Raw genomic sequence first — 144,179 nt, forward strand, 5'->3', positions numbered from 1 at the left:
TCCTGGTTTATATCTGATCTTCTCAGCAGCCACTGGTGAACCAGATTGAAATTGCTGTGTCTCTAATGCATATACGATCTTTTCAATGCTTTGTGGGGTAAGACATTAGGAAATACAAAAAGTTCTTGGCATATTGGGAAGTGCAGAGTCTTTGATCTTTGAAGTCAGATAAACATGAGTTTGAATCCTAGATGGTCATTTATTTATTCAGTCAACAAATATTTGAGAGTCAACTACTGTCTATGCCAAATTCTAGGGATGATGTAGTGAGCAAGATAGATAAATGCTCCCGCCTTCCTAGGACAGGAAGGCAGACAGTAGAAAGGCAAACTAGGTAATTTCAGAATTTGATAAGAGCTGTTGAATAAATAGAATGTGATGGAGTGGGTGTGGGAGGTTTTGTTTTAGATGAGGTGGTCAGGAAATGCCTTTCTGAGTTAGGACCGGAGATGGAGAAAGTGCCAGTCCTGCAGGCGGAAGGGAAGAGCATTCCAGGTAGAGGCATGAGCTGGTAAAGCCCTCAAGGTAGAAAAGAACTTGGGGTGCAAGAGGGACAGAGAGGACTCAGGTACAGACGAGATGGGGGTATGGGGTGAGGTGCAGCTGTAGGTCAGAATGAAAAGAATGGAAAGCAGGGCTGACGCAGGTTTATATTGAAGATTATATTATTTAAGCAGATGGGTGGGGAGTCCTCTTTAAGCAAAAGAACACGAAATTTGGTATGAAATTGAATATTTACTTAGCATGAAAAAAACCTGAACAAATACAAATTTTTAAAAAATTGACAAACATGGGTGGGCGCAGTGGCTCACGCCTGTAATCCTAGCACTCTGGGAGGCCAAGGTGGATGGATTGCTCGAGGTCAGGAGTTCGAAACCAGCCTGAGCAACGGTGAGACCCCGTCTCTACTATAAATACAAAGAAATTAATTGGCCAACTAATATATATAGAAAAAATTAGCCGGGCATGGTGCCACATGCCTGCAGTCCCAGCTACTTGGGAGGCTGAGGCAGGAGGATTGCTTGAGCCCGGGAGTTTGAGGTTGCTGTGAGCCAGGTTGATGCCACGACACTCACTCTAGCCTGGGCAACAAAGCAAGACTCTGTCTCAAAAAAAAAAGAATATTTTGAAATAGCTTGCCTATGATTTGTTGAAGATTACCAGTATATTTTTTCAGCATCTATACTGGGCCACAGAGATAAGTTAATAGGGGCTACCTCTGGGCAAGATATGGGATATTTTTATTTTATTCATTGTCTACTTTCCAAAGTAATCATGCATTGCTTTTGTAATCAGAAAAAGTAAGTTATTAAATTGCTCAGAACTCAGAAGACAATTTACCTTGGATTCACCCATTTTGTATGACTCCTAATTTTTCAGAGAATGCTATTATGTAAGGCTCTTAGGTACAGAATCAGAGAGTTGGCCTCTCCTACTGTTAGGCATAAAGGAACTTAGAGAAAACATTCTTCCTGCAAAGATGAAAGGAAGTGAAAATCCTCTCCAACTGTGAGGCCTATTTCAGTGATAACAAATTCATATACATTTACTCAAATAATCAATCAAATTCCCATTTTTTACTAGGATGTCACAGAATAGGGGAAAGTAGACTCTTTAAAATCTATATCCCTAGTATGAATGTATGGTATAAAGATAGATTCAAAATAAACCAATATATGACCCAAAAATTCTACACATCTAGGAATACACCCAAAGTAAATGAAAAGACTTGTACACGAGTGTTCACAGCAGCACTACGCATAGTAGCCAAAAACTAGAAAACACCCAAATGTCCATCAACTGATGAATAGATAAATGAAATGTAGTATAACCATACAAAGGAATAATAAGAATGATCTATGCTGAGTTACTGACAGGCCACAACATGGATGAGCCTTGAAAACATTATGCTAAGTCGAAGAAGCCAGTCACAAAGGACCACAAATGGTATAATCCCACTTATGTGAAATGTCCAGAATAGACGAATCTCTAGAGACTGAAATTAAATTAGTAGTTGCCTAGCACTGGGCAGTGACTTGGAGGTGATGGCTAAGGAGTATGGGGCTTCTTTTCTTTCTTTTTTTTAGGCGTTTAGGGTTTCTTTTTGAAGTGATGAAAATTTCTGATATCGATGGTGGTGATGATTGCACAACTCTGAATATGCTAAAAGCCATTGAAATGTATGCTTTCAATGAATGATTTGTATGGTATGTGAATTATATCTCAATAAGGCTGTTACCAACAAATAATAAAATGAATTAATAAATCAATGAACAGTGGCTCACGCCTGTAATCCTAGCACTCTGGGAGGCCGAGGCGAGCTGATTGCTCGAGGTCAGGAGTTCAAAACCAGCCTGAGCAAGAGCGAGACCTGTCTCTACTAAAAATAGAAAGAAATTAATTGGCCAACTAAAAATATATAGAAAAAATTAGCCGGGCATGGTGGCTCATGCCTGCAGTCCCAGCTACTTGGGAGGCTGAGGCAAGAGGATCACTTGAGCCCAGGAGTTTGAGGTTGCTGTGAGCTAGGCTGATGCCACGGCACTCTAGCCTGGGCAACACAGTGAGACTCTGTCTCAAAAATTAATTAATTAATTAATGAAGAAAGGCAAATAATTATCTTATATCATGTAATTCTGAATTAACTCAAGAATGAACAATCCCCAAGCAGTCTGAACAATGGAATTAAACTTGTATAATTAGTTTAAATACTATCTTTTGTAAATTAACAATTATATATTTAAATTGTGTATTATAACGGTGATAAAAAGACAAATTTACTAGAATAATGTTGATATATTTAGGCCTGGATAATATCTTTAGATGCATTGTACTAACAATAAGAACTCTAAATGATTGATAGCTTTGCTTACCTAAACACCAAAAACCCTTCAGTATATCAGTACCAAAACCAAAATAAAAATGCAAATGTTAAAATGGGAAAGCATTTGTAACATAGACGACTTGTCCTTAAGCTATCCTTAACCATTTGGGTGCGGTGCTCACTGGCCACAAACCCTCGCCCACAGCCGCACTCGCAGTCCGCACGACGGTCTGCGCTGCGCATTGACGCCGAGTCCGTCTTGCTCCTGTGTGATGAGGAAAGCTTGAAAGCACTGACAGCTTGTTTTACTTTCCAGGCAGCTTTACTTGTAATGTCAATCAGAATAGGTAACATGCACATATATGTTTTCATTACATTATTTTTAAGTGTTCACAATTTTATTTTGATAAATGAAAAATTAGAAAAGTAAGCCGGACTCGGTGGCCCATGCCTGTAATCCTAGCACTCTGGGAGGCCGAGGCGGGCAGATCGCTGGAGGTCAGGAGTTCAAAACCAGCCTGAGCAAGAGCGAGACCCCGTCTCTACTATAAATAGAAAGAAATTAATTGGCCAACTAATACATATAGAAAAAGTTAGCCGGGCATGGTGGCGCGTGCCTGTAGTCCCAACTACTTGGGAGACTGAGGCAGCAGGATTGCTTGAGCCCAGGAGTTTGAGGTTGCTGTGAGCTAAGCTGATGCCACAGCATTCACTGTAGCCTGGGCAACAGAGTGAGACTCTATCTCAAAAGAAAAAAAAAAAAAAAGAAAAGTTATATCACAACTGTCAGCTAAAGTCGCTGTGCGCGTTCATCTGTGGCTGTCAACTATAGTCGAGGCTGGTCCCGAAGTGGTTAAAAGAGCTCACAAATGGGACTGGGTGTGGTGGTTCGCACCTGTAATCCTAGCACTCTGGGAAGTCTTGGCAGGAGGGTTGCACTCAGGAGTTCATGGGTCAGCCTAAGCAAGAGTGAGACCCTGTCTCTGCTAAAAATAGAAAAATTGGCTGGGTGTGGTGGCGCACGCCTGCAGTCCCAGTTACGTGGGAAGCTGAGGCAGAAGGATGGCTTGAGCCCAGGAGTTTGAGGTTGCTGTGAGCTATGATGATGCCACTGCACTATACCTGGGGTGACAGTGTGAGACTCTGTCTCAAAAAAAAAAAAAGAAACAGTTCATGAATTTTCAGGAAGTTAAATACTCTAATAGAAAATTGGGCAAAGGATTCTGATGCTTGTTGAAGTCAGAGAAAAAAAAACATAAAAAAACAAACAAACAAAAAAGAAAATTGGGCAAAGGAGATGAATAGACACTGCACACCAGAATACAAGTGAACAATATCTGTAAGAGAAAGGAGAAAAATCACTTAACATGGTTTTATCCCCAATGTGTGATGTGCAATGTTGTTTATAGAGTTCTTGTGAACTAGGGATATTATTATTACTTGGTTTCAGGTTATAACAATAACAAAAAAGACATTAGGAAGTTTTAAGAGTTCATCCTGTTTACTGAATGCCTTTTTAGATCAGATTTGTAACTACTGAGTTTGATGCCATCGTCATCCTTTACTCCTTTTCTCCCACCCCTCACTCCACAGCAGCCTCCCGTCCTCCGCTCCTTTCACCACAGTCTTGGACTCTCACCCTCCCTCGCCTATTCAGTAGCTTCCTGGCTTCTCCCTGCTTTCTGTCTCTTCCCTCCTACTCATCTTCTGGACTGTCAGAATCACTATTTTAAACAAGTTAGAGCAAGTGTTTCTCGCATTCATTCAAAAATCTCACAGCCTTTGCATCGTATAGAGCAGGATCCTCAAACTTTTTAAACAGGGGCCAGTTCACTGTCCCTCAGACTGTTGGAGAGTGCGCACGGTGGGCCCGGGACGCGTCGGCTGCTAAGCAGGACAGGCAGTGGTGGCAAAAACACCGGAGGGACGGATAAATGTGCTAGGCCGCCAGGATGTGGCCCTCGGGCCGTAGTTTGAGGAACCCTAACCTGCAAAACTGTCTTGGAAGGCAGGGCGCGGTGGCTCACACCTGTAATCCTAGCTCTCTGGGAGGCCAAGGCGGGCAGATCGCTGGAGGTCAGGAGTTCAAAACCAGCCTGAGCAAGAGCGAGACCCTGTCTCTACTATAAATAGAAAGAAATTAATTGGCCAACTAATACATATAGAAAAAGTTAGCCGGGCATGGTGGCGCATGCCTGTAGTCCCAGCTACTCGGGAGGCTGAGGCAGTAGGATTGCTTGAGCCCAGGAGTTTGAGGTTGCTGTGAGCTAGGCAGATGCCACGACGCTCACTCTAGCCTGGGCGACAAAGCGAGACTCTGTCTCAAAAAAAAAAACAAAAAAAAAAAACTGTCTTGGAGTGTACATTTCCGATCTCATCTCTCTTTTTTTTTGAGACAGAGTGTCGCTCTGTCTCTGTCACCTCAGGTACAGTGCAGTGGTGTTATCATAGCTCACTGCAACTCCAAACTCCCAGGCTCAAACGGCCCTCTTGTCTCAGCCTTCCGAGTAACTGGGACTACAGGCGTGCGCCACCACACACAGCTAATTTTTCTATTTTTAGTAAAGATGGGGTGTCACTCTTGCTCAGGCTGGTCTTGAACTTCTGAGCTCAAGTGAGCTTCCGCCTCAGCCTCTCAGAGTGCCAGGATTACAGGTGTGAGCCACCACGCCTGTCCCTGCCACATCTCTTATCATTCCCCCAACAAGCTGAGCTCTAGCTCTGCTTAGCTACTGGATTCGGTAAATATATGAAGCTTTCCCATAGCCAATTCATTGTCAGTTTAACTGTTCCTAGATTATTCCACTTCAACCAAGGGATATTATGAAGTTATGATTGTGGGGAGGGAGCTTCTCGGCCAGCGAGGTACCGGAGCAGGTTCTGGGAATTGAACGATGAGCAGCAGCAGGCAGGCGAGACATGCTCTTTTTTTTTTTTTTTTTTTTTTGAGACAGAGTCTCACTTTGTTGCCCAGGCTAGAGTGAGTGCCGTGGCGTCAGCCTAGCTCACAGCAACCTCAAACTCCTGGCTCAAGCAATCCTCCTGCCTCAGCCTCCCAAGTAGCTGGGACTACAGGCATTCGCCACCATGCCCGGCTAATTTTTTGTATATATTAGTTGGCCAATTAATTTCTTTGTATTTATAGTAGAGACGGGGTCTCGCTCTTGCTCAGGCTGGTTTCGAACTCCTGACCTCGAGCAATCCGCCCGCCTCGGCCTCCCAGAGAGCTAGGATTACAGGCGTCAGCCACCGCGCCCGGCGAGACATGCTCTTTATTGTTGGGGATGGGGGGATGCCCTGGCAGGGAGAACATGGCAAGTGCTTATATATGGCTCAGAACAACAGTGGCAACATGCCAAGTGAAAACGTGATCACAGGGGTTTTGCATGGGAGATGACATCATGGTTACATAACCATGGTGACTCACGCCTTACCGGAAAATCGATATAAGCCATACCAGCAGTCATCTTGGTTTGGCCCAAGAAAGCTATTGCCTGTACAAATGGATTTCCCCTTTCACTGATCCACAGAGCATGAAAAAAATAAAATATATTTCATTTCCATGTATAATTTGCAAACTGCCAGATAGATCTTTTAGGGAAGTGAGGATAAAAGAAAAGATGGATCTGTTTCTTTAATACGGTTTGGAATCTCTGCTCTATTTATCTACTCCTCTAATTTATTTAGCAAGGCTACTTAGCCAGCTTCATTTGTTGCACACGTGACTCCTCCTGCTTCTACTCCCTAGCCTCCCACACACAGCCACCGAGTCCAGTATGCCTCCACAGGGCACGGTGTTTCCTGCAAGGCTGCACGGCAAGAGCCAGCAGTCTCACTCATCCCTGTATTCCCATCACCTAAAATTGCCAGGAACATGGTAAGTGTTCAGTAATGAAATGAATCTACTTTCTGGTCTTGTTTTTGAGAGTTTGGAATACTTTTTCACTGCTAAAACAAATTCTTTCATGGAACTTTCAAAAACTAGAAATTCTAGAGTCTTCCTTATTTTCTGATTAAGAAAAATGCTCGAAGTAAAATTATACCCAGGAATACATGATTTTTTTCACGGTTTTTTTAAGACATGATTTGAAGGCTTACCAAAATGAAATTAACTTAAGATTTTGATTTTTTTAAAGTTTTGACTTAAGATTTAAAACTTAGCTCTCTTTGATTTCCTATTTATTTATACCAAGGTGCACCTGAGCTGGTAGTGCCCCAGTGAGAACCCACGAGTTTTGCCCAGATGAGTTTTGCTATTGGTGAAGGGCCCTTGTTCAGGTAAGTATTGCTAAGGATACATTTGGGATGAATCAAGCAACATCCTCAAAACTAGAGAGCCCTGGCCGGGCGCGGTGGCTCACGCCTGTAATCCTAGCACTCTGGGAGGCTGAGGCGGCAGATAGCTCGAGGTCAGGAGTTCGAAACCAGCCTGAGCAAGAGCAAGACCCCCGTCTCTACTATAAATAGAAATTAATTGGGCAACTAATATATATAGAAAAAATTAGCAGGGCATGGTGGTGCATGCCTGTAGTCCCAACTACTCGGGAGGCTGAGGCAGGAGGATTGTTTGAGCCCAGGAGTTTGAGGTTGCTGTGAGCTAGTTAGGCTGATGCCACAGCACTCACTCTAGCCTGGGCAACTAGAGTCCTGCAACCTAGTTTAAATATGCCACAGAGCAGAGGAAAATGGGGCTGGGGCTGGGTGAGAATCGAGACTAGGCAATCAGCCCTAGAGCTGGGGGAAAAACCCAGTTATGGAGTAGCCTTCTCCTCACCATGTATCTTTTTTCCCCCCACAGTATAAATTTATTTCAACCAAAAGGTGAGTATGCTGAAATTCTTCTATTGTTAGGGTAAAGTTCTGAAGACTTAGTGGTAAGATCTACTGGAAAATTCAATATTTGTTGCCTAACCTCCCAGTTTCTGTTCTAGGTACTGGAACAGAGAGCTAGTGAATAAAAACAAGGTCCCTGCTCTGGAAGCCTATATTCCAGTGGGAAAGACAATAAACAAATGTGCCAGCTGGTGCTGAGTGCTACAGAGAAAAACTCAGCAGGGTTCAAAGGACAGAGAATGTGACTGTGGGAGAGTAGATTGCTCCTTTAATAGAAGCAGCTAAATAAGGTGACTCTCAAGCAGCAACCTGGAGATGAGTGGGCAGTACAGGTACCAGGGGAAGAGCATTCCCAAGGCAGAGGGATGGGCAGAGGCCATGTGATGGAAGAGGGTTTTGTAGGTTCAACGAATGGTGAGGAGGCTCCTTGGGTTAAACAAAAGAGAGGGAGCACAGGTTGGCAAACGCAGCAGCAGGGCCAGAACACAGGGTGCCTCCTGAGCCGGTGTACAGATGTTTACTGAGCAAGACTGGGAGCCACTGGAGTTTTGAGCAATGCAGTGGCACAACCTTATATTTTGGAAGGATCACTCTGGCTGTGTTGAGAACTGACCGTAAAGAATGAAGTGGAAGCAGGGAAACTAATCAGGATGCTGCTGCAATAGTCCAAGTCAGAGAATGGTGTCTTGGACCAGTGTCCCTGCAATGGGAAGTGGCTGGATTCTGGATAAATTCTTGATTGACTCAACAGGATTTACTGGCTCATTTCCCCATCTACCTCTACTTTCAGCAGTTAAGATGGAAGGAGGGTTATTCGAAGATGTGCAGTCCATCCTTATTACTTGTAGTTTCTGAATTTGCATCCTTGCTAAAATGTACTCAAACTCCCAATTCAAAACTTGTAATGCTTTCAGACACTGGCAGATACGCAGAGCAGTGAAAATTTTGAGCAGCTGACAGAACAAGGCAACACTCTGCCTTGTTTCAGCTCTCATACCATAAGTAACTGTCCTTACGGTCTAACTTATGCCATGTTTTTTGCATTTTTTGTGCATTTTATTGGTTATTCTTTAAAGTAGCCCTTGACCATTTAGTTGGAAGTGCTTTTTAGTGTTCCTAAGCACAAGGCCGCAAGGTGCCTTATGGAGGAAGTATGTTCAGGAATAGTGCTGTCTGGCCGTGAATTCTGTGTTAGTGAATCAACAATCTATATTAAACAAGGTGTCTTTAAGTAGAAACACACACATAAAACAAGTTATGTACTGATCAGCTGATGGAAATGTGACCAGTGGCTCACAGGCACCTAACCCAGTACTTTCCCTAAGCACAATAGTTCATCATTCGCTTATTCAGTGTTTGCAGTGACTTTTTGGAACATAACTACCAAAAATAATGAGGACTAGCTGTATAAATTAGGGTGAAATATAATTTAGAAGGTTCAAAAAAGCACTGTAGAAGGGGCTTGGAAAAACCTCAGCCTGCACAGAAAACTACAAGAAACGGCTATTCCTTAAGACAACTCATGAAAGATTAGGCTGGGATCCCATATCTCATTGTTTGACAACAGTGTAGAGAAGGGGGAAGTATGGCCCAGTGCACTGGTTCTCATCCAGGCTGCCAATGGAATCACCTGAGTTTAAGAGATGCTAATGCCTGGGCTCCACCCAGAGGCTGAGTTAATTGATATGGAGTACAGCTTGGGTACTAGTTTTAAAAGCTCCCAGGTGACTTTAACATACAACAAAAGCTTCTTATTTGAGCAGTTGAGAAGAATCACATGCAGAGCTTGTCAAAACATTACTGGGCTCCACCCTCTGAGATTTTGATTCAGCAGGTATGGGATGGGACACCAGAATTTGCGTTTCTAGCCAATTCCCAGGTGATGCTGAAGCAACAGGGACCATGCTTTAAGCAGCACCGCTCTTACCACTCCCACCACAAAGTCAGAAACCTAAGTGAACTCAGGCTGAGCAAAGCCCAGCAATGAAGCTCCCTTCAGCCAAAAAGGAACTGTGCTCCTCTCTCGGTTCTGGTTTTCTTCTGTGGCCATAATTTCTCCTAGACACCATCTTCCGCGAGCAGCCTCGATCCTAGCTGCAGGATCCTCACACTCATACACCAATCCTGGATTTGCTCAGCCCATGTGCTCATTCAGGAGACAGAGCCAGGTAACCTGGCCAGCCTGAGGAAGCGCCCACCTTCGTGGACGGAGTGTAAGCCACAGCATACGCAGACCGTGAAAGGAAGATAATGGCCATGTTGGTCCCTATATGCTTAACAATTACTGCTATAGAGAATTTTCTTCATCACCATTTCCACTCTTCCCAAGTTTTATTCCAAAAAAACAGGGATACGTGTGGGAGATTAAGATGTCCACGAAGAGTAATCATCATCGTTACAATAAAGTATTCAACTGGACAAAAACGACAAGGACCCAATTCAGTATGGAATGTCCTATTTCTCCACTGCACAAGTTAAAAAAAAAACCAAAGCCTTCTCAGTGTGGAAGAGTAGGACATCCTTTACACTGAAACGGTGCCCCAGAGGAGTTATAGAATCCCTGATTTTGTCTCCTATTTATCCTTTTCTTTCTGCTCTTTTTCTTTTTTCTCACGCTCAGCTTTAGCTTCTTCTTCCTCGTGTTTTTTGATCAACTGTTCCACTTCCTTTTGTTTGAGAACTCGGATTACTGTCTTCCCATTCTCTCTTGTTAGCGTGGCAATTTCCACTGCAAACAAACACGCTTGTGTTACAGGCAGGCATACTTAGTGAACAGAACTTAACAGTTTACTCTCCTCACATCATGAGCCTTAGTTCACCACTCTCCCGTGTTTTATGCTTAATATGATTCATGGACATTTATGGAACAAAACACCTTCAATCTTGTAATTTTTTCAAGTTTAAATCATTTTGTAAACACTGATTTTACAAGATGTGGTACATAAAGGCAAACTAAGCTTACAACTTAATTTGTTCAAGCAAATTGCCTTCAAAATTGCAGCTGTGTGTAAGATTTTACTGAATTTTGGGAGCAATCACAGAGAAGCAGCTGCTTTTTCAATAAACTTGGCCAGCTTCACATCTCTTTTGGTCAGTCCACCATGCAAGGTGAGTTACCTGGACCTTGTACACATTGAACCATTCTGGGTGATGATTCATCTTCTCTGCTTATAGAGCAACTTGAGACATAAAGCCAATTGCCTGATTGAATTTTTTTGAAGAACTCTTGGCAGATGGCGTCTCTCTCACTTAATTCCAACCATCTTGCTGCTTTAAGGTTTAGTATACTGGGTTTCTCTCCTCTGTTGTCCAGCAGCAGCATCCGCTGATAGGGCTGCAGCCTAGGGCTCCGGCTGCAGCAGCACCACACTGCCCTGATCTTGTAACGTTTTAATTACCATTTTTGCTTAAATACCTTTTACTTAAATACTTATCCTCACCCATCCCAACTTTCTTAGCAGCCATTTTGTCACTTCCTTAGAAAAAGGGCAGTCAGTTGCTCTAGCTGTTCTGCTATTAGCTGTTCTGACCAGAAGCAACCACAATTTCTTTGTTGGAACCTCTAAAGGCTCAGCTAGAATCTTCAATCAGTAATAAATAACATTTTTTATGGACTTTTCAAAACAAATGCATGAAAAACAACTTCCATGGCTATGGACAAGAAAAGAAGACTGATATCTAAAGGTGAAGGAATTTTTGTGTAGGGGAAATTGAGTAGTGCCTCCTTGGAATTAGGTAGAAGCAGACAACAGAGGACAACCTTCCAGTTAATGGCATTTTCTAAGGAACAGCAGGAACTAAATTATCCTAAACTAAATCAATATGTTAATTTACCACAATTTTTGAAAAACATTATTTAGAAACATTGTTTTATATAGTCATACAACTTAAGTTGAATAAAGTGTTCAGAATTATTAACATGAACTTAATATAAGAGATTACTATTAATACAATAATAGAATAATATTAATACATTAATACACAGAAGAGAGTACCACAACACATGGAAAGGCTGTATTTCTGATAAAGCATGTCATACCTATGTAAAAATATATAACTACATACATATTCTTTTTTTTTTTTTTTTTTGAGACAGAGTCTCACTTTGTTGTCCAGGCTAGATAGAGTGAGTGCCGTAGCATCAGCCTAGCTCACAGCAACCTCAAACTCCTGGGCCCAAGTGATCCTACTGCCTCAGCCTCCCGAGTAGCTGGGACTACAGGCATGTGCCACCATGCCCGGCTAATTTTTTCTATATATATTAGTTGGCCAATTAATTTCTTTCTATTTATAGTAGAGACGAGGTCTCACTCTTGCTCAGGCTGGTTTTGAACTCCTGACCTCGAGCAATCCGCCCGCCTCGGCCTCCCAGAGAGCTAGGATTATAGGCCTGAGCCACCGTGCCCGGCCTACATACATATTCTTTATCATACATACAATCATAGATCTCATTGGCATAAAGTCTTGATAAGACAATTGTTAACTAAAAGTAGCCTGGTACAGGATCTATGTGACTATTGAGAACATTCAGGCTCAAGTCCTTACGCTTGGAATACTGTGTGGGATGGTGGCTCCACAACTTACCAATGCTGATCTTGGTCAAGTTATTTAACCTCACTAAGCCCCTGTCTTTTCATTTAGGAAATAGGTATATAAGGCCACCTAACTCATAAGGTTACTGTCTCAATGAACTAAAATAACACATTAAAGACCTAACAGTACCTGCTCAATCAATTCCCCTCACTCAACTGAACAAATTCGAGGAAAGCACATGAATTACCTTTTTCAGCAGATAATTTACTAACATCCATGGTCTTATTTAGCACTTTGATAGCTAAAGCAAGTGCTGACTTCAAAGTCATTTCTCCTTCTTTGTAGTCTTGTTTCAACATTGACACAGCTGCCTATAAAACATTAAGAATCAACGTAGAGAATTTCCTTTAAGTTTTTGCATTTTTAAGGAATATGAGTTGGTCTGGAAGAATAATGCCTAAATTATTATTGGCATTACCAACAATTGTGATGGCAGGAAGGGCAGACATGGAGTAGGAAGAGGGGTATGGATACTCTATGAAGGCAGTCTTTAACTGGGGGTTCCTTGGTCCCCTAAGGGATCTGTCATAGAATTTCGGGGATCTATGAACTAGGATGTGAAACAAAACTACAACTTCTAATTTCACAATTTCTAATTGAAAATTGGCATTTAATTACAAATGTAGTTAACAAATCCCAGTATAGTAACAGCATATGCAACCTTGTCATCAAGAAATCATAGATATTTTCATATCATATTAAGGTTGTTGCAGCTATCTTAAATACTGTTTACATTCACCACTACTTCAAAATTATGGTAGTTATTCGACCTTCTGCTAGAGTTTATACACCACAAAAATACTCACAGCGCTATTATTTCCAATGCATGTGGCTTTCCATCCCCCATAATTTCCACTAGGGTCACTCTGATAGAGCTGAAAGCCATAGTGCTTATCCCAGCCAATGTATAGCAATGAAACACCAAAGGGACGTTTTCCTTTAACAAAGAAAAAAAAGCCAAACATATCAACAATTTAAATTAAGTATCACTATAGTATAGTTACTTGAGCTCAGTGAATGTGTCTAAGCCCTTTTCTGTGAAGTTAAGCATTCATAAACTGCTTTTTGTTCTGGCTACCATAGATAAGCTCCATTACAAATTCCACTTTTGTTTCTAGGATTTGGACATAGCCAGGAGAGGAAATACAGACAGAGGAACAATGACAAATTTCATTATCATGTAAAAAGCAATGTTTCCAGATTTGAAAATGTTGTTTTGGATATCCTATATATTCAAAATAACAATCCTATAGTTATTTTCAATATCCTATTAATAAAACTTATAACATACATGGTGCAAGCAGGTGCATTCATGAAGCAAGAATGTATGAAGTTCTAGTGTTCTAGAGCACTGCAAGATGACTGTGGTTAATAATATATAGTTTCAAATAGCTAGAAGGATATTGAAAATCCCAACATAAAGAAATAAGATGAATATTCTAATTACCCTGATCTGATCAGTATACATTGTATGTATTGAAACATCACTATGCTCCCGTGAATATTTACAATTGTTATTTGTCAATTAAAAAAATTTAATTAAAAAAACCAGGTATTTGAAAAAATGCTCAACATCATTTATCAGGGAAATGCAAATCAAAAGCACAATGAGATGATATCTTACCCTAGTTAAAAGGGCTATTATTAAAAAGACAAAAAATAATATAAGCTGGTGAGGATGCAGAGAAAAGAGAACTCATACACCAATGGTGCCCAAACTTTTTGGCACCAGGGAACGGTTTCATGGAAGATAATTTTTCCATGAATGGGGGTGGTGGGAAGTGGAGCTCAGGTGGTGATGCAAGCAATGAGGAAGGGAGCTGCTGTAAATACAGATGAAGCTTCACCTCCTGCTGTGCCCATTGCCCCCCCCCCCCCCCCCCCCCCCCGTTTCATGGAAGACAATTTTTCCACAGACGGGTGGGGGTTTGGGGGGTGTGCAGCGGCACTCTGCGGCTCAGTCCTTAACAGGCCACAGATACTGGTCTGTAGCCCAGGGGTTGGGGACATAAATTAGCATAGGCACTATGGAAAACAGTCTGGAGATTTCTTAAAAAAATTAAAAATATGGAACCAATGTAAGTATCCATCAACAGACAAAGAGATAAAGAAAATGTGGTATATATACATAATGGAATACTATTCGGCCATAAAAAAGAATAAAATGTTATTTGCAGCAACATGGATAGAACTAGAGGTAGTCATGTTAAGTGAAATAAGCCAGTCACAGAAAGACAAATATTCCATGTTTTCACTCATGTGGGAACTATAAAAGCTGATCTCATGAAGGTAAAGAATAGAATGATAGATACTAGCAGCTGGCAGGGCTGTGTAGGTGGAATAGGGATGAAGTGAAATGTTAATAGGTACAAACACACAATTAGATAGATATAAGTTCTAATGTTCCAGCAGAGTAGGGTGACTATCATTAGCAACAACATCTTGTATATTTTAAAGTAGCTAGAAGAGAGGATTTGAAATGTTTCCAACACATAGAAATCACAAATACTCAGTAATGGATACCTGGAATACCCCGAATTGATCATTACACATTCCATGCATGTAACAAAATATCACATGTACCTCTAAATATGTAAAATATTATGTATTAATTTAAAAATGGAAAATGTTTAATTTTCAATTTCCTTTTACTGTCTCAAAAGGTTATTACTTATAAAATATTTTAACTTTTTAGAATAAAATCTACAAATAATTCAGTACCTCCAAACTGTGTATAAGCTTGTTTGATATCACAGAGTGCTGTAACCAACTGCTCACAAGGAATTGGCTCCTGATACTGTAATAAATACCTAGGATAAAGAGATTGGCATATTAAAAGTTTTCTCTAAAACACAGATATACTCTAAGGAAGATACCCTCTGAAAAGAAATCTATGCCATGGAGACAACCTAATAGTCATATGTATTTGAAGGGAAGGAAGGGGGAGGAAATATGTCTACATTCTCATATCCTCATGGTAAATAACATCTTGTAAATTTGGTTAAAAAAAACACCCTTAATTTTCAATTAATAGACTTTAATGACTTTAGTCTTTGCAAAGGTGAGCTATCCTTAGAAACATCTAATTTCTCTAATAGTTATGCTACTTACGACCATACCTTTGAGCAATGAGCCGCAGTTCATTAGTCAGAACATTAGCATCAGAGGTTATGCCTGCCACACTGCAAGCCATGTCCCTAGAAGAGAAAGAGACTGATCTTAGAGTAGAGAAGATGCTTGCAAGGGGCCTTTACAAATATTAAAAAGACCAAGTTCTATTAGAAATTTACCATGCTTGCTTCACAGCTGCTACAGCTTTCAGGAAAAAACTATAAAAGTTTTATCTTTGTAGGAGACATTTACTTGATGTCATTCAACATGAAAGATAAACAAATGCAACCTTAGGTTTTTCAAAAGATTTATTTATCATCACCACCCTATAAACAGGGTAAGAGAATTAACACCAAGAAGCTAAAGTAAATCCCGAGAAGATTCAGCAACAAAGAAGAAAAGGGTTTTGCTAGATAGACTATTCCATGCTCTTGGGTCATACCCTCACTCCTAAGGACTAGCTTGAGGGGGGGGGAATGAAGGGGGGGAAGCCTGCCGAGAAGTCCAGGGCTACTGGCCTACTAGGGGTGCATTTTTGGTTTTTTGCCTGTGTTTTCTGGAGGGCCGCCCTGGTTCTCCTAAGAGCCTACATACTCACTATGCTATGCCCAGCCAAGCCTGCAAGCTGCTGAGTGGACCCAACAGTGGCTCTGTGGAGGGATGACACACTACTTTGGACAACTGTATCAAAAGACCCTGATAACTGGCATTTAAGAGGTCCACCACTGAAGGGAAAGTCTCTAACTAGCATAGCCAGCTCTCCACTAGCTGCAAAGTTTTGCATACCCAGATATAACAGAAATCTCATAAAGTGTACAGGGCTTTGGCCAAACTGTTTCCAGACCTCCAAGAGACCTATTCTCTGGCAGGATTCAGTAAAATTCAACAAAATTCCTCAGTAGCTCTTCTACATAATAAAGGGGCCTGCTATATGCCAGACACTGCTATTTTATTTCATTCATTGTATTTCATTATACTGCCACAACCACTCTAGGAGGCTCTGAGGCCCAATGAAGTTAAATAATTAGTGCAAGGTCACACAGCTAGCACAAGTGGTGCTTGGACTTGAACCTCAATCCGTGTGACTACTAAGTATGTACTACACAATACTGTTTCTCCACTAAGTGGCCCTGCACTTAAAAGGAATAACACATCGTACTGGGCCTCAAAAGAGGTTTCAAGCAAACTAATTTAAAAAGCACAAATTTTCACAAGTAAAAAAACAATAAACTGTTCAATTCTACCAAGTCAAATGGAAGAACCCTCCCAAATTATGCAGATCCTACTTATGTGAGAAAGTAAGATATTCTTTTTTTTTTTTTCTTTTTTAGGCTAGATCAAACAGAAGAAAAGAAAGTAAGATATTCTAAAAAACTCTTTTCTAAAATCTCACTTACTCGGGTGGGCGTGGTGGCTCACGCCTGTAATCCTAGCACTCTGGGAGGTCAAGGCGGGCGGATCGCTCAAGGTCAGGAGTTCAAAACCAGCCTGAGCAAGAGCGAAACCCCATCTCTACTAAAATAAAAAGAAATTAATTGGCTAACTAAAAATGCATAGAAAAAATTAGCCAGGCATGGTGGCACATGCCTGTAGTCCCAGCTACTCGGGAGGCTGAGGCAGGAGGATCGCTTTGGCCCAGGAGTTTGAGGTTGCTGTGAGCCAGGCTGACGCCACGACACTCACTCTAGCCTGGGCAACAAAGTGAGACTCTGTCTCAAAAAATAAATACAATCTCACTTACTCATTGAGTTTATAAATTTTTTCAGAAAAAAAGACTTCATCAAGAAGCTTGTGGATGTTGCGTCTCTCTGCTGCAAGCAAAACACCGTCATTTGCTAAAATTCCCAAACAGGTGCCTGCATGTCCAATAGCTTCCATGGCATATTCAACTTGGTATAAGCGACCTACAAAACACAAGCAGTGAGAAGCCAAAACTCTCTTCTGTGGTCTTGCACCACTGGTCCAAGAGAAATCAGCAATGACGCTAGCAGGCTACAAACAAGAGCCCTACTTTTACTCTTCTATGATGCATGGTGACCATAATTAATTCAAAGTACAAAAAGGGTGAACAATGCAACTACAAGAAAAGTTTGCAGATTTTTTTTCCATAACAGTCTAACACTTTAAAAGAATTTTTACTTGAGGCAGATTAAACAATGTCTATTTTACCTTCTGGAGAAAATATAGTGGTCCTTGAGTCATATCTTCGAGACTGCAAAGGAAAAACATACAAGTGATTCCTACCCACTGAAAGTAAGCTCTCACAAATCATCTTCTAAAACCTACCCTGGGGGCCGGGCGCTGTGGCTCACGCCTGTAATCCTAGCTCTTGGGAGGCCGAGGCGGGCGGATTGCTCAAGGTCAGGAGTTCGAAACCAGCCTGAGCAAGAGCGAGACCCCGTCTCTACTATAAATAGAAAGAAATTAATTGGCCAACCAATATATATATAAAAAATTAGCCGGGCATGGTGGCGCATGCCTGTAGTCCCAGCTACTCGGGAGGCTGAGGCAGTAGGATTGCTTGAGCCCAGGAGTTTGAGGTTGCTGTGAGCTAGGCTGACGCCACGGCACTCACTCTAGCCTGGGCAACAAAGCGAGACTCTGTCTCAAAAAAAAAAAAAAAAAAAAAAAAAAAAACCTACCCTGGTACACAAAGTTTAATGTGTGAGAAGAAACTGTTAAGGAAGAAGACACCATTCCATTTCTTCCATTTCAGTTTTTTCTCATGCAAGTCCATAAGCAGAATACAAGCAATATTATTTATCAGGCAACAGATTACTGGTATGTGTATTAACTCACCATGTTTTCTGAACTTTATATAATTCCTGTAAAAATAAAATTGGATCATTAAAATAAAATTCACAATTTAAAAAGCATTTCCTGACTTTACAAATCTGTTTTATTCACTCCCTTTATTCAGCTAACACTTATGATGCACCTGCTAAGTGCCAGGCACTATGCTAGATACTGGAATACCAAGATGGGTAAAACCAAACCCTGTCCTGAAGAGCTTATACTAGTCTGGCAATTAGGTTAGAAGAGATAGTCATAGATTATAAAGTAATGTGGAAAGAGGCACCGAGGGTGGGGTGAAGTGAAAGATGCAGAAAATGAAAGTAAATTAATTTCTGCTGGAGAATGTGGCCAAAAAATATTTTTTTTTTAAAAAAAAAAAAGATAATAAAAAAGAAATGAAAGTAAATTAGTGATGGGAGAAGCAGAAATAAGGCTGAGAACCCTCAGGTTTAAAATGAAGAATAGGGATGAAAGGAGAACAGTCCAGGCAGAGCAGAAAGTGTGAGTAAAGGGTACTGGGGTAAGACAGCTTAGTGGGCAAGAGACAAACTGCTGAAGTTTAAAAAAAGAACATAAACAAGTCTTAGAGTTAAGCTAGTATCCAAATCATGTACAGACTTGAATGCCAAGGTAAGAGGCTCAGTTAGGCCTTCCCCACAAAGTAATAAGGGGTCTTGAACTTGGTAGGGTCAGTAATCTTGGAGGACATCATTTCCATTCCTGCAAAAGACAATACCAGGGGCTCAGCGTGATTTACTAGAAATGCCTCGGAGTCCAAAGGCCATATTCCCAGATACTATAATACAGGAAATCAAAACTGGAAAGTTAAACTGGGATCAGATACTGGAGGGCCTGCATGCCCAGACGAAAACGTAATTTTATTTCTTAGTTAATGGGGCTCCGCCGAATGCTCCTGAGCCCAAGAGCCACAGGAACTCATTGGCATTTAGAAAGATCACTCAGGCTGGTAAAAGACTAAAGGGAGGGCAGCCAGTTATGAGACAGTTCCGAAAGGCAAGTGCAAGGGAAGGATGGCTGTGAGCAGAAAAGCTCGGAGGACACAAAAGAGGCCTGCCAAGGGGAGTCTGAGTCGGGCGTAAACAACTTTCTGTAGTCCCCACGCCTGACGCCGCACGATCTCGAGTTCAGCGGCACCAGCAGCGGCTCTAACGCGCACGTTCCGGACCACCGGTAAGAAGCCGCCCGACCCCGCGGTCCTGCCCACTGGCCCCCATGCCCAGCCCACTCGCCCGGCCCTGGCCCCTGCGGTCCAGGCTGGACACGGGAAGCCCGGGGGCCGGTCCCAGCGGCCGGCCCGTCATGGAGGCGGTGGGTGCAGAGTCATAGTGCCCACGGCTCCTCGGCGGCGCCCGCAGGCCGGGACCAGCTGCCTGGACGTTTACGGACCCCCGCCCCGGGGAGAGCGCCAAGCTTCCGCGGGCCCGTAGGAGGCAAAGGCTCACCGGAGGGAAGACCCTGGGCAGTCGAGATACACACAGAGCCCCCTACTCCGCGGGAGAAAAGCCGCCAGCCACGCCGGAAGGGACCCTGCCAATATGGCCCCCGCGCGTGCGCACAACGCGGGGGCGGGGCGGCCGAGGACGCGGAAGTCCTCCGCGGGCGGGCGGGGCGGGGCGGCTACGCTCACGGGAGCTGGGAGGGTGGCGGCGGCGCCTCAGCTGGCGTCCTCAGCCTGCAGACCGCTGGGAGCAGGGCAGGAAGACCCTAGCCGAGCAGAAGGTGGAGTTAAGTGTAGCTCACTTCCTTCTACGCTTTGCGCTTTCAGTCTCGCTTTCTCTTCACTGCTGTTGGGTCACGTAGACCTGGGAGAGCGCCAGTGTGCGCCGGCTTGTGAGTTGCTTGTCTGTCGTTCTGCCCTGTTCCCGCAAATGGCCCAACTGTACCGGTTTGGGGAGAATTTTCTCCTTGGTCTCCTCTGCTTTTCACCACGTCAGAAAGGATTTCCCCGACCAACCTAGTTAAAAGCAATACCCTGCCACCACCGTACACTCGCAGCATGTTATCTTCTTTGCTGAAATTGTCATGCTTGTTTGCGTTTGTCATCCATCTCTCCGCCCTTTTTCTCATCCAGCTTCAATGCTTATGTGTACTATCTACTATTCATGTCTAGGTTTTTCAAGCTAGAAGGTTGACTAGGTCTGGGTTAATACGTGGTCATTTGCTCATGGTCTCTCCCAGGAAGCAGCCCGTTGGGCAAGGACTTTTGTTGTCTTCATGTCGGGTGCAAAATTATTGGGGGATATGAGCTTTGAAAAGAGATTGCTTGGAAATGAGTTGCATTTTGAGGTCCCTCCTGTCATCTCTGCTTTCCAAGCACACGGAGGTGAGCCAAGGCAAGGTGGCAAAGGGCCATGCTCAGATAGGTAGTGCTTTGAAAGCATCCTCAGGTGTTGTACTTATGGCATCACTGAGGGCCCCTACCTGCCATCTTAGTTCATTCTGCAGAATTCAGCAATCATGAAGTTTTAAGTGAGAGGTAGGATTTCTTAGGTCAAAAGAGGAGGGATCAGTTGAGATAAAAGAGCAGGAGAATAAGTTTGACAAGTTTGGGTAACAGTTCAGTCTGGCTCGAATGGAGGAGATAATGTAGGAATTAAAGGAGGAAAGGCATTTGAGGCCAGACTGTAGAGTACCTTCAATGCAAGAATTTTTTTGATCAATAATAAGAGGATCAAAGTGATGTTTTAGGATGATGAGCCCTCAAGATATCCCATCCAATAAGTTTCTCTTACAATGTGCCACTGATGCTTCCCACTGAAAGGTTCTATGTCCCTTTGCCCTGAATCTGGGTGAGCCTGTGACTACAATAGAAGTGGTATCATTTGACTTCCCAGAGTAGGTCATAAAAGGTGATATAGTTCTGTCTTGTCCTCTTGGGATGGTTGTTCTTGGAACCCAGGCACTACGCTGTGAGGAGGCAAAGACCACATAGAGAGGTGTTTGGCCAACAGCCTAGATGAGGTCCCAGTGTCACCTGTCAGATAGGTAAGTGAAGATTCCTCCAGGTGATTCTAGTCCCTAGAAATTGAGTCTCTCGCAAGCACCAAATCTCCCCCTGCCTTCAAGTCTTCCTAGCAGTGTGGAGCAAAGACAAGCTGTCCCAGGGCCTATCTGAATTAATAGGCCCACAGAAACCATAAATGATTGTTTTAAGCCACTAATTTTTTAGTTAAATTGTCACACAGCAATGTATGTAACCAGAATTTTTATCTGCCTCCAATATGAAGTATGTAGGTTAGGGAAACTAAGAAGACCAGAAAGTAAAGTTCTGTTATAGTCCAGAGAGGATAAAAGTCTGGACAGAAAAAGACACTTGCAAGAGCAAAGAGTTTTTGCCAGACATATGGTATTGATTTCTAAATCTAGAAATGGGTTTTCTCCTCATTGGTTGAAAGGCCTAGGACTTGGCACTTGTAGAAGTGTGTTCATTCTTGCAGTTTATTCAACAGATCTTTCTTGGGTCTGCTAGGGGCCTGGCATGGTGCTAGGTCCTGAAGGTTATATGAAATAAATATTATTCAATTTATGCACTATATTAAGTCAGGGTTCTCCCGAGAAAAGGAATCAATAAGATGGATGGATGCATGGATAGATAGATAGAAGGGGATTTATTATGGAAATAAATTATGGAGGCCAAGAAGTCCCATAATATGCTGCCTGCAAGCTGGAGAACTAGGGGAGCTGATGGTGTAAGTCTTGCAGTCCAAAAGCTGAGAACCTGGAGTTCTGATGTCTGATGGCAAGAGGAGACGGATGTCCCAGCTCCAGAAGAGAGACTGAAATCATCTTTCCTCTACCTTTTTGTCTATCTGGGCCCTCAGTGGACCACCTACATTGGTGAGGGGGGATCTTCCTTAGTCTGTGATTCAATGCCATTCTCTTCTGGTAACATCCTTACAGACATTCTCAGAAATAATGCTTTACCAGCTATCTGTGTATCCTTTAACCCAGTCATAGGTGTCCGCTAATCCAGTCAAGCTGACAGCTAAAATTAACCATCACAACCACCCAAGAGTTTATAAAATAGATGGAATTGACTAATTAGAGATAAACTAGAACAAACACCAAATAGTAAAATATCAATGCAATGCAGCATGTATTTAAATATTGAAATAGTGGTAAGCAATATTTGTATTAGGAATTGAGTGGAAGGGAATCCACGTTAGCAGAAGTAATCAAGAGGGAAATCTGTAGGGTTTCATCATAGAAGAGGATGAACACTGGGCTGGGAGTGAAATCCACTTTCAGTCCACTTTTCTGGTCCCCAGTTTCCTGAATGATCGATCAAGCTAGATAAAAACTACAGTTTTTTAAATTTGAGAAGCATAAGTGCTTTCATGTGAATGATCTCATTTGTTCCTCCTAACGTGTGTGTGTCTATATGTAGGAGGATAGGGGAGGAAGGAATGGGGAGAGGAAGTAGTGTGGGACCCTGTAGTGGTTAACAGCATGGTCTGTATCAGAAAGACCTGATTTAAGCAGTAGCTCTCTTTCTCTTTTTTTTTTTTTGAGGGAGAGTCTCACTCTGTTGCCCGGGCTAGAGTGCTATGGCGTCAGCCTAGCTCACAGCAACCTCAAACTCCTGGGCCATCTTTCTGCCTCAGTCTCCCGAGTAGCTGGAACTACAGGCATGCACCACCATGCTCGGCTAATATTTTCTATGTATTTTTAGTTGGCCAATTAATTTCTTTCTGTTTTTAGTAGAGATGGGGTCACACTCTTGCTCAGGCTTGTTTCCAACTCCTGAGCTTGAGCGATCCACCCGCCTCAGCCTCCCAGAGTGCTAGGATTACAGGGGTGAGTCACTGCACCCAGCCTAAGCAGTAGCTCTCTTTCATCAAATTAGTTCAATTTTTTAAGCCTCTATTTCCTTATTTGAAAATGGGGATTAATCATAATAGTACTTCCCTCATGGGTTTGTTATGAAGATTAAATGAGATGTGTGTAAAATACTAGTGCTCAATAAATATTGGCGCTTTTTTTTTTTTTTTTTTAAGACAGAGTCTCACTGTGTTGCCCAGGCTAGAGTGCCGTGGTGTCAGCCTAGCTCACAGCAACCTCAAACTCCTGGGCTCAAGTGATTCTCCTGCCTCAGCCTCACGAGTAGGTGGGACTACAGGCATGCGCCACCATGCCTGGCTAATTTTTTCTATATATTTTTAGTTGGCCAATTATTTTCTTTCTATTTTTAGTAGAGATGGGGTCTCGCTCTTGCTCAGGATGGTTTTGAACTCCTGACCTTGAGCCATCCTTCCTCCTTGGCCTCCCAGAGTGCTAGGATTACAGGCGTGAGCCATTGTGCTCGGTCTTGGCTTTTATTATATATTGCTAAAAACTTTAAAAGGCAGGAAAGACAGAGATTCTTAAAATTCTATGATTATAAAAACCAATAGGGCTCAGTGATTGAAGATGAAAGAAATAAGCAAAAAATTACTCTAATATTTTGAGTTTGGGTAACCTGGGATATGTTTTGATTGATTTATTTAATAAATATTTATTGGATCCCAACTATGTGCCAAGTGTTGTGGTATTTACTGGCATTATTCTCTTGTGAAATCCTCACTACTAACTCTATGAGATAGGTACTACCATTATCCCAATTTTACAGATAAGGAAATTGAGACAGAGAAGTTAAAAATGAATGATATAAGAAAATTCAGAGAAACACTTATTTTGGGAAGTGTAAATAGGTAGGTGGACAGGCAGATAGTTATAGAATCTATGCCTATTCATATATTTAGAAAGAGACATATAGAATCAATGTATATTCATATATAGAAAGAGATAACTATTGAGAAGGTGTTTGAATGGCCAAGGTTCTAGACACGAGTCATTTGTAGAAAATGAATAGTTAAAACTATAAGAATAGGCCGGGCACGGTGGCTCACGCCTATAATCCTAGCACTCTGGGAGGCCGAGGCGGGCGGATTGCTCAAGGTCAGGAGTTCAAAACCAGCCTGAGCGAGACCCCGTCTCTACCATAAAAATAGAAAGAAATTAATTGGCCAACTAATATATATATATATATATATATATATATATATATATATCAGCCGGGCATGGTGGCGCGTGCCTGTAGTCCCAGCTACTTGGGAGGCTGAGGCAGCAGGATTGCTTGAGCCCAGGAGTTTGAGGTTGCTGTGAGCTAGGCTGACGCCACGGCACTCACTCTAGCCTAGGCAAGAAAGCGAGACTCTGTCTCAAAAAAAAAAAAAAAAAAAACTATAAGAATAAGTAAACAGCTATTTACTAAGTCATACAGAGGGAGAGATAAATAGAAATCAGTGAAGGGAGAGATAAATAGAAATCAGTGAAGGAAATGCAGTAGTATAATTTAAACTAAGTATATAGTGAGCTCCAGTTTACTCAATCTACTCTATGGTCATACAAAAAGAAACATAAATTATAAAGAATTTAATAATATCTTCTTAGGGACATTCCTGGTATCAGTCTGAAAACTAACCATTATATTTTTTTTTTTTTTTTTTTTGAGACAGAGTCTCGCTTTGTTGCCCAGGCTAGAGTGAGTGCCGTGGCGTCAGCCTGGCTCACAGCAACCTCAAACTCCTGGGCTCAAGCAATCCTTCTGCCTCAGCCTCCCGGGTAGCTGGGACTACAGGCATGCGCCACCATGCCCGGCTAATTTTTTTTATATATATATATCAGTTGGCCAATTAATTTCTTTCTATTTATAGTAGAGACGGGGTCTCGCTCAGGCTGGTTTTGAACTCCTGACCTTGAGCAATCCGCCCGCCTCGGCCTCCCAAGAGCTAGGATTACAGGCGTGAGCCACAGCGCCCGGCCTAACCATTATATTTAAGTGGCTCAGGGGTTAGTGGCCTTGCCTGGATGTCTTTATCTGCTTCCTTGCAGTGTGTGTCTTCCAGCATCTATCTCTGGAGTTCCGGTTTCATCTACCCTTTCAAATAAGCTAAAAAACGTTCTCAAAGAATACCTTCTGTGTTTTCTCCTAAGACATCTTAGTGTGCACCTCCTTGGCCTTTCTTCTAGCATACATTCATCCTGTATACACTCATTCTGCAAGAATTTTTAAAGACTTCTCTATGGGAAAGGCACTGTAGCAGGTGTGAGAAGAAGGGATGGGACAAAAATAAGCTTTACACGGTCTCTGCCCTCAAATATATCTCAGGCTAGATGACTACACAACCATGATCCATTATGCAAAGTGATCTGCCATGAAAAAGACATAGTAAAATGGGATTCTAGAGAAAGAAGAGATCAGAGAAGGTTTTATAGAACTGGTGATATGTTACCTAGGTCTGTATGTTATGTCTAGTTATTTAAAATATGTGAATATATTTATACATATATATTCCTTTCAAAGTTTAAAAAAGTCATTGACTTCAGGGTGAACAGATCTAGAGATTATCTGATTCAAAATATCATTATATGTGGAGTTTTTTGGTTCTTTTTTTTTTTGAGACAGAGTCTCACTCTGTTGCCTGGGATAGAGTGCCATGGCATCAGCTTAGCTCACAGCAACTTCAAACTCCTGGGCTCAAGCAATCCTCTTGCCTCAGCCAAGTAGCTGGGACTACAGGCATGCACCACCATGCCCGGCTAATTTTTTCTATATATTTTTAGTTGGCCAGCTAATTTCTTTCAATTTTTTTTGTAGAGATGGGGGTCTCGCTCTTGCTCAGGCTGGTCTCGAACTTCTGAGCTCAAAGGATCCACCTGCCTTGGCCTCCCAGAGTGCTAGGATTACAGGCGTGTGCCACTGCGCCTGGCCATTGTAAGCGTTTTATATACAAGGCAAGCAAGACCCACAGAAAGACATGCTTGCTTATGCAGCACTTTCTTAAGTTTAAAAACTGGTCATCAGATTGCTTGAAGACCCTAAAGGTTTTATGTGCTTTGTCATATTCAGAATTGATCTGTTCCCTCAGTTCATTTTTAACTATGCAGGAAAGTCCTTTGATGTGGTCCTTTTGGTTTTTAATTACTCAAGTTAATGTGAACTTTTATCTAGTCACATGGAGATCCCAGATTCATAGGACTTTGCAGTTTCAAACCAGATTTCCTCTACGGCTTTCTGGCCCATGTCAAGCATTTGCTGTAAGTGCTTCCACCCAGTTTTTGCAGTACTCATGAGATAGTCTTTGTTCTCTGGGTATAGCTGGCAAGAGTATGCAGCTATGACAAGTGACTGACAAAAACGACTGCATACAAGTAGAAACAAAGCACCCTTCTCTGCAGCTGTCAGTGGGATTATACTTTCAAACCCTGCAAGGACATGACCTCCCACTTGTATAGGATTCTTGCTTTCAATCATCATGTACATAATGGCGATTGCCACTTCAAATACGTAGTAGCCATAGCTCATGTCATCAAAGTCTAAAATCCCAGACACTTGATATTCAGCATCTCCACAGGCTGACTTGCTGGACTCTATTAAAATGTTATAATCATTAAGATCTCCATGATTGATACCTGAAAGTAGAAAAAATCATGTAAAAAGTTATTTAATATCCCAATTCATTCTCTTTCCATTCTCTTTCTTAGGCAAGGCCATTCAGATAATTTGATGAGCAGTCAGAGATAAAGGGCCAAACCATATTTTCCTTGAAATATAATAATTTCCTCTGAAAAGGATAAAAGGAGTTAATTTTGGGTTTCTGTTTTTGCTTTTGCTTCTCATCAATACGAGGCCAGAAAATAGAGATCGCAGTCTCTGCAAATAGCTAATTTTGGCTATTGGAAGAGTAAAGTGAAAAGGAGTACTATTCAAAACCAGAAATGTTTCAAAAGAATATAAACATAATCATATTATTATAAGAGGCAAGGGGTTCTAGAATGGATGAGATGTGCTTTTATTTTCAACTAGGTTTTCCAAAAAATTTTTCTGATGACATGGTAATTCAGAATTTCTCCAGTTTTTTGATTACTAAAATAGGTGGTGATAGTTTAAGTCAATACTACTCAAAGTGGGGTCTATGGCCAGTGTTGGTCTACAAATGTTACAAGTCTGCATGAGTTAAGAACAGAAATTGAGAGTGTTTAGAAGATTTTATAGCAATTTGATATACAAAAGTATGATCAGTTGCTTTGTTTCACTGAACAGAGAGTAGACCAGTTTGAGTTTTATCAAACTTGCATGGTTAGTGACATGTGGCATGAGCTGTGAATTAATCATGTACAGTAGGACCATGTGCTAGGCTATGATGGGTTAGGGGTGGGCAGGGAAAAATCCCAAACTTGTCTTTTACAATAGATAGTTTGAGAAGCACTGATTTAAGCCACTAAAGATGGGCATGAGATGGGCATGTCCATGAGCAGTAAAGGTCACATACTTTCTAATAAGTACATAATTTTAACTTCTAAATATAATATAGGTATTTTCTGTATGATTAGAATTACACAAATCATGCTTAAGTAATGTAGCTCATTGAGTGGCACATATAAGCAATGAACATTACATCATAGATTTTAAACTATACATTCTAAAATTGGGATATATCATACAATTGACTCAAAATATTTAAAGCAAAAATTGATAGAAATAGAAGCAAAACATAGACAATCCACGATTATAGTGGGAGATTCAAAATATACTTTACTGGCCGGGCGCTGTGGCTCACGCCTGTAATCCTAGCTCTTGGGAGGCCGAGGCGGGCGGATTGCTCAAGGTCAGGAGTTCAAAACCAGCCTGAGCAAGAGCGAGACCCCGTCTCTACTATAAATAGAAAGAAATTAATTGGCCAACTGATATATATATGTAAAAAATTAGCCGGGCATGGTGGCGCATGCCTGTAGTCCCAGCTACTCGGGAGGCTGAGGCAGAAGGATCACTCAAGCCCAGGAGTTTGAGGTTGCTGTGAGCTAGGCTGACGCCACGGCACTCACTCTAGCCTGGGCAACAAAGCGAGACTCTGTCTCAAAAAAAAAAAAAAAAAAAAAAATATACTTTACTTAGTAACTGTTACAATAAACAGACAAAAAAATTAGAGAAAGATATAGAAAATCTAAACATGATTAATAACTTGCACTAATGGGCATATATGTAACTCCTTACCCAACAACTTAATAGACTTTCTTTTTAAACACACATGGACCATTTATTAACATTTATCAAATACGGCATCATAAGGTAAATTCAAAAGACTAGAATCATATAAAGCTATTCTGTCTAGTATGGTAGCCATTAGCCATATGTGGCCATTTGAATTTATTAAGATTAAATAAAATTGAAAATCCCATTGCTCAGTTGCACTAGCCACATTGCAAGCACTCACTAGCCACATAGTGGCAACTGTATTGGACAACACTGATATAGAACGTTTCCTTCACTGAAGAAAATCCTGATATAAGTATGTTCTCTGACCATGGTGTAATTACAGTAGAAATCAATAATAAAAAGATAACTAAAAAGTTCATCCTATTTTGGGGAAAAGGATTTATACTTCTAAATACCCATGGGTGAAAAGAAGAAATCTTAAGATAAATTACAAAATATTTTGAACTAAACGAAAATGGAAAACATGTATCAGTACTTGTCGTGTGTAATTTATATTAAAGATGTTGATAGCCATATTCTCACATAAAGTACTTCAAATGGTAGGCAATTAAGATTAAGAATATCAGAGGACATTCAAGGTAAACTGTTGAAAAGAAGCCTTAGCAATGATGCCAGAACAACTGATCTTAAAAGAGTATAAAAATAATGAAAGAAGCAGTAATGAAAGACAAAGTGAGGAGGAGAAATCTAATATTTTCTTTCTATTGGAACAGAAAATGGGCCTAACAAAAATTCACTTCTACATTTTGTACTTTAAAAACAACAGGATTGACTGCTAATGGGTATAGGTTTTTTTTTTGAGATGAAATGTTCTAAAATTAGATTATGGTGCTGATTGTACAACCCTGTGAATATACTACAAAACATTGCATTGTATACTTTAAATGAGTGAATTGCATGGTATGTAAATTATATCTCAATAAAGCTGTAAAAGGAGAATAGGATATTTTCTCTTCAATTTATAAAAGATTTTCAATAATATATTCTTAAATAATAAGTCTCAAAATGGAATGGATTTTTAATAAACTCTTAAGTCAGACTGCTTCTCACCACCCACAAGAAAACATATCCTTGTGAGATGCAACTAGAGCTATATTTAGAGCTATAATTTTTAACCTTACATGCAAATATTAGAAAAAAAAGAAGAAAAATGTCCAGCATGATGGTTCACTCCTGTAATCCCAGCACTTTGGGAGGCTGAGGCAGGAGGATCACTTGAGGCCAGGAGTTCAAGACCAGTCTGAATAACATAGTGAGATCGCATCTCTACAATAAAATAGAAAAATTAGCCAGGCATGGTGGTACACACCTGTAGTCCCAGCTACTTGGGAGGCTAAGGCAGGGGGACTGCTTGAGCCCAGGAGTTTGAGGCTGCTGTGAGTCATGATGATGCCATTGCGCTCACTCTAGCCTGGGCAGCGGAGTGAGACTGTCTCAAAACAAAAGAAAAAAACTTGAATGGGCACTTCACAAGCAAATATCCAAAAGGCTAATAAATAGGGAAATATATTTTAAAACCACAATGAGAAACCATTACACACAAATCAGATTGAAAATTTTTAAAAGTCTGACAATACCTAGGGTGTAGAACAATGAAAACTTTTATACTCTGCTAGTAGTAGTATAAATTCACACAATGATTTCTGAAAACTGTTTGGCATTAGGTGAATGGTGGATACCAGTTTAATGAGATGAAGAAGACTGGAGAGAAAACTGGTTTTGGGGGGAAAATGTGTGAGGGGGACAAAAATCAATTCTGTTTTTATGCTATAGCCTTCATTGTGTTACACAAAGTAAGCAAACAGCAAAAGAGACACATATGCCTGTCCCAGGCCTTGCTAGAAATGCCTTTTAGTTCCTAGGCCTTTAACTAGTACTTAAGGCTGGTTACATCTGGATATATACCCTAGAAACTCTTGTCCATACATGAGGAGGTATGTACTAGAGTGTTCACTGTAGTATCATTTATGTATAAAAAATGGGAAGCAATCTAGAATTCCATCAACAAGAGAAAGGGCTGAAAACTTATGTTCAAATAAATTTTGGTATATTCATACCATGGAATACTATTCAGCATTTGAAACTAATAAACTAAACAAACTAGAACTAGTTAATAGCCATCATGCTGAAAAACATGCTGAATTTAAAAGGGCTGTAGAATGATAATACAGTGTGATGCCATTGATATAAAGTTTGAAAAATGTAAAACACTACTATAAACCATTTATAAGTCATACATATAATATGCAAATTTATTTAATAGTAAGGAGGAGGAGATAAGTGGAATCGTGGAATGCTTGGGGGGGCTTCAAATGTAGCAATTTTGTTTTTCTTTTTTTTTTTGAGACAGAGTCTCACTCTGTTGCCCTGGCTAGATTGCCGTGGCGTCAGCCTAGCTCACAGCAACCTCAAATTCCTGGGCTCAAGTGATCATTCTGCCTCAGCCCCCCAGTAGCTAGGACTACAGGCATGCACCACCATGCCTGGCTAATTTTTTCTGTATATTTTTAGTTGTCCAGTTAATTTCTTTCTATTTTTAGTAGAGATGAGGTCTCGCTCTTGCTCAGGCTGGTCTTGAACTCCTGACCTCAAGCAATCCTGCAGCCTCGGCCTTCCAGAGTGCTAGGATTACAGGCGTGAGCAAATGTAGCAATTTTTTTTTTTTTTTAGACAGAGTCTCGCTTTGTTGCCCAGGCTAGAGTGAGTGCCATGGCATCAGTCTAGCTCACAGCAACCTCAAACTCCTGGGCTCAAGCAATCCTATTGCCTCAGCCTCCCGAGTAGCTGGGACTACAGGCATGCACCACCATGCCGGCTAATTTTCTCTCTATATATTAGTTGGCCAATTAATTTCTTTTTATTTATAGTAGAGACGGGGGTCTCGCTGTTGCTCAGGCTGGTTTTGAACTCCTGACCTTGAGCAATCCGCCCGCCTCGGCCTCCCAGAGTGCTAGGATTACAGGCTTGAGCCACCGCACCCGGCCCAAATGTAGCAATTTTAAGAAAAGTAAAATATCAGGAACAAATACGGTAAACTTTTAAGATTTGATAAAGCTAAGTTGTACCTCCATACTTTTCTGAGTGTATGAAATTTGACAATTTAAATATTGAGGAAAATACTTATTTGATTGGGGGAATACTCACATTCTCGAAAAAGACTTAATTTGGTCATTACTTCCTCTTTGAAAAGCTGAATGACCTGCTCAACAATCTTTTGACTTTGGTTCTCGCCCAGGGCATACAGATATTTCTCCAGAAGAGGGACATTTTTCAGATTCCAGATGAAGTTCTCCCGATGAAGAATATTTAACTTTGGGTGATGGAATTTCTAAATCAAAAGAAACAAACTTAGTTTCTTGACAGTTAGAGCAACCACCGCTGAGAGACCTGCCGAGTACCAGAAGACTACCCGCTCCCAAGGGCCTGGGAATGCCTGAAGGAGACAGCTGGCATTCTCCCATGGTCACTGACTTGCCCATTTACATTAATCCACAAAAAATAGTAAGACATTCATATTTGTACAGGACCTCATAGTCTGGGGAGCACATTCCATCTCACTTGATCCTCATGATTGTGTGAAGATATACACAGCTTACAGAGGAATTAGAGGCAGCTCTAAAGAACTCTATTATCACCCACATAATCTGACCTGCCCCTTGTTACCTCTCTGGGTTCATCTTCTACTACCTGTGCTCCCTCTACTTCAACCGCACTGGCCTCCCAGCTGTTCAAGGAACATGCCGGGTGTGTTCCTACCTCACAGCCTTTTGCATCTGCTGTTTCCTCCTCCCAGGATGCTGTTCTCCAGGTGTCCACATGGTCAGTGCCCTCATTTCCACCAGGTCTTTACTTATTCATAAAATACCTTTTCTATGCAAGTTTCCTGCCCACTCCATCTAGAATTTGATCCCTTTCTCTAGTATTTTGTATCCCTCTTCTCTGCTTATTTCTTCTACTTAGCAGTTACATTACTTTAACATTTGCCATAATTCACTAACTTATTTTACTGTCTATCCTTACTAGAATATTAGCTCCATGAGGAGCAAGGTCTTTGTTTTTGTCTGTTTTGTTCACTGTCATACTCCCACACCTAGAACAGTGTCTGGTACATCAAAGGCAGGCTCAAGCCACATTTGCTCAATAAATGGATGTTCTTAGAATAAAAAGTTCTGGAATTGTAAGGGCCTTTAGACTTTGACCACTTGAGGGATAACAACTTATTAGTATGGAACTCAGGGAGGACATGAGTCTTCTGATTTATAGTTCAGACCTCTTTCATAGAGTGAGTGCTAGAAGGTGCTTTGGTGATCACCCAATGAAATATTTTTCAAATCTTTCAAATATTTTTGACCATGACTTGCAGTAAAAAAAACACACACAAAAAAACAAAACAAAACATATATATATATCATAGGTTAAGCACATGGCTCACGCCTGTAATCCCAGCACTTTGGGAAGCCAAGGTGGGAGGACTGCTTGAATCTAGAACTTTAAGACCAGCCTGGGCAACATAGTAAGACCCTGACTCTACAAAAAAATGAAAAAATTAGCCAGTCATGGTGATGGACATCTGTAGTCCCAGCTACTTGGGAGGCTGATGTGGGAGGACTGCCTGAGCCCAGGAGTTTTAGGTTGCAATGAGCTATGATCATGCCATTACACTCCAGCCTGGGTGACAGAGTGAGACCTGATCTCTTTAAAAAAAAAAATACACACACACACACATACACACACACACACATACGCATATATATACACATGTAAAATATATATATTATAAGAAAAAGAAACCTCAGCTGGGCATGGTGGCACACCCCTGTAATCCTAGCATTCTGGGAGGCCAAGGCAGGAAGATTACTTGAGGCCAGGAGTCTGAGACCAGTCTGAGCAAGAGCCAGACCCTGTCTCTATAGAAAATAGAAAAATTAGCCAGGCATCATGGCATGTACCTATAGTCTCAGCTACTTGGGAGGCTGAAGGGAGAGAATCACTTGAGCCCAGGAGTTTAGGGTTATAGTGAGCTACGATGACACTACTGTACTCTAGCCTGGGCAACAGAGTAAGACTCTGTCTCAAAAATAAAATAAAATAAAAATAAAAAAGTCTCAGTAAACAGTACTTAGACCATTGTATGAGACATATTCTGGTGTTTTATATTCTATTTCTTTTTTTAAAAAGTTGCTCTAAATGATCCTCTAAATTGGTTTCGACACCTACTATCACAACCTGAGGTTTGAAAACCTTCCCCTGATGCTTGTGATATCACTAGCATATCCTTGCTACGTGGTCATGTAGCCTCTGTTCGAGTACATCCTGTGGGAGGTACTTTTCATCTTTATTGAGATAGCTCTGTGTTCTTCCTTTTGCTGAGTCAAAATTTGCCTCTGCGATAGTGTCTATGCCACTGGTTCCAACTGTGACCTCTGGGGCCATTTGGAACAGGATTAGTCCTCCAGATTTTTTAAGACAGCATTCCTGTTCCCTTGGAGTCTTCTCTTCTGCCGATTAAACCTTTCTAGTTCCTTCAACAATTCCTCATGTGACAAGCTTTTGAATTTCCATACTATCTTGTATGTTAAATGCTCCTAGGATCACAAAAAATACTCTGCATGGTAAGCACTGAAAACACTGTTAGGAGCTGTTACTTTTGGAGAGTAGGATTGTGACTAGGAACGGAGATGACGGTAGAGAGAAATAAATTTTCATTCTACAACTTTCAATATTGTTTAAAATTTTTACCATGCATATATATTACTTTGTTTTTATTTTTTATTTTTTGAGACAGGGTCTCACTTTGTCACCCAGGCTTGAGTACAGTGGTGTCATCATAGCTCACAGCAACCTCAAACTTCTGGGCTCAAGTGAACCTCCTGCCTCAGCCTCCCAAGAAGCCAGGACTACAGAAGTAAGCCACCTTGCCTGGCTAATTTAAAAAAAAAATTTTTTTTAAAGAAATGAGTTCTTGCTATGTTGCCCAGGCTGGTCTTGAACTCCTGGGCTAAAGCAATCCTCTTGTGTTGGTGTCCCAAAGTGCTGGGATTACAGGTATGAGCCACTGCACCTGGATTTTACTGTTATTTATTTATTTTTGAGACAGAATCTCACTTTGTTGCCTGGGCTAGAGTGCTGTGGCATCAGCCTAGCTCACAGCAACCTCAAACTCCTGGGCTCAAACAATCCTCCTGCCTCAGCCTCCCAAGTAGCTGGGACTACAGGCATATACCACCATGCCCAGCTAATTTTTTCTATATATATTAGTTGGCCAATTAATTTCTTTCTATTTATAGTAGAGACGGGGTCTTGCTCTTGCTCAGGCTGGTTTCGAACTCCTGATCTCGAGCAATCCATCTGCCTCGGCCTCCCAAAGTGCTTGCCTACTTTTATTTTTAAAGAAAGTAAAATCTAACACTCTTGTTGGGTTTCCAGTGGAACAACAGTCTATTCAGGGAAGGCTCTGAGTCAGCTTCTGAAATGATGGCTCTATTAACCCAGGCACCCACAGAAGAATAGTTCACTGTAGTATTGGAGTAATGGAAAAACAGTGGAGTTGACTCAGACAGATCTAGGTTTCAACTGGCTCTACTGCTTATAAGCAGGCCATTTAACATCTCAGATCTTACTTTCCTTAGCAGTAAAATTAACATATTAATACCAACCTTACAGTCATTTGTGGAATGAAGACATGAAATAAAGACCTCATATAGAGCCGATTCTACTAAGTGAAGTATCACAAGAATGGAAAAACAAGCACCACATGTACTCACCATCAAATTGGTACTAACTGATCAATACTTACGTGCACATATAGTAGTAACATTCATCAGGTGTCAGGCAGGTGGGAGGGGGAGGAGGGGATGAGTAAATTCACACCTAATGGGTGTAGTGTGCACCATCTGGGGGATGGACATGATTGTAGCTCTGACTTGGGTAGGGCAAAAGCAATATTTGTAACCTAAACATGCATACCCTGTAATATGCTGAAGTTAAAAAAATGAATTAAAGGCACCCAGATTGGGGGAAAAGAAGACCTAATATATATAGTCACTCAATAAATGTTTGTTAAATATCAACATTGCACTTGATCTGCCTGACTTTTCTGGCCTTTCTATCCTTTTGGCTCCTTGGTGCACCAACCTGAATTCTGACAGTTTAATCAGTGCTCTTTATCAGTCTATCTCAACCCCCCTCTTGCTAGCTTCCTACTCTCTCCCCCCAACCCCAGCTCCCATTCCCATGCACCTTGCTTCCTCTAGTACAAAGCTCTGAAAACAATCATATTCATAAGCCCCCTCTATATTTTCTTCTTTCTCAAGGTTAAATGAATCTTCTGAGTTTGACTTCCAGCCCATCTGTGGACCAAGCAGCAACCAAATTCCAGTATGGACTAGTTGGTTCCTTCACTTGTGAATGCTTCAGTTCTGGCCTCTACAATCTCCTATCTATCCTGGATCCCCTAGGCCTACCCAGCTGCTAGAAGCTTCAATGGCCCAACCATGTCCCCAGCAGAGCAGTCACAACCTCTGCCATGTCTACAGAAGGGATGGAGAACCTGCGGCCTTGGGGCCACATGTGGCCTTCTGCATCCTTGAGCGAGGCCTTTTGACTGAATCCAAATTTTACAGGACCAATTTGTTCTGTGAAGTTTGGATTCAGCTGAGGGGCTGCACTTGGGGATCTGGAGGGCCACATGTGGCCTTGAGGCTGCAGGTTCCCCACTCCACCTGGTACTTATAGAAAAACTAAGAACTTACCCCCTGCAAAGGCATGGGGTGAGGTTAGGTGAGGGGATGAACTATGGGAATACTGCATGATAAAGTGCTTTGCAATACCAAGTGAAGAATGCTTTTCTTAGTTCCCTCTAGAGCTCCCCTATTTCCTGTAAGACACATTAAAATAAGTTGCACAGCAGAGCAAGTGGCTAACTGCATAGCAGAACTCACTGTCAGCAATGATGTGGTGTTGTCTCCCTCTGAAAACTGTATTTGCCTTTGCAGAATATAGCAAGAAAAGCTGAAAGTTCAGTGGTAATAGTTGTACAAATGAAGCCCAAAAATGGGGTAAAAGGAAAGAGTAATGATAAAAAAGAACTCTGTTAGGTAATAGACATTTATTTATTTATTTATTTTTTTGAGACAGAGTCTCACTTTGTTGCCCAGGCTAGAGTGAGTGCCGTGGCATCAGCCTAGCTCACAGCAACCTCAAACTCCTGGGCTCGAGTGATCCTCCTGCCTCAGCCTCCCGAGTAGCCTGGGACTACAGGCATGTGCCACCATGCCTGGCTAATTTTTTCTATATATATTAGTTGGCCAATTAATTTATTTCTATTTATAGTAGAGATGGGGTCTTGCTCTTGCTCAGGCTGGTTTTGAACTCCTGACCTTGAGCAATCCGCCCGTCCTGGCCTCCCAGAGTGCTAGGATTACAGGCCTGAGCCACCGTGCCCGGCCGACAATCATTTAAATAGCTCATTTAGTAGGTTTAATTCTGAGGAATGTAGAGACTTTACTGAGTACTACAAACAATTAAAAGGTTTTTCTATAATTAATAAAATTAATATGTGAAGAAAACTTCCTAAAAATACGTTAGAACTATTTAAATCCAAATTATACTAATATTCAAAAATGAGCATTTTAACAAATCCACAAACGCATTTGCTTAAACTTGACTGAAAACTGTTTTAACTGAAATGCTTAATACATTACTATGCAAAACCTTGCCCGGCTCAATAAATATTTGTTTTTTTTTTTTTTGTTTTTTTTTTGAGACAGAGTCTCGCTTTGTTGTCCAGGCTAGAGTGAGTGCCGTGGCGTCAGCCTAGCTCACAGCAACTTCAAACTCCTGGGCTCGAGCGATCCTTCTGCCTCAGCCTCCCGAGTAGCTGGGACTACAGGCATGAGCCACCATGCCCGGCTAATTTTTTTTTTTTTTATATATATATCAGTTGGCCAATTAATTTCTTTCTATTTATAGTAGAGACGGGGTCTCACTCTTACTCAGGCTGGTTTTGAACTCCTGACCTTGAGCAATCCGCCCGCCTCGGCCTCCCAAGAGCTAGGATTACAGGCGTGAGCCACCGCGCCCGGCCAATAAATATTTGTTTAATAAATTAATACAGTACAATGTGAAATGGTGATTATAAGCACTGAAAAAGGTCTGTCAGTTTGTAAACACTTATTGAGCACCAAGTATGTCCCAGGGGCTATGGGATAGTATGGCCCTCGACTCGTGAAAATAAATAGTTTAGTGAGTGTCATCTCTGGATGATGGGATTACTGGTAACTTTTAATTTTTCTTTGTATTTGTATCTGGTTTTATTTAAATAATGGATCATAAAAGGGTTTTTTAATCGGAAAAGAGGTTACATTGTTTCTATTTGAGGATGAAAGGATAAAAGAATACTATTTTGACTACAACATGCACTTCAATTTCTGGCCAACAGGGAGTAACAGGGAATGGGGTATTTCCTCCTGCCTGAAAAAGTTAACACTGGTTTTCAAGTTGTTAGACATTAGGCAATGAAGGACAGTGATTCCTGAGAAATGGAAAACCAACAGAATTAATTTTCCCGAACTTACTGCCTTGAGAGAGGACACAGTGCAGACAGGGGAGACCCGGGCAAAACCTACAACTCTCTGAATTGAGGAGGTAGAGCTGAGAGTCTAGAGAGACCAAGGAGGCTAGAGTTTACAGGACAGATTACCAGAGATCAGAGAGCTGCAGAGAGAGAGAACTCCAGAGATCTGCATCATGTCCCCTTGGAGAATTTGGTAGATTGGTGTATGATTGTGTATGAATGTGAGTACACTACTCAAAGCTGGGGGGAAAAATGAGAGGAAATAGTACTTGGCTGGAAATAGTGCTTTTCCTACCAACCAGATTGGAGAACTCAGAGGGTCTTGTATTAATAGTGGGGAATAATTGTCCCTATACTAAAAACTCAGCCTTGGTCCCACCCATCAAGTATTAAAAGCAAGACCAAAAAGGATTAAACTGCTTCTAAGTAACTTAACTACATCCATTCAAGGAAGCTCAATGAATACTGAGCATAAGAAACATGAAGAAAACTATACAAAAGTTCATACCATAACCAAACTGCTCAAAACTAAAGAAAAAGAGAAAATCTTAGAAGTAACCACACATATACAAGACATGTTAAGTTCAGAGGAACAATCTTACAGCAGATTTTTAGTCAGAAATAATGCAAGCAATGGGGGGAGTAGGGGCAAAGGCAATATGCATAACCTTAAAATTTGTACCCCCATAATGGTGGTGCATGCCTGTAGTCCCAGCTACTCGGGAGGCTGAAGCAGAAGGATTGCTTAAGCCCAGGAATTTGAGGTTGCTGTGAGCTAGGCTGATGCCACGGCACTCTAGCCTGGGCAACAAAGCGAGACTCTGTCTCAAAAAAAAAAAAATTATTTCTATAGGACAAAAACACCTTTAACACAGGTCATTTGAACCCATTTGCAACTTAGCTATTGCTTCATACAGAGCTCCAGTTATTTACACGTTATCTGGATGAAAACTTCAGGTTTCAGTTTGTGAGTGTAGACTGTTTTCAGTGAGCAGCATAAAAAATATCACGAATTTCTAAGAATTAGGAAATTTTGCCACTATGCCAGTAAAGTACAGACCTTGGCAGAAGGTAGCCTTACTGTCATAAAATGTATGCATCTAGGACCCCATTCTCTTCACAGCATACCTTAAGGAGCACCAGACATAAAAAGAGAATCTGATCGTGAGTTCATTTAAAAAAGAGAATAAGAAACAAAAATCTCTTATAAACAAAATGAAACCCCAACTCTTACCTCCAGTGTCTTATCCAATTTGGCAGCTAGCCTTCCAATTCCATATAATAGCTGGGGGCTGACGGGAACCTCAGCTATGGGTCTTCCTGGGAGATAAGTCAGCAGCCTCACCAAGTAGCTTTTGATCTCAGAGCCACTATCTAGGTGGATAGAATGGTATAGTTGATATAGTCAACTATTCTTGAAAAAAGTTATCAGAAGCTATTCTGCCTATGATGTAATTATTATTGAAAAGAACAGAAATTATAGAACAAGAGAAAAAATGTGCTAACTTAAAACAACTTGACAGGATTCTATGAGGCAGGGCTGAGTGGATGAAGCAAGCAGGGAGAATAGATAACCCAACGAACACTGGAATTGGCCATTTACATATCAAAATTATAGCCCCAACTCTGCTGGCCTTAGCTGTAAATAGAAATTACCTACCATGGTAAATGAATGCAGAAACACACATTCTTTCATAAGTTTCAACTGAGGACAGTGAGAAAGAAATGACTTCCAGAAACACAGGCTCCTTCAGGGGCAAATGGGGTTGCAGCCTGTGCTTGCAGCCTGTGCTTGCAGCACAGGACAATAACCTTGCCTCAGAGGCCACAATGGGCCTCAGGTGTTTGAAGCAATGCAGAGCAGGAAAGAATGAATGAACAATTAATAAGAGAAAACACAGTCAAGATTTCAAACCTTTACAACAAATTCCAAGAAACTGATTTTAGGCTGCTGCTTAGAGAACTGAATTAGGTACATCTTAGCATTATAGCATTTAGAGGGGAAGCTAAAAACCCAACTCACAGATGAAAATTTGTAGCTTTAGGAATTTATTAATAAGTGGTATCCCCAAGGTTACATGTAGAATAATGACAGAGCTGGCATCTAAATTTCCTGATTTCTAGTCTTTGTGTTTTTTCTGCTATATCATAGTACCAGAATATACAGCTGGTCTGATGAATAAAAATATTTAATTATTTTTCTGGTTTAAGAAAAAACAAAAAACATCCCCCTGATTTCCACTAGTCCCCTTAGTTACTATGCATCAGGGCCTTTACATGCAGAAATTTATACCAGATTCGGCTCTAACCACTTCTGAATCAGAAGGCCAATCTCCACCTTAGTGATGCTGTGGCTTCTCCCACGCACTGAAAAAATAACCACGTCTACATTGGGAATTATAAACCTGTTACTGATATCTCTACTTGTAGCCCAAAGGCAGTACTGTACATGGATAGGCAACTGATTGTCAAGTGGGTCATCTCTTACCTACAGACACGAGAGAAGTTGTGTTGTCTCCTTTAGTTCGACACACCGAGGCTGTTGGAAACCCAGCTGCTTTCAGAAACACGATGATGTGGCTCTGTACTTCAATTAGGTCTGGATGTTTGCTGGTCTCAGTGTTGCTGATTTTGAGGACATATTCAATTGGGCCATCTGTACTGTCTTTGGTTCTTGAAATGTATACATGAAAGTTTTGGTCATCAAAGCTAGGAAGTGGCTGGATCTTGGAAACTTTTAACCCAAATACTGATTCCACTAATGCAGAGGCTTGTACCTCACTGAAAGTGGGTTTGGAAAGAGTCTGTGATTGTTGATCATCTCCACTTGACATGTCTAGGGGAATAAAAAAGCAAACCAGAAAGGGGGACATATAATGAATATATTTATTTAAATAATTTTTTCTCAAGATAGACCAATGTTTCTCTATACTGATTCTGTATTTCTTTTGATGATTAATTTTTACTTATAAAGTTAAAAAAAATCAGTAGATAAGACCAAGAAGTAGCTGTATTGGCAGGTGAATAAAAATCCATGTAAATAAAAATCCTCTTTTATTTTATTTTATTTATTTATTTATTTTTTAAACAGAGTCTCACTCTGTTGTCTGGGCTAGAGTGCTGTGGCATCAGCCTACCTCACAGCAGCCTTGAACTCCTGGGCTCAAGCGACACTTCTGCCTCAGCCTCCGAGTAGCTGGGACTACAGGCATGTGCCACCATACCTGGCTAATTTTTTTTTTTCTATATATATTTTTAGTTGGCCAATTAATTTCTTTCTACTTTTAGTAGAGACATGGTCTCACTCTTGCTCAGGCCGGTCTCGAACTCCTGAACTCAAACGATCTGCCCACCTCGGCCTCCCAGAGTGCTAGGATTACAGGCATAAGCCACTGCACCCAGCCAAAATACTCTTTTTTTTAAGAGAGGGCCTCACTCTGTTGCCCAGGTTGGAGTGCAGTAGTGCAATTATAGCTCACTACAGCCTCGAATTTCTGGGCTCAAGTGGTCCTCCTTCCTCAGCCTTAGGTGCACACTATCATGCCTGGTTGCTTTTTCTTATTTTCTGTAGAGTCAGGGTCTTACCATGTTGCCCAGGCTGTTCTCAAACTCCTGGCCTCAAGAATCCTCCTGCCTTGGCCTCCAAAAGTGCTGGGATTATAAGTGTGAGCCACTGTACTCGACCACCATAAATTATTTTTGAACTTACCTCCCAAACTGAAGGTATGTTCCCAGAGACAGAAGACAGACCAGGAAAGCACCTTGCTATCATCTTGTCCAATCCCTCCTCCACCCCATCAACTTTACAGGGGAAATTTAGGTCCTGAGAGGATAAGTGACTTGCCCAAAATTACATACTAAGTTGTAGTACTAACGTCTTCAGACTCTCAATCATCCATGACTATGTCCTTTTGACCATCAGTCTTGGGTTAAAAGATAAATTCAAATAGTGATCCTTTAGTCACAGTTTTGTAAAATTATAAGGATCACCATCTAGATTATCACATATATTTCTAATATAAAAATGTGGACTGATGTGCAAAGTATTGTGTGAGGCACTGTGGGAGATGAGGTCTCAGGGCTCTGTAACATTTGAAAAGTTAACTCACAGTCACAGATATCCTAAACAACAAAAAATGGAAAAATGGCTCAAAAAAAGTTATAAGGCAGTAAGTAATAAACTGACTTAATGCCAAAGAAAGCCTTAAGTGTAAACCTGAAATAACACTGAAGTGACTGAGTTTACCTTAATTTGTAAAAAATGTTTTCTACTGCTAAGAGGAATAAGGGCTTGAAATAAAGATCAGTTAAAAAAACAAAGTTACGTTTGAGTTTGTGACCATGGAAATTAATATGTGCCAAAACTATGACATGAAGAGGGGAGAGAAATTACTACAGCCCAAGGCAAGATATTCTTGAAAAGATAGATTTGAGTTTTTTATTTGGACAGACTGAGCAGAGGGGACTGTTTTCTTTCACTTGGTAATTCCACTCTCTGCTACACATACCTGGCATATTTCCTGAATATCCAGATATAAATGAAAGACAACGTGGGGGTTCTTCTGAACATCCTTCGGGAACCAAATATTTAAGGTCCTTACAATCTCACCTCCCTTTTTCCCAAAATAGTTTTATTAATCCTTCATACTAAGTTGTAAATAATTGATAACATCTTGTGGGGGCAGGGAGAGAGTTGCATTTTAAGGTCTGACTTTTTTTTTTTTTTTTTTTTTTGAGACAGAGTCTTGTTCTGTTGCCCAGGCTAAAATGCCGTGGTGTCAGCCTAGCTCACAGCAACTTCAAACTCCTGGGTTCAAGTGATCCTCCTGCCTCAGCATCACAAGTAGTTGGGACTACAGGCATGTACCACCACGCCCAACTAATTTTTCTATTTTTTGTAGAGACAGGGTCTTGCTCTTGCTCAGGCTGATCTCAAACTCCTGAGCTCAAGCAATCCTCCTGCCTCGGCCTCCCAGAGTGCTAGGATTACAGGCATGAGCCACCGTACCTAGCTTTAAGGTATGATTTTGATTGCTGTTCAGGGGATGCAGCGTTAAATAAAAAGAATCTCACAAACGGTAGCCTTTTGATGATAGAACTCAAAAGAGCTGTTTCTTCTGATAGGGAAGGGGCACAAGAGAACTTTCTAAGAGGAAAATGTTCTATATCTTGGTTAGGCTCTGGTACACAGTCGTATACATTTGTCAAAACTGCACTTAAATCCTAAGTAAACTAAGATCTGTGACTCCTGCTGAATGTAAAATTTACCTTAAAAAAAAAAAAGAGCCCTTCTGAGAGATTGTTTAAGACAACAAAGGATGGATCTTAGGACTTTCTTGGAGCTCCCAAAATCAGGCCAAATTCCTGTCAATGTCTAAATATCTTTGGGTCTATCACAGCAAAAGTGCAACTTACTTCAGTGTGAGGAAGGGAATAAAATTCAAGGAGGTGTACCAGGGTTCTCCAAATGACCCCCCTCCCTGTGTCAGCCCCAGGACGATAGCCTGATGACTCCATAAACCCCAAATGCTAACCACCCCCATGCCATCCTCCATGGCCTTCCCTGATCCTCCTACCCAAAGTGATTTCTCCAGCCTCTAAATTTGCATAGCCCTTTGTGCCACTGGTTGGTTTCCACCACCTGTTATAGCTATTGCATTCTTGACAATCACTTTTCATGTTTACTTTCTAAGCAAGTCTTTGTTTTCAGAAGCAAGTTATGCTGTTCAGATTTTGTTCACTAAAGATATTGTGACAAAGCCTAAATAGAGTTTCAAAACAATCTTTACACCTGAAACTTCTGGGAACCAGTATATCCTGTCATACTGTATTTGGGCTTAAGACTTCACATGGAATTTTAACATTCCTTCTGGAGACATATAAACTGGTGTAATATGAACTGATGCATTAACTCCAAGATGGAATCCTGGAGTAATTTTCCAACTCCCAAAGCGTTAAGGATCTCAGAATCATTCTGAATTGCATAGCAATGATAAGTTCTTAAAATTGGAAGGAACCTTAGAGGCAATTGGTGAAGGCCAATCTCCTTTCAAGTCCAGAAGATATTCCTATAGCACCCTTGAATGGGGCTTGTTAAGCCTCTGTTTGGAGAACTCTGTTTTCTACAGCAGTGCAAAGCAATGTTGGCAACTCTGGCTGTCAAAAAACAGCCTGATATAATAAAAGTTGCTGTGCTGACAGAAATAAGACATATTTTATTCCTAGCTCTGCTACTTAACCTCTGAAACTTTGGACTAGTTATGTCTCCTCTAAAAGAGAGTTGGACTAGATCATCCCTAAAGTCCCTTCTAGCTCTAATATTCTATGCTTCAAAAGTTCTTTATTTTTGAGCTTAAATTTGCCTTTTCTCTTTGTAAAAGGACTCCAAATCATAGAACTAATGGCACAGATCAAGTCAGCTCCTGTAAGTAAATAAATACAAAGAAATGTGCTTGTTAGAAACGTCAGTCTTAACCAAATGTCTCCGGGGGGGGGGGCATTCAAATCCTATAGGTTGTTGGTCTATATATCCTGCCGACAGTATTTTACTTAGAAAAGAAAAAACAGCCCCCAGGAAGCAAGTGTTTTCTAACAGCAAGGTTATGGCAGAACCTCACAACCTTTGTCCTACAACCAGGGGGGCTGGACCTTAAACTTTGCACTTTGTGCAAGGTACACTAGATAAGAAATAGAATTATTCCCGATTCTTTCCTGTTCTCCATTCCCAAAGTGTTACAAAGCCCAGTACATTCTATCTTAGCATGTCTTCCAGATCTACCTTTCTTCTCCTGCATCCCCTTTCGCTGTGTCCTTCCAAGGAATTGTACCCAGTAAATCTCTGTACTACAAGCATCTGGCTCAGTCCCTTATTTAGTATTAAATAATGAACCAAGTGTTGCCTTCACTCCACAGGCTCACTAAGCTGTTTACTCTCAAGGGGATCACGAAACAGCAAGGCGGTGGGGAATGTAGAATCCGTAGTTTTTCAAAGACAACAATGCATTAGGTGCTCTAAGGGTCTTCCTGCTGGGTGAAGGAGAAAGAGAGGTGGGACAGCCGGCTGCGGAAGGGTTGCTGACCCAAGAGTCAGGAAAATAAGGGAGAAGGAGGGCACACAAGTCAGGCTCACACGTTATTATATCAGTGAGGTCTCGCGAAGCCTCAGAAACTGTGCCCACCGGATCCCCAGCCCCGGGAGCCAGGGCCGCACCTTCCCCTGCCAGCGTCCCCACGCGGATCCGGGGATGGGCCCGCAGGCCCTCGCGTGCCACGCTCTCACGCTGGGGCCCAGCCCCGCTGTGGGGAGGGGGCTTGCCCGTCATTCGCACAGCGACCTGAGGCGCTCTGGGCTCCAGACTCGCAGAGAGCCTCCCTGCTCTCGGGGGCGTCCCTCCCCACACCGGGGCCTGAGGTTCGCCCCTGCTTCCCGCCTCGGCTCACCAACAAGGAGCCGACGTCCGGGGCGGATCTCGACCTCTGGCAGCCACCTGGGTAGCCTGGCCGCGTCCCAGCGTTCGAGCGGAGAAGGCGCGCCAGAGACACCGGACCTCCGCCCGCCCCGCCCCGCCCCGCCCCGAGCCCAGAGCCCTGACTTCTGATTGGCTCCTCCAGACTGCCCGCCGCCCAGTCAGCGCAGGGTACTGGAAGGCGGGGCGCAGCGAGGCCGACCAGGGCTTTTCCCGGCCCCGCCCAGGAGTCTGGGCACAGAAATTCAGAGGTCGGGCTTCTGATTGGCTGTCTGCAGTCCCGCCTCCACCTTCTCTCAGTGAGTGTCCCAGTCAGAATCCGGCTACCTTTTCACTAACTGAACTTCTTGTTTTTGATTGGCTCGCTGAGTTCCACCCCGCCCCTGGTTGTGAGTAGCCATTTAGCAGGCTTTCGGTCTCGCGGTTCCGCCCAGTCCACGTAGTCGTGGAGGTTACGTGGGCTCCTGCTCTCAGCGCTGTGAGTATGTGGCAAGGATTCTCGTCCTCGTTTCTCTTCCTCACGGTCCCTCCGCCGTCTTCTGGGCGTGCGTGTGCCGGAGGCCGCCTTCCAAAAGCGCGGCCCGAGGTAGACTCGAGCCCATCGCAGCCCCAGGAACTGCGAGGGTCTGACAGGAGGTTCTGACCGTCGGGTGGCGGCGTTCCGCGCGGGACCTAGCTTTCCCTGGGCCCGGAGAGTTCGAGCCCGTAAGGGTCTCCTTGGTCGCACAGGTCTACACGCCCCTCGTGCTGACAGGAAACTGAAGCCTAGGGGGCGCAGAGGCTGAACCGGACCCTGGTCACCAGTTCCCCGCTTGGCCTCGCCGCAGCACCACTCTTCCCAAGCTATTTAATTCAATATAGTAGAAGGTAGAGGTTTCCCAGGGAGGAGAGGTCGCCAGAGTTCAGGTTTTGTGTGATGAATGAGTCATTTACACTGAGAAGTAGAATTGGTAATCGGGTCAGAATCCTTATTTAGGTAGTGCAATCAGTGGATTCTCTCCCTGCAGGAAAGTCTGCAGAAATCACATGATTTTCAGAATGCTGCATGGGATTCACGGGAAAACAGCCAGACTAATTGGCTGATTTTAATTGTCAAGGACGCAAAGCTCTGTTAAGTAACTTGATGCCCTTCTCCAGCCAAGCAGGACACTCTACTGGAGGAGAGTAGTGTTCTGGACACCGGTCCACTCATGCCTGCAACTTGGTCTCTGTTTTTGCCAATGCTCGTACTACCCTTTCTTTTCCGTCAGAATATAGCACTTTCTGGTTATCTATAGTCATCTTGATTATCTTGGATGATTCAGGTTATCTATAGTCATCCTGATTATCTTGGATGATTCTCAAACCTCTATCCGCCACCTGTTGAGGGAGGCCTCTATTTTCCATTTGGATATGGATCTTACCTGCTTCACTCCTAATCTCCAAGGAGCAAGGTTGTTTTTTTATAGTCCCAGGGGGCTGTAAAACTAGGTTGTCAAAAAGTAATTTTGGGCCAGGGGCGGTCGCCTGTAATCCTAGCTCTCTGGGAGGCCGAAGCGGGCGGATTGCTCGAGCTCAGGAGTTCAAAACCAGCCTGAGCAAGAGCGAGGCCCCGTCTCTACTATAAATAGAAAGAAATTAATTGGCCAAATAATATAAATATATATATAGAAAAAATTAGCCGGGCATGGTGGCGCATGCCCTGTAGTCCCAGCTACTTGGGAGGCTGAGGCAGGAGGATTGCTTGAGCCCAGGAGTCTGAGGTTGCTGTGAGCTAGGCTGACGCCACGGCACTCACTCTAGCCTGCACAACAAAGTGAGACTCTGTCTCAAAAAAAAAAAACAAAGAAGTAATTTTGAATTTTCTGTAACAAGAATTGGGATCCCATTGACCCCCTTAGCCCCCTCTACATGCTGTTCCCTCAGGTAGCTCCTGAATTCTCTCTACTTCTCACTGTTCCACCTTTTTTTTTTTTTTTTTTTTTTTTTTTGAGACAGAGTCTCATTCTGTTGCCAGGGCTAGAGTGCTGTGGCGTCAGCCTAGCTCACAGCAACCTCAAACTCCCGGGCTCAAGCAATCCTCCTGCCTCAGCCTCCCAAGTAGCTGGGACTACAGACATGTGCCACCATGCCCAGCTAATTTTTTCTATATATGTTTTTAGTTGGCCAATTAATTCCTATTTTTAGTAGAGACGAGGTCTTGCTCTTGCTCAGGCTGGTTTTGAACTCCTGACCTTGAGCAATCCTCCCGCCTTGGCCTCCCAGATTGCTAGGATTACAGGCGTGAGCCACCGCACCCGGCCCACTGTTCCACCTTTATTGGTCTTTTTCTGCTCCTTTTAGGATGAGGGAATGGGAATGAAGGTTGTGAAAATTGAAGACACAGGACTGATGGTTACATAACTGCCTTCACTGGCATGTGTCCATGTGTCCATTTACTCCCTGTACCTCCTTTAGAAATACTATACTTTGTAAATTGCTTTTTTCACTTTAAGTGAGCATTTCCTTGTTTTAAGAATATCCTCATATGTCTCTGCAGTTAGTCTGATGGGTTAAAAAAATATATCCTCATATGTAAATCTTTTGTGCATTTTAAATTGTCTTTAAGATAAACTGCTCAGTCATATTACTGGGTGTAAGAATGAACACTCTTAATAAGGCTCTTAATATATGCTGCCAAATCATGTTTTTCTTCAATAATGCCAACATTGGATGTCATGATTAAAAAAATTGCACCAAGCTAAGAAATGTTAAGCTGGGCATGATGGCAGGCACCTGGAGTCCCAGCTACTCAGGAGGTTGAGGCAGGAGGATCGTACCTAGGAGTTCAAGACCAGCCTGGGCAACATAGTGAGACCTCATCTCTAGGGGGAAAAAAAGAAATGTCATTTTTGTAGTTGTTCTTCCCCACCTGACCAGTGAGGCATTTTAAGTAGTGGCTCTCAAGACAGCTGTGATCAAAAATGAGTGAAACACAATAACAATATGCAGTGGGATTATACACGATTTTATATTATAAAACAATGTCCTATAAAACATAATAGTTTGGTAAAGGCATGAGAATTGCCTGAAGCAGGAGTTTGAGATCACCCTGAACAAGAGCCAGACCCTGTCTCTACAAAAAATAGGAAAATTAGCTGGGCACAGTGGCGTGCACCTACCTATAGCCCCGGCCACTTGGGAGGTTGAGGTAGAATTGCTTGAGTCCAAGAGTTGAGGTTGCAGTGAGATGACAATGCCACTGCACTCTAGCCTGGGCAACAGAGCGAGACTCTGTCTCAAAATAAACATGATAGCCAAGAACATGATAGCCCAGTAGTTTTATGATGTTTAAAATTCAATGCTAACACCATTCAAAAATTTAAAAATTCGGTGACATGTCATCATACAAGCAGATTTTGTGGGGATTACATATACATCTGCTTTTGCAATATATACATTTTCCAGGTATACTGAACACAGGCTTTGTAGTTTAGTATTTTGGAAAAATTATCAGCCAAATAACTCACATCAAAACAACAGAGTTGACGTTAATGTACAATTAAAAGGTAAAACTGGCATCAAGTGAAAATTCAAACCATCTAAATGCAATACTGATGATCCTTTAAGTTTCCTGCAACACTGGATATTCAAACTATGGGCAGTGTTTATGTTGGTATTAGCCTTTGTAATGCAAACTCGTAATACTAAATTGGAATCCTTAGAAGGCTTTAATAATGTGCCAGTTATGGTTTATGAATGCCGAAGGTTAATAAATGGACCTTAATCACTTATTTAGTTTATTAAGAGTGGGATTTACCTTTTTAGATAAGTGGGGAACCGACCATATTTACAAAACATTCCTTTAGGGCTCTAGAGACAGACCTGTGGTCTGTCTGGAGACCTGTGGTCTGGAGTTCCTAGCTCCAGATAGCTTGGTCCTGTGGCATAGAGGCACAGGAATACTTAACACCTTTATCCTAAATCATCCAGAAAAGACCATTTCCTCTTATAATGCACAATTCATAGCAGACTTCCAATTCTATCCTGAATGTTCACTTTAACAAACTACCTCCATAATAAAAGGTGGTTATGTGCAGGGCAATTTGTGAAAGGTCCAGTTTATCCATTCAATATGCATTAATGCTTAGTTGTACAAAAGTTCTTTAAGAGACAGATTAGGGAGAACCAAAATCAATGGTGATATGCACACATACAAACAATAAGGATGCAGACTTCAGCTTGAAATACCTTTTTTTTTTTTTTGAGACAGGGCTTTGCTATGCTGCCCAGGCTGGAGTATAGTGGCTATGCACAGGTGCAATCACAGCACACTACAGCCTGGAACTCCCAGACTCAAGGCAATTCTCCTACCTCAGCCACCCAAGTAGCTGAGATTACAGGTATGCATCACAAAGACTTTTTAACCAACAAAATTTCAGCCAACAGGATGGGTTGTCTGGCACAGTACAGAGTATTCAACTCTTGATTTTTCAAGATAAGGCTGCCCAGTTAGATGTTATTTGCACAAGGGATCCTGCTTTGGGTGACAGATTAGTCTTTTCAATTCAAAATGTGATTCTTGTGAATCTAATTTTCTGTTGAACAACCCTTAAAATAGCATTCAATTTTATTGTTTAAGCTATCCCTATTTCAAGGCTTTACTTCGATTTTCATTCTCACTAGCCCCAGAGTAGAAAGGAACTGGTAGATACAAGGATGATAATGATTATGGTCCACATTTTGGCAGTCATTATTAGGAATGACTAATGTCTAAACATTTAGATAACATATTTGCAGAGATATTTCTGGATATCATCCCATTTCTTTTTAAGTCATGGTGTTTTATTTTCAATTACCACAAAATATTTTATAACGAGTCAAATATGATAATACAATTTTCTTTATTAAAAATAATTTACAGCATCAGTAACATATACACAATTGTCATCAACTGAACTTGCCTCCAATATATTTCCATACAATACTTAACATTATTGAACTTAAAACTGCTACACTGTTTTGTTGGCTTTAAATAATAGACATTGATTTGTAGTTACTTGAGATATATGGTTTCATAGTCACGTACTACGTGTAAAATTGATATAAACATTGACACTACCACCCTTTATGGGGGAAAAAAAAACCACTGAAAAAGCCAAAGTCCATCCCCTTCTCCTCTCTTTATTACTCCAAGTCAAACTAAGATAGGGTCAACATCCAGTATCTTATTATCTTCCAAACCTAAAGGCAAAAGAAAGGTATCTTTTAATTCAACCATAGAAAAATGTCAAATAATTTCTCCTCATCCTGTCACTCATCACTGAGAGAAGACAAATGCATACAACACTGTTACCATATATGCAATAAACTGTGATTCTGATGTAGTCTTAGCTTTACTTTCCTTTGGTACAACTGCAGTTTGATTACCAGCAAAAAACTGAGCAATCTGACTTAGAGGGATTTTGATACCTCCCACTCAACTGTCAGCATGGAGATAAAACAGGAAATAATGACAACTGTCATCTTATAAACTTTTTAGGTATAATAATGGTAATTCAGTGGCTGGATGACATTTTAATTGATTTTTACAGGAGTAGCAAAAGCCAAAGGTATGAAAATGATACTGATATGTAGCATAATGTTTTTAAAAGATTTTTTTAAAATGCTGCCATAGGCCGGGCTCGGTCACTCATGCCTGTAATCCTAGCACTCTGGGAGCCCGAAGTGGGATAATCACTCAAGGTCAGGAGTTCAAAACCAGCCTGAGCAAGAGTGAGACCTACTAAAGAGCGAGTCTCTATTAAAAATAGAAATTGATTGGCCAACTAAAAATATAAATAGAAAAATTAGCTGGGCATTGGTGGTGGATGCCTGTAGTCCCAGCTACTCGGGAGGCTAAGGCAAAAGAATCACTTGAGCCCAGGAGTAGTTTGAGGTTGCTGTGAGCTAGGCCGACACCACAGCACTCTAGCCCGCACAACAGAGTGAGACTGTCTCGAAAAAAAAAAAAAAAATGCTGCCATTAGTAATGACCTTTGAAATTGTACTCTAAGCTTACAACACTGATTTGCTTTTTGTTGTTGTTGCTGTACTTCCTTTTCACAACATTTTTTTTTTGGGGGGTAACACAAAATTATCCAGATATAGTCAACAAAGGATGTCAGACAGACAATAAAAACCAACAAATGCCAGATTTTTTCAGACACAGCATTTGGATAGAAGCAGAATTATAAGGTATACACATTGGAACACATATCCATGATTCTTTCCCAATTTAAAATCATGCTTATCAAGCTTTTGGTTCATTGTATATAAACAAAAATTATGAGAACCTTGACTTTGTCCTGAAATAGAAGGTGTACTTGTATTAATACTGAACTAGATAGACTGGAAATGTAAATGTTTAATTCATACCTAGCTGGTTTTATTATTATCTCCTGGATCAGCTGTTAATGATTAATACCTATGCCTCTGCCCAAAGACTATTATAAATGGTATGCCTTCAAAGTAATATCATTTTTTCAAAGCACATAACAGGTATTTAACATTAAATTTGTAAATTCTCCATCCCTAACTCATGTTTTCATGTAAATTAAAAACACATGCACTGACAAATATATAGCATATATCAAGAACACAATATAACTTTAAAGTATCAAAGAATATATCTATAAAAAATTTAAATAAAGGGGAAATTGTTTTGTCAAATTCATTTGCAAAATTGTTTGCAAAATCCAAACACATATTTGCAAAACATTTCAAAAGATTGTATGATTATGTGCAAAGTTCTCAGTGGTCTTCATCCACTGGTTTGGTAGTTTTAGCATTTTAGCTTAAAACAAGTAATTCTTTACTCTGCAATGTGAGCTAATTCTGAATTGCATTTAACTATGTCATAGAAAGGCCTCCATATGGAAAAAAAATCACTATTAACTTTTAGTCCACTAAGTTTAATTTCATAATTTTTAAAAGGTATAGAACCTTCTGGAATTAATTATTCAACTTTTCAAGTTGCCAAACATTTTTTTTAATATAACATTTGATGTGGACATACACACATATTGAAAATATATGGTACTCAGACGGCAACAACTTAAGTGTTTTATCCTTACAGTCAGCTTTGGTTAAAACAGTAACATAACAAAATTAATAGAACCATGCAGGCAAGGTAAAATAATGATTCAAAATGACCAGAAATCAATTTAATTAAGAAACAGCAACATTTAAAAGATGCTTAGGGTTGAACACCTATATAATTTAGGGTGGATAATTTAAAAGTCTAGAGAAAATCAGTTTAGTTTAATGACTAAATGAGTTCTCTTTACTAACTATAAAATAAGTGTGGAGTTTTGGTTAATAATATCTAAAATATTAGGTTAACCCTTTGCACTCGGATGTCGAGTGTGGATAATGTCGAGTGGATAATGAGTAAAAAGCAAGCGACTCCAAAGGGTTAAGGGAAACTGTAGTACCACATAAGGTAAGCAAAATAATCTAATCCATTAATATAATACCATTTGGGGCTTGCCAATGGGTCACAGTGGCAAATTACTGAAAAATTAAAAGGCTGCACCATATGTGATACATATTTCCATTGCTAGTACATGGTACCACATAATCAGTTGTATTTTGCCATGGTCTATCTTCAGATGTGGAGGAAACCCTGGCTGGATTGTTGGGACATAATGATTGTGATCTGGGGCAGGTTTTATCCCTTGTAGTTAGGCTGAGACCGAGGATAAACCTGGCTTATATGTCAAATTAAGAATGCCAAATGTGTCCAGCTGAATTCTGAAAAGGAATCAATAAAAGTCCATTTATAAATCAGAGTCTGATGTCCATAATTTTAGAGTCTTTATCTGGCTTCTTATATTTCAATCTGCTACTCTTAACAAACAAACAGCAGTACACAGTTTTATAGGTGCAAAACTAAACAAACAACTTCAGGAAAGGTTACTCATATGAGAATCTTCAAAACAAGTTCAAATTCTGCCTTTATTTACAAAATGGTCTGATAAAATATCCCCCCCACCCATACTTACAGGTCTCTTCCACAACACACTTCACACATTGATTTTAGCAATGTTAATAGCACCATTCGTATATTATTTAAAATCAGGAAGATTTCATTTCAGTCACTATGTTGATTCATAATCATTTACATCCATGGATGAGATAAGTTAAGTATATTGGGACTATCTGCAGCTCCATGGTAAGGATTCCTGGGTCCAGCACAAAAGGCTTTTGCAGTTACCAGTTATGAAAAGTATCCATGGTGAGTAGATACTATGAGAATTTCCGTGCCACAAAGTTTAATAATCCTCCGTGTTTGTACAATGTTATTTCCACATCATTTTCAAACGAAGCAATCACGCTGAATACTTTTCCAGTGCTTGTCTTTAAACAAAAAAAAAATCTTATATGAGTGGTAAAATACAAGTGTTACTTAGTAGTTAAGAACATTTGTCTTCATATTTAATGACTGTAACAGTCTGTCTGATTTTCTTGGTTCTAATTTCATATATTCTGATTGCCTGAAATCCTTCTGCTGCTTGAAAACATCTGAGATAACTGACCATGAACTTCATAGACAGGTAGAAAAACAGTTATTTTCATCCCTAATTCTAAATAAGTATACTACCTAGAACATCTACATCAAAGCATTTAGATTTTGACGTTAATTGTGGAAGTTATACTCACTACTCATATTCATTTTACACCAAGTATTCACTGCATATGGCAACTCCTACTCTTTTATTTTGTTAGTTGTAAAATCTGTGTTGTTCTAACCCTGAATGCTCAACTTTGCCTTCTCTTTGGAGTAGTGTATACACCTGGGTTAAAATTAGCTCACCAAGAGCTGAAAACTAGGAAAAGGAAGTTGACACATGTAACTGGAAGTCAAGATACCCCTCTCCAAGTGTTTTTTTTTCTGGATTAAGCATCCAGTTCTTTTTACTTTTCCCCAGAGAACATAAACTACATTAACAAAGGTTTAAGAATGTAAGAAACAGAGTCATCTTAAAGTAGAGCTTATGTTCACTAAGTGACATTAGAATAGAATACAATTTATAGCAATTGCTTCTTACTCGATTTATAACCATTTCTTTGAGTACAGAATACACAATCACGTATTTAAGAATTTTAGAAATACCTGAATATTTAATGTAATCCCAGGAGACAGTTCTTGAGGAAATGTTAAAGAAAATGTTTCTCTGCCAGAGAGGCCCAAGGAATCTGCATTTTCTCCCGGAAGGAACTGAAGTGGAGCTATGCCAATTCCAATCAAATGATCTTTGTGTATTTTTTCATAACTTTCAGCCAAAACAGCTTTTACACCCTGTAACAAATGTGCGTTTTATTTCCTCCAGTCACTTGTAAAAGTTGATTCACTGAGCATTTAAAGGGGGAAAAAAATCTACTTTGGCCTTTATATAAACACTTTTAATCTAATACCTCATATGAATCATGTTCTATCAAAGTATTTATATAAGGCTTTCACAGATTTATTTTTATTATTTTTAAGGCGTTTCCTAAGTTATTGTGACTCCCCCTCTGCTGCTCCAGGGTTAACTACTACCCCTGTCTACCACATAGTAAGAGCTCCATAAATTGGTGGCTGTTTTGACCTCAAATAGGGCTCAATAGGATTGCTATTCAAACATGGCAGATCTAACACATGTGTTCTTCAACACTCTCTTGAAATGCCACTGAAATAAAGGAATAAAGAAGGTATAAACTCACAGCAACAAAAGGAATAGGATGAGAGAATTCTATAAATATTAATATTTAGAAGATTGGTAACTGACTTAGACAATGTTGAAACTACAGAATGATAAATTGAAATCAGAGTGATATCAGTAAGGTCTGAGTCAATCTGCAACATAAAAAAAACCCAGGAAAAACTTAAGACTCAAGGCATGAGGTTCTCGAGCACACTGGGAATACTGGTTAGAAGTCAAGTCTATAAAAAGAAGTAAGATCTCCAGCCCAATTCCTACTCCAGAAGAGCAGAGGTTTATTCTCTGGAGAAAATGAGCTAAAGAGGTCTAGACTTGTGTTTTGCAAATTTTTTTCATTATTGCCTACCTCAAGAGCCTTTTAAGACAATTTTTCCTTAATCATGTCTTCCTCCTCTGAAATTTTGATACCACATATTGTTTATCTGTTTATACTATATGTTTACCTGTACTTTAAACATAAAACAAGATTTTTTCCTTTTTTTTTTTTTACCAACTAAGAACCAATTTTCATCCCTTGGGAATGCCATTACTGCTGCTGATATTGCATTATCTAGACTGAGGAACACTGGGCAAGGGGAAGGCTGGGGTGGGTTAGAATACCAGATTGGAAATAGGGGAATTAAGTATAAGTCTGCATCCTGAATGAGTCTACTTCCTTGAAGAAACTGAATGGCCTCAGAGAAACTACTTACAGATAATGACATATAAGGCTCTCTCAATGAAAATGGTAGCTTATCACCCAATCATCTATAGTAAGTACCACCAATTGACAAAACCCAATTCTCACCCACAGCGTGTAATCAGTTTTTTAAAATCTAACTAAATGGGCAGCCAAGGATCACCCATTATATGAGGAAAGCCTCCAACATAAAAAACAGAGACTAAGTAAATTTTCAAAATAAGAAGAATCTACACCTATAATTAATATCTCAGAAGGATAAGAATTTGGCTTATTCCTATAAGTTCTCAGAATATTTGCATTTTAAAGGAGAAATTAGATTCATGCAACTAACTAGATGAATACAAAATATTATCTAAGATCACTGAAAAAAACTTCAAATAAGCATTTAAAAATCCAAATAAGCAAAATAAACTTTGACAGGACATTACTGACCAAAGGGAATATGTAAAACCCTTTGAAGCTTAAGACGATAAATTTTAAGAATCAATACCAGTAAATACGGTCCTTTGGCAGCCCAGTCTCTTGAGTTTCCCGAACCATATTTTTTTCCTGCTAAAATAATCAGCGGGACACCTTCTTTCTGGTATAGCTCTGCAGCCTCAAATACATCTAGCTGTAGATTAAAACAAACACAAAAATCTTTAATACAAAATTTTGATCCAGTTAACAACTGCCTAAACACTATGTATACATCCTTACCGACTGTCCTGATGGAAAATGAATTGTTTTGGGAGCTGGCTTTCCAATAAACTTATTAAAAAGCTTGATATTTGCAAAAGTACCTCTTGTCATCACAGCATCATTACCTCTTCGGGCTCCATAAGAGTTGAATTCTCGAGGGGTAAGGCTATAAGAAAGTTACGGAAGGTCAGTTTTCATTCCAGATAGAAAATAATGACATATTATTGAATTAAAAACTTATTCAAAAACATTTTTTTATTAGGTAAAATTTCAAGCATGTACAAAAGTAAAAACAGAACAGTGAATGTCCATGCATCTATCATCAAGCAATAATAATTCAACTCATGGACTCTTTGTTTCTTTTTTTTTTTTTTTTTTTTTTTTTTTGAGACAGAGTCTCACTTTGTTGTCCAGGCTAGAGTGAGTGCCATGGCGTCAGCCTAGCTCACAGCAACCTCAAACTCCTGGGCTCGAGTGATCCTTCTGCCTCAGCCTCCCGAGTAGCTGGGACTACAGGCATGCGCCACCATGCCTGGCTAATTTTTTATATATATATCAGTTGGCCAATTAATTTCTTTCTATTTATAGTAGAGACGGGGTCTCGCTCTTGCTCAGGCTGGTTTTGAACTCCTGACCTTGAGCAATCCGCCCGCCTCGGCCTCCCAAGAGCTAGGATTACAGGCGTGAGCCACAGCGCCCGGCCCTCTTTGTTTCTTCTACAGTCACCTCCATTAGATTATTTTGAAGCAAAGCTCAGATACATTATAACTATATATATTTCAGCATGTTTCTCTAAAAGATAGACTCTTTTTTGAGGGGGAGAGACAGGGTCTTACTTTATTGCCCATGCTGATCTCAAATTGGGATTACAAGCATGAGCCACTGTGCCTGGCCTTTTCCATAGACTCTTTATACTATCTTTGGGCCAGGCACAGTGATTCATGTCTGTAATCCTAGCACTCTGGGAGACCGAAGCAGGAGGATTGCTTGAGCTAAGGAGTTCGAGACTAGTCTGAGCAAGAGCAAGACCCAATCTCTACTAAAAATAGAAAAAAATTAGCTGGGCATGGTGGCACACACCTCGCCTGTAGTCCCAGCTACTTGGGAGGCTGAAGCAAGAGGATTGTTTGAGCCCAGAGTTTGAGGTTGCAGTGAGCTATGATGACGCCACTGCACTCCAGCATGGAAAACAGAGCAAAGCTCTGCCTTAAATAAACAAACATATAAAACCCACCATCTTTATGTATACATATTTAAAAAACCACACAGTAATTTCTTCCTATCAGATTAGGTAGTCAATATTCAAATGTCCCTGATTTTTCCCCATTATACTTTTAAGTTGCTTTGTTCAAATCAGGGTTCAAATGCAGTTCATAAATGCATTCAGTTGCCCTAAAGTCTCTTTTTTTTTTCTGAGACAAGAGTCTTGGTAGGTTGCCTGGGCTAGAGTGCCACAGCATCAGGCTAGCTCACAGCAACCTCAAACTCCTGGGCTCAAGCAATCCTTCTGCCTCACCCTCCCAAGTGGCTGGGACTATAGGCACGCGCTAATTTTTTCTATATATTTTTAGTTTTCCAGCTAATGTCTATTTTTAGTAGAGATGGGGTCTCACTCTTGCTCAGGCTGGTCTTGAACTCCTGACCTTGACTGATCCACCCACCTCAGCCTCCCAGAGTGCTAGGATTATAGGCATGAGCCACCACACCCAGCCCTAAAGTCTCTTTTAATCTATAGTTGACCCTTGAACAACAGGTTTAAACTGCGAGGGTCGACTTATGTGGATTTTTAGTTGAACGTGGATCAAAAATACAGTATTTGTGGGATGCCAAAATTCACATATACTGAGGGCTAACTTTTCGTATATGTGGATTCTGCAGGACCTACCGCAGGACTTGAATATGCATGGATTTGGCTATATGCGGGTGGTCCTAGAACCAACCCACTACACACACCAAGGGACAACTGTGTATCTTCCCTCTCCTCCCCACCCTCTTGTACTTTATCTGAAGAAATTAGGTCATCTGTTATATAGCTTTCTATATCTATAATAGATTTTATTTACTGCACCTCCACGGTATCATTTAACATGTTCTTCTGTCTTCTGTGTTTCTTATAAACCAGATGTCAGATCCAGTGGCTTGGTAAGATTAGAGTTTTTATTTTTTGGCAATAATGTTTCATAGGTTGTATGTACTTCCCTCAGGAAGCACTATATTCAATTGTCTTTTGCTGGAATATTATCAGCGATTGATCATCATGGTCTAGACTGATGATTTTATTAGAGATTGTAAAATGGTGATTCCCTAATTCAATAAATTCTTCTTCATTTTTTAGGTGGAAAACTTCTATAAAGACAAATTTTCCTTCATCAAGGATTTGGTTATACTGAAATACATCCCATAGAAGAAAAGCTAGAAACAAAGACTTGATTGTTTACCAGTTTTCAAAATAATGAGCTGGTTCCCTATCATTTTCTGAAAGTAATTAACATGATGATTTTTGTGTTTTTTCTTTTAATATCATTTATGAACTCATGAATTTAAATATACTTATGTTTCAATCCCTTCCAGTTATTATTCTTGATGCTCAACATGTCCTATCTTTGAACAGTAACAAATTCAAGTTGGATCCTGAGTAAACCTATACATTATTACATGTCAAACCAAGCTACACAGCACTGATATTTATAAAACATCTCAATGAAAAATCTTTTCATTTGAATTGTTCAAGCATCAAATAAGCACCCAAAAGCTAATCAGGCAACAGTACTGCAACTTCTGCTTTTTGCAAAACTTTGTCTCTGGTGTCAAAATAGTCTACTGATAAGGAAACAATTCTACTTTATTAATCATGTATAAATAAAATAAAATCTGCCTAGTTTTAGATATTTTCAATATAAATGGCCTTTACATTCACATTTATTGTTCCTGTACAATTTTACGTTCAAGAAGCAGAAATTTACTGTCTTTTGGTTTGATACACATCAATCCTGGCTAATGCATATACATTTTATAGCTCATAAAATACACATTTGGATTCTGTACTCTAATAATGGGAAGCTGGTTAGAACCAAATGATCAGGCTTCATTTGGTAGGTCAAACCAAGCTGACTTTTCAACAGAGTAGCACTGAAAAAGAAAAATTTTATTTCTGATCAGTTGTTTATATAGACTATAAATTTTATAGTCTCAATTTAAAACAGATACTTCAATTTCTAAAGTTATAAGCAAAGGTACAATAGGTAACCCCCAGTTCTTGCTTAAGTCAAATACAATAACAATCAGACAACTATGATAGCATGTATTTACTGGATAAAAGAACATGACCAATTGAAGCCTCTTAATCAGTGAGACAGAAGACAAAACAAAAACACTCTAAAGCCATGTACACATACCCTCTGTTTGTCAAATACTTAGCGGCAGCACTATTTCTTGCGATACTTCCAGCAGGTGATATATGATCTGTCGTGACAGAGTCTCCCAAATATAGTAAGACATGGGCATTTTCAATAGGCTTGAGTGCAACTGGCTCTTTGGTCTAAAAGGTAAAAGTTTAAGGCATTTAACTCTTCACAAGATCTTTGAGTTTATAACAATCTTTAAAAGATCAAATAGTAAAACAGTACTTACAAGTTTATCAAAAAATGAAGGACATCTGATATAAGTAGATTTTAAGTCCCATGGAAACAAAACTGAATCTGGTGCTTCTAAGGAATTCCACCGTTTATTTCCCATCTGTGAACATAGTTTTGGTTGATGAATCAAAAGAAAGACAAAAAGAACTCAGAAAAAGAGGCTTATAAAAATGATCAAGGGAATAAAATAGTATGTAGGTCAGAATGAAATAAAAAGGGGCTAATCCATACAGAAAGCTAAAAGAGTATAATCTATAAAACAATAACATGTTTGGACAGAATGATCTGTTAAAGATCTGTTCATCAAATTCCAGCACACTAGATCTTCAGGAACACCGTAAGAGGTAAGTTTCAATATAAACTCGGCCAGGCGCAGTGGCTCATGCCTGTAATCCTAGCACTCTGGGAGGCCGAGGCAGGCGGATTGCTCGAGGTCAGGAGTTCGAAACCAGCCTGAGCAAGAGCGAGACCCCGTCTCTACTCTAAATAGAAAGAAATTAATTGGCCAACTAATATATATAGAAAAAATTAGCCGGGCATGATGGTACATGCCTGTAGTCCCAGCTACTTGGGAGGCTGAGGCAGGAGGATCGCTTGAGCCCATGAGTTTGAGGTTGCTGTGAGCAAGGCTGACACCACAGCACTCACTCTAGCCTGGGCAACAAAGCAAGAATCTGTCTCAAAAAAAAAGAAGTTTCAGTATAAACTGAACATAAAGTCTTTACAGAGGCCCAAAAGCTAAAGAATTCAGAAAGATTTATATATGTTGCTAAAGAGTTTTAAACATGTGTAGGGTATGCTGTTAGTTTTTAAGAACTTTATTGTGGAGAAAAACCTCTGCTTTTCCAATATATTTGTCCCACATCACTGCCTTCGAACTACATCCAAAATTCTCACCATTTCTCACCACCCCCACTGCTCCCCCAATGGTCTGACCCATCAACATCTTTTACCTCGGACTGCTGTAATTGGTCTTCCAATGACTCTTTTCACCCTACTCAGTGTATAGGATTGTTTTTATTTTTCACCCTACTCAGTGTATAGGATTGTTTTTATTTTTCACCCTACTCAGTGTATAGTATTGTTTTTATTTTTCTTAAGAGACAGGCTCTTGCTCTGTTGCCCAGGCTAGAGCATAGTAGCACAGTCATAGCTCACTGCAGCCTTGAACCTGAGCTTAAACAATCCTTCAACCTCAGCCTCCTGAGTAGCTGGGACTACTACAGCTACACATCACCATGGCCTGGTTAATTTTTCTTTTTTTCTGTAGAGACAGGGTCTCACTATGTTGCCCAGGCTGGTCTGAACGCCTGGCCTCAAGCAATCCTCCCGGCCTTGACCTCTCAAAGTGCTGAGATTACTTACAGGTGTGAGCCTGGCCAAGACTGTTCTTACAATGTCCTAAAATTCCCAAGGTGAACTGGGCCTCCATCTTCTCTCTGACATTACTTCCTACTATCATCCTTATTCACTTTGCTCTAGTCACACTGCCCTCTGTAAGGTTCCCTCCTTAAGACCTCTACCCTGATTGTCCCCTCTACCTGGAAAGACCTGCCCTTTGCTCAGATACATGGCTAACTCATTCACCTCCTTCAAAACTTTGCTCCTACCTTTTCACCTACCCTATATAAAACTTCAATCTACTCCCAAAATTTTACACAATTGATCCTCTTTACCCTTATCTATTTTTTCTATAGTACTTATTACTTTTTAACAAATAACAAATATTATATAATTTACTTAATTCTCTTTAAGTTCATTGTCTGCCTTTCTCCGTTAGAATTTTGTGTTTTGTTCATTGATGTATTCCAAACCCCTTGAAGGGATTCCATAAATATTTGCTAAATACCTTTTCTCCCCTCATATTTATACTGTCTGTTCTTAAAAACATATGTATTTGCCTGTATGTGCATAAAAACATCTCTGGAAAGATGCTTTAGACATCACTAGTTGCTCTACAGAGGTGAAGTAAATGGCCAGGAAATTGGTGGGAGTGATATTTCATTGTTTGGTCTCATTTCTTTCAAATTTGGAACCATCTGAATGGGAGTGAAAAATAAGGGCAGTTTCTATGAAGTGTACCCACATTCAGGATGCCAAATATATAAGTGCTTGCTATACACTTCCAATAAGTAAATAAAATCAATTGTAACACTCTAAGCCATTCCCTTGTAATTACAGATTCCAGATATAAAATGACTATTACTCAGTTAAAAAACCTGTGCAAAGTAATATAATTTTTATTTTTACTCTATTCAGAAAGATACATGAAATAAAAGAACACCACAACTTGATTAAATTACTAAAGAAACAAATAAGACTCTTACCTCTATTTTCTCTTTTAATGTTTTAAACATGGATAGTATAACATATTCTTCTTCTACCTGATGAACTTCTTCTCGACTAGGCCAAATGTCATTCAGGTAAATGTTTTTGCCAGCAGGGTCAGTACCTGGTTAAAAAATTTGAACGTAATATTCAGTATAAAAATAACTCCTTCAAAATGTTCACAACTTTTCAAAGACATACCATAGAAACCAAGTAAATTATTCAACAACAGGATGCTTCAGGCTTAAGCAGCTGGAAGAACTAATTACTTGCATTTTATTTTCTTCAAACGAACAGAGATATTAATAACTATGCATTATCACAAGTTTTCCGGAAATAATTCAAACACTGGATGGTCTAAGAAATAGTTAAAAAATATAGCAACTTCTGAGGGAAAAAGTGTGTGTAGGTACACATATACGTAAAGGAAAAGATACCTAAAGGCTCTGTCTGGAAATCTATATTCACTGTGCCTGCAATGGCATAAGCTACCACTAAGGGTGGAGAGGCAAGATAATTGGCACGAACACAATCACAAAGGCGACCTTCAAAATTTTTGTTTCCAGATAAAACTCCACAGGTAATCAAATCTCCCTGAAAAAAAAAAACACACACATAAATATGTTCAATCCAAGAGATGGTATAAATATGGATAATCATATATAAGCAATATCAAATATTAGTCTGAGGACTAGACAATAAAAAAACACATTACTAATTTTTAGATATAGAACTATCATGGCCGGGGGCATGGTGGCTCATGCCTGTAATCCTAGCACTCTGGGAGGCCGAGGCGGGTGGATCGCTCAAGGTCAGGAGTTCAAAACCAGCCTGAGCAAGAGTGAGACCCCGTCTCTACTAAAAACAGAAAGAAATTAATTGGCCAACTAAAAAATATATATAGAGAAAAACCTAGCTAGGCATGGTGGTGCATGCCTATAGTCCCATCTATTCAGGAGGCTGAGACAAAAGGATTGCTTGAGCCCAGGAGTTTGATTTGAGGTTGCTGTGAGCTAGGCTGATGCCACGGCACTCTAGCCCAGGCAATAGAGTGAGAATCTATATCAAAAAAAAAAAAAAAAAAAAAACCGGGCGCGGTGGCTCACGCCTGTAATCCTAGCACTCTGGGAGGCTGAGGCGGGTGGATTGCTCAAGGTCAGGAGTTCGAAACCAGCCTGAGCGAGACCCCGTCTCTACCAAAAATAGAAATAAATTAATTGACCACTAAAAATATATATACAAAAAATTAGCCGGGCATGGTGGCGCAGACCTGTAGTCCCAGCTACTCGGGAGGCTGAGGCAGTAGGATCGCTGAGCCCCGGAGACTGAGGTTGCTGTGAGCCAGGCTGACGCCATGGCACTCACTCTAGCCTGGGCAACAAAGTGAGACTCTGTCTCAAAAAAAAAAAAAAAAAAAAAAATAGAACTATCAATCCTGTAAATAAACTAAAAAACAAAACCCAAAAACTAATTCCTTACATTATTAAGGAATTATTTCAGGGATCTAGAAATCATTCTTTGAATCATTTTAACGTTTACAAGTTACTCTTCCCAAGAGGTAGACTTAGGAAATATAAATACATCAATACATATTTTCTATAATTTAATAAAACATAATTAAGAAAATTTAGATGCCTTGCTGCTCCACACATTTTACCTGTTTTACTGCACTTAAAACTGCTTCTGATAAGGGTGCTGTATTTCCCACACATGTTGAACATCCATAGCCAACTATTTCAAATCTGCATTTCAAAAAATGAATGTGATTGGATGGCATATCACAACATTTATAAAGAAAGGACAAATTTTGTCTTTTACTTCCATCATTGCAATAAGGTTACTTAAAAGAATATTCATGACACATGGATTAACCTTCATCGATACATTCATTTTCACATTTTAGCAAACAAGTCTAACTCTCAGGCATGCTATTTGTAGTGAATACAAACCTTTCAGAGAGCCTTGACATTTAGGACATTTCCTGTTAGGTCAATAGCACCTATCATACACTGCACAAGAAAATTCCTCAAATACTACTTGCTAGGAATATAAGATGATCTTTTAAAAAACTGATATTGGACTTTCATCCAAATGGGTTTAAACTGTAAAGTATCAAAATGATCTGACTATAATAATCTGATCAAAAGACCCAAAAGAAGCATTGTAACTGGGTATCCTGATAGGAGTAAATCTTTTGATTCTCAACCCAAAAAGAGTCTCTGACTATGATTCCAAGATGATATAACTAAAAGATGAGAGGTATAATCCTCTAAATTACTTTCAGATGCTGTCCTAAAAGCAAATAATCTAAAATTTATCAGTTTTGCAAAGGAATTGATGATATATGTAAGATAATCCAAAAATACACTTAAAACACAACTAACATCAATTATTATTTTTGATTACATAAAAATATGAAAGTTATTTTCCTCAAAGTCCAGGGACAACTTAAACTATGTATTATAGATCTAATACCTCACAAAACCTCAATTAAGACAAAATTTACTCAATAAATACAATCTATAAGATTTCATTCTTTTCTCAACTGATCTACACAACTCATGAAAATTATGTACTACTTAGTACCATCTCTTTTACTGTCTGTCACTGTTACTTGGTTTTACTTATTTTACTACTGAGCACCAACTAAGTAGCACCTTGCTCACTAGATATACCCAATAAATATTTGGTGAATGATAGGGCCTCAAAGATTGTGTGACAATAGCAAGGTAACAAATATAGCCAAAGCATATTTTTTCTATCTTCTCTTTATATAGGAAAGGCCCCAATAAACAGCATCAATACTTACTGAATACAATGTCAATAAAAATAACTGTTACTTACCCAAGCTTACTAAGGTATGGTAATACTCCACTTGAACTGAGGTAATGTGTAACCATCCCACTGCCTGGAGATAAACTTGTTCTTATATAAGGTTTAACACGCAGACCAGCTTCAACAGCCTTTTTAGCCAAAAGACCTACACAGTCAACAAACAATGATTTTTTTATGGCAATGTTTCTTTCCTTCTTTCACTCATACTAAAGTAGGAGGTGAAAAAGATTTAGCAATAATAAATAGGTCTCCAATTCAGACTGGAACAAAAGTCCAAATTTACAAATTTACTGTCATTATTTTGTCCATTTTACCTAGTGATTTGCTTCATTTAAAATAAATTAAAAAATATAGTAAATATAGCAGCCTTTATGTTGTAAATTAATAAGGGACAGGTTGACATCATTGCATCATTCACACAAATGGAAAATAAGGATGCACATATAACCGAACCATTTTTTAATGCCATAATCACACTAAACTAAGGGCAATTTAATACTTACTATATATGATTTTATACAACTAATGAATTGTTCCAATGTGTATATAAATAGATTTCATTTACAATCTTTGTCAATACAATGATTTTTTACTTCTTTTATAACTCTCAATGAAATCTAGCACAGTTATCATTAACTTCTAGTAGATAATCAAGAAATGCCTGCTAATTAACTATACACACTTCTAAATTAACAGAAGCACATGTGACCTAAAATTAATAGACATGTAAGTTATAATAAAAAATTATCTTCTATGTAATAAAAACAAAATTAGTAACATAAATCAAACTTAAGACCTAATAAAAATCTTAGAAAGTTTCTCAATATCAAATGTTAGCTACTGATACTCATGCATAATTTAAGAAACAGAAAGTGAATAAAACAGAAAGCATATAATAATTTAGGGGAAAAAAATGTATGGAGATAAACCACAACCTACCTGCAGCAAGCATGACAGATGGATTACAATTATTGGTACAACTGATAACTGCAGCAATGACCACTGATCCATGAGACAGCTTGTATTGACTTCCTTCATAATGAATAGACACGATATCATTTTGTTTTTCAGCTGCAATTTGGAAGCCTTTAAATCCAACCTATACAGATTTGCACATAAATATAAACCAAATATTCTGGCTAAGTATAGGAAAAAAATCTGGTAGAAATACAACAGACACTTGGCACTGATGATTTAACATTCAAAATTCCAACTGTGGGCAAGGCGTGGTGGCTCACACCTATAATCCTAGCACTCTGGGAGGCCGAGGTGGAAGGATCACTTGAGGTCAGAAGTTCGAGACCAGCCTGAACAAGTGCAAGACCCCGTCTCTACTAAAAATAAAAGAAATTAGCTGGACAACTAAAAATATACATAGATAAAAATTAGGAGGACATGGTGGCACATGCCTGTAGTCCTGGCTACTCGGGAGGCTGAGGCAGGATTGCTTAAGCTCAGGAGTTTGAGGTTGCTGTGAGTTAGGCTGATGCCATGGCACTTTAGCCTGGGCAACAGAGTGAGACTCTGTCTCAAAAAAAAAAAAAAAAAAAAAAAAAACAACATTCCAACTGTGAGTAATGCTGAAGGCCTGTAACATTCAATAGTTGTAATTTAGCTAAAGCATGAATTTGAATAGTTACAATAGGAGTCTGGTAGCGTTCACAAACAAAACTTTTATATTCCAAGTGAGTTCAGTCAATTATCCAGAGTCTGGATCTTATTTGGATTTGTTGTCTTTTATTCATTTCTACTTACAGTAATTCTCAAGAGATGGTACAAACTTTTCTATTAAAAATGGCCCTCAAGATTTGCTCCAAAATGATCCTATGTGTGTCAGTGCAGTATAGATGAAACACAATAGGCTATGAGTTGGTAATTATTGATGCTGGATGACAGCTATACGGCAATTCATTACACTATTTTCTTTCTGTAGAAGTTTAACATTTTCCAAATAAAGAATCAAATCATAAAAAGGCTGTGAAAAGAAGGGCAACTACTAGTTCTCATCATAGAACAGAGAAAGTAACAAGACTGACACCATGATTCTCAGACAGAAAATACAAACCCCCAAAATTCAAACAGATCTCTTACTGCTCAGTTACATCTTACCAAATTTTTTTTTTTTTTTTGAGACAGAGTCTCCCTTTGTTGGCCAGGCTAGAGTGAGTGCCGTGGCGTCAGCCTAGCTCACAGCAACCTCAAACTCCTGGGCTCAAGCAATCCTGCTGCCTCAGCCTCCCGAGTAGCTGGGACTACAGGCATTCGCCACCATGCCCAGCTAATTTTTTGTATATATATTTTTAGTTGGCCAATTAATTTCTTTCTATTTATAGTAGAGACGGGGTCTCGCTCTTGCTCAGGCTGGTTTCGAACTCCTGACCTCGAGCAATCCGCCCGCCTCGGCCTCCCAGAGAGCTAGGATTACAGGCGTGAGCCACCGCGCCCGGCCCATCTTACCAAATTTTATAAGAGTAATTACAGTGTCATAGTTTTTTCCTAGTCTAGGAAATTACAAAAGACCAGAGCAGTGCTATTTAATAAAACTTTCTGTGATGGTGTAAGTATTCAGTATCTGTTCTGTTCAATACAAGAGCCACAGACACATGTTTCTATTCAGAACCTGAAATGAGGCTACTGTGACTAAGAAACTCAATTTTAAATCTTATTTAATTTTAATTAGTTTATATTTTTTTATTTAAATGGACACAATCAACCTCTGATTCTAACATTGGAAGTGGAAATAACTCACCAAATGACTGACTTGAACATCAGAAGGAAAATAAGGGGGCTGCTGGTGTGTGCCATAATATATAAAAATATAGCAGTGGACTAAGTTACTGGGTCACCTTGTTGGTTCTTTATTACTTAACACAAAGCATACTGACAAATAAGGATAGCAATAAAGAAACCTACCTTTTCATTTAAGCAAGCCTGGAAATCACTTTTCATATCTGTCACAGCAACTCTATCCTGAGGTCTTTTCGGACCACTGACTGATGGAACTATTGAATTCAGATTAATCTGGATCACCTAGGAAATGAGAGAGAAGAGGAAGAGAAGGAATCAGAGTTTCTAAGTACAAATTCCAAATGAGTATATTCATTTATTTTAATGCAATCTGTTTTAATAGTGAAAATAAGGATTTTAAAACAAGCCCATTTAAATTTATGAAATATAACATGAAAAATTTGCTAAAATCAAGACTAGTGGATCAGTATATAACCAAACTACAACAATACTAATTGTATTCTCTACATAACATCTCTGGTTCCCCAAGTGTGTTTTTTCCCACAGAGATAAAGAGTCTTAACAAATGTCCAATGATAAAGTAGATGCCGATGCCAGCTATCAACTTATTGCTCTGAGTGCCAAATTCACTTTTCCTTGCCTGCTCTGTGATCATGGAGGTAAACGGTTAATAAGCACTTCTTTCTCATCCTGCATGATGTGAAGCCTGGTCAACAGAGAGTGCTGGAGGGACACAGCAGAAAGAGGTTTCTCTTCCTGGTTCTAGAAGTCTTGCTGGCCAGACTCCTGCAGACCAGGCTTTTATTCCTTGGTTAAGAAACCATATTTTGTTAAAATCCCACTTCCCAACTAGGTTTCTGTTTATTTCTTCTGCTATTTCTACTATTTCTTTTGTGAATTTTATGTGGCTATAGCCAATTTGAAACTTTCTTTTCACTATAGTTTTCATTATTATTTAACAGCCATGTTTATTCTGACTGATCCTAACTACCTTTCTTACACTTTCATTTAATGGATTCAGCTGATGCTAGTCTTTGCCCTTAAGAATGCACTTAAGGAGTTTCTCTTGAAATCCCTGTCCTGATGATTTTTGTTTTATTTCTTAATACAGTCAGGTTTTTTTTTTTTTTCCTTATATTATCACTGGTGTTGAGGTTGACAGTCAGGTTTTTTTAATAGGCAAATTTATTCCATTTTATTCTACCACTCGTGTTTTTCCATCTAATTTTTCTTATTCTTTTCAATATGTCTTTTTAAAAAATGTGGACAAAGCACTAGATTCAACAGAGGTGAAAGCAATCAGAAAATGATCAGAGAAGTTAAAAAAGCGTCACACAAATCCAATTCCTATGGTTCTATACTAGCTCTTCAATATATCAATAGGTATTCGTTTATTCACCTAACACATTTACTGAATATTCACTACATGCCAGGCACTGTTGTAGGAGCTGGGGATATAATACCCAACAAAACAAAGTTCTTGTCTGCATGGAGCTTACTTGTTTTCTAGTGGGGAAAAGACAAACAAGTACACCAATTAACAGATAATGTCAGCTAGGAACACACTATGAAGGAAAAACAATGCTGGGCAAGAGAACAGATTTTCCCACAGAAAATAGCTTAACTGTTAACCAAACCTATGATAAGACCAAGTTATAGATCCTTGACACACTCCTAGAAAATGAATTTTATTAAAATTAAAATTTTCCTGAAGGTGATTTCTGCCTATTTCAATATAAATTTCCAACAAACAAGAAATATTTGCTAAAATTATTTTATTTTATTTTTTTTGAGACAGAGTCTTACTCTGTTGCCCTCGCTAGAGTGCCATGGCATCAGCCTAGCTCACAGCAACCTCAAATTCCTGGGCTCAAGCGATCCTCCTGCCTCAGCCTCCCAAGTAGCTGGGACTACAGGCACGCTCCACCACACTCAGCTAATTTTTTCTATTTTTAGTTGTTCGGCTAATTTCTTTCTATTTATAGTAGAGACAGGTCTCGCTCCTGCTCAGGCTGGTCTCGAACTCCTGAGCTGAAGCAATCCTCCAGCCTCGGCCTCCCAAAGTGCTAGGATTACAGGCGTGAGCCACCGCACCTGGCCCTAAAATAATTTTAAAACATTTAAGACCATGTAACAGGGTATCTCCTTAACAGTTGAATTTTGCAAAATATAGTTTATGACTATAAACCACATATAGACATAATCAAAATTATTTTGGGAGAGGAAGTAGGAAAAAATTAGAGCGAGAATTAAGAGTTAATATTATGTTTTAAACACTAAAAAATCAGACTTCATAAAATGTTACAAAATTCACAATAAAAATGTAAAATTAATGAATAAAAGGACTGGGCCACAAATGCATTTCTTAAATAATAACTACCCCTTATTAAGCACTTACTATGTGCCTGGAACTGTCCTATGAATTTGTATTTAATCTAAGAATCCTATGGTTTATATATGACTGTCACATTTAAGAGATGAAGAAACTGAGGTGGAAAGGCTAAATAAATTGCCAAAGGTTATCCCAGCTCTGAGGCTTATTAACTAATAAGCCTCAGAGCTGGGATTCAAACCTAGTTGGTCAGGCTCCAGAATTTACACTCTTAACTACTACTAGATATGGCTTAATTTTCATATACCTGGGAGTATTCAGGTTCTCCTGAAGAATTCTGATCATTTCGAAACAATTTCACAGCTTTAAGGTATGTTTCCATTGACTCGAGTTTGGCTTTGTCAAAACCTAAAAAAAAACAAAAACAAACAAAGCAAAATCCAGTAAGGAATTTTGACATCTTTAGGGGAAAAGGTCCTGAATTCCAGTGATGAGCAAGAAACAAATATTACTTGTATATTTATTTACATTTCTCTTTCTCGCTCCCCTTACTCTTGAGAATCCACCATCTGAGAAAAGCTACATGGAGAAGCCACATGTGGGTGTTCTGCTTGACAGCCCTAGCCAAGTCCCCAGCTGACAGCACACATTCACTATCAGACAAGTGAGTGGAACAAGCCTTCAGGATTCCAGGCATTAGCTTTCAAATCTTGCAGTTGAGGCCCAGGCTTCACAAAGCAGAAACAAGCTGTCCCCACTGTGTCCTGTCTGAATTACTGAATCACTGAACCTGTGAGGTAATAATTATTGCTGTTATAAGCCACTAAATTTTAGGATAATTTGTTACATAGTAACAGATCACTAATACTTTAACTCAGGTAAATATGTGAGGAATAAAGTACCTCTAACCATTTCTCTCTTGAATGTTCTACCAACCAAAATTCAGAAGTTTTGCATTTTATGGGGACCATTCCCTCCAGGCTTCCATATGACCAGTTAATCACTTTGTCATTTGATTCATTAACTTATAATAATCTGCCCCCAAAATGAATAATACTAGAATATATCCCCCCAAATATCTATGATTAGACGCCTTATGAAATATCAACACATTCTAGTTTTGCAGGTACTTTCTATTTTAAGTTAAACAATCAAGAGAAGATCAAGGTTCTTATTAATCAGGCTACAAAAAGATTTGGAACTTGCAGCCTTATGCTGCTTTTTACAAAATTATGTGCTTCTTGTTCTTTACATAGAACAGTGATTCCAAAGTCCTTTTGTCTGGCAGCTCCTTTACTCCTGGATGTGAAAGGGAACAGCTGTGAGTATGTTCAAGGCTGACTTCCATTAAACTGTAACCTCTGATCCTTAAGAGAGGGTGGAGGTATCCATCATTATATCTGGGGAGAGCCATTGTTTAAAAAGAAGATAATTTCACAAATACTAAATAACATGTATAAGGCAGTAATTTAGTATAAAATATTATTAGGCAGATACATTGGAAATGTAACACATTTATTTTAATGATCTTTTATCTTCTTACCTGTATGTTCTAAATGTTTTAGTGTCACATTGTCAACAGGGAAAAAGCTGAGGATAGCACCATATTCTGGACACATGTTTGCTATTGTAGTTCGATCAACTATAGATAACTGTGAAACTCCACTTCCAAAAAATTCAACAAACTTTCCAGCCACTCCTACTTGCCTGAGGTGCTACATAAAGAGATACACAGAAACACACACAAAATCAGCAATGACAAGATTAGCATGGACTTCCTGACAACTATAAAGTCTAATTTTTAACCAACACTGGTGATGGTGAAGGAAAATGCTCTTATTAAACATCAACCCAGTCTGGTTTCGCAAGTATTTTAAGATCAATATTCAACAAGAAAGTGGTCCAATGTCACTGTTTATCAGGGTGCAGTGGTTTGTGCCTGTAATCCCAGCTGCTCAGGAGGACTACTGCAGCCCAGGAGTTCAGAGGCTGCAGTGAGCTACAATTGTACCACTCCACTCCACTCCAGCCTGGGCAACAGAGTGAGAGACCCTGTCTCTTTAAAATAAAAAAAAAAAAAAAGGAAACAAAGAAAGAGGGGAAAGGAAAAGGGACAGGAGGAAGGAAAGAAACAAGGGCCTGAAAGCTCAAGATGGCTATGATTCACGTTTTACTGTCTCTGAAATCAGAAAACACCTTAGACTCAATGGTATATCCATTTAGCTGACAGTCCTTTTTCTGTCTTAGCAGTACATTAAAGAGTGGTGATTTTAACCACTGGTGGCATCTTAGATTTAATGAAATACTAATATACCTGATGAAACTGTATATTTAAATAAAAATTATATATTAGCTAAAAAAGTTCTTCAAATTACAACTCCTGGCCCAAATATTTACAGCAACAATAATTAACAGGTAATTTCCAATTTGTTAGCATTTTTAACACATTTAACTTATTTCCTTTTAAAATCATTTTTTTAATTTACTATCGAATAACCCAAACAGCTACTCATCTTTTCTAAGTTGAAAAATGGGTATTGGGTAAGTGACTAGGGAGGTGAATAAGAGTGAAACTACTCTCAACCTATGAATAATACTAAGACCTAACATTTCAGAGGTGCTAGGTAGTACTTAAATTTTTAACTCTTTTTTATAGATATAGAAACTCAAACTTAAAGATATTTCTTTAAGATATTTATGGTTATGGTTTTGAAGCTGAGAGAAATACAGATTAGATACACCAAAAGTCAAATGCTGTTTTTATCAAATTAATAACATACCACAATATTACGGAAAACAATACATGATTAATTCTATAAAGATCACAAATAGAACAGGACCTCAAAAAAGAAACAATAATATATTCAATAAATGCAAAGATACATAATTTTTTGTAACAATAAGCTAAAATGTCAAAAACAGTAATGTTGTTAAGAAAAAACAGTGAGAAATCTAAAAAGCAGCATTAATTTTCAGGATGTTTGAAGAAAAGAACTGATTTCTCTAAAAACATAATGGGATATTCCTTTTCCTTTAGGAAAAATCCTGCAATTCCCAGTTTAACTTCTTCATCTTTTGGTACCATACACTGAATCAATCATTTCTTTAAGATGCCATTTTTTTTCTAATTAGGTAAGAAGGATCAATACTGAATGCTGTGGGAGGTATTATCATTTTCTTACCCTGTAGAGTACCCTGAAAGCCTTCAGACCAATAATCTAACCAAAAATACTGAGATGCTGGGATCTAAATTGGAATATGTGAAACACTTTCCAAGTACTTCTAACCAACAAAATGGGACTTAATCTTTAAAATGAAGTTAGTGAAAACCAGAAATTTGGGATGGAGAATTACAAATATCTGTTCACTAAGAAACCCTTGAGCATATATACTGATATGTTCAAGCAGCTCAGTCTATGTATTATAGGCATGCAGCCAATTTTTTAAAATTCAGAGAAAAAGTTTCTACATGATACTTCAAAGATATATTAAAACAGCAATAGAAAAATTTGACATACCACATTTCTACAGTCTATATTTTTGAAAACATTATCTAGTAGTGGTTTCTAATGGGCAAATACTTCAATGAAAGGAGAAAGAATCAACCTTTGCTAAATTAAATATGATATTTAAAATTAATTTAGTCAACAAGTATTTATTGAGGTAACAAGGCACTGATAAGGCATAATGGTTAAGAGCAAGGACTCAAGAACCCAACATACTATGACCCTCTGGTTAAGTCATTAAACCTGTGCCTCAATTTTCTCAGAATTAAAATAAGGGCAGTAATAGTACCTATACCACAGATTAGTTATGAGGAATAATGACACAACACATTTTTTGTATTTACTAGTACAAAGCAATTGTTATGTTTACTGTTATTATTATGATGATAACTATATGACATGGCTAATACTGTCAGAGGCCTGAGGATGCAGTAATGAACCAAAATCCTCGCTTTCATGAGGCTCCCCCACTTACATAATGTCCACTAAGTCATACACCTACCATAACTTTAACTTACCTTTGTAATGCCAAGAACAACATCTATGGATGTAACAAAAGCATTTGATGACCCAGTTAACTCACATCCAACCACCTCTGGTAAAGTAAGAGAAACTGGCAAACCAAGCATAACTGCTTCTGTTTCAATGCCTCCAACCCCTAGAGTAATAAAGACAGGTATATTAGCACAGTGTATTTAAAGGTAATTTAAGTTATCTTTGTAACATCTACATCTCTAGATGTTTCACAAGCTTGTCTTACATAGTATCTTACACAGAGTTGTTACATTGCTATTAATGTCGACACTGAACCCAAGCCTTCTCAAAAGGATGACTCTATTTGCATGGCTGGAAAAAAACTGATATTTTACCTTTATATTAAATTCAGTAAACATTTTGTGAGTATTTATTATGCTAGGCACTGTATTATGCCCAAGATACATAGTCTCTCAACCTCAAGCAGCGCAGTCTAATGAAGACACACACACACACACACACAGAAAGAAAATTAACAATCATAATACCTGTAAAAAGTACTGAGTGGGGGTACATTTAACTCACTGAGGGGAGCTAAGGCTTTCAGAAGACACCTGAGGTTAGTCTTGAAGGGGTTAATAGTAACCCCACATTTCAGCATTAAAAAGGATGGTCAGTAGTATGCATTCTGCCAGAAGAATCCATGCAAAGCCATGTGGTACAAAAGAGCACACACAGCCCACTCAGGTAAATAAACAGTCTCTAAGATGGGTGTAGGTGAATGGCCAAAGGGGTATCAGGTTGTGAAAGGAACATATAAAATCTAAGGAATTTGTAGTTATAAAGGCAGCCAGAGCTAGGCTGCCGCCATGGCACTCACTCTAGCCTGGGCAACAAAGTGAGACTCTGTCTCAAAAAAACAAAAACAAACAAACAAACAAAAAAAAGGCAGCCAGGAGAAGCCTCAGAAGGACTTTAAATAAAGGGATAACCTTTGTAGACATCATCATCATCACTCAATTACTCAAATAATAGTGGTGTGCACTGTACACATTTCTATTCATAAATCCTCTTTTACCACACTGCTCACAAACCCTTGAATTAAGATTTTGTTGCTGTTGCTGCCATTATAGATGAAAAAAACGGAGCCTCAAAGAGGCCATAAAGACCCATTATTTATGTTTTTTAATAATGTTCTTGACATCCTCACCCCCAAAGAAATTAAATATATTTCAGTCATTTACTTACCCCACCCCAGAATTCCCAAACCATTCACCATCGTTATATGTGAATCTGTGCCAACTACACTGTCTGGAAAGAGGAGGTCCTCTTCTTCAAAAACCACTCTTGACAAATATTCTAAGTTTACTTGATGAGCCATTCCAGTTCCAGGAGGGATTACAGCTACGTTCTTAAAAACTCTTGAACTCCACTGCAGTTTGTTTAAATTTAAGAAATACATTTGTTAGCATTTTATATGAATTTGTGCTCACAAGATATAAATATTGACACTAAAAATATTTTAAACAACGTTCAATATGGTAAAGTTCACATCACATACTTAAAAACAAGTAAACAGATATGTAAACTAAATATATTCATTTTGCAGGCTATTAAAACAAAGTTAGGACAAATGAAAATGCTCAAATAGCCCAGATGAATGGCAGTAGTCAATTATGTTCTAAGGTTTCTCTGGGATGTGAACAAAGTAAGGTCCAATGTACAAAAGGCTTGCCTTCCAAGCTCTCTTAAACTAGAGCCACTGTTTTCATCTTTCTTTATACACTGGGGTTTCCAATAAGATTTCATTTGAAGGAACAAAGGAGTTCTACTACTATAAAGCCTTTAAACACCACTAAAGATATAAAAATTGTACTTATCAATGTTTTATAAATTCCAGTATAAAAATATCCCTGAATCATTTATACCTTGAAAAATTGAAGCCTCTCTCGATTTCTGCCAAATTCTACTTCTTGATTTTTCAACACTGTTTCAGGTCTAAAAGAAAGAAGAGGTGGCATTAAATATAGGTATTACAAAAGAAGATTCACCTTGTTTCTTTCTAAGTCATCATTCTTATGTACAAATATATACAAGCATATTCTTAAAATCCTTGCAAGACCAATTTACTAGCCTTCTCAGGATTGTTTTTTTCAACAAGTTCTGCTTTAAATAACATATTGGAAAGTTATAGAAAGCAGTTATTATTTTACTACTGAGTAAAAGAAAGCCATGTTGGCCGGGCGCTGTGGCTCACGCCTGTAATCCTAGCTCTTGGGAGGCCGAGGCGGGCGGATTGCTCAAGGTCAGGAGTTCAAAACCAGCCTGAGCAAGAGTGAGACCCCGTCTCTACTATAAATACAAAGAAATTAATTGGCCAACTGATATATATATACAAAAAATTAGCCGGGCATGGTGGCGCATGCCTGTAGTCCCAGCTACCCGGGAGGCTGAGGCAGAAGGATCACTCGAGCCCAGGAGTTTGAGGTTGCTGTGAGCTAGGCTGACGCCACGGCACTCACTCTAGCCTGGGCAACAAAGTGAGACTCTGTCTCAAAAAAAAAAAAAAAAAAAAAAAAAAAAAGAAAGCCATGTTCACACCAGTCTGCAAAAGTGTACAAAAGCATTAATAAAAAGAAAATGGTAAGCTTTGATGGGTTTTCCAATGCAAGAAAAAAAGAAGGTAGTAGCTTATTAAAAAGTGTACTTTTCGGCCGGGCGCTGTGGCTCACGCCTGTAATCCTAGCTCTTGGGAGGCCGAGGCGGGCGGATTGCTCAAGGTCAGGAGTTCAAAACCAGCCTGAGCGAGACCCCGTCTCTACTATAAAAATAGAAAGAAATTAATTGGCCAACTGATATATATATAAAAAATTAGCCGGGCATGGTGGCGCATGCCTGTAGTCCCAGCTACTCGGGAGGCTGAGGCAGAAGGATCACTCGAGCCCAGGAGTTTGAGGTTGCTGTGAGCTAGTCTGACGCCACGGCACTCACTCTAGCCTGGGCAACAAAGCGAGACTCTGTCTCAAAAAAAAAAAAAAAAAAAAAAAGGGTACTTTTCTCCCCACTTGACTCTTGTGCCAGTTAAACCAGATGAGTGTTGATTGACAACATCTTGACATCATTTTATAGTTTAAAAAGAGCTTCTGGCAAAAACCTTCTATTCATCTCATCCCAGATGGAAGCCTCTATTTTATGTATAAGTAGTAGTTTACTTTACATGGATTATAAATATATTTTACATGAATTAAAGTAAGAGACAAAAACAACTCACCTCTAAGTAGTAAACATACTACTAATTTTAGAAAACTATTTTTTTTTTTTTTTTTTTTTTTGAGACAGAGTCTCGCTTTGTTGTCCAGGCTAGAGTGAGTGCCGTGGCGTCAGCCTAGCTCACAGCAACCTCAAACTCCTGGGCTTGAGTGATCCTTCTGCCTCAGCCTCCCGAGTAGCTGGGACTACAGGCATGCGCCACCATGCCCGGCTAATTTTTTTTTTTATATATATATATCAGTTGGCCAATTAATTTCTTTCTATTTATAGTAGAGACGGGGTCTCGCTCTTGCTCAGGCTGGTTTTGAACTCCTGACCTTGAGCAATCCGCCCGCCTCGGCCTCCCAAGAGCTAGGATTACAGGCGTGAGCCACAGCGCCCGGCCTAGAAAACTATTTTTATCTAAGGGATATTTAAAAAAAAATTATTTCAAACAGCTTTAAGTTGTTTATTTCCCTGCCAGATGGTGATTAAGTGTCAGCGAGAATGTCAATATAACCTAAATTATACATGTCCTCTAGGGTCCAGTTAATTATAGTTGTTTAATTGTCAACTTTTTTTTTTTAAACAAAGATTGCCTTAATAATTCATGGCTGAATGATCTTTTGAAGCTAAGCACATCTTAGTGCAATTTTTCTCAGGACCTCAGGGAACACAACTTTCAAAAGCCACTCCCGATTATTCTACCTTTCCATACACTTACAGCTACAAAGTATCATACAAACATTTACTAGCTCATAACCTCACTTCAAATCAGGTAGTAGTAGTTTCAAGTGCCAAATGTTAAGCTCTCACCTTTCTACCCCTCAATTTCCTGTTTAAGTCTATAATTAATATTTCACTGATGCATTAAAGAACACAAAGGAGTTATTATTTTCATATAGCCAGGGAATATAATATAACCTATCTTAATACTTTGTAATTTAGAGTCAAAATTGAAGGGAAATGTTACACCACATTGGATTTTTAGAAATAAAAATATACCACTAGGCACCTTACACTTTTCCAATTATAAAGAACTCACAGATCATACTAAATTCTTAGAAAGGAAGAGCACATGATGAGGTCACTATCACTTGAGGCTTTACAAAATAGTGAGCCACAAATTTTAGAACTAGAAAAATCTAGTTCAGAGACAAAGGAAATAGTGTCTTATTTGGCACTTACAATAAATAAGAGTGGATGTTATTCTCAGCTACTCTAAATCTTAAATGTGTTACATTTCTTAAACCTACAGTATTTTTACTAAATTTTAAAAAACTGACAGTCCATCAACCATGGGATAAACAACATAACTCACTTAAAAATAAGATTGGAAACTTTATAGTATATACAAATTCAAGACACAGAATTCTTTTTCTTATTTTGAAAAATTGCCTGTAAGAAAATCTAGCCAAATCCTAAGAATAAAATTCTTTCCTAGGTATGTTTACTATTAATACTTTCCATGGTACCATATAGGAAATCAGTCATTTGAAAGGGCTTATTAGATTTGACAGTAATTATATTCTTAACATAGCGTTCTTAAAATAGGAAAAAATAAGAAATCCCCGGTAGGAAAAAAAATACTAAAAATACATATAGGGAATTCACAAAAGAAATATGAAGGACTAGTGAGGATGTAAATGGTACAAAATGCACTAAAATATTCACAATTTAAAATAAGACTCCATTTTTCTGCCTGCATCAGTCATAAAAATGAAATATATTTACAGATAAATCATAAGAAAGATTTGCTTCCTAAAGAACAGAAACAGAGAATAGTATTTAGAGACCACTGTGTTAATTAAATTTGCTTCTTTCAGTAAAACAGGAAACACATATAAAAATGCAACCCAGATTTTATATGAAGGTAATATAATAGGAATTGAGTGGGAAGGAGAATAAATGTGATTTCCTTAACTGCAAATTAACCTGGCACTAATAAATATCAACAAAAACAATTTCATACTCAGGCACTGGTTGCAAATGAAAAGGACACAGGATGGGTGTATTCTCAATCTGCGAAGAAAATGTTCCTGAGTTTCGACCTAGTTCTCCAGAATCACATGATCCTCGGCAGGTAGTCTGGCCTCTGCACGGAAGCTTCTTAGGCTGCACTTTAAGTGGAGAGAGCTTTCCTGCTTTCTGTAGGTCACCACCTCCAGGATTTGGCGCATTCTGTATTGCACTATAATTCCAAAAAAGAAACAAAATAAAGCCATTTAAACTTTAAAGTGACAGAAATTTAGCTTTTCAAAAAATGTATACTATTAATAGCAATGGTATCTGAAAGTAACTAAACGATGTTCAGAAGCTAATATATCATTTTACTCAGGTTTCAAAAGCATATCTTAGATTACAAAAAAAATAGAAACAGATAGTTAACATTTTATAGAGATGAAAACATAATCCTAAGTGTCCAATAAGATCATTTTCATGTACTCTATACCAATTTAAATAACTTTTAGCAAGTATCAAAATAGATCTTTTTTTCCCCACCTAGCAACTTAAAAGAAGCTCAGAGCTACAGTTTAATCTAGAGGGCAAAATCTCTCATGGGTTGCAATAAATTTCAGTCTTTCCACTACTTCAGGGAATGCAAAAGCAAGCTGGTGTATGATAACAGAAATATGTCTTCTCTAGGATGATCTTGGTCAAAAGGGCCTTATTAATTCTAAGAAATTTATTCCAGTGGAAGGAAAACAGAGCTTTAGTGAGCTCAGTGTTTTCTATCACCAATTAATTAAAGACATTCAAGGCTCGTATCATTCTCTCTGAAAGGTAAATAGGTTAAAAAACAAAAAAGAAATGAAGACTGAACTCAGATGTTCACTCCAAAAAGCAGACTCTAGAAATGATGGTAGAAATACACAAATATGAATATAACTTTAAACTCAGACTGAGTACAAAAAAATGTCACCAATCCATAAACTTTTCACCAGGTTTTCTTTTTATACACCAGTCAATACTAAACATAGCATGCTTTACTCTGGCATTATCTTTACTCCTTTTCCTCTATACACTTCTAATGGGTTGGTTACCAGTTAACTTGCATGGCTACAAATATCTGTATTGAAGTACCATTTACTGAAGTCAATTTGTAAAGAATGGTCAACTGTAAGATCTGTTGGGCAGGCAGGATGGACTTTCTTAGGATCACCTCCAAGAATTTTCACTGCGTCTCTCATAGCAGCAAAATCCACCATTGCCGGTATTCCACTAAGAAATAAAGAATGATCAAATTATAGTTCTATAGTTATTTTTATGTATGCTTAATAAAACATTAACATGTACTTTTATTCATTTTATATTTTAAAAGTATCCCTTTTTTAGTTTACATTCATTCATTTGTAATAATGTACTTACATTATTCAAAATTATATGCATCCTGGTTTAATGAGAATTAACATTAAATATTGTGACAACTTGAATCTTAGGGGCAGATGTGCCAAAAATCAAATAAGAGATGATTTTTGGAGGCATAAATGAACTTTATGGAAATTGTCTATGGAATTCTTTCTTTTGTCTTGTATTTCTTGATGCCCCTCTTCCCTAGCTCCAGCCCTTTTCCCTCAGTACCATCTTGCTACTCCAAAGCTATCCACAGTAGCTTTTGACATTTTATGTTCATCCACCTACATATCCAGCCAACTACATAACAAGCATTTACCAAATGCCTTCAATGTGATAGACACCAATGGTATAAGGCCAAATAAGACATAGTTCTGGTTCTCAAGGAATTTGCAGGAAAGATAAAGTTTGTAGAATGGTATCATAAGTACTATTAATCGCAGCACATAGAGAGTATACAGAAAAGTGGTGAACAAACCAGACTTGGGTGAGTGGGTAAAGTGGATGTTCTAGCCAACTCCTATAGTTCCTTCCAAACCCAGCTCAAGGTTAACTCTTCTAATAAATAAACCCTGGACACCCAGATCAGACAAAGTCTTTCAGGCTATGGTAAAGACTATGGATTTTATTCTAAGCATAATGGATGTCAACTGGCGCATGGAGGAATGATATGACTTGATTAAACATTTTTAACCAACTTACTCTAAATCCTTTGTGAAGAAGAGACTACTGATCCCAAATGTGAAAGAATGGATAAGAAACAATTTGCAGTTATAGTCCAGGTAAAAGAGAATGGGGCTAGAACCAGGATGACAGCAGTAGAGATGGTAAATTGACAAAACTTGCTGATAGACTGGTTATAGGATATTTAAAGAAAAAAAAAAAATCAAGGCTAACTCCTAGATTTGGGGCCTAAACAAATGAGAAACTATGGTGCCATTTACTATGATAAAGTCGACTCAGAAAGAAATAGGTGAGGTGACATGGCCCAGGCCATGGAATTGGGAAAGGAATTTGGTTCCCTAACACAGATTCGAGTAGGGTAACCTTGGGCAAGTCATGCGTCTTTCCATCTTTCTGTGCCTCTAGTTTTTTTTCTAGAAATGAGGATAGTATGGAATTTATCTGGATGGGTAACTGATCATGTGATTAGTGCCTTGCATGTTCTATTATTAAAGAAGAATGACACATTAGTTAAGAGCACAACTTTGGTGCCAGACTGCCTAGATTGAGTTTTGGTTTTTACCATTCCCAGCTTTGTGACCTTAGACAAACTATTTGACCTCTCTGTGCATCTACATTTTAGTAAGGAGTCTACCAGTGAACAAACAATATGTAAACGAGTAATAACCAAGACTCCTAGAGCATGTATGTTTCAGGCACCATAAAAAGGGCATTACATGTGTGAATGCTATCTACCCTCATGAAGGTAAGGCTAGTACCATTTTATAAATGAGGAAACCAAGGCACAAGGAAGTTAAGTAATATGCCTAGGCTCATGCAACTAGTAAGTTAGAGTCAGGACACACTGTAAATCTATAATACATGTTGGCTGTTATTATGAATTACAATAACAATCTCTCCCCCACTCTCCCCAAAAACAAATAGGTGAGGTGAAATCAAGAAATCAAATTTTGGACATATTAAGTTTGAGAAACTTATCAGCTATGCAGAGATCTTAAGCAGGCAGTTAAGCAAAAGCAGTTTTTGAATAAATAGTCTAAGATATAGGTAACCTAATTTTTAATGAATTGCTTCAGTTTAGAAGGGGCAATTTAAAAAATTTTATAAACGAACCTTCAAAATTAAAAACAGAGCCATTATCAGGGAATCTAAATTTTAAAAAGTTAACACTATGAAAATTCATTCATGAAAAATAAACCTATTACTCACGTAAAATCTTGAAGAAGAACACGGGCAGGGAAAAAGGGCACTTCAACATTGCTTTGTTTGGTTTTCCAGTCTAAAATGTTCATAACATCTTCCTTTTTCATTAAAAAGTCATCACAATTTCGTACAGCAGCTTCCAACAGGACCCGTATTGAGTAAGGCAGAACGTCTGATTCAAGAAAAAATATTACTATTTATTTATTTATATATGTATTTTTTGAGACAGAGTCTCACTCTGTTTGCCTGAGCTAGAATGCGGTGGCATCAGCCTAGCTCACAGCAACCTCAAATTCCTGGGCTCAAGCGATCCTCCTGCCTCAGCCTCCCGAGTAGCTAGGACTACAGACATATGCCACTATGCCCGGCTAATTTTTTTAAAATATATTATTAGTCGTCCAGCTAATTTTTTTCTGTTTTTTAGTAGAGATGGGGTCTCACTCTTGCTCAGGCTGGTCTCAAATTCCCGAGCTCAAACAATCTGCCTGCCTTGGCCTCCCAGAGTGCTAGGATTACAGGCGTGAGCCACTTCACCTGGCCAAAATATTACTATTAATAAGGGACAATAGTAAAAAGTTAAAGACAAATAAACATGCCTCATTTTCTCAATTTAAAAAATTCACTTTTTAGTCTAATAAACATGGAGGATAAAACCATTCATGTTAACAACAGGCTTTTTGTGACATCAACTTTCCTATACATGAGCCCAAGGCCCTGAAAAAGCAGAGATAAAAGCCTTCACACAGAGCTGGATTAAATTTGGGAATATCAGATTAGAACCACGACAAATAAATACTTGACACAGTCAGGAAATTCACAGAAAAATTGAAAAGCACAGAATATTCTAATTAAACACAATATGATAATGAAGACATCCTTTTTGTAGAGCAAAAAATGGCTAAACTGTATAAAAGTTTATAATAAATTTAAAAGATGTCCATCAAGAATGGTTAAAGTTTAACAGTAAATTGGAATGGTTAGGTGAGTGAAATTCAGTTCATGAAAAGTTTCATTCACTCTTTTTTTTTTTTTTTTTTTTGAGACAGAGTCTCACTTTGTTGCCCAGGCTAGAGTGAGTGCCGTGGCGTCAGCCTAGCTCACAGCAACCTCAAACTCCTGGGCTCGAGGGATCCTTCTGCCTCAGCCTCCCGGGTAGCTGGGACTACAGGCATGCGCCACCATGCCCGGCTAATTTTTTATATATATATCAGTTGGCCAATTAATTTCTTTCTATTTATAGTAGAGACGGGGTCTCGCTCTGCTCAGGCTGGTTTCGAACTCCTGACCTTGAGCAATCCGCCCGCCTCGGCCTCACAAGAGCTAGGATTACAGGCGTGAGCCACAGCGCCCGGCCTCATTCACTCTTGATTACTAGTTTAAGGATATGATAGAGAAAGTGATTCCAGTATTTTTAAATTTTCAATCATATTAAATTCTCACACCAGATTGCACCACACAAGTGTTTCCTTAGGATTTAAAGGGAAGACTAAATTAGCATGGGGTTGGTTGAATAAATTGTGGTAATCTACACAATGGATTACAATGTAGCTGTTTAAAGGAATGAAGAGTTCTACACGCTGATAAGGAGTGATCTCTAGAATGTATCGTTAAGAGAAAAAGCAGGGCCAGTGTTTACAGTATACTATCTTTCCTGCAAGAAAGAGGGTTAAAAATATATATACACACGACACACAATGTAACTATTGCTTTAAAATTATATATTAAAGATAATTTAAAAATATATATTTTAATACATAATCTAAAAATATATAATCATATATAATTTCAAATAAAAACAATGAAAGGATAAACTGAAAAACTTAGGATATAACCCATATAATATTTTATTTATTTATTTATTTATTTTAAATAATATTATTAAATCATTTAATTTATTCTTTATACTTTTTCACAGGGCCAAATTCCAAGTATAACCCATATAATATTTTGACTGTACCTCTTTAGATATATATTCAGGACAAAAAAAAAACCACAAAGAAAGCAAACTGCATGCAGTTACTAATACTGTTATTTTGAAATTGTGATATGTATAAGAAGATGAAAGCAAGTAAGGACTTTTGTTACTGTGGTTGGGAACCAAGATTTTCAAGCGTAATGATATATATGTATAAAATCGGAATAGTTAATGAGGGCTAAAGTAAGATTCTTTAAGTATTTTTTGTTATTTCATAGGAGTGGTTGCATTTTGGGAATGTTGCATTCGGAACTGTTAAAATTGATGTCTTGGGAAATATGCTAACTGTTCACTGGGTGGGGTGGAGGAGAAAGCATGTGGAGAGAAAGGTTCTGAGCCCATGAGTTACATTACTTCAGACTGTCTAACCACTGTTCTACATGTGCATTTTAGTTAATACTGCTGTGTATTAAAGGATAAGCAAGTCATAATGCCCAAAGTATGTGAAAAGTAGAGGTAGTAAAATAATCCCTTTATAAATGTCCTTTTGTTAGTTTTTAGGAAGGACTGTTTTCTGGGAATGACCTCTGCTAATTCACCTCTTGGAGCTAGATGTAGTCTTGTACTTAGTTATTGGAACAGTGGAAGAGGGAGAAGAGGAAGGGTGAAGGGAAGGGCTATTTGCTAGCATCTCCTTATCTAGAAGATGTTTTTATATTATAACCATAAGTCTGTATGTGCATTTTTTGGCAAAGTATCTTTGTTTATTGTGGAAAAAGTTCATTCCTCTTTTTGTAACATCTAAGCTTTATAGATGTCCTGAGGTAACAATGCATGTCCTGAGCTGGTGAATTAGCCAATTTGGGAATATGTTTTTATTATAATTGATAGAAAAGGTACATCTAGGACATGAAATTGTTAAACCTCCTCTGAGCAGTGTATATCAGGACTTGTTCATTACGTTGGCAGCAGATGGGCAGGGGAAGGATAAAGGGAAAGATGTATGTAGATGTGTTCGTATTTACATTTTGATGATAGCCACTGATGTATGTGCATTTCTTTTGGCTCTACTATAGGAATACATTAAGTAATTCAATGGAAACATAACTTGCTAATATTTTAAAAGGTATAGATCAGATAATAAATTCTTTAAGAAACACAGTTAGTGTACTATTATTTTATGTCTCATTTTAAAGTGAGCATTAAGGGAATGCGGTATTTTAAACATAACTCTGCCAATACTTTTATCTAGAAGCCTGTTGCCATTTTTGTCTTCTATGAAATTTTTGTCCCCAAGAAAGGCAGGATTACACTTTTTTCTAACAGACTCAGTTGGTATAGTATATATTCTTGGTTACCAAAATACTGTTCATACAGCTTTGAGATTCTGAAATGGTAAATATTCATGATGTATGAAAATATAATACATACTGTATGATCTTTATTACATAAAATTGGATGTTGTGTACACACACACACACACAAGACCTGGAAGGACCCATCAGACTGCTTATGATTGTGGATGACTTTGTTCTTTGCTTCTTGTATTTTTCAGTTGCCTATAGTGTACATATTATCTTTTAAAAAATAAAAGTTACTTTAAAAACCTGAGAAAAAAATCAGAGTAGCTAAATTAAAAAAAAAAAATCCTTACATTTCAATTGGAAACATGGGCATGGTTTATTTTTCTTTTTCTACAAAATATGTATTTCCTAGCTCTTTCCACTGAAAATGCCTAGAATTGTGACATCCCAATAGTAATGAACCCCTAAGCAACTCACCTTGCTGTTTCTAAATATTATTTCCCATTTAAAAAAAAACAACCCCACTCCCTCCCCGCAAAAATCTATTTCTTAGAGAAATGGCCAATTCTGTCTGGAGAAAGATTTGTATAAAATAAGCCCGCAACATCTTGTGTCAGAAACCAAAGAAGTTATCAAAGACTAATGGAGGCATTAATGGATCAATTAGAACATCAATATGAATAATGACTATAATTTACTGAAATATATAAAAAATATAAATAGCCCTTTGTTCGTAATGACTCTGAAAAAAACCCCTTTATCAATCACCAATGGAATTTGCTAGGGTACCAACTCATTACTCTGAAAACTGACAAATAAAGGGTGGGGAATCAATCATCAATATTGTCTTTCCTGACTTCAAGTAGCCATATAGTTAAGAGAAAGTTCTTTGTTATAGAAGAATTAGAGCAAAATGATATGATTTGAAAAATCACCAATGTATAATACCTAATGAAATAATGGATCCAGACAATGATCACAAATGAATGCTAAAATCATTAGGTTATGTGTGGATGGGGAACTTACGAGGGGATAGATCAAGCAGATAACACTTATACCTACTTAAGCATCACCAAAAGTGAGACATTGAAGATATCACCGGCCTCCTGATGAAACAAGAAATATATGTACATGCACTAACCAGGAAGTATTCTTGCAAAAATAAATAAATACATAAATAAACCTGAATCTAACCAAACTTCTAGCTCTAATTTCCAGTTAACAGGAAATGTCAGAGACAGTGGAACAGTAAAATGAAACCACAAAGAAGCAATCAGCCTAATCCAGAATATGGTACATTCTACAAGGATAAAGAACCTGGTTTCTGGCCGGGCGCTGTGGCTCACGCCTGTAATCCTAGCTCTTGGGAGGCCGAGGCGGGCGGATTGCTCAAGGTCAGGAGTTCAAAACCAGCCTGAGCAGAGCGAGACCCCGTCTCTACTATAAATAGAAAGAAATTAATTGGCCAACTGATATATATATAAAAAATTAGCCGGGCATGGTGGCGCATGCCTGTAGTCCCAGCTACCCGGGAGGCTGAGGCAGAAGGATCACTCGAGCCCAGGAGTTTGAGGTTGCTGTGAGCTAGGCTGACGCCACGGCACTCACTCTAGCCTGGGCAACAAAGTGAGACTCTGTCTCAAAAAAAAAAAAAAAAAAAAAAAAAAAGAACCTGGTTTCTTCAATACAAAATGGCATGGAAAAAGGGGAGAGGACTACTACAAATTCAGAGAGACTTGAGAGACATAACCAAATGCTGTGTGTTGATTCTACCTGGTTACTGCTTGAACAAACCAAATGTAAAAATATATTTGAGACCATCAGAGAATTAGAATATGGACTCAATTTTAGATTATATTAAGGAATTACTTAATTTTGTTGGGTATAATGGCACTAGGATTTTATTTTATTTTATTTTTGAGACAGAGTCTCACTGTATTGCCCTGGCTGGAGTATAGTGGTGTCATCATAGCTCATTGCAACCTCACACTCCTGGGCTCAAGTGATCCTCCTGTCTCAGCCTCCTGAGTAGCTGGGACTACAGGTGTGTACCACCATGCCCAGCTAATTTTTCTATTTTTAGTAGAGACAGGGTCTCGCTCTTGCTCAAGCTAGTCTCAAACTCCCGACCTCAAGCAATCTTCCAGCCTCAGCCTCCCAGAGTGCTAAGATTATAGACGTGACCCCAGCTGGCACTATGATTTTTTAAAAGTCCTTTTATATATCAGATATACATATTGAAGAATACTTATAGGTTAAAAAAATGGTGGAATATTTGAAACAAAAGATTAGCAAAATGTTGGCAACTGGCTAATAATACATAAAGGATTATTATATATTCTCTCCCTACTTTTTTTTTTCCATTAAGAAAATATTGACATTTTTAGTATGTTCCAGCTCTAGGAGAACAAATCAGACATGGTATCTGCTGTTATGAAGGTGGAGGATACTGGGAGATTCAGATCATAGACAAGTAATCAAAATAAATATTTAGAAATCACAGCATGTGCTATGAGGGAAGTGAGTAGGGTTCAATACGGAAGACAACTCCCCATAGATGGGGTGAGCAGTGAAGTCTCCTCTGAGAAAGTGTGATGGCTTTTTTAAAAAAAAAAACTTTACTTTTTTAAAGAGCAGTTATAGGTTCACAGCATAACTGAGAGGAAGGTACAGAGATTTCCTACACCCACAGATGCACAGCCTCCCCCATTATCAACATTCTCCACCAGAGTGGTATGTTTATTACAACTGATGAACTTACATCAACACATCACAATGACCCAAAATCCACAATTTACATTAGGGTTCATTTTTAGTGTATCTACCTACTTTCATGTTTGAAAATATTCACAAACGTCAATACAGTTGTAAGTAAGGAGAAAAAATAGCTGGGCACAGTGGCTCACACCTGTAATCCTAGCATTCTGGGAGGTGGGAAGATTGCTCAAGGCCAGGAGTTTGAGACCAGCCTGGGCAACATAGTAAGACCCTGGCTCTACAAAAAACAAAAAAGTAGCCAAGTGTGGTGGCACTTGCCAGACGCAAGAGAATTGTTTGAGGCCAGGAGTTCGAGGTTGCAGTGAGCTATGATTGTGCCACTAAACTCCAGCCAGTGACAGAGTAAGATTCTGTCTCAAAAAAGCGGGTGGAGCAGGGTGGTATGAAGAACTACAGAATCAGAAATACTAGATTCAAATACCTGTATTTGCTATTTACTACAGGTGTGATCTGAGGAAAGTGACTAAGTTGATTCATTTTAAATAGGAATGCCAGCTACCTGAGATGTGAATACTATCTTTCTTACCTCATCTATCCAGCACATGTAAAACTCTCAAACAAATTATGACAAACAGAAGGTACTTAACAAATATCAGTCTTCATCTTACCTCAATCAGAAACATAATAAAGCCCCCCAAACCAAGGGGAATTTCCGGGAAAATATTTTTATAGAACACATGGAGATGAGGAAGAGGAAGATATTATTGTAGAAGTTAATTCACAAGAGTAACCTTCTTATTTGGTTAATTACTCTGGAAAAACAATCTCAGGAGTATATTTTGTGTAAAGTATCCTCATTAAAAAGCATTTTGTTTGGCCGGGCGCGGTGGCTCACGCCTGTAATCCTAGCTCTCTGGGAGGCCGAGGCGGGCGGATTGCTCGAGGTCAGGAGTTCGAAACAAGCCTGAGCAAGAGTGAGACCCCGTCTCTACTATAAATAGAAAGAAATTAATTGGCCAAATAATATATATAGAAAAAATTAGCCGGGCATGGTGGCGCATGCCTGTAGTCCCAGCCACTTGGGAGGCTGAGGCAGAAGGATCGCTTGAGCCCAGGAGTTTGAGGTTGCTGTGAGCTAGGCTGATGCCATGGCACTCATTCTAGCCTAGGCAACAAAGCGAGACTCTGTCTCAAAAAAAAAAAAAAAAAAAGCATTTTGTTAGATTTCTAGTTAAATATAGTAAACAACAGCAATTATTTCTATTCTCTCCTGAAACCCAGTAACATAACAATAAAGAAATATAAAGGCTATAAACCCACTAGAAAGAAAAAAGAGATGGTGAGGCAAAGCCAACAAATTTTGGAAAACAAAATTAAGTAGAACAGGAGAGAAAGCTGAAACTTAAAATGTCTACATGGAGAGGGAAGTTAACCAGAAACAATGATTAAGAATCAGGATAATCCTAGCACTCTGGGAGGCCAAGGCGGGCGGTTCCTCGAGGTCAAGAGTTCGAGACCAGCCTGAGCAATAGGAAGACCCTGTCTCTACTAAAAATAGAAAGAAATTAATTGACCAACTAAAAATATATATAGAAAAAATTAGCCGGGCATGGTGGCGCATGACTGTAGTCCCAGCTACTCAGGAGGCTGAGGCAGGAGGATCGCTTGAGCCAAGGACATTGAGGTTGCTGTGAGCTAGGCTGACGCCATGGCACTTACTCTAGCCTGGGCATCAAAGTGAGACTCTGTCTCAAAAAAAAAAAAAAAAAAAGAATCAGGATAGCCTAGCATTTCTTGACAGGAGTGTCAGAAGCTAGAAGACAATGGAACAATACCTTAAAAATTCCAAATGAAGGCCAGGGGCAGCAGCTCACAACTATAATCCTAGTACTTTGGGAGGCCAAGATGAGGGGATCACTTGAGCCCAGGAGTTCAAGGTTGCAGTAAGCTATGATGATGCCACTGAACTCTAGCCTGGGCCAAAGTGTATGACCTTGTCTCGGGAAAAAAAAAAAAAATCCAAATGAAAATAATTTCCAACCTAGAAATTTGACAGGCAAGCTATCAATTAATCATGCAAGGTCTCAAAAATTTACTTCCCAGGCACGCTTTCTGAGGAAGCTACTGGAAGATACACTCTATAAAAAAAGTGAGTAAACAAAAAATAGAAAACCATGGAATCTAGGAAAGTCTCTAACATAGGAGAGAGAACAAAGTGACTATTCTAAGACAATGGCTGTGTAAGCCATAGTGTAGTCAGTTCCAAATAGAGAAGACATTAATTGCTGGATTACCTGATTATAGCAGGAGGAATTTAGTTCGTTTGGAGAGTATGGAAATGAATTATTGATAAGGACATAGAAACTAAGCAAATAAAAAAAAAATAATCCATTAACTCCAGGAAAAATATAAAAATTATATGAAAAATGAGATGTAACCACCATCTACTACATGGATTGGTGGAGAATATTTACAGTGATAATATAAACACTGAATACTGAGTTCATCAAAGATTATGATGAGCCATAATTCTGCTCAGGGCCTTTTAAGAAGTTACAGCCAAGTGTTAATTGGCTTACTAAAGTATAAAATTGAAAAATCACTTGACTAGCTTTATAAAAAAAATAAAAAAAAAAATTGAAAAATCAAGAAAGAGTAGTATAAGCATGACTATTTAATAATATGAAGGAAATTACTACAAGAAACAGTCAAGGAAATTTAGACAGTATTCTCTGGGGAGTAGAAATTGGGGTACTATTTTGGTTATAATCTTGGTGGGGGTTTTTAACTCGCATTTGAAGATTTAAAAGCAACTGTCAAATAAGAGTGCTATGAGAAAAAATTAATCACAAATAGTAACTTGACATTTTGTCATTAAGAAGCATTATCACAAATTTATCTAAATTCATAATAATGACTAGAGGCTTACTGCAAAGAAATATGTAAATAAACCATCCCCTCTCATAACAAAAACAAAATTTATTTCTTATTTCTCCCGGTAGTAGCCAATCTCCAAGATGGTATCCATAATCCTTGCCAATCAGTTCTGCTTGTGTGATCAACAGAGTAGCAGAGATGACAGTGTGTGACTTTCAAGGCTGGGCTATGAAAGTATTTTGGCTTCAGCATTCCTTTCTTGGATTACTTTCTCTGAGAGAAGCAGCAGTCTGTTAAGAGACAATCAAGCGGCTCTGAGGAGAGGCCCACATGGAGAACTGAGGCCTCGCCATCATCAGGGAACACCACCCTGCCAGCCTGTGAATGAGCCCTTAGAAGCAGATCCTCCCACCTTAGTCAGGCCTTCAGAGGACTGCAGCCCCAACCAACACTTGGCTGTAACCTCATAAAAGGCCCCTACCCAGAACAATTCGATTAAGCCCTTCTCAAATTCCTGACCTACAGAAACTCTGAGAGATAATGTTTACTGCTGCTCTTTAACCCACAAAGTTTTTGGTTAATTTGTTATGCAGTAATAAATAACTAACATGATTTTCTTTCTCAACTTTTCCAACAACATCTGCAGTTATTTATTCAGGACCTACTAAGGGGCAGGTATTGGGTCAGTTACATACATTATCTCATTTAATACTTAAAGTAAACCTATAAGTAGATATTCCAGGAGAAGAGCTATAACAGTAGAGAGTAAAATAGCAGATGCTGAGAAATGGACACACACCTTGCTTTGTTTTTTGGTGACATTAATTTTACATCCCCACTTTGGAACAGATACAAAGTTCAGCAAGGCCCATGATCTCTTTCTTCCTCCCTATTCTCCCAGCCCCACCTCCATATACACTCTAATGCTCCAACTACACCATCTTAAAAGTTCCCTAAACTTCCAAACCTTCTGATCCCCACTCTCACCACATCAACTTTCTTTCTCCCTTACCCATTAGCACCTGCCTGTCCATGCTTTCTCTACTTATACAGTTAGGTTCTAGATGGTTCAATCTCTCATCTCTCCAAACCCCACACTTATTTGCCTCTGTTCTTTTATTCCATCTGCCCAAGAAAACACCAATTCTGTTTTTTTTCAGTTGGTCCATCTACATCACTTTCCTGCTCAAGAACTGCTTCCTTTTTTAAAAATAACTCTATTGAGGTATATTTCACATATCTTATAATTCATCCAAGTGTACAATTTAGGGATTTTAAAGTAAACTTACCAAGTTGTGCAATCAGCACCATAAATCAGTTTTAGAAGATTTTTATTATCCCAAAACATCTCTCATACCCATTTACTGTTAACCCCCATCCTCAGGAAACCACTAATCTATTCTTTACCTTTCTTAGATATTCCACATAAATGAAATCATACAGTAAGGTCTCTTGTGTCTGGCTTTTTTCACTGAGCATGCTTTGAAGGTTCATCTGCGTTATACAGTAAGTATCTATAATTTTGTTTTATTGCTGAATAGTATTCCATTGTATACCAAATTTTGTCTAACCATTCACTCACTGAAGGACATTTAGGTTGTTTTTAACTTTTAGCTATTATGAACAATGGTACTAAGGTCATTTGCTGGCAAATCTTAGTGTGAATAAACGTTTTCATTTCTCTTAGGCAGATACCTAAGAATGGAACTGCAGGGCGGTTTGGTGTATTTATGTTTAAGTTTTTAAGAAACTGTCAAACCACTTCCCAAAGTGGCTACACCATTTTACATTCCCACCAGCAATGTATGTGGGTTTCTATTTCTTCTAAACCTCCTCAACATTTGTTATTGTCTGTCTTTTAAATAATACCCATTCTAGTAAGTATGAAATGGTAGATAATCATTGTGGTTTTAATGGTGGTGGTATGTAAAGGAGGAGAAGGGGGGGAACCTAAAGCATCAACCCAGGAAAACTAGTACCAATATAAATATATAATTATAACCTCAGTTGAGTCCTCACTATTACCCTCAAGTCCTACTTTGTTTTTCTGATCTGCTTATTTTCCCATACTCCACGATAATTCCTATCTTTATCCATTCTCCTTAAAATTTAATCTCTACTTACCTTCTACAGGACCTAGGCCCACTTCCTACCTACCTCAGCTTCCTCCAACTATACTCACAAATCTTGCTATGTCTGGATTCACGCTTTCCCCAGTTAAGTAAGCTGTGGAACTCCTCCTACTAAATGCCAACTTCTCTATAGGAGCTCTACATCCCACACCCACTGACCATTTTAGGATCCATGAGTCATCAATTATTTCCTCTTTCCTTTTTTTGCAATTGACCCTTCAACTGAATTCTTCCCATAAACATTTAAACCAGTCTCTAGTCCCAGTTTAACAACAAAAGCTTCCAAATACTGCTTTCTTCAAATTCTCAACCAAGTTTTTTGAAAGAATTATCTGTATTCCCAATGTCCACTTTTCTACCTTCTATTCACTCCTCAGCTCACACCAATCTGAATCCTATCCTTTTTTTATTTTTATTTTTTGAGACAGAGTCTCACTTCTGTTGCCCAGGCTAGAGTGCCGTGGCATCAGCTTTCATAGCAACCTCAAACTCCTGTGCTCAAGTGATCCTCCTGCCTCAGCCTCCCGAGTAGCTGGGACTACAGGCATGCACCACCATGCCAGGCTAATTTTTTTATATGTATATATATATTTAGTTAGCCAATTAATTTCTTTCTATTTATAGTAGAGACAGGGTCTCGTTCTTGCTCAGGCTGGTCTCGAACTCTTGACCTTGAGCAATCTACCCACCTGAGCCTCCCAGAGTGCTAGCATTACAGGCAGGCGTAAGCCACTGCGCTCAGCCAGAATCCTATCCTTAAAACACCGACAATGCAGGTCTAGCTAGAGTCCCAATATCTTTTCAGAAATATTCAACAGAGCCAATAATTTCCTCTTCCTTGAAATACTCCAGTTTTCTTTCTAACATGTTGTTGGAAGACAATTTTCCATGTCTCCCATCCCATATTTCTATATGACTTATAAACACAGGCAACGACTGCCATTATTCCAGACTATTTTTTCAAAGCTGTCTAGATAGTGAATAGCCTTGGAAGATAAGATAGTGTCTCCCTCTGGGGCAAAGAGCAGGCATGCTTATTACTCATTATAAAAGATCTGGGTTTCCTAAGCCACAGTTCCTTCTCTGTAACACAATCACTATATGTGCAGGTGTTACTTGGCCCTCTTCAACATCACCCTACAGAAACTGGAGTTGGGAAAACAACACAAAGGCTGATACTATAACACTTAGCTGTGGGTAATAAACTGCCCATTGTCTATAATCCAGGAGTCATGTGCCTTCTGCCAATGTCCACGAAACTATGTCAAGCTAACTTGCTATAATAACTTGCAGGAGAATAAAATTTTAGATTATTTATAGTTCTTAACACTTTCTGGTAGCCTTGTTTTGTTTTCCTTGCCAACCTCTACTCCTTTACCTGATCTTTAAATGTAGGAATTCCTCACAGTTCGTATCTAGGCTCACTTCTTTTCTTACTCTACTGTTTCCCCTAAGGGGTTTAATTGCTCCTATGGCTTCAATTATGACTATCTTTATATCAATAACCCCAAAATATGAATATTTTTCTGCAGCCCAGATCTGTATTCTGAGCTCCAAAACCATGCACCTAATTAATTACCTCCTGAACATCTCTACTTGAAATCTGGTATGTTCCCAAATTCACTGTATCTAAACTGAACTCAGTGATTTTCCTTCTGCACGGCCCCTTATCACCTCCTCTTCTGCTCCCTAGGACAGTCAATAGCACCGCCATCTATCCTGATGCTTATGCCAAAACATCTAGGCATTTTCTTTGACACCACTCTCCCATATCTTTCTAATTTGTCTTCTATCACCACCGTCACTAAATCTAGTCCAAACCACCATTATATCATCTGTCATCTAGGTTCACCAGGTGGTCTTTCCAACCCCATACCTATCCCATACCAGTGGTTTTCAAAATGTGGTCCCAGAACATCTAGGGGGCCCTGTAAACCAATTGATCTGGTGAAGTCAACTGAGATACTATTTGCTTTTTTCAACATTTTGACATTTGTACTGAGGGTTCAAAAGCAATGGTGAGTAAACTGCTGATGCTTTAGCAGGACTCAAGGCCAAGACACTAAATTGTACTAAACGGTTGAGTATCCCTGATCCCAAAATCCAAAATGCCCTAATGAGCATTTCCTCTGACCATCCCATCAGTGTTCAAGAAGTTTTCAGATTTTGAATTTTCAGGTTAGGGATATCCAACTTGTAGTACTCGTACTCTTTTTTTTTTTTTTTAAAGAGATGAGGGTCTTGCTATGTCGCTCAGGCTGGACTCAAATTCCTGGGCTCAAGCAATCCTCCCACCTCAACTTCCTCAGTAGTTGGGAATACAGGCACATGCTACCAAGCCCAGCTCTTCATATTGTTTATTATCACACAAAATATCAGTTTCACTTAGGAATGTCTTTGATGAAGCAGAAAAACTGTTAATTTTATTAAATCTCAACTGCTGAGGTCAAGTCTGTTTAATATTCTGTGTGACAAAAATGAAATGTATGTACACAGCATTTCTGCTCAATATCAAAGTACAATAGTTGCTTCACTTGTATGATTGTTCAAGTTGCAAGCTAAAATAGCCACTTTTTCAAAGAACACTGTTTTCACTTGAAAAAAAATTGATGAACTATGGTTATTCAAACATAGGTTATTTGGCAGTAAGTTTCTCAAAAACAAATGAAGTGAGATATACTGTTCATTATCTAGTTCTTCTGGTCTGCTCATTACATTCACTGGTCTTTGAGAAATAAAGGTTCACTTAGTTATGCTGAACTTCCAAATGTGGACACATTACATTTTAAAAGTATATATAAAAACACATATACATTTGTTAATATCATCAGAGCCCCTATGTGGCTGCAAGGTCTGAAGGCCTCCTGCCTGCGCCAGTACCTGGACTGAGACACTCCCACACAGAAGGGCCTATGCCCTGCCAATGCCTAGATTCCATCTGCAAGGTGCTTAGAGGGTCAGACATGAGCTGCACTCCTTCAGCAAGCCTCCACAGGGTCCATGACCTCTGAAAGGCTCTTGCCCCCTACCAGCACCTATTTATTCTCCCAATGCAAGCCCACACCACAGGTTACTGACTGCCTGATCCCTTGCCTATACTCCAAAGGGTGGCCTACAGCAACTTCAGACCAGCTCCAATCTGGCCAAAACTAGCAGCTTCTCTGCTATATTGTGGGCCAAACCACACCTTCTCCAGTTGAGTTCTAAACCCCTTCCAAGTTTGTCCTTCCTTGAGTATTCTGGCTTAGCTCTATGGTATCATATACAGTTTCCTTATGTCTTACAATAACTTGTGTCATAGTTTATAATTATTTAAACTTCCTCTGTTTAACCTCTTATGTGGTTTCTATCTTCTGACTGGACCCAGACTGCTACAACATACTGAAGTACTGTCCTTCACACATTTTCCATGTATGTCACCATTACAAAATTACATGCTTTCTTTAGCACAAAGATGCTACCATAGCCATCTTTCATTTGCCAGAAACACATAAATATCAATAAATGTTAGCTAAATGAATTAAACAATATCGTCGAGATTCATGAAACAAGTAGAAAAATGAACTGGATGACTTCTTCCTCTTTTAATCAGCAATTTTTAGAATTCTGTGAATTCAGAAAACTAATCCTTTAAGGAAAGGTAATCAAAAAGACATGGGAACCAGGACACTGGTAGCTTAAATGGGTAAAGTATGATAATCTGTGTTATACTTCTGAAAGGAGCTGGTAATAATAGATATCCTTTTGATCAATTACTTAGTGGAATATCCAAATGCTGAGGTTTGCTATTTTATATGGGAGACAGCTGATGAAAGGCATATCCAGGTTCCAAGATTGTAGACTCTACTATTTAAGGCTAAATTGCTGCTACTAAGATTAGGTAATACAGTCTGTCTCTCAGTACAGGGGGTCACCAACTGCTGCTCTGAAGACATATTTTTCTTCTGCCGAGTTTTAACATTTAAAATTTTAATTGCCAACATTGAAAAAAGAGTTTTTTTTCACATGAAAATCCAAATTTTTGGCTTCTCAAGATAAAAATCAGAAAATTTTACAATACCAACCTCATACTTCTTCTAGAACTTAGTAGGCACCTACTTCTTTATATAAGGCATGTGTTCTCCTGTTCGCCACACAATTCCCACCAGGCCCATTTCACTTGTTTATGTTGCTTCTCTGGTCCCTGTAGTAAGCATGAGCTTGCAACCCTTGCTATAATAAGTTTTTATAACCATAAGCTTTGGAATCACAGATTTTTTTGTTCATGTTTCTCTTCCACCATTTTGTAGGTAATAGTACTTAGTAGTGGGATCTTGCCTAAGTGCATCATAAGAGAATTTACAGAACTGGATACAGTAAATATGTGCTCAATAAATACTAGCAATTTTATTACTGACATTGCTAAACTGGGAGACAATGGTATTGGGGAGAAAAAGTGTTGGTCTTGAAATTAGAAGATATGGGTCTAAGTTTCCTCACTTAGAAGACATGTGACCTCAAGCAAATTACTTAAAATTTTTAAACTCATTTTCCTCATCTGTATAAAGTAGATTTAAAACTATCTTCCTGCCTACCATGAAGCAATGCAGTGAAGTAAAAGGGTTTTGTTATTTGTAAAATGGAAAATCCCAGGTTTAAACACTAGATGAAGAAATCACCCATATGGAATATCAGTATTAACAACTGGCTAGTAAGCAGGCTTCTGATAACTAAATATGAAAGAGAAATACACCAGACTGAAGAGGGAAACACTCAAAGACTGGAGCCATATGTACTCTAGAACTGCCAAAAGCCCCAAACAGATGGTATCTTTGGAGTCCAGACTGGGAAAGAAGGACAGGGACTAGAGCAAGGATCAGCTAGCATAGCCACAGGGTAAATCTAAAAACTCTGCTCAAGGCCAGAGGCCTGGAGAAAAGATTAGGAAACTGTTCCAGAAGGCCCTGAAAACTTACTATACCAAGCAACAAGATTAACCCATGTCCATATCTGACTAGAGTCAAGGTATTATTTTTGTTTCTAACCAGAATCAAGCTGGATAGGATTTTCAATAAAGAAAGTCTGACCTGAAAAAACAAGAAAAATAGGCCGGGCGTGGTGGCTCACGCCTGTAATCCTAGCACTTTGGGAGGCCGAGGCGGGCGGATTGCTAAAGGTCAGGAGTTCGAAACCAGCCTGAGCGAGACCCCGTCTCTACCAAAAATAGAAATAAATTAATTGACCAACTAAAAATATACATACAAAAAAAAATTAGCCGGGCATGGTGGCGCATGCCTGTAGTCCCAGCAACTCGGGAGGCTGAGGCAGTAGGATCGGATCGCTGAGCCCCGGAGATTGAGGTTGCTGTGAGCCAGGCTGACGCCACCGCACTCACTCTAGCCTGGGCAACAAAGTGAGATTCTGTCTCAAAAAAAACAAAAAAAAAAAAACAAGAAAAATAATATATATTATCGATGAAGGTGCAGAAGCACATCCTCCTCTCATTCACTACTGGTAAGCATGTACACTGGCACTATTTGCTAACACAACACAACAGATGTACTTCACAGTGCCTGTCCAAACTACTACCCATGCAATGACAGTTCTCAGTGTCCTGTTGCCTCCTTGGGCACAGCACTGAATCAAGAGCCAATCCCTTGGCAGGTTGATTAACTAATAGCCTAGTGAGAAAAGAGACACTGGGCCAATTAGATTCATCTCTCAGAAATTTATAATCAGAGCACAGACTGAGCCAGAAAGGTGTTATGAGCTACGTTAGGGACTGAAGTTGCCATCTGGGACTATGTACAAAGTGAGCAGGCAGAGGAGGCTTGTCTACAATGAAATGAAGGGAGCAAAAGAGTGGAGGAGGGCAGAAATCTAAAGCCTCTGAGATAAAAAAAAAATAGAGAGCTTCTTCAATTCTAGCCCACTGTTATTTTCTTGAGAATGAGCCATGTCTCATTGGCCTGGGAGCTCTGTATGATTGCAATAAATCCTTGCTCACTTGAGCTAGTGGATGTCGTTCCTTACAATCACAAAGGCCTAATCTAGAATACAAATTGGCAATAAATGGACAGTCAAAACCAAGAGACTCTTGAGCAAAATGTGGAAGGTTGGTGAGAGCATGGTTGTAGGGTTGTAGGATCATGTTAGGTAAAGTAACAAACTTCTTCATTGCTTACCCAACCCACAGCCCTTTCCAGAACTCATGAAAGGGACAAGATTAGAAAACTTGTATTGCTTTCAGCAAGATAACTGGACCAGCAATAGACACCTGACAAGTCCAGTCAAAATAGGTTAAAACAATTGGTGCAAAAGTCCCCTAGAGGTATAGTCTTAACTGGTTGGTAATGTAGCCTTAACATACAAATGGTCAGCAGTGGCCATATTAGGCATTACACAAAATGAGTAAAGTGAGCTACAGAGATAAAGCCTAGAGTAGAGATTCAAAAAGAAACTGCCTATGGCTGTTCTGGTCACCACGAGGCCTCACTATGCTTTCTTCTGTTTTCTTTGGATGTCTGGAAACTGCAACATCTTTTTTACTTGAGTAAAAAAGATTTTTTTGTTCTTTATAGTCCAGGGGCAAAGACTGGAACAGACAAGCATACAGTAAAAGTATAAAAATAAAAGTGTTTAGAACTTGCTTCTTTAAAATGGAAAAAATAAAATAAAAGTGTGGTGGAGGGAATAGAACACTTTCAACCCAACAATTCTATATAATGATAAGCTTGCACAAAAATTTAAATAGCACATAGAGTAGCTTATTTATAGAGAAAAGCTGGTAAGAAGCTCCGTATACAAAGGTCTGTTAACTAAACCACGTTCCATTCATACTGGCAATATTGTGCAGCCACTAGAAGCTGTAACAAAGCATAGGTATCCTTTTCTACCCACACTCATGCTCTTTGACTCACATACCAAAGAGATTCAGATAGCAAGGGATACTTGTATTCAATGACTTGGAAAGATATTCATGATATATTAAGCGGAAAAAAAAAGGAAAAAAAAAACACAACATATACTGTATTTTTGTTAAAAGTAGCACATTTACATATATTTGTATATAAACAAAAATAAGACTTTCTGCACTGTCTGAAATGTTGTCTTTTTTGTGATTCTTATAAACAATAAAAACTCTACTAAAAAATTAAATACAGATTTTCATTCAGAAGCTGCAAGGTAGAATTTGGACACCAAGTCCTGGTTCTATTGTAGGACTGAGTGGTAATGTGGTTAGAAAAGCAAAGGGTGAATGAGATAAAGGATAGGGCCTGGGGCTTTATACCAGTCGAAGACCTTATTGCCCAATAACAGCTATTCTTTAAAATAAACTTTTCACTCCAGACAGGCAAGTCTCTTCACTGTATTCCCCTTCACTCAACATACTCACTCATGTTTCCATTATGCTGTTCATGCTAATTCTCTGGTGCTGCCTGTCCTCCATCATGCCCTCTGCTTAATAGCAAGTCAAGTCTCGGTCCCTTCAAAAAGCAGTTTGACTATTCCAGGCAACAGTGATTTCTCCTCTCCTTGAATAGCTATAGTTTTGAATTCACAGATCTACTTAAAAAAGAATCACTCAAAATCTCTAAGTCACTAGTCAGTGCACTGGAGTGCCAGATAGGTAGCTCTAGCATATTAAAAACCAGTTCCAGGCCTCATGCCTGTAATCCTAACACTCTGGGAGGCCAAGGCGGGCAGATTGCTCGAGGTCAGGAGTTCAAAACCAGCCTGAGCAAGAGCGAGACCCCATCTCTACTATAAATAGAAAGAAATTAATTGGCCAACTAATACATATAGAAAAAATTAGCCAGGCATGGTGGTGCATGCCTGTAGTCCCAGCTACATGGGAGGCTGAGGCAGGAGGATTGCTTGAGCCCAGGAGTTTGAGGTTGCTATGAGCTAGGCTGACGCCATGGCACTCACTCTAGCCTGGGCAGCAAAGCGAGACTCTGTCTTAAGAAAAAAAAAGCAGTTGCACACAAGTGAAATCTTGTAAGACCAAAATGTAATCAATGTTTAAGATGTGTCCACTTCCATAAAGATAGCCTGATTATAAACTTGGGAAGCAAAAAGATAAAAATAGCAGTAAAAAAGCAGGGTCAAATAATTTGTTTTGCACTCTCTCTAATGACAGAATAAGAGAGGGTATTAGATTGGTGAGGCAGATAGTCTAGGCTGGTTCACTCACCAACCACTTCTCCCTCTTCTCTATAAAAGCTGTAAAGCTAAAATATAGTAGTCCCCCTCCTTGTCCACAGTTTGGCTTTTCATGGTTTCAGTTTCTGCAGTATAGCACCATATTTTGAGACAACATTCACAGAACTTTTATTACAGTATGCTGTTATAATTATTCTATTCTATTATTAGCTATTGTTGTTAATCTCTTACTGTGCCTAATTTATAAATTAAACTTTATCCTAGATATGTATGTATGTGAAAAAACATAGTATAGGCCAGGCGCGGTGGCTCACGCCTGTAATCCTCTCACTCTGGGAGGCTGAGGCAGGTGGATAGCTCAAGATCAGGAGTTCAAAACCAGCCTGAGCAAGAGCGAGACCCCGTCTCTAAATAGAAAGAAATTAATTGGCTAACTAAAAATATATAGAAAAACTTAGCTAGGCATGGTGGCACAAGCCTGTAGTCCCAGCTACTCAGGAGGCTGAAGCAGGAGGATTGCTTGAGCCCAGGAGTTTGAGGTTGCTGTGAGCTAGGCTGATGCCATGGTACTCTAGCCCAGGCAACAGAGTGAGACTATCTCCAAAAAACAAAAACATAGTATATAATAGAGTTTGGTGCTAGCCACAGTTTCAGGTATCTTCTGGGGGTCTTGGAATATATCCCCTGAAGGTAAGAAGGGACTACTGTACTATCTTTCAGTCTTTTTGAAGCTCACGGTGGCCACTGACATTCTGGCCAAAGATCTAAAAGCCCCCATGGAGAGCTTTTCTTCCTGTTTGCCTTTCCAGCTGCTTGGAACATAGACAAAATGCCTGGAGGAACAGTGGCTATTCTGCAAACAAAAGAATAAAAACAAAAGGAAAAGAAAGAGCCTGGATCCTTGCTGAGATTGGCGGCTACACTGTCCCAGTCTGTCCCATCACCAGATTTCTTTTTTTTTTTTGAGACAGAGTCTCATCACTCTGTTGCCCAGGCTAGAGTGCCATGGCATCAGCATAGCTCACAGCAACCTCAAATTCCTAGGCACAAGCAATCCTTCTGTCTCAGCCTCCCTAGTAGCTAGGACTACAGGCATGTGCCACCATGCCCGGCTATATATATATTTATATATATATAATATATAAAGTATTAATTATATAAATTATTTATATAATTATTATATTTATATTATATAATACATTGTATTAAATTATACATAATTATATAAACTATTTGTATTTATATAAATTAATCATATAAATTATATTTTATATATATTTTATTTTTATATATCATATAATATTTATATATATATTTCTAGTTGGTAAATTAATTTCTATTTATAGTAGAGACGGGGTCAGCTCTTGCTCAGGCTGGTTTCGAACTCCTGACCTTGAGTGATCGATCAGCCTGCCTTGGCCTCCCAGAGTGCTAGGATTACAGGCATAAGCCACTGCGCCCAGCCCCATTCCCAGATTTTTTGTTTTGTGAGAAAAATAAGCCCCTATTCCTTAAAGTCACTAGACAGCAGGTTTTCAGTTCTTTGTGGCTATGGACATTCCTGATATGGTTAGCACGGAGCTTAGAACAGTGTTTCTCAACTATCTTTCCTCTCCAACATGTATGAGGGATAGAACACATTCCTTTCATTAATAGTTACTCATGACAGCAGTGATTCTCAACCTGGCAGGCATCAGAATGTGAAATGGGGGCAGAAAAGACAGTGGCCCTGAACCTTGGTGACTACCCAAAGCAAGGTCTCCTTGTAAGCATTTATCTGAGAGGCATCTCAATCTGGTGCCTCAAAAAATGCAATAAGGATTTTTTGTTCTGATGCTAAACAAACAAAATACTCCCTAACCAAGTTGCTCCTTTCTTTCAAAGTCAACTCTTCTTTCAAATTTTATTCCCTCTTAATTACTAAGAAATTACTTAATTATTAATAAACCTTTCATAATAACCACTCCCAAAAAACTCAGGTATTGACCCTACAGAAATAAAAACCAAAGTTCTGTTTTGAAGGCAACTGTATTTATAGGTATTCTGTTACTGCATTTATCATGGTTATAAAAACTCTGATATCATGTTTATGTACTGATATACTTTGTACAGTTACAAGTACAGATGCCCATGAAAGCTTATTTTCCATTACAGATAATTTAATTTTTGTATTATTTTTTATTTTTTTTGAGACAGAGTCTCACTCTGTTGCCCTGGTTAGAATGCTGTCATGTCAGCCTAGCTCACAGCAACCTCAAACTCCTGGGCTCAAGCGATCCTTCTGCCTCAGCCTCCGGAGGAGCTTGTACGACAGGCATACGCCACCATGGCTGGCTAATTTTTTCTATTTTTGGTAGAGACAGGGTCTTGCTCTTGCTCAGGCTGGTCTCAAACTCCCGAGCTCAAACAATCTGCCCACCTTGGCCTCCCAGAGTGCTAGGATTAAAGGCGTGAGCCACCACGCCCAGCCAATTTTTAGATTATTAATTGTTCCCTTTCAGGGCATTTTATAGCCGCCTACTGATTCCCTAAATCTGGGAAATAAAGGTCTTCTTCAAGTAAGTACAATTCTACAAACTATTCACAGACAGTATTTATATTCAATTTTTAAAATATTATTATATATGCTCTTTAGTCTATTATGCTATACAATTTAGGTTAAAAAACTTCCAGGCCAGAATCCCTAGATATTTTGAGAAGTAAAAGGGAAAAGACCTTTCTTGAACAAAATCAACTTAGCTGTTTCCTTTTCAAAATTTAATGCAAACTCATCACTAGTGAAGGATAAATGTTTAAGACATACATCATAAAGAACATGACCAAGGCCGGGCGCGGTGGCTCACGCCTGTAATCCTAGCTCTTGGGAGGCCGAGGCGGGCGGATTGCTCAAGGTCAGGAGTTCAAAACCAGCCTGAGCAAGAGCGAGACCCCGTCTCTACTATAAACAGAAAGAAATTAATTGGCCAACTGATATATATATATAAAAAATTAGCCGGGCATAGTGGCACATGCCTGTAGTCAGTTACTCGGGAGGCTGAGGCAGAAGGATCACTCGAGCCCAGGAGTTTGAGGTTGCTGTGAGCTAGGCTGACGCCACGGCACTCACTCTAGCCTGGACAACAAAGTGAGACTCTGTCTCAAAAAAAAAAAAAAAAAAAAAAAGAACATGACCAAATGCTCTTAACAAACATCTCAAGACAAATCACTGCAACTAAACATGCAACATAAAGTATAATGCTCTTATTTGGGCAAAGTGTTTATTTTCATATGGCAACCTAATTCTAAGATGGGGATTTTCTAAGATATTCCAAAATATCTAAATCTCAAGGCACATGGCAGTCTAGAACACTTAAATTCATCAAAATCTACAGAAAAATTATAAGAACAATCCTCTTTATGACTGCAGTAGATCTGGCATTTGATTTATCTTTCATATCATTTTCACTGAAAAATTCACAAAGAATAATCTGTCTTCCAAACAGGTCTTTCCTTCATTGGGCTGGTTGAGAACGTTACTCAACTGTCAGTAAAGTCAAGACTTCCATCCAATATCATTAGCCAAGTTCACTCTTCTGATACCACAGTGAAAGGTTTGATCCTGGTCAGGCAGGTGCAAATGTATGCCAAGTGTTGGTGTGCTTTGAACGAGTAAAGGTGATTTAAAAACAAAAATGTTGCTGTGCAGTTTAGGGCAAACTATGCTCAGTACCAGAGAACAACTCAGATCAGTGGGCCTGTTGATGATTCCTATTCAAAGGATGGCATAAAGAATAAATGTGGGTACTGTTTACTCGAAAAAATAAAACATACATTTAATTGGTGTAGAATGTCATCAGTCAGATTTTTCTAAAAATTGCATTAGTAGTTTCTTTGGGGAAAAAAATCATTGCCTAATTTAGATTTTTTTTTTTTTTTTTGAGACAGAGTCTCACTTTGTTGCCCAGGCTAGAGTGAGTGCCGTGGCGTCAGCCTAGCTCACAGCAACCTCAAACTCCTGGGCTCGAGTGATCCTTCTGCCTCAGCCTCCCGGGTAGCTGGGACTACAGGCATGCGCCACCATGCCCGGCTAATTTTTTTATATATATATCAGTTGGCCAATTAATTTCTTTCTATTTGTAGTAGAGACGGGGTCTCGCTCTTGCTCAGGCTGGTTTTGAACTCCTGACCTTGAGCAATCCGCCCGCCTCGGCCTCCCAAGAGCTAGGATTACAGGCGTGAGCCACAGCGCCCGGCCCCTAATTTAGATTTTTAAATGAGAAGGTAAAGTACAGGCTTACATCTTCCTCAAACAAAAGTTGTCCCAAGCATTTTTAAAATGGTAGAGATTTGTGTACGTGTACCTGTTACACCTACATGAAAACAAATCTAAATAAATTTAAATTTCTTCAGCTCAGTTTGACAAATGCATTTTAATTATTAGAAACCCAACAAACCCAATAAAATGTAAAACAACATTACCATACTTGGTGCCTCCAAGTTTAGATACATTGAAGAACTTCTTATGTGAACTGCCATTTAATGTTTCAATAAGGTACTCAAAGGCATATCCTGAAAAAAAATTATACTGTCATTAAACACAGCTACAAAGTCCCTTATCCAAAGTGAAAACACCTGGAAACTAGCTTTGCCCAATAGAAATTTCTATAATGGCAGAAATGTTCCGTGTTTGTGCTGTCCAGTAAGGTATACATTAGCCACATGTGGTTACTGAGTACTTGAAACGTGGCTACTACAGTAATTGAACAAATAAATTTTTGATTTTATTTAATTAATTTAAAGTCATACACAGCTAGTATTCATATTGAATAGGCTAGCTCTAATTTGTCAAGTAAAAATTAGTAAGATAATTTACTCCCGAAATGTGTTAATACCTGGAAAGGAACAGTAAGAATGATTTAAATAAAGTAGAGAGATGTTTTTGAAAGACACAGCTCTGAAAATTGGGTAAGTACAGACAGAACAATTTGAGAACTCCAGTTAAGTTAGAGGGACTGATTAAAAAACAACAATAAAGGTCGGATTTTTACAGAGCATTCAACAACATAGACAAAATCAAAACCAAACCAACCCCCAAACTTCTCAAGTAAGACCTTAATAGATCTTAAGACTGAAGATAAAAGTGAACAAAATATCTACGTAAATTATTATATTCTCCCTTAAAAGAGACTCGTCCTTCTGGTTTTGCATGAATTGAAGCTGAACTACAAAGTCAAAGACTCAGGGGTCTCATATGAATGTGCCCCAGCTCCTAACGTTCTGGGGGGAAGTGGCTGGGAGGCAGATCTTTTGTGCAGACTCATTGCAGTGGGTGGACAGGACCCTCAAAATTGTTGGGGTCTTCGTCCAAAATGAGAAGAGATAAGCACAGCCTACTTTCAGAATGAAAGTGTTTCTATCCCTCTCTCTCTTTTTTTACAAAGAGAGGTGGGCTGGGAGGAGACTCAGAGCTTCAATAGTTGGGGGAACCGGCTGATCAAAGTACAACCTTGACTGCCCCTCATATGGCTTACAGAGGCTAAGAGAGACGGAGGGGCTCGAGACTAGATAGTGGAATAAACAACTAGCTGCGTGAAACCCAAGCAAGGACACGCTGCCCCCCCCCCCGCATCTCTCACAAATGGGGGCGGTGTGGGGAAGATGGTGGGCCTCACTCTGCCCCTAGTGTTACTGACGGGGGCCAGGAAGCCGCTGGCAGCAAGCAGCGGCAACCGGGTGAGATGGGCGCGAGTCAAGGCCAGCAGCGAAGCGGACGGCCCTGCTGGGGTCGTCGTGGAAGGCGGGGTGGTGAGGCCCGGCTTCCTAAGCCTCCGCGCAGAGAATGCAGCCCAGCAGGCAGGCCCCGAGGGGAGCCCTGAGGGCCCCCGGCCCCTGTCGGGCGACTCTAGGAGAGAGAGGAAAGGAACACGGCGACCAGACAGCGCGCGTTTCCAGCAGCCAGACCCAAGTCGGCGGCCCCAAACTGACCTGCACTTGGGGCGTCCATCGCCGGAGACCATATTATCCCTGCGGGAAGGGGGCCAGCGTGGGGAAGGAGGGGAGGCCTAGCGGGGAGGAGGGGAAGGAAGACGGGCGGACTGGCAAGAGAGGAAAGAAGGAAGCAGTCGCGCGCAAACACCGCGAGAGCCGCGGAGCAGGACCCGTATCTACGCTCGCGCGATTTGAGCCTAACTCCCGCGAGATCTTCGGACATTGAAAACAAAGACAGAAGGGGCGGAGCTAGTCTTAAGAGGATTCCGGGCGCAGTCACCGGTGTTCTCGCGAGCAGGGGCAGAACGCCGGGGAGGGTGTAACGTTGGCGTCACTAGCTTGGCCTCGTAGCGGTCCGTTACTTAGCTGTGGCTTCAAGTGCCCTATTGGGGTTGTCAGGTCGAGCGCTGTGTGGGTTCCTACAGGGTGTCTTCCGGAGTAGGAGTCGGAATCGGAACTCCTAGGAAAGACAGCGTAAGGAGATCTGCTTTCCCCGGGCGATAAAGCCTTGCATTAACTTGTCGTATGTGGGTAGCCCCATATGTGTTCTCTACAGAAGGTGGGGAGACACTCGGGCACGTCGGAGGCACTTAACTAATTGTTGAATGAATTAATTTTTCCTGACACTCCGCAGCTTCAGTCCCTTTCTGATGACTTCTTCCCAGTAGCAGCTAATCATGCTTAAGCTTCTCCGTCCTTCCGCTTCAGCTCCTCCTGTTGGCACCCAACTTCCCAGAAAGAGTGGTTTGCGCTCGCCCTTCTCCCACTCTTTATCCCTCCTCCAGTCTGGCTTCCACCCTCAGAGTTCGACCGAGGTCAGCCGTAACTCCACTTGCTAATCTCACGTTTCTCAATCCTTACTCTACTTGTTCTTTTCCTTTGTTGAAAAATACTCTTCCATTGGCTGCTGTGACCTAAAACTCTTATTTTTATTTTTTTACTTATTCTAAGGTTGCTCCACCTCAGTCTCCTCTGCTGATTCTTTCCTCTGCACAGCCTTAAAATGTACTGGGCCTTAAGTGTACCCCAGGGCTGTGGCTTGCACCTCCTCTCACTCTGCATTTTCCCTGGCCCATCTCGCCCTCTCCTCTGGCTTCAGTTATTAGTTAATATGTTGATCCTTCCCAGTTTACCTGTAACTCAGGCCATTTCCTAAAGCGCAGAGTTGCATATCCTAGTACCTGTTGGATACCTCCACATCCCACAGGCACCTCGGACTCAAAATCTCCAAAACTAAACTTCTTAGAAAAGTTCTAAACAAGATAAAATACAACCCTTCTTCTTTTTACATAATAATAGTATTCCTGGAAAATCCAGTGTATATTAAAACCATACACAAATTTTTTGTTTTGTATTTAAGTGGGGTTAAATTCTAGGCTCAGATAATTACAAACAAATTTGTTGTTGTTATGTTTGTGTATATGTTTACCTACCTGAATATCTGACGATATGTTTAGGGGGATAATCTTGTTTGATTCTTTGTTGTGCAATTCTGTACTATGGAATGCAGGCAATCTAATATTCATTAAATGCCGAAAGTGCCCCCACAATGGTCACAACCATTTTCTCAGTGCTTCCATTGAGAAGCACTAACTTAGATCAATCATGATGTGTCCCTTTGTGGCTGGACTCATTGCTTTTTTTAAACAGTTGTACTAAGATTTAACTAACATGCCATAAAATTCTTCCAGTTTTAAACCTTTTTATTTTGTGATAATTGTAGATTTACATGCAGTTGTATTAAATAATATACTCTTCACCCAGACTTCTCCATGTAACATAGTAAAATATCAAAATGAGGAAATTGACATTGATAGAATCATTCCATCTTATTCAGATTTCAGCAGTTTTATTAATACATCCACTATTGTGTGTGTGTGTGTATTTAGTTCACACGTATAGATTTATGTGACCACCACCACAGTCAAGATACAGAACATTTCCAAGGACCCTTCATGTTGCCGTTGTGTAACCACATCTACTTTCCTACTAGGCTTCCACTTACTCATCCACTTCCACTATGCCCTGGTAACTACTAATCTGTTCTCCATTTTGAATGTTATACAAATGGAATCATACTGTATGTTTCCACAATTCATTTTTTTTCAAGTTACATTTCCAGTGAGTACCTTTTTACATCAGTATCCTGGGCAATATCCAGGCTGGTTCCTCTCTTCGTTTTTTTTTTTTTTTTTTTTTTTTGAGACAGAGTCTCGCTTTGTTGCCTAGGCTAGAGTGAGTGCCGTGGCATCAGCCTCGCTCACAGCAACCTCAAACACCTGGGCTCAAGCAATCCTGCTGCCTCAGCCTCCCAAGTAGCTGGGACTACAGGCATGTGCCACCATGCCCGGCTAATTTTTTCTATATATATTAGTTGGCCAATTAGTTTCTTTCTATTTATAGTAGAGACGGGGGTCTCGCTCTTGCTCAGGCTGGTTTCGAACTCCTGACCTCGAGCAATCCGCCCGCCTCGGCCTCCCAGAGTGCTAGGATTACAGGTGTGAGCCACCGTGCCCGGCCCATCTCTTCTTTTTTAATTAAACTTTTTATTTTGGAAAAAATTTAAGGATATGGAAGAATTGCAAGATAATTACAATAAAGCTTCTTATACACTTTACCTAGACTTATTTATTTATTGTTAATATTTTGTCATGTTTGCTTTATATTTCTCTCTGTACTACATATTGCATAATAAGATCCTCATTATTACTTATTCTAATTTTTTCCATGAGCTATTTCTGAGTAAATTTCAGAGATTATGACCTTTAAGCACTGAATACTTCATTATGTATCTCCTAACAACAAAGACAATCTCTTACATAACTATGGTGCAGTGATCAAATTGAGTAAACTTAATATTTATACAATACAATCAGTTGTATCTTATCAATACAATTCATATTCAAATTTTATGAATTTGAATAATCAAATTTGGTGAATAATCCATATTCAAACATTGATACAATTTATAATCCATATTCAAATTTTGTTAATTGTCCCAATACTATCCTTTCTAGAAACTTTTCTCCCAATCCAGAATCCAAACCAGGATCAAGCACTGCATTTAGATGTTGTATCTGTTTAGTCTCCTATAATCCAGAATAGTTCCTTAGCCTTTCTTTTTCTTTATGGTATTGAATTTTTTTTTTTTTTTACATTTAACCTAATTTTATTCATGCTTGCCTTGGGATGGGGAATAGATCATTCAGTAAAAACATACAGTAAAAACAAAATGTCTTATCATGTGCAACTTTTAAACTACAATAATGATGTACCTTAATTACTTCCATGCACACAAGTCTAACAGTTTTTTAAAAAATAAACACAATTAAGACTTCTAGGAGCATTTTATAATAAAGTAATTCCTAATTTTTCTTTGTAGATAGATCAAGCACCTCCAAAATACAAATTCCTATACACAGTGAGCACTTAAAATGAACACGTATGTAAATTAAGTACATTAAGTAAATTAAGCCTTAGGATAAGCTGACATATATTCAGCTAGGTAGGCAACAAACCATAGTGCCAAATGGAAAAAGTGTATTTGCAAATAAATTTTAAAAACTAACTTTTAAATACAGAAAATATACTGATTTGCTAAAATAAATAAGATGTGATGTATTAACACTTCACTATAAAGAATGCATACCAGAACATTTATAAATGGTGAATGAGTCTTAAGAATAGTTTACTACAATAAACGCTGGCTAAATAGAAGTGCATACTGTGAAGCACTATGGGTGGTATATGTTTTGCCACATACTTTTGTTACCTTGAGGTAGATAACACATGTGTACCAAATTCGGCATTCATTTTCAGTTGCTGGTATCATGTGTTTTAAGAAATGTGTACAGTATGAAAAACTTGAAAATACTCATGAATGAAAAATGTTTTAGGAAAAAAATAGATATTTTCATGCAATTATGTACAGTTTCACTGTGTAAATTTCAAGGCAAGATTAGTTTCCTGTAAAACAGATCATTGTTCTATGAGAGAATGTTTCTACTTGTCTTAGTGCATTTCTTTTGTCTCCTCCTGCATTGCATTATTTTGTTCTTTATTTTTGTGTGCAAACGACATGCCAGTTAAAATGAAAACTCTCTCACGTGTAGAAAAAAAAAAGTCTGGATTTTAAAAACCGAGAACTAATAAAATTCTTACTAAATGACAACATCTGATTCAAGTAAAAAAAATGACTTTAAACACTAGTAATAAAAAAAGACAAAACACATTTCATAAAGAACACAAAGAAATGTCTGCTGAGTGTTTTAGTTCAGATGTTTCAGAATGCTGCTGTATGTTTTATGAGGAATTTGAGGGGAAGATTTCGTGGCAGAAGGTGTTAGTGTGGCCTGTATGGACTTAAGTGGCGACCCAGCTGGACTGTGAAACTGTGGGATGCCTATGGATTCAAGCTGCTTGTTAAAGAGGAACTCCCCACTGTTGTTTAGAAATCCTTCCTCATTTCCTCTCTCTCCAAGCTTCCCATCCTCTACTGGCTCAGTTTCTAGCATTTCAGTATCTTCTTTCTTGCTAAAGAACTTGTCCAAGTAACTGGTGTAAGTGTTTTCCTTCGCAATTTGTTCATCCTTCCTTACCTCACAACAAAACTGACTTATGAGAAAACAGTCCTCCCCACTACTCACAAACTGGCTATCCCAAGAAGACTGGTACAAGGCTTCTAATTGAGCCAGATTTGCCATACCTTTTTCCTCTTTTTCTCGACTTACTGACTTTGATATCAAACTTTTCAATTCTAGTTGGGACACTGAGCTATTCAAGTCATTTAATTTATCAACAACATCAGTAGGCTCGTGTTGTGAACTAAGTTGAATAGTTCCTGCGATAAAGGAATCAAAATCAAATCCCTGATTCTTTTCCCTTTCTTTTTCAGCCAGTTGCTGTGATGCTTCCTCTAGAGCTATCTGGGCTTTAACCAATCCATTCCTTTCACATTTTGACTTGCCTTTCTTATCAGATTTTTCTTTACTTTGTTCTTTCCAATTGGAAAGATCTGTAATAAGCTTGGGTTCATAGTAATGGTTAACTTTACTCTCTCTCCAAACTAAGTTATCTAAATATGATGATGACCTCGTTTTGTAGTTACAAGTATGGCTACACTCCAGATCACAATATTTGTTTTCGTGATGATCTGGGTACTGCCAGCAAGGCTCAGTAGAGTAATTGGTATCAAAAGCAGGATCCTCCAGATACTTTTCCCGATCTCCGTCCAAGTATTTTCGAGAATCAACTTGTACTTCTTCTTCGTCAGTGACGTCAGACAGAGCTCTTGGGTCACGCTGAACTTCATCAGTATCAAAGTTGTTATGTATAGCCCAATCATGCTCTGAAAATTGACAATCATGGTACCTTTCCCAGTTATAAATATGACTGTGAGTTTCATCCATAAGTAAAATATCATCAACTTCATCTTCAATATGAAAAGGATGACTTGAAATTGGTTCATCCATTGGAAAAGAATATATGCTCATGTAAGGATGGGAGAGTGCTTCTTCTGCTGTCAACCAATCCATGGGGCTAAATGTCAAAATTTGTTCCAGGAAATCCAGTGCTTCTCGACTAATTCCTGGAAGCAGCTGAGTTAAAGGTTTGTGTGGCTCAGTCATGTCATTTCTAATGTAAACCGGAATTACACTGAGAAGTTCCTGACGATCTTCCTCATGTACAACAGGTATAGATTCTAAAATCAGCTGCATCTGTTCAAGTTCATGTGCACCTGCAAAAAGAGTTTTACCAGTCAGCATTTCAGCAAAGATGCAGCCTGCAGCCCACATGTCGATGGCTTTAGTATAATTATTAGGAGAAAGTAAAAGACGTGGAGATCTGTACCATTTAGTAACCAATCCTTCAGAAAGATGACCCTTATGGGAATAATGAGGATCCATGATCCGTGCAAGACCAAAGTCACCTATCTTCAGCACCAAGTCTTCAGTATTAATGAAAAGATTAGCTGGTTTGAGATCTCTGTGCAGTACGTTTGCAGAGTGAATATACTTGAGCCCCCGTAGCAGCTGATACATGAAAAGCCTGGCATGCTCTTCCAGTAAAGGGCCCTGCTCCAGCACATTAGCCAAGTCTGTCTCCATGTACTCCTGAACAATGTAAACACTGTTCAGTTCCGTAAGAGAGCCCACATCGTCTGTTAACTGGCTTCCACTGGGACCAAGAATTTCAAACACTTTCACAATGTTATCATGGTCAAGTCTTCTAATAATTTTGATTTCACGTAGAGCATGTTTGACACTCTGCGGGTCAGTTAGGACAATTTTCTTGATGGCTACTCTTTTGTCACAGTCATTGTCTACAGCAGAAAAAACCAAGCCATTGCCTCCACAACCCAATGGTTTTAAGTCCATATATCTAGAGCCCAGATCAAAACCATGAATGTTCATGAGACTTTCAAATTTCTCTGCCATTTTGAAAACCTTACTATTGCCTTTTCCTTTCCAATTGTTGAACTTGTGTAAACAAGGAAGAAAACTGGCATCAAAAGGAAAGATCTTTCAAAAAGGGACAAGAAAAATAATTATGTTTCCACAGCAAGATGGTTTCTTGATGCTCATTGCATACGCCAACCAGGCCCGTTGAGTTCCCCTTCAAGCTCAAAAAGCTATACTCATACTGAGAATTAAAAAGATTGCAGTACTCATAGTTCAAGAAAGGGGCAGCAACTCTGCAGTCATTTAAAGAAAACACTCAAGAAACTCAAACGGAATGAAATGACATACTATGCACTCAGATTTACTGTGCTAAACGATTTAACATTTAACAAAAATGTGAATAAATATGCACACAACAGGCTTCTATGAACATTCTCCTCACAGTGCAGATACATTCAGTCTTGGACTGGTCCTGAGCTGCATCATTCTAAGGTGCTGGTAAGCACTATTTCCGTTTTGCTTCTTCTCTTCCTTTGTTGCTATATATTTCAACAGGAAGCCCTGGCGGCTGTTGGTTAACAGAAGATGTCTTTTGTTAGTGATCAGGTGGCTCCAGCTCACCACCACCACAATCAAAGCTACCGTCCATCTTACTCTGCCACAACGGGACTTCTCCGACTCACCGAGGGAGTGCGGGCCGCGGACAGGCCCCGCTGTCGGCTCAGGCTGTGCTGGCGGCGCGTTCCCAGGCTCTCGCTTTGCCGCAGTCGCCGCCATGTGGTATTGAAATTTTTGAAGAGTATCGGTCCATTATTTTGCAGAAGGTCCTTTAATTTGGACTCGCCTGATTGTTTCTTCATAATTAAATTTGGTTTATGCATTTTTGGTGGGAATGCTACATAAGCGATGCTGTGTCCTTTTTAGTACATCCTATCAGGAGGCACCTGATTTCACTTAGTTATTTTTTTGGTAGCTGAGCCATCTCTTAATGTAAAATCAGTACAGGATTTTGAACCCAGGTCCTCCAGACTCTAGGGTCCGTGTTTTCACCCATCCACAACCCTGTAGTTAGATGTGGTCTCACTTATTTTATTGCAGGGGGTGGAGGCTCTGGTGGACTTTCTAAATCTTCTCAGTATGACCTCTCAGTAGCTAAGCCCTGAGGGCTTTCATGTTCTTCCAATTTATGTTTTAGATCTGCACAGAGAAAGCCTGTTTGGTTATTGATAGCTCCAGAATAAATGTCACATCTTAAAAAATCAAAACCAGGCCGGGCACAGTGGCTCACGCCTGTAATCCTGGCACTCTGGGAGGCCGAGGCGGGTGGATTGCTCGAGGTTCAAAACCAGGAACTTCGAAATCAGAAGTTCAAAACCAGCCTGAGCAGGAGCGAGACCCCCGTCTCTACTATAAATAGAAAGAAATTAATTGGCCAACTAAAAATATATATAGAGAAAAAATTAGCTGGGCATGGTGGTGCATGCCTGTAGTCCTAGCTACTAGGGAGGCTGAGACAGAAGGATTGCTTAAGCCCAGGAGTTTGAGGTTGCTGTGAGCTAGGCTGATGCCATGGCACACTAGCCCAGACAACAGAGTGAGTCTCTGTCTCAAATAAAATAAAAACCATGATAAACAAATATGCCTGCCATTCTGTGTCTCACTTCGAAGCCACTGCTGAGCCTGATCATGGGGTAAGATCAGAACATATGAAATCAAAGGGAACCATTGTACACCCAAAGCGGGTAACTCTGTTCTGCCCATCTAGTCAAGAGAAATGTAGGTAAGAGTTTTTCTTTTCATCCATATTAGTAGACCATTCATTAAAAGCGTTTAGAAACTATTGAAATCCCTGTCTATTGCCAGCAGATAGTTAAGAATGTTGATGCAGGCTTATAGTGTAGAACACTGTTGTTGGAACTGTGATAGGATATAAAATAAATAGAAAAGATCCTTATTCCTCACCCCCTAATTCCCTTTTCTAGGGGAAAGACAGAATTGCCATCAGTAAAACGACATGAATACATAAATGTCAAAACTACTGTTACAGGCTGAATTGTGTTCCCCCAGAGTGACTGAAGATGTAATTAGTTAAGTTCATACTGGAGTGGGTTGGTCCTAATTCAATGGCTGGTGTCCTTACAAGAAGACAGGAACATAGACACACAGAGGTGGCTGTGTGAAGAATAGACACGCGCACAGAGAGAACACTATGGGACCATGGAGGCAGAGATCAAGGGGATGGGTTTATAAGCCAAGAAGAGAGGCCTGGAACTGATTCTTTCTACAGCCCTCAGAAGAAACTAACTCTGCCAAGACCTTATTTTCTGATTTCTAGCCTCCAGAACTGTGAGACCATAAATTTCTGTTGTATAAGCTACCCAGTTTGAAGTAGTTTGTGATAGCAGCCCTAGGAAGCTAATACAGATTCCTTCTTGGAATACCCAAGTGAAAATTGTGCAGCATAGCAGAAAGGAGACCTGGGTTTCAGTTCCAGCTCAAGCCTAAATTTGCTGTGTGGCCATACCCAAATGAATGAATCTGTTAGGACTTAGCTGTAAAATTAATTAGTTGAAGAAAATCTTCTAGGTTCAAGAATGATTTTATATAGTCTATGTTTGTACATTTCCACTTTCGGCATTTGCCCTCTCTTTTGTCCCTCTCATCAAAGAAACCATGATGCCCTATCAAATTATAATTCCTAAATATCTCTTGGTTTATCTCCTCTACTGCCGCCTTAGTTTGGGTTCTGGTCATTTCTTACCTGGACCATTGTGTTAGGTTGAACCATATGAAACTGATGACATTTGACCATTTTTGACCAAAAAAATGGCGATTTTATATGTTTCAACCTAAGAGTCATTTCCTAACTTGTCTCTCTGCTTCAGGCTCGCCTCCGCCATGCTCTCATCATCGCTGCAATCACCCTGTACAACCCCACCAGGATATTCTTTCTGAAAGGCAAATCTGATCATGCTTGCCAGAATTCTTTGAAGTCCCCCCCCCCTTCAAAATAAAACCAGAACTTCCCAGCCCAGCATTGGAGGGCTCTTGGGGCCTCATCCTCACCTCCTCTCCAGAGTCACCTCTTGACCTCAACCCCGTTTTCACCTGATCCTGCACCCGCACAGAAAGAAGCTTCATACCACCTCCAGCCAACTTCAGTTGTCCCCCAGGAACGGCAGAAGCTCCTCCTTATGAAGGTTTTGCTGTTCCTATTCACTCTTTGCCACCGAAACCCTGGGCTCTCTCTTTCTTGCCCTCAAACACACCATGCTTCCCCTCTCACAGCATGCAGCTCACAATGCTGTGATTCTTGATCTGTTCATTCACTAAATGGTGAACTCCCTGAAAAACACTAAGTTTTTACTCTATTTCCCTATATCCTAGCACATGGCATATGACAGGTCTGGCTTATGACAGTTACTCCAGAAAGTCTTATTGAATAAATGAATGGATGAGTGAACTGATGAATGAATGAATGAATGAATGCAACTGATCTTGCATATAAGAATTTACAGGCAAGTTAGACATAAATAATTCGAGTTATAAAATGATTCATCTTTCAAAAATAATTTTCTATAGAAATTCTGTAAATAGCAAGCTATAGTAGTGAATTTAAAAATCTGACTTGAATTTCAAAATTCAATTAATCGAAACTTGACTCCTTTAAAGTGGTGGCCTGGACACTTTGGTTTGGTTCAACCACCATTTTAGTATTATCTATTACATTCTAGAACAGTGAGGAAGATGAGACCTGCCCTTGAGAATCTTATAAATAGATAATGTTACTATAAGTTATAATAAGAATAATAATAGCTAACACCTAATTAACCTTGTTAAGTTAACCTAATTAACCTTGTTACATATATTAGCTCATTTAAATTCTCAAAACACCCCTAGAAGACATTGTATCACTTAGGATGTTTTTAGCTATAGGTAAAAGAACTATCCCTCTGAGGTCTTTATTGTCTGGTATGAAAAAGAAAGAAAAAAAGAAACATCCAATTCAAACCACCTTAAATATAACATCCAACTCAAACTGGCTTAAATGTGAGCCACTGCTTGTACTAAGTGAAGTATTTATATTTTCTCAGAAACATTTAGCCATTTAGCCATGGACATCAGGGCAGCTCCCTTACAGGGTCAGGGAAAGGTGGAGCTTGAACAGCTTTGTCAATGGCTCACCTGCCAGGAAAGAGCAGTCCCATTGAATAACAAATGTTTCTTTGATGGCCAACCTCAGGTGGGCCCCATGCTAAGGGCTAGGGACACAGAGGAGATTAGGATGGCTCCAGGCTTGTCCCTTAGTCTGGAGTGTGTATATGAGGCACTGAGAGGTAAACAGATAATGATGATGTGTTGAAGAGTCAGAAAAGATGTTACTGAGAGGGAGTGGTATTTGAACTCAGAAACTTTGTGGTCAGGATCTTTGTGGACATTTGATATCCATTTCCTATTTCTCCTGCCCAAATTACTCTGAATTTCTCTTGGGCAATTCAACCCTTCCCCACTTCCCATTCACTGGTCCACTCACTAATGGATCCACTATTTGGATCAGAAATTAGGGATAGAACCTAATTAGAAGCAGCAAATCACAGCAAGACTTGCTGGGGCTTCTGAGAAAGGGAGCCTCTCCTTTTTACTCTGTGAGTTGTGACACATCTGGAACTGTTGCAGCCATTTTACCCTCACAGTGGTGAGTTTGGAGCTGTGAGCCCCACTGTGTGGTACCTGAGAATATGCCAAAACTGCAGAAGACAGAGACAAGATATAGAGAAATTCTGAATCCTGGGTGTCATACTTTAGCTTCCAAATCAAGCCTTGCGTGTTCCGTATAATTTCCTTTGGAATTTTTTCAGTCATATGAGCCAACAAACACCTTTTAGAGTGTTAAATAAAATTTGTAGAAGACGATTGGTGTGGACTGAGCTCCTGCACTATGCCTAACAGACCAGACCAGGATGGAGTCACTCATGCTGAAGTTCCATGCCACCAGCCTAGACCCAATTGTTTACCTGACCATCCAAGAAATTAAGGGAGAGAAATAGCCAAATCCCCAAACAGGCCAGTCATAGCAGGCATGTTGAGGAAGTCTCCTCTGCTTTAACCTTTGCAAGGACTGTAACTTTGAAACAACCAATCTACTTTTTGTTCACTGTTTCTCCTTTCTTCAGCTCTTTTTTGCCTATAAAGCCAACCTTCTCTGTTCAGCTCATCATAACTCTCATTCTACTTTATAGTGTCAAAAGATAAAAGTACAACAAATTTAGTTTAAAGATCTCTCCCTTTCAAAATATCAAAGATATTCTTCACAAAAATAGAAAAAACAAACGTAAAATTCATATGGAACCACAAAAGACCCTGCATATACAAAGCAGTCCTGAGCGAAAAGAACAAATCTGGAGGCATCACGTTACCTGACTTCAAAATATACTACTAAGCTATAGTAACCAAAATAGTATGGTACTGGCATAAAAACAGATACTAGACCAATGCAACAGAATATAGAAGCCAGAAATAAATCCATAAATATATAGCCAACTAATTTTTGACAAAGATGTCAAGAATATACATTGGGGGAAGGGACAGTCTGTTCAATAAATGGTGCTGGGAAAACTGGATATCCATATGCAGAAGAATGAAACTAGACCCCTATCTCTCACCTTATACAAAAATCAAATCAAAATCAAGAGACTTAAATGTAAGACCTGAAACTACGAAACTACTGTTTACTGAACCAAAATGGTGTCTGCTTGCCAGCAAAGCCAGACACTGGAGCTAAGAGTTACAGAGGGAGAAAGAGGCATTTTTATTACATGGTACCATGCAGGAAAAGGGCAGCTATCAGCATAATCCCAAACTCCCAGAAGGTTAAAAGCAAAGGTTTTGAAAGGCAGGTGTACACTTTAGGAAAGCAGAAGTCACAGGCAAAATTGTAAATCAATACATGGAGGTTATACATTGGCCTGGCCCTAAAAGGCAGGATATCCTGAAGTGGGAGCCTACCGTCACAGGGACTCAGGGATTTTTGGATTAGTGGGAAGGACTGTTAAGGTATGACTCTCACCAGGCCTCTCAGGGAGAAATTTAGAACAAAGAATGGTGGTCAGAGTTCAATTCTTCATTTCCCTCTTATTTGCATTTTTTGTCTGGTGGGGGTTTCTGAAAAACAAGTTAAGATGCTATTTTTTTGTTTCCATAGGGAACCAAAACACCTCACGTTGCTTAGAGGGTCATTATTGTTACCATCTTCCTGCTCATCAGGTTGCTTGTTCACTTTTCAAAGCTCTCTAGGTGCCCAGAACTTTGCCTGAATGTATTCAGGGGGGAAGTTTATTTCCATGCTTGGGGTGGGGGTGTCCAACAGGCCTAAGAGGCCTTCTCTATCTCACTACTAGAAGAAAACACTGGGGAAATGCTTCAGAACATTGGTCTGGGAAAAGACTTTTTTGGGTAAGATCTCAAAAGTATAGGCAACAAAAGCAAAAATAGACAAATGAGATGAAATCAAGCTAAAAGTCTTCTGCACAGCAAAGGAAACAATCAACAGAATGAAAAAACAACCTACAGAGTAGGAGAAAATATTTACAAACTATCTATCAGACAAAAAATTAATAATCAGAATATATAAGAAACTCAAACAACTCAATAGCAAAAAAATAATCTGATTTAAAAATGGGCAAATGATCTAGATAGACATTTTACAAAAGAAAACACATAAATGGTTAACAGGTATGTGAAAAAATGTTCAACATCTTGAGTCATCAGGGAAATGCAAATCAAAACCACAAAAAGATATCATTTTACCCTAGTTAAAATGCCTATTATCAAAAAGACAAAAAATAACAAATGCTGGTGAGGATATGAAGAAAGGGCAACCCTTGTATATTCTTGGTGGGAGTGGAAATTAGTACAGCCATGATGGAAACAATATGGAGTTTCTTCAAAAACTAAAAGTAGATGTACTATGTGATCCAGCAATCCCACTGCTAGATATATATCCAAAAGAAAGGAAATTAGTATATTGAAGAGAATATCTGTACTCCTAGGTTTATTGCAGCATTATTCATAACAGCCAAGATATGGAATCAAGCTAAGTGTCCATCAACAAGTGAATAAACAAAATGTGGTATACATATACAATAGAATATTATTGAGCTATAAAAGAGAATGAAATTCTGTCATTCACAGCAACATGGATGGAACTGGAGGAAAATATGTTAAGTGAAATAAGCCAGGCACAGAGAAACAAATATCCCATGTTATCATTCATATGGGGGAACTGGAAATTGGATTTCATGGAGGTGGAGAGTAGAATGATGGTTGCCAGAAGCTAGGAAGGGTGGGGGAGATAACAGAGGTTGGCTAAGGAGTACAAAAATACACTTAAATAGAAGATATAAGTTCTAGTGTTTGATATCACAGTAGGGTGACTATAGTTAACATAATTTATTGTATATTTCAAAATAGCTAGAGGAGAAGATTTAGAATGTCCCCAACCCCCAAAATGATAAATGTTTGAGGTGATGAATATGCTAAATCCCCTGATTTGATCATTACACATTGTACGCATGGCTCAAAACATCTCATTCTTTGGCTTGCAGCTCTCTTCTATGCCAGCAATGGTAGGACTTGGACCTCTGTCTCTGTCTTCACATCTGGATCTCTGATTCTCCTGCCTCCCTCTTTCACTGATAAGGAACCTTGTTACTACATTGGATCCGCTCGGATAATCCAGGATAACCTCCCCATCTCAAAGTTGGCTCATTAGCAAGCTTAATTCCATTCTAAACTCTAGTCCCCCTTGCCATGTAATGTAACATTTTTACAGGTTCCAGGGATTAGAACGTGGACATTTTTGGAGAGGTAGGGGAATTATTCTGCCTACAGCAGAGGTCTATTTTGGTATAGACATGTATCTAGCACTCAATGAATCATTCCCATAGACTTCACACATGGATGAAGGACATTACTGAATCCATTTAAAAACAGTCTGCCATTTATTATCTGACATTGTCCAGATAGTTTGCATAAACTATTTGCAATCCTCACACTAACCTTGAAGATAAATGTTGTTATTAGCCTTGTTTTACAGATAAGAAAACTGAGATTCAGAGATGTGGAAAAATATAATCCCTCATTAGCACTCATTGGTTTGTGGAACTAGGAAAAGTCCGTTTTGATGAGAGCAAAAGAAAAAAGGTCTAAAACATGGGGCACTTACAGGGAAGTTAGGCCCAGAAGAGGCCTTGCATTGTAGTTTCCCAGATGGCCAGAGGACAGTGCCTGGGTATCGGATGGCATATTTGGGGAGAGAGAGAAGAAGGGTGCAGAAATCTAAAAGGAACTTGGGATGATGTGAAAGCCATGCTCCATTTAATTTACGGATTTCATAAACATTTTTAAGATGTCAGAGCAAGAAGGGGAGATGAGAAGTTACCTAGTTTAATGGCTTTATATATGAGCATAGGGCTTGCTGGGATTCCTACGGTGAATTATGCACTGAGATAATGGCAGAGCAGGCATGTGAAACCAGATTCTGGGCCCTGGTCCTACATTCCTTCTGGGGACACAGGCCAACAGCCCTGTGTTGGATGACAAGCCGAATCCTCTTACAGCCACTCCTCTGATCTTAGCTCTCAGGGTGTCTTCCATGCTATTTCTCTGGCCAGGCCAAATGGTTTGTGCCCAGAAAATAAGAGGCGAGCTCAGGAGTTGCAGCTTGGGCTGCTGTCAGGCACCATAGCCTCGGGGGCAGCAGCATCGCACTGTCTCTGGAGCTGGTGTGAACAGAGACAAGCGCCGCCCCGCCACGCCAGCGGTTAATGAAACACCGAGGGACAGTGAGGGAGTGAAGCTCCCACTGTACCCTCTAGTGTGGTAATAACAACAATTTTTTTTACACTTAAGACACCCAATGGCCTTTTCAAAGCAGCCATTCTACTAGCCTAGATATTTATTCCAAATGAGGCCGCCCCTGCTCAAAACATCCAGTAACTTTTCTTTCAGAATGGTCTTCAGGCTGGGGCTGGACCAGAAGGCTCAGCCCTGGGATGAGCATTTGCTTTGGAGTCTGTTCGTCTACAGCCTGTGAGGCTAAAATCTAGCCGTCCTGGGTGCCTGGGGCCTGTCTCCCGCAAACCTTACTCTCCCCTCTGACAAGGTGTGTCATCATGGTCCAAGTCCCCTCAGCCCCCACCCCCCCTGGGGAACAGCTCACGCCTTCCTCTGCTCAGAACTCTGCGCTGGCTCCAGCTCACTTGGTGTAACAGCCAAAGTCCTCACTGTGGTCTCCAAGGCCTGCCATGCTCCAACTCTCTTCTTTGACCTCATCTCCTACATCCCCCATGATGGCTCTGCACTAGTCTCACTCCTTGCTGGTCCTTGAACTCCAAGCTCCATCTCTTCTTTAGGCCTTTGCTGGTCCCTCTGCCTGGAACATTCCCAGATGTCCCTCCACTTTCTCTGGTTCTGCTTCAATTGCCCAGTTTAGTGAGGTGCTCCCTGAGTACCCAGCACGCACATTATCCTGCTTTATTCCTCTCCGTAGCACTTATAATGACCTGACATGTTGAACATTTAACTCATTTGTTGTCTATCTCCTACTAGAATGTAGGCTCCACGAGGGCAGGAACCTGGTTGCTTTGTTCACTGCTACATCCCCTGCACCCAGATGTGGCACATCGTAGGTATTTGTTGGAAAGATGAACGAATCAAGTAACACTTGCAGGCAAGCTCAAAGAGAGACTTGTTTCTCTGAAGCTCAGGTGGAGAACATCAGAGTCAATGATTCCTCTCTTGATTTGGGTCATGTCCAGCATTGTGACTTCAGTTAAGTAAGCACTTCCATTTACAAATCGGAACGGTTTCTCTTGGTTGAGGGTGTGCCTATGGGTGTTGGCTACAGTGATGGTAGAAAATTATTTAAGCAGCAGCAAAAGCTGAGACTCCTTAAATTCATGCAGCAGAGAGCCCCACAGCCTCAGGAAAGGCATCTCATTCCTGGGCCAGATGTCATGTAACCTCATGCTTTTGTTCTCTTAGTTTTAGGACCCAGGATACCTTTGTGTATTGTTAAAACAAGAAGCTTTGTCTCTGGAAATGTGATGACTTGGTTCTGACATTCGAAGAGAACTCTGGAGATCAACATGGTGTTACAAGGAGAGAACTGAAGTTTGGCTCTTGGGTCCCTTAGCTCAGAGCATGCCATATCCTTCTCTTATGTTTGCCCTTTCCCCGCCCTTGCCATCACCCCATTTGGGTTTGGATTACCCTTGGCCTTCTGACTGGTACTCCATCTGTACCCCATGGCCCTGCTGGACTTCCAGAAGTACCAACTTTGAATGTAACTTTGACTTCCTGTTGAAAACCCCCAGTCCATACACAAAAGGCCAAAGTCCAAACTCACCAGCCTGATATTCGAGCCCTCTGATATCTGGCTCAGGGCCACCTGTTTCCATTCTTGCCAACGCCTCACATTTCTGGATCTTATGCATCACTTAGCCTAGCCTAGCCTGAGACCATCTCACAGGTCCTGAGCTTCCTCATCTCCTGCCGTTCCACCCCTACCCCTACTCATCTCCCATGCCAGACGCCACCTTCATCCTCTCCAGCTGGGCAAACCCACCCCTCCATCACCCCGCACCCTTGTTTGCCCTGTAGTCTTCCCAATCTTCTCAACATAGATGACATTGTTATCTGAGCCTTCCTGACAATTTTCCCTTTCAGACCAGGCACTTATGAGTAGAAGGGAGGCTGGGTTGGAAGCCTTTGGCAGGGCTACTGAGGACCCTTCTGCACCACGGCTTCACCCCAGCCCTGTCTCTGGAACCATCCATCCCCCAACCTGTTGGCCTTTGGCTTTTCAGAGCGCTGCCCTACACCTTCTGTCAGCTCCTGTTGTGACAGGTCCTGATCGTGACCTGTTCTTGGTTTTGCCTGAGTGGCCCCTATCCCTTCAGTGGATAAATAATTAAATAATTGCAATAATAATTAAATAATTTCAATCCTTCATGATGTGAGCGTCTGTCTCAGAACTGGGGATGTATGTAGTGTTGAACATTTTCTATTGTTCATATAACCCAGCCCCAAACCCAATCCTATTTCTGTATTTGGCACTCAGCTGAAGAAGCTGCTGTCTGTCCCAGACTGGAGGAAAAGCTGGCTGTATTGATCTCACTGAAAGATAATCAGTTATCACGCAATATATATGGTATGTAGGTATCCTAGAGGATTTTCAAGGATCATTTTGACTAAATGGGATTTTCACTTTAAGTACTGACTTCAGAACCTACTCCTGTATAAGATGAGACTCTGCCGTGGGTACTGTGTGAGATCGTTAGGGATTATGACTCCATGTGGATGAATAGCTGCTCTGCATAGGTAGAGACCTTTGCAAACCATCTCCCAAGCCCACCGTGGGGCCTTCAAACCAGATCTGACAACTAGGAGGAAGCCGGGAGCTGGCTCCTGGATGCAACAGTGTTCTGACCTCTTTTTTGAAATGATTGAAGCCTGGAGACAGGAAGCAACTCACTAGAAAGGGTGAAAGAGAAGTGGGCAGGTTCCCTGGTGATTCCTGGGGCAGAACTCTTTTCTGAGCCTCACCTTGGAAAGAATAAGACAGAACACAGGATTGGGAGAGTTCATGTTCCCTGTGGGAAACATCAAACTATCCTAACTTGATGGGTTGTTACAGTTCAGCCCCAAATCATATATCTTAGGAACAATCTTAAGCCAATGTGTGTTCCTGCAACAGGTCCTAATGGGCCTCCTGTTGACTTTTTAATGAATAGACTGTCCTAGTAACTCTTGCCCCTTAGATATAGCTTATACTGGGAAAACTGCCAATGTAAGAATGGCCCTGAAGATGCTTGCAGGTTTATGTGGCAACTCAAAGGTTACATTTCCATGGAGTATTCTTTTTTTTTTTTTTTTTTTTTTTGAGACAGAGTCTCACTTTGTTGCCCAGGCTAGAGTGAGTGCTGTGGCATTAGCCTGGCTCACAGCAACCTCAATCTCCAGGGCTCAGCGATCCTACTGCCTCAGCCTCCCGAGTAGCTGGGACTACAGGCATGCGCCACCATGCCCGGCTAATTTTTTTTTGTATGTATATTTTTAGTTGGTCAATTAATTTATTTCTATTTTTGGTAGAGACGGGGTCTCGCTCTGGCTGGTTTCAAACTCCTGACCTTGAGCAATCCGCCCGCCTCGGCCTCCCAAAGTGCTAGGATTACAGGCATGAGCCACCACGCCCAGAATACTCCATGGAGTATTCTGAGAATCCTTACATTCTCTTACTCTTCTAGGAAATACCAAAGCTGTTGTGCAATTTTTGTGTTGCACAGAAATATAACTGTTTGTTGACTGAATGCCAACAAGTCAGAAACAATAGGACTAACATTTATTAAACACTTACTATGTGCCAGGCACTTTCAACTCTTCATTCTTTACAAAAACCTATTAAAACAGGCATTATGTTACCCATGTTGCTTAAGAGGAACCAAAGCTCAGAGGGTAAGTGACTTGCCCGAGGCCACCCAGATAATATGGGGTACAATGAGGATTTGAACCCAGGTAAGCCTAACTCACAGGCAGCTTTCCAAATCTCGTAATGTCTTCCCCTTGGGGAAGCATCATGCATCCCTAGACACTGAGTATATGTGGCCTAGTCTCTCAACAAAGGCAGGGATCCCTTTCCTAGAACTCTGTCAGAAGTTCAGAGGGACACAGTGAGGCAGGTAGACAGAGCACTGAGACAGATGTCTGTACAAATGGATTTTGTCTCCAACCAGCTGTGATGTTGGTTCTTACGTGGTCAACTGCAGTCCATCTGCCTGCAAAGGCTGAACCTGTCTACTCTCTAACATCTCTCCAAGCCCTAGAAGTCAGCGATTCTATAATAAACACTGTGGACCAACTCACCTTTCTGAACGGCAGGGGCTGCACCAATCCAGCATTATAGACTTGTTTTTGTTACAGTTAACTGGAGTAGATTCAGATGTCTACGAAGCAAGAACCTCGACCAACTCAGGTTCTGCCTGGCAACAGGGCTCGCTGCCTCCACAAGGTGCCTACCCCAGTGTGTGACGGTCTGCCTGTGAAAGACGTTTTCTTGTATGTTGAGCTGGAACTATGCTCACCTGGTTCTCCCCTGTCCCAGCTTTGCTTTCTAGAACCAAACAGAATGAGTCAACTGCTATTTCCATTTAACTGCCCCTCAGAGATCTGAGGATGGTGATGGATGCTCCCCAAACTGCGCTCGGCAGTACTGGAAGCCTCTGCTTCCAGATGAAAAATTGTTGAGCTGAGCCAAGCAGCAAAGTAAAGGCAGAGAGAGTGTGGCATTGCAGAGGTGGCAGGGCAGCTATTCCTTGTCTCCCGCTGACAGAAGAATATATTCATGGTGTCCTAGCAAAGGTGAAAACCACTGGCAATCCGCACTTCCCAGGCTACTGAGAGGCTGTAGAAAACAATTAATTCAAAATTGCTTATATTCAGTGTGCTAAATTGGTCACCAGGGGAGTCTAGATATAATAGGATATAATAGGATCTTTGGCTAGAACTGTCACTATGACAATTTGCATTTGGAGAGCTTTTTCCTCCTTTCATCTAAAGGGATCCCAGCACCTTGCCAGCACCTGCCTCACTAATGAACACAGTTCCTCACTGAGCTAGGCAGGTGCCCAGCCTCATTATCCCACTTTTTAAAGAAGGGCATGTAGAGGTCAAGTGACTTTTCCCCCCCATCTTGTTAATTAAAACCTTCTGTAGCTGTTTTTTGCAAGTTCATGGGCTCCTTAAAAGCATTGTCAGTGATTTCAAAAGCCTAATTCACTCACTGACTGCTTTGACACTCCCATTAAGAAGAGGAGTCAAGAATGAAATGAAAAAGGGAAGTTTTGTCTTCAGTTTCGTTATGTATGAATGTCAAATAATTTGATAAAAAAATTTAGGCCGGGCGCGGTGGCTCACGCCTGTAATCCTAGCTCTCTGGGAGGCTGAGGCGGGCGGATTGCTCGAGGTCAGGAGTTCGAAACCAGCCTGAGCAAAGCGAGACCTCGTCTCTACTATAAATAGAAAGAAATTAATTGACCAACTAATATATATAAAAAAAATAGCCGGGCATGGTGGCGCATGCCTGTAGTCCCAGCTACTTGGGAGGCTGAGGCAGAAGGATTGCTTGAGCCCAGGAGTTTGAGGTTGCTGTGAGCGAGGCTGACGCCAGGGCACTCACTCTAGCCTAGGCAACAAAGCGAGACTCTGTCTCAAAAAAAAAAAAAAAAAATTTAACTGCCTCTGGAGGCAGGATTTAGTCATTCACAATACTTCTTGGTTTCCTACTTTGGAAAGTAAATATTATAGACTATACAAAGTCTGAGACCTTGACCCCAAGAAACTATATTCTGGTTGGGAAGGGCTGTGGGTGGGCTGGAGGGGGATGAAGCCATTTCTGGCTGGGGTGATGTGGAAATGTTTTGCAGAGATGGTGAAGGACAGAAAAACAAAGCAAAGCCAGCAGCAGGCCTTCATTCCCTGGCGTGGGCGCCCTGAGGGCCTGGCCAAGGAGTGCAGGATGCCCTGGTCCTTCCCTGCTCCCCAGCCTTCTTGAGATTCCGGTGCAGTCCACTGTCTTTCCAGCAAATTCCGTTTTAGCTGAAGCTAGGCTGAGTCTCTGGCTGAGAAAGAGTGCTTTCCAGGCAGCACCAGCAAGTGGACAGAGTCCTGGAGGAGGAAAAGGCCAGGCCTTTCAAGGGGTTTGATACAGCAGAAAATTTGCAATGGCAAGATATGAATCCCAAAATCATCTTTTTTTTTTTTTAAGAGACAAGGTCGCCCAGGCTGCAGTGCATTGGTGTGATCATAGCTCACTGCAGCCTCGAACTGCTGGGCTCAAGTGATCCTCCCACCTCAGCCTCCCAAGTAGCTGGGACTACAGATGCTGCTACCACATTTGGCTAATTTTTAAATTATTTTGTAGAGATGGAGTCTTGCTGTGTTGCCCAAGCTAGTCCTGAGCTCCTGGCCTCAAGGGATACTTCTACCTTGGCCTCCCAAAGTGCTGAGATTACCGGTGTGAGCCACTGCAATTGGCCTATTTCAATGTTTAATATAAGAAGTGTTTTGGGCCTTTTTTTTAGAAGTTTGGTGATATTTTTGTGACCAGAAATATACCATAGGAACTGGTAAGTTATGATATAACTTATAAGACATAAAGCCTTGTTTATGTCTACTAGCCTATAGTAAAATTAGTTTCCTTATATCATTTCAATTGAAGTCACAGTGTCATGGTTCAGTCCATGGCTGGACTTTGAAGTGTTGCCACAGTTCTTGGGCTCCTGGCTTGGAGGAATCCCAAGCCTTGCCTCACACCACAGAGAGATGCCAGCCACTGAGCAGGTATGTGTGAAGAATTTATTGAGAGTAAAGTTTAAGGGTGCAAAGGGAAACTACGTTTCCTAAGGGGAAATGGGCCTGTCTCTGCGAGTGGAGAAGATTCTGGCTACTTCTATGTTGCTCTTTTCATATGCTTTATGTTTAGGTAAATGTTAGTTATAATTATTCATAACTATATGTCACTATTTGGGGGACTGAATCTTTTCCAGGTAGGGACATGACTTAAATGTTATGTTCTAGTCATTTTTCTAGTATATGTGTGATGGGCAAAGTTCCATAACCATTCTCTGACTGGTGGTCAGTGTTCCGTGGCCCTAATTACCCCATTCTTTAAGACCGAAATAACCATTCCCTCTTTTTATTTTTCTGCAACCATTTCTTCCTTATTGTTTTTCTACCGCTAACATTCCATTACCCCTCACTTGTTTTTCCATCATTTACAACAGGTTATAAGAACCTATCAATGACATTAAGTGAGGACTTACTGTATTTTAAAATAAAAGTCTTTTTTTTTTTTTAAAATGCATTGCCATTAATACGACTAGTAGAGACAGTATCTGAATCCCGTCTCTCATAAAGTGTGTGGCTGGGGGAGTTCCCAAAGTTGGGGGAGTGAAGGAGCCCACAGCCAGAGGAGTAAGGTAAGAGAGGGCCCAGGGCAGGGGTGGGAGCTTGTCAGGGCAGAAGGGAAATTCAGGACCCTAAGGCAAGAATTAAGTTCACTCGGAGTACCAGGCATTCAGAACGCGGGAGGGGGAAGGAAGAGAGGAAAAGAGGAAGGGAGGAAAAAAAGGGAGAGAGGAAAGAAGAAAAGTAGGAAGGAGGAAAGAAAGGATGGAGGGGCAGAACAGGTGAGAATGTGAGAAATTGCCTCCTGGGTCTGTTATTGTCTGAAGTTTGCTCTTTTTTTTTTTTCTTAAAAAAATTTTTTTTTTCATTTTTCATTTTTCTTTTATTTTCTTTCCTAGTTTTGCTGAGTTATGAAGTTTGCTCTTAGAAGCTGCTGGGGTGTGATAAGCTACTGGGGTGTGAAATGGTGGTGTGTTGGCTCCAACTAAAATGGGCCAGAGGAGAGGTGAAGGGACAAAGACAGTGTTTTAGTCCTTGGGGCCGTTATAACAAAATGCCAAGAACTAGGTGGCTTAAACAACAGAAATTCGTTTCTCACAGTTTTGCAGGCTGGAAGGTCCAAGATCAAGGTGCCAGCATATTCAGTGTCTGCTGACGGCCCCCTTTCTGTTCATGGATGGCAACGTCGTGCTGTGTCCTCACACGGTGGAAGGGGCAAGGCAAGTCTGGGGCCTCTTTTAAAGGGCGCTAATCCCATTTATGAGGGCTCTGCCCTCATGATCTGATCACCTCCCAAAGGCCCCATCTCCTATACCCTCACCTTGGTGATTAGGTTTCAACATATGGCTTTGAGGGGGGCACAAAAACATTAGCATAGCAGGTAGGAAGAGCAATAAATGGATAAATGGCTGCTTGCTGGCCATGCACTAGACACTGAGCCAGGCCACGTGTAGAGTTCATTTCACCCTCACATGAACACTTCATGGCCGGCGGTATCATCTTCAGTCTACAGATGGGGAAAAGAAGCTCAAAGAAGCAGAGTGGTTAGCAGGTGGTAGAGGTGGGATGCACGGATAGGACTGTTGGCTCCAAACCTTTCCCCTGGCTCCACCCCCACCCCCACTCCCAACTCCCCCTCAACTCGAGGGGCGCAGGCTGTTACCCTCTAGGCACTAAAAAGGCTTCGCTCACCGCATCCCCAACCTCTCACTGCCCTCCTGGCCACAGCTGCTTGGATCGGGCTGGTTGATCCCCCTGAGGGCCAGAAATCCACAACTGACCACCACTGGCATGTACATTACTGATTTTTATGAATCTTGCCAATGCCCTCCACAGAGGTTGTGCTACTGAGACCCCCACAACCCTACGCCCTCTGATAGCACCTGTTATCAGGATTGTTGTGTTATCAGGATTGTTTATCTTGACCAATCTCAAGGTAGCTTTTCACTATCAGCTTTACTGAGATGTGATTTACATACCCAGGGGGGTTTTGATTCACATTTCCTTCTTTAACAAGTGAGGCTTTACATCTTGTCATGTGCTTAAATCAGCGGTGGGGAAACTTTTCATGTTGGAAGGCCACATTAATTTAGCAGTAATTAAATAAGAACACATTCAAGAAACTTCAATTAGATATACCTAAAAATATATATTATTTTATAAAAATCTAACTACTACATATTTAATAAATTCAAAAAATGAAAACTATTTGTTAATTGAGCCTGAGGCAGAAGGATTGCTTGAGCCCAGAGTTTGAGGTTGCTGTGAGCTAGGCTGATGCCACGGCACTCTAGCCCCAGTGACGGAGACTGTCTCAAAAAAAAAAAAAATACTGTTGAACTGTCCAAGTATTCACAAATTCACTTCAAACAGAAACACAGTGCACCATTGTCAAAAGCTGATAACAGACTGGTGTGTTCGACCCCATAGACTCTGGCCAGCCAGCCTGATGCAGTGGCGGCGCCAGTCAGGCGGGCGTGAGAACCATGAGCGTGGCAGCTGTCAAGTTAGCCCCTATGGCCTGCTAATGCTCTAATTGTGCCGGCCAATCTGGGAGGATTATTTCACTGAAACTTATTTTATTCTTTGGTATTTTAAATATGTTCATTTTAAAAATAAAATAAAAATATAAAATATGGGCCAGGCGCAGTGGCTCACGCCTGTAATCCTAGCACTCTCCGAGGCCAAGGCAGGCAGATTGCTCGAGGTCAGGAGTTTGAAACCAGCCTGAGTAAGAGCGAGACCCGGTCTTTACTAAAAATAGAAAGTAATTAATTGGCCAACTAAAAATATATAGAAAAAATTAGCCGGGCATGGTGGCGCATGCCTGTAGTCCCAGCTACTCGGGAGGCTGAGGCAGGATTGCTTGAACCCAGGAGTTTGAGGTTGCTGTGAGCTAGGCTGATGCCACGGCACTCTAGCCCAGGCAACAGAGTAAGACTTTGTCTCAAAATAAATAAATAAATAAAATAAATAAAAAATGAAAGATGAACAAAAAATGTATTAATAAAAATAAGATAATTTGTTCTGTAAAATTTGGATTCAGTCAAAAGGCTGCACTTAAGGACCTAGAAGGCCACATGTAGACTTAAATTATAGGTTCCTCACCCCTAGCTTAAATGATGAGAAGAATTTTATGGTCCCTCAAGTAGGAATACTGTCCTGCTTTGTACCTTAGCACAAATTCCCAGTTCATACTAGGCAGTAATACTCCCTCTTTATCTTTATTAAGGCCCCAGCTGTTGTCTTTACTGGTTTTAAGCCCAAGATAGTATGAGCTTCATGCATCCTGTTTGATGCTCACAACAATTCTATGAGATATTTATTATTATCTCAATTCTAAGGATGAGGAAGCAGAGGAGAGAGACAATGAGCTAGGGGCCGTGCTGGGTTTACACCCAGTTGATTTGAGCCCGTAGCCCATGATCTTCTGACTTCCTTCCTCTGACCTGTTGGATTCCAATCAGGAATCCAGGACTCAGACAACCAGGACTCACATCCCTGCTGTGGTCAGTTGCTGTGAGACATTGAGAAAACCCCTGTCCCAGCTCTGGTCTCTGTGTAGTGAGTGGACAGAGTTGCCAACTGCCATGAGCGGGGTGGAAGAGCAGGGCAGGAGAACGATCCCAGACTATCTAACCCCAGTCTCTTCATTGCTCATCAGTGTGAATGAGAAGCGAAGCAAAGAAAAGCAGAACTCCCACTCCCCACAACAGAGGTGGCAACACTTCTCCACACTTTCATGCAGTCCTGAACGCTGGGGAAGAGGGGAGGGGAGCGCCATACTGGAAGCATCTATCCACCATATGCAAGGCAGGCCAGCCTCATCAAGAGGCTTTCCTTTTCCCAGGAGCAAATTGCAAAGGCAGGTGGAACTAGTTATCCTTGTTGAGAGAAACAAGGCACAGGAACTTACCCAGAGGCCCTGAGAGATGATGAGAATGAAAACCAGATTTCACAGGGGTAGGGGAGTAAGTAAATGAGAGTTCCCATTTAGCTTTAGAAACTGGGGTGCACATTTTAAAGGAGGGGTAATGAGCCATGTACAGTCAAGTAACTCCCTCAAGGTTGCAGACGCTTTAAGACTTGAACACAAGTCTCTTGACTTCCAGTGCATTGCTCACCATCACCCCACACCCCTGGCAAGCAGCCAATGTGCTTTATGCACCTACCCACATTGCAGGGAGACCTGGGAAGGCCCACACTGCTAGGGAGGAGGCAGTGGACTGGATTTAAGTCTTGATGACACTAGTAGGATACATCCGTTGGGCTTTATAATTTAATTGGACTGTTTGCACATTGCACTGCTTGCACATTATTTGCACATTGATGATGCTGTTGAATTCATTACCTTGGATGTCTGACTAAAATGATTGTGTTTTGCTTCACAATTTGTTGGAATCTGCAGAGAGAAAATTGTACTATAAAAGGATAAATGAAAAATTCCAAATGTGTGGGTTCAGCCTGGGAACACATGGATTTTTTACCCAAAGCTTATAAAACATCTCCATCCTTTTAAGCCCCTCTCAGCTGTCACAGCACATGAACTTGATTTCCTTAGGGAAGCTCAGAGGCTGGCAGTGTCTCAAATGTGGCGCTCCATGTCCATCACAGTTCTGGCTGCATTCTGTCATGGAACGGGGCAGGCAAGCTGTTCTGGGGCAAGTCTGGTGGTGCTGAGAAGGGGAGGAGGCAGAGGGAGGAAAAACTGGCCCACGCACTGCTGAACATGGCCTCAGCTGCCTTTTATCATTACTGTCTGTGCCTTAGCTTGTCAGCCCCTGGAAAAAAAAGGATGCAGGCTTTTACTGTAGTTCTGAACCAGGATGCGGAAGGCTGAGCACCATGGCTTTGGAGTCCAAATAAATTGGGTTTAAGTCCTTATGTTGCTTATCAGCTGTTGGGCAAGTCGCTTCACTTCTCTCTGTTTGTTCCTCAGTAAAGTATGAACAATATTAATAAGTACATTATAGGGCTGTTAGGAGGATTAAATGGGATAACACATGTAGACTGGTTAGCACATTATAAGGACTTAGTAAGTGGTAGTGAATATGATTATTCATGTTTCATCAAATCTGCGATGTTATCATTTGCAAGAGGCACCATTATTTTGTGTACCGCTTAGACAAAAACATTGTCAATTAAACTATGGCACAAGGCTTTCTGAAGTAGAATTTTTGTCATGTACAGTACTTATGAAAGAGCTCTCAGACTTAGCTGGACATTAATGTTTGATAATATCACTTTTATACATGCATAAGAAAGAAAATGTAAGAAAAATGAATTCATTTCAGAAGAGTGCAACTTGTTTGAATCACTTTTTAATTCAGCATCATTCATGAGCATATTTTCCACAGTGTGAGTGATGGACCATTTTTTAAAAGGCATCTTCCCTACTATCTCTAGGTTTTCCTTTCGAGCCACTAATACCCGTCCCCAAGGTTTTTTTTAGAGACAGAGTCTCGCTTTGTTGCCCAGGCTAGAGTGAGTGCTGTGGCGTCAGCCTAGCTCACAGCAACCTCAAACTCCTGGGCTCAAGCGATCCTTCTCTACCTCAGCCTCCCGAGTAGCTGGGAATACAGGCATGCGCCACCATGCCCGGCTAATTTTTTCTATATATATTAGTTGGCCAATTAATTTTTCTATTTATAGTAGAGATGGGGTCTCGCTCTTGCTCAGGCTGGTTTCAAACTCCTGACCTCGAGCAATCCACCCGCCTCAGCCTCCCAGAGTGCTAGGATTACAGGTGTGAGCCACTGTGCCCGGCCTCAGAGTCTCACTTTTGTTGCCTGGGCTAGAGTGCCATGGTGTCAGCTTAGCTCACAGCAACCTCAAGCGATCCTCCTGTCTCAGCCTCCTGAGTAGCTGGGACAACAGGCATGCACCACCATGCCCGGCTAATTTTATATACATATATATATATATATATATATATATATATATATATATATTTAGTTGGCCAATTAATTTCTTTCTATTTATAGTAGAGACAGGGTCTTGCTCTTGCTCAGGCTGGTTTTGAACTCCTGACCTTGAGCGATCCACCTGCCTGGGCCAAAAAAAGAGTTTTTTTAATTAAAAAAAAAGATATTCCAGAAAAAAGGAGTTCCATTATCTACATAATCTTGAAAACACTGAATGTGATACCTACCCTGAAAACCACACTGAAAGGCAGCATTTAGAGGTCCTCAACTGCCCCAGAGGTGTTACAGACGTGGCTGCTGTGTTGCATTTGTGTCATCGGGTGGCAGAGAGAAGAGAGGCTGTGTCTACACTCAGGGTTCTGACCCGTGAATGTTTGAATGATTAATAGTTTGACACTTGATACCCACAAAAGGTTCTGAGACATTTCATAAGAAAGAGTTTCCAAAACATCTTTGGCTTTGGAGCCCTTTGCCTGTTGAATGATGATACAACATTTTAGCCTCTTTAAAGTCAGGGATGTGTCTTACAATTGATGTATCCTAGAGTCTTTGAAATATGGTTTAATAATAGCTAACTATGTTGGGCATCAACAAAAATGCAAATAGTCACGAAATATTTAATTTAATAAGTTAATACTTATCTAATTTAGTATTTTATTCAATATTCTCAATCATCTTATAAATTAGGGACTATTATTATTCCCACTTTGCAAATGAGAAAACTGAGTCATAGAATGTTTAAGAAACTCCCTGGGGATCATGTGGCTGATAAATAGTGAAGCCAGCACTTACGCCCTGATGCAGCTGAACTCTCAAACATAGTTTACACATAGTCCCTTTGGAATCCAATCCGTGATTCAGTGACCATGAAAGATAGAAGGCCTGGTCCTCAAAGGCCTTGAAAGCACCATGTTCCGTCAGAAAGAATGAAGCATAAATGAGCAGAGCCTTTCTACCGCGGTGGTCAGAAGACGTGCCGGTGGGCCGCAGAGTGCACGCAGGCTAGTGTGAGGAGTTGCAGGGGAGTGGGGAGGGGTTGGCAGTGAGAGAGACGTGTCAAACAGACATGGGAGCAGAGGGACCACCAGGATCTGGCCTCCCAGCAAGGGCTTCTATAAAGTGGCTTTGCAGGGCAGAGGGGAGACCAAGCCCCTGACCCACTTAATAATAAGGATTGCACCCCAGACTTGGATCCTGCTCTGAACTTTGCAAACCCTTTATCACCCTGACAGTCTTGCGATATAGGCGGGCAGAATTATTACTCTCACCCAGGTAAGGATGCTGAGGCCCCGGGGAAGTGAAACCTGGAAATGCCTTCCTGTAGCTGTTTCTCACTGCGTCTGCGCAGGCCATCTGTTCTGCAGACCCTGCGACTTGCAGGGAAAAACAGACAGTGCTTCCCCTTGGAATGGCTGATTTCTAGGCCAACCTGTTTCTCATGATGGCAATTACAAAGGCACACATTTTCCCTTTTCTCTCTATCACTCCCGTGTGTCCCTCTATAACCTGGTGGTGCCTGCTGGTTTCCTAACATCCTGCTTCAGATCCAGAGGATCTGAAACTCATTCCTGTTGGGGTGTGTCTGAGTGAGATCAGCTGTGCTTCTCATACAAGAGAGACTTGCATCATTGCAGGGAAGAAAGGACTTATAACCCAGCACGCTTCTCCCACTGTAATGTGCAAGCCAGTTCTGGGGGATCTTGCTAAAAATGCTGAGACTGGTTTCGTAAGCCTGGACAGGGCCTGAGATTCTCGTGTCACACAAACTCCCAAATGCTGCTGAAACTGCTGGTCCAGGGACCACACTGTGAGGAACAAGGCACAGAGGTTAGGTGGCAAACATGTGGTCCGGATGTCTGGGCTCTTCCTCAGTTCCACCTTTCTGTCTAGCTCACTTTCGGAAAGCAACTTAACTTATTTTCTCACTTTCTCCATCTGTAAATTCATAAACGCTTATTAGCATTTAGTAAATTCCCAAATATTAGTGAATACCTAAAATACTAGTACCTTCCTAGAATTGTTGAAAGGACTAAATGAAAAAAATGCAAACAAGGTACTTAGCTCATAGAGCCTGGCACGTAGCAAACCCCCACTACATATTCATCAGCAGCTATTAGTAAGGGGAATGGAAAGACTAGTGTGATAGAATCACCGGCAGCAGGAAGCCAGCAGGGAGGGGGGGAAGGAAGGGACTCTTTCTGGCGTGGTGACCGTAAAGCCATCTCGTTGGGCACCGGAGCCTTGGCGGCCCCTCTCCGGGTCCAACGCGCTGCCCTGCCGGTCCACTGGAGGGAATGAGAGCCCGCGTCACTCTGAGCAGCCACTACGGGTCCAGCCTCCTGTCTCCGGAGCTTTGTCCGCTCAGGGTGCTTCTGCGGTCTCTTCCTCGCGGGCTCCGTCCTCTGCGGCTGCTTACGTCATCGCCCCGCGTCGCGGAGGGCGGGGCCTGCCTGCGACCCCGGGCTGTTGCTTGTTGCCTTTGCGGTCTGCTTTCTGCACAATGTGTACGTTGGGCACGTTTGCAGGCTCAGTGAAGCCATTATTTTTCTTGGTGACATTTTCTGGGAGTAGTCTGGATTTGTGAAGAGCTGAGTACAGTCCTTGCCTGGCCTATTTCCCCATTGTCTTCTGTGGCTGTTTGTCCTTGGCCTTAGACACAGATCCATTCACACTCAGACCAAAGAACCCCAGCTCCGGTGTAGCGCTTGTCAAAACTGTAAGGTGCATGGGAACGCTCTGGGGTCTTGTTAAACTGCAGATTCAGTGGGTCTGGGGCCAGGCCTGAGATTCTGCCTTTCTTAATAATCTGATAGTGCTGGTCCATGGATCGGCCACACTTTAATTAGCCAAGTGGTGCTCAAACTTTACCATGCATCAGAATTACCAGCAGGCCTTTAAAACAGAGGCTTAGCATTGGGCCCAAGAATTTGCATTTCTAAGATATTATCAAGTGATACAATGTTGCTTATCTCAGGACTATTCTTTGAGAACCATTGTTTTATTTTCTCCAACTTTCTCTATTTTCTCCAACTTTCCTTTACCTTTATTATCATTATTATTATTATTTAGAGACAGAATCTCACTGTGTTGCACAGGCTGGCCTCAAACTCCTGGCCTCAAGCAATCCTCCTGCCTCAGCCTCCCGAGTAGCTGGGACTATAGGCGTGAGCCACCATGCCCGGCATTACCTTTATTATTATTCCTTGAGTTCTGTGACTTTCCCTTGAGTTCTGCACTCCTAACCACTTGCCACAATTCAGTCCTGCTGAGTACCTCTACTCTGCCATACTTATAGCTGGCAATGCCCCAACTTGGCCAATGTCTTGAACTGGTTGCCCTGACTGCCTCATACTCTGCAGCTTGCTAGCCGCACTTGATCTCAGCTGGAAGGCCGAGAAGCAATGCTTGCTTGCCTCGTTTTCCCACCTACAGCCTCTCTTGATCCTTCCCGCCTGGCCCCTAATGTGGCCTCTCCAGCCTTGGTCTTTGTATCACTGCTCTGCCGACCCCAGACTCCCTGCCCTGGCTGTCCTAGGCAAGTCATCAGTCTTGCCTGAATCCTTGCTCCCTTCCCTGGGTTGTCGCTCTTTCCTTGGCTTTTCTAGGGGAACCAGGCAGCTGGCGGGGGCCTGGCATGTGAGGCTATGCCCAAGGGAAGCAGAAATCATGGAGCTAATCAAACCAATGTGGACACAAGGCCCTGGAATTCAGGAGCCAGCCCTCTCCCATCCCCTCCAACAGAGCCTTCTGGAGGCTGTGTTGAGTTAATTTGACGCTGTGGATTAAGGCAGTTAATGAGATGGTTGTGTAATGCTTTGTTTAACAGGACTGGCTTCCGGCCAGGCCTGAGACCAGGCTGGACTCTGGCAGGCTCCCTCGGCCCCAGCTCTGCCTGCTCCATGGAGCCTCACCCTGGAGCCTCACCTTCCCCTTTAGGTGCCCAGGGCTGGTATGTTGTTGCCAACTACCCCAAACTCCTCTGCCTCCCGTGAGGAACCCAGGGACAATTTCTCTGACCTTTCCCTGCAAGCCTCATGGCTGTGAAACTTTCCATCTCACAAGCTGGCCTGTTCTGCCTGGAGAATCTGTGTTTACACTCAGAGCAGAAAAGAGCAGGCTTCGCAGGGCCCTGCGCGCAGCAATTAAATGGCAGCCTGAGGGCTGGTAGCCATAGCTCTGTGGCTAGGAATCTTTGGCCTCAAAGATACAAAGATACAAAGATTTTTCTCTCTCTTCCTTTGTATAGCTCCCCATGTACTTTCTCACCTGCGTGACAGCTCCTGTCTTAACCACTTCCAGGCCATTTTCACTGAGTCTACACACTAGAAGGGCAAAGACTTGGTATCAGACTGGCCTGGATCTGAACAACGACTCCATCACTTTCTAGCTGTATGACATTGGGCAAGTGATTCACCTCTCTGAGCCACAGTTACCTCATCTGTAAAATAAGGAACACAGTCCCCACCTCCTCACAGGGACAGTCTAGGGAGTGAGTGAGAAGATGCAATAAAGTGCTCAGCACAGTGAACAATCTATAGGTCTTATTGGCGCCCCCACCCAGCCCTAGCACCCACCAAGCAGCTGGGCTTCACATGGGTCACTCTTCAGGCAAGAACTGAGTGGGTGGGACTCTAGACTGGCTTCCTGGCTCTAACTTGAGTGAGAATGGCAGGGTGGCCAACAGACAGCACCAGTGGTGGGGATCCGAGACCGAGGCATGGCTGAGCCTGTGTGACCCCAGCCAACCCCCTGCCCTCTCTCTACCTTGGTAGTGTCATCTGTAAATGAGGCTCCTCAGCTATGAAACCCACGTTCTCTCCAGCCCCATGATTTGAAAATCAATAAACATATCTGGGCTGGTGGCCGGGACTTGTATGAGCATGTGCAGCTGCTAGTGTGGGTTTCAGACTCTCTCAATCCCTGCCTGTTGCTGAATGCTAAAGCCAAGACGCAATTCCCCCAACCCCGGGCCTCCCTTCAGCACTCCCACTCCATCACAGAATTCCTGAGCCCTATGCTTCCAAACTGTGCTGTTATAGAGTTTGTGTTTTTCCTCTTTCTCATCCAAGAGCTATTTCCTGGTGAGCTGGACATGTCGAGCCACACGTGGTAGAGCAGTGAAAGGTTCCAGAACCTGTAGGTGGTCCCTCCCTAGCTGGTTTGTAATCCCTTCCCAGATTCCAAAGGCTCATTATGCGAAATCCTAGCTGGAAGCCCCATCCAGGGTTTGCCTCTCCTATCTCAGCTGTCAGCGGGTGCTGGAATTGTTTGGAACTGTTTTGGAGGGAGATGGAAGGACTGAGAGTCGGAAAGGTCTGTTTGCAACCCACCCCTCCTCATACTTTCCTTGTTAATGTTGGCAATGGTGGAGTCTCCTTTGAGGGCTGTGGGCTCACTCTCTGGGTGCACCTGCTGCGGTTCAGGAGCGGAGCATTTGATTTGGGCCTAAAGGGCGGGAGCTATGGAGCAAAAGGGGTGCTCATCAGGGAAGAGCTATTTTCCAACTTGTCCACAGCGTCAGAATTGAACTTGAAATGGGTCTAAACCTCTTGTTCTACCATTCCTTCTCTACTTACTTCCATGAAGAAGAACTAAATACCCCCTACAAACCCAGGGGCAGGAACTGTGGGGGCTCCAAAGAACAATCACATACTGTTCCTGCCCTTTAGGAAGGAATAATACAGAGAAGGTAGGGACATCATTGTCCTTCATCCTTTTATGTATTAGGCCAATAACCTGTCATTGAGCCCTCCTTTCTCTCTCAGCTCCCAGGTATAAATGAATGTTTTTGAGGGGACAGGGAAGATGGAAGCTGAAGAGATTCTTCCACTCCCTTCTTGGGGGCTGGTGTGAACAGGGGATATTGATATGGGGAAATGCAGCCCCTGCCCTGGAGTTGCACAAGGCCCAGTACAGAAACAATTAAACAAGGCAGATTCTTGTAAGTGCCTTTATGAAGCAAAAACAAACAAGTGAACTGGGAGTTTACAGGAGGCAAGGATCACTCCCAACCAGGGCACCCAGGAAGGCTTCCTGGAGGACATGAGCTGCGCCTGAAAGGATGAGGATAGTGTCTCCTCAGCTGGAGATGGGAGGGAGGCACTCACTGGCAATGTGTGAGAAAACCCATGGAAAGCCTGGAAAAAGCAGGATGTGCTCAGGGAACAAGTTCATTAGAAATTAACCAGAAGAGATACCTCCTCTACTGAATAGCTGCAAATCATTTAACCTCTCTGGGCTTTGGTACTTTGTGTATGCAATGGAGAGAAGGCAGATAACTCCTGCAAAGTCGCTTTCATTTCTTCCTCTCTTCGTAAAGCAGTGAACAAGACAAAGTCCCTGCCCTTGTAGAATAGAGAGAAAGAAGATAAGTAAGGAATAGGACAGGTAGTGGCAAATGCCTTGGAGAAAAATAAACTAGGGAAGGGAGTGGAGAATGAGGAGGGTGGGATAGCAATTTAAAATAGGATATCAGGGAAATTCTCACTGATAAGATGGCAATTGATCAACATCCTGAAGGAGGTGAAAGAGGCATCCATATGGGTATCAGGGGAAGAACTGTCTTCTGAGCAGCAACAACAAGTGCAAAGGCCCTGGGGTGGTTGCAAGCTTGGTGTGTTCAAGACCCAGCAAGGAGGAAAACATGGCTGAGATGGAGAGGAGTAGATCTCCATGGAAACTGGCCCCAGAAGGATGTATAAAGCTGGCTCTCTTTTTGCCAAGGCGAATGCGATTGTGTAATTAGAAAGAGCTCGATTGGGCTAGTTAGCAGGAAGCACTCCCAATGCTGGCAGCAGCTGGCTGAATGCCTGGGGTGCCCAATGCACCTGGGGGCAGCGGTGGGCTGTGCCAATTGTCTGAGAGCGTACCTCCTGATGCGCTGACTGCAGGGGTTCCCAGGAGCTCCCTCCTTTGACCCAGAGGGCTTTGCAGCTCTCACTGGTGCATGGCAGGGTACAGCATGGTGGTCCCACATGGTAGCAGCAGGCCTCCAGCACAAACACTGCTATTCCCGCCACCTGACACTAACCTCATGCTGAGTCTCCAGTAAGGTGACAATACAGTGTGGGAGAAAGCATTTGGCATCTTAACTGGGCCCTGTTTCCCCAACCCCCAGCATTTCCTCCTGCCCCATCTGAGAAGCTATTCTTTCACCCATGAGACCCACCAAAGGATCCCTCACTTGCTGGTTAAAGGCAGATATGACACAGCATAGCCCTGAGAACAAAGAGTAATTTTGGCTTTTGAGTCACGGATGCCAAGGGCTCGGAGATACGTATGGGCTGAGAGACAAGGATGAGTTGAAGATTCTCAGATCCCAGAGGAGAAGCGAGATTGGGGTTGGGAGATACGAGAGGGGGTAGAGGAACATAAAGACAGTGGGTGCTGGGCCCACAGAGGGACTCTGAGTTCTGCCCCTTCCACGTCAAGTGCCCAGTGTAAACAGGCGGGGAAGGGGTCGCTGTGGGGTGTCCAGGCTGACTGGGGTCCCAGAGAGCCTTCCCCAAGCCCCCTGGGTCCTGCTTGACACTGGCAGGGTCTTGTGGTCCCGTGAGCTCGAGACTGGCCTGGATGTTGACCCTCTCTCCTGTGAACCAGAGAGCCAGGCCACTGAGAGTGGGGGAGGATGGCAATGTCAAACCCCCATATTAAGAGGAGCAAATATTAATCATGTATAGCGTTTATTCTCAAGCACCAACTCTTTAGTCCTCACAATAACCCGGTAAGGTAGGCACTATTTTTCTCCCCATTTTACATATGAGGAAATTAAAGCTTTGATGAGGACACAGAACTTACCCAAGGTCCCAGAGCCAGTAAGAAGCATGGCTGGGATTTGAACCCAGATAATCTGGCTCCAGAATCTGTTCTCTTAACAGATTCTTTTTTTTAAAATTTTTTTAATTTAATTTAATTTTTTAATCTTATTTATTTATTTATTTATTTATTGAGACAGAGTTTTGCTTTGTTGCCCAGGCTAGAGCAAGTGCTGTGGTATCAGCCTCGCTCACAGCAACCTCAAACTCCTGGGCTCAAGCGATCCTCCTGCCTCAGCCTCCCAAGTAGCTGGGACTACAGGCATGCGCCACCATGCCCGGCTACTTTTTTCTATATATATATTAGTTGGCCAATTAATTTCTTTTATTTATAGTACAGACAGAGTCTCGCTCTTGCTCAGGCTGGTTTTGAACTCCTGACCTTGAGCAATCCGTCCGCCTTGGCCTCCCAGAGTACTAGGATTACAGGCGTGAGCCACCTCCCCCGGCCTCTTAACAGGTTAACTCTAAACATCTCCCCTCCCCCCTGTTTCTCCATAACCCTCACCAGGACTTGGGTACAATCCCAGAAAAAACAGGCAGGGAAAATCCCAAATCGACTGAGATTACATTTCTACCACCTTCTGGAATGGGGCTCACCGTGAAATTTAGTTCAGTCATAGCTTGAGGAAGGGTGTGTGGGCTAGGATGCAGTCCCACTGTGATAGCCACTCCGTCCTGAAGTGCTACTCCTGCTGTGGCCACTGCTGTTCCTGCAGTCACCCCATTAGGCCACGTGCCATGGAGCAGGTCAGGAAATAGCCACCATGTCTAGAGTAAGAGCAAAGACACACCCACTGTTAGGACTACAGCTTCCTCTTCCCTGGCCAAGGGTTTCTGGTTCT

At 40.5% G+C, this 144,179-nt stretch overlaps 3 protein-coding genes, 1 long non-coding RNA gene, 1 other non-coding gene and 1 pseudogene across 7 annotated transcripts; 2 read left to right on the plus strand and 4 right to left on the minus strand.

Moving 5' to 3' along the window:
* Positions 1–9,969: 9,969 nt before the first annotated feature.
* Positions 9,970–19,750, minus strand: PSMA4 (proteasome 20S subunit alpha 4). Of its 2 annotated transcripts, XM_012739412.3 has the most exons (9): positions 19,621–19,750; positions 18,161–18,186; positions 17,531–17,573; positions 17,103–17,265; positions 15,370–15,447; positions 14,972–15,060; positions 13,057–13,187; positions 12,438–12,561; positions 9,970–10,385 (listed from the first exon to the last, which is right to left on the minus strand). In XM_012739412.3, exons 2-9 carry the CDS (start codon positions 18,161–18,163, stop codon positions 10,231–10,233), a joined length of 786 nt encoding a protein of 261 aa, XP_012594866.1. In that variant the 5' UTR covers positions 18,164–18,186; positions 19,621–19,750; the 3' UTR covers positions 9,970–10,230. The 2 variants fall into 2 exon arrangements, with proteins under 2 accessions (XP_012594866.1, XP_012594868.1); XM_012739414.2 differs by lacking the exon at positions 17,103–17,265.
* Positions 19,751–26,115: 6,365 nt separating this feature from the next.
* HYKK (hydroxylysine kinase) lies at positions 26,116–45,349 on the minus strand. The gene is made up of 5 exons (XM_012739410.3): positions 45,232–45,349; positions 40,280–40,627; positions 39,026–39,165; positions 31,362–31,545; positions 26,116–26,632 (listed from the first exon to the last, which is right to left on the minus strand). Exons 2-5 carry the CDS (start codon positions 40,623–40,625, stop codon positions 26,172–26,174), a joined length of 1,131 nt encoding a protein of 376 aa, XP_012594864.1. The 5' UTR covers positions 40,626–40,627; positions 45,232–45,349; the 3' UTR covers positions 26,116–26,171.
* Positions 45,350–45,671: 322 nt separating this feature from the next.
* On the plus strand, positions 45,672–59,229 carry LOC142871526 (uncharacterized). The gene is made up of 3 exons (XR_012919814.1): positions 45,672–45,735; positions 49,489–49,618; positions 58,660–59,229. It is a non-coding gene; the product is annotated as an uncharacterized LOC142871526 (long non-coding RNA).
* IREB2 (iron responsive element binding protein 2) lies at positions 50,103–107,854 on the minus strand. 2 transcript variants are annotated; one of them, XR_001147535.2, is made up of 23 exons: positions 107,728–107,854; positions 106,222–106,311; positions 82,679–82,844; positions 80,516–80,653; positions 79,404–79,622; positions 76,111–76,180; positions 75,431–75,614; positions 74,227–74,366; positions 71,746–71,917; positions 70,510–70,610; positions 68,036–68,152; positions 66,062–66,221; positions 65,132–65,267; positions 63,945–64,029; positions 62,725–62,881; positions 62,287–62,411; positions 59,955–60,059; positions 59,720–59,862; positions 56,343–56,490; positions 56,134–56,256; positions 54,373–54,558; positions 53,261–53,615; positions 50,103–50,459 (listed from the first exon to the last, which is right to left on the minus strand). XR_001147535.2 is itself a non-coding variant. In XM_012739402.2 (22 exons), exons 1-22 carry the CDS (start codon positions 107,744–107,746, stop codon positions 53,505–53,507), a joined length of 2,895 nt encoding a protein of 964 aa, XP_012594856.1. In that variant the 5' UTR covers positions 107,747–107,854; the 3' UTR covers positions 53,196–53,504. The 2 variants fall into 2 exon arrangements, 1 of the variants encoding a protein (XP_012594856.1); XM_012739402.2 differs by lacking the exon at positions 50,103–50,459 and having other exon boundaries at positions 53,196–53,615.
* Positions 107,855–111,041: 3,187 nt separating this feature from the next.
* On the minus strand, positions 111,042–114,305 carry LOC105857206 (mitogen-activated protein kinase 6 pseudogene; annotated as a pseudogene).
* A 21,482-nt stretch (positions 114,306–135,787) lies between these two features.
* On the plus strand, positions 135,788–135,918 carry LOC142871786 (small nucleolar RNA SNORA17). Its single transcript, XR_012919973.1, has one exon. It is a non-coding gene; the product is annotated as a small nucleolar RNA SNORA17 (small nucleolar RNA).
* Positions 135,919–144,179: the final 8,261 nt, after the last annotated feature.

The sequence above is a fragment of the Microcebus murinus genome, chromosome 6 (genome assembly GCF_040939455.1).
Source record: "Microcebus murinus isolate Inina chromosome 6, M.murinus_Inina_mat1.0, whole genome shotgun sequence".
Taxonomy (NCBI): Eukaryota; Metazoa; Chordata; class Mammalia; order Primates; family Cheirogaleidae; genus Microcebus; species Microcebus murinus.

Bases quoted from the DNA above. Each gene is read 5' to 3' on its own strand.
- PSMA4 (XM_012739412.3), bottom strand. The intron at 15,448-17,102 runs GTAAGTGAGATT...TTTCTCTTCTAG, and splicing joins AAAATTTATAAACTCAATGA to GGACATGGCTTGCAGTGTGG. The intron at 10,386-12,437 runs GTAATTCATGTG...GTTTGTTTGCAG, and splicing joins TAAATTATCTGCTGAAAAAG to TGGAAATTGCCACGCTAACA.
- HYKK (XM_012739410.3), bottom strand. From the start codon at position 40,625: ATGTCAAGTGGAGATGATCAACAATCACAGACTCTTTCCAAACCCACT. The intron at 39,166-40,279 runs GTAAGAGATGAC...CTATCCACCTAG, and splicing joins AACTTCTCTCGTGTCTGTAG to ATAGTGGCTCTGAGATCAAA. The intron at 26,633-31,361 runs GTGAGTATTCCC...TTCTACTTTCAG, and splicing joins ATTAAGTCTTTTTCGAGAAT to GTATCAATCATGGAGATCTT.
- IREB2 (XM_012739402.2), bottom strand. The intron at 79,623-80,515 runs GTACTTCAATAC...TTGGAATTATAG, and splicing joins CAAATTGACTTCAGTAAATG to TGCAATACAGAATGCGCCAA. The intron at 76,181-79,403 runs GTATGAAATTGT...TCTTTCTTTTAG, and splicing joins CATTTGCAACCAGTGCCTGA to ACCTGAAACAGTGTTGAAAA.